Source organism: Mus caroli, unplaced genomic scaffold (assembly GCF_978045245.1).
Source record: "Mus caroli unplaced genomic scaffold, Mus_caroli_1 scaffold_17, whole genome shotgun sequence".
NCBI classification, from domain to species: Eukaryota; Metazoa; Chordata; class Mammalia; order Rodentia; family Muridae; genus Mus; species Mus caroli.
In genome coordinates, this window is record NW_028227272.1 from 34,852,157 (window position 1) to 34,996,335 (window position 144,179).

A 144,179-nucleotide genomic window follows, 5' to 3' on the forward strand; every position below is an offset into this window, starting at 1 on the left:
GCCCCTGCCAGCAGCCTCCACACAGGCTGAGTCTCCCACAGAGAGGAGACCTGTCCTGGTGCACCCTGGCTTCTTTAGCCTGTCTCATTCATAACCTGTGAAAGTGACAAGGGCACCAGTGGCAGGTGGGGGAGTCACCTTGTTCTTTCAGGACACTCGCCTCACTGAAGAGGAAATAGGCCTCCATGGTGGCTTTTCTCTAGGTCACTCCTCATGATTCAGCTACTCAGACACTTTACAGTTCTTCTTAAACCAGCTTATGTCTTCCGGTTTACGTGGGGGTAGAATGTTCCAGAACTTCTTTGGGTGCCCTCTAGTAGAACTAATCTCACTTCAGTTTCCTAGTGCCTCCACGAAGGGGCCATTTACTTCTGCATTAACAGGCTCTTCCGGGCTTCTTGGAAAAAGATACATCCATATTAGTGAAGAGAATGTGCTCATTGGGAGGCAATTGGAGGACCATTTAACAAGGAGGTCTCAGCATGTCTTATGTAGCATGTCAAGGTTGAAGAGCACAGCAGCTTTTGCGAGCAGCTTTCTCTGGATCTGGACAGCAGCACTGTTCTCACGCTGTCTGAGCTTTAGACTCTCACTCCCGAGTATCTGTGTAATATTCATTCTTACAAAGGGAGAGAACTGAGACAGTTTTCACCATCCCATAGAGCACTCTCCCGATTGGTCAGATTCTGTGCCCTTCCATCTCGGTTTTGTTCAACCTGAGTCTATTAGCTTTGACTCACAATCATTTATAGCTAGGCTCACAGAACCGACACATACTACTTGTGTACCTGCGTTCGTGGCTGTTCTATTGCCGTGATAAAATATCACAACCAAGGCTACTCCTTAGAAGGAGAAGAGTATAGTTGGCTTGCAGTCCCGGGGGTGGGGGCGGGGGTGGGGGGATCAGAATGCTGTGGCAGGGAACATGGTGGCAAACAGCAGATGGGGCAGCTGGAGCAGACGCTGATGGTTCACATCTTGGGTCACAAGCAGGAAACAGAGAGTGCACTTGGAATGGTGGCAATCTTTAAACTCTCCAAGCCCACCTCCCGAAACACTTCCTTCCACATGACCACACCTTCTAAGCCCCCCACCCCCACCCCAACAGCATCGCCAACTGGAGACCAAGCGTTCAAATTCCCACCCCACCCCACAACTGTTTGTGCACACACAAAATATGTGTTAGCACTTAACGTCTTTCAAGGCATCTGGATTCCTGGCAAGTGGCAGATAGGAGGTGGCTAAATGACCAGCTCCTTTGAGAAAGCTTGTCTCTGTGTTTACTGGACGTGAACACCTCCCATAGGACCCAAACGGGAAAAGACTCTTAGGCACTTGCACCCTGTTTCCTGTCCTTTGTCCCTAGTGCCTTTCCCTTTCCCAACTTTGTTTTATGTCCCCTCACTGTAATAAATCACAGCCTTAGTCCAGTGAATTCTCCCAGCAAACCACGGAATCTGAGGATACACTGGGGGACTCCCAGAATACATCCAATCAGATGTAGAGATTTTTATTCAACTTAGAGTAGCATATTTCCACACTATACATACATACATACATACATACATACATACATACATATATATATATATGAATATAAGAGAGAGAGACTCTAAGTGTCCCCTGCAAAAATATTTCTTCAGCCCTGCATTTATTAATCACAGCTATTTAGTTCACAGAAATGTAAAAGAAAGCTTTCTCTGGAGCAACTAAAAGGTTAATGGAGGAGAAGAGACCTGGCAGGGTGGACCCCAGCTGGAGGAGGCTGCTACCTGAAAGGTTCAGTCTGCAGGGCTATTCAGCAGACTGACTCAGTCGGGAAAAGACTGCTAAGAGTGAGCACTTTCTGCCTCTCCCACACATTCTTAATGGACTGGGCTCTTCAGCGCGACCCTGGCACACAGGACAGTCTCTCCGAGTAACTGGATCTATTCTCATCGATTTCTGATTCTAGGTTTCAGTGGTGAATTCTAAGCAGCACCCAAGAGTGGGACAGAAGCCCTACCATTGCTCCTGTGCCTGTTCACTCCTGGGGAGTCGTGGAGACAGACTGAGCTCCTGTCAGTCAGTGAGGTTTTATGATAAATGTCAGTGATTATACTGATAAGAGATTCTTCCTCCTGAACTAGGCAAGAAAAGGCATTTTCTTCTCAATGGGGAAAAATAGAATAAATTGCTTTCTACAGAGCCTGAGGCTGGCATATTAACATCCTGCTTCTTCCCCCAAGAGTAAAAATGGGAAAGAAGAGAAAAAGAAGATATTAGCAGTGGTTCTCAACCTTCCGTACACTGTGGGCCTTTAATAGTTCTTCAGGTTGAGGTGACCCGCAACCATAAAACTATTTTCATGCTACTTCACAACTATGACTTTGCTACTGTTAAGGATCATAATGTAAATGTCTGATATGTGACCTTAGAGGGAATCATAACCCATAGGTTTAGAGCCACCGTCTAAGAGGATGGAAGGCTAACGTGGAGGTGGGGAGAGAGAAGAAAAGCTAACTACTAGAGAGTAAAGGAAAGGATCTCTCAGCCATGGGCCCTTGGCCAGGGAAACCTCACCAGGAGAGAAGATACAGCCAGAGACCCTCAGGTGCCACCCAACTACCTCTCAATGGACCCAGGACAGCCCAATCTGGCAGCAGCCTTTAGGATTAGACAGTCATTTTGATCAAACAAACAGTCTTTAAGGCCTGAGCCCGGATTGTAAAGACAATTGCTTACACCCGAGCTAGAGAAGAAATCTCTGTGCTCAGGACAAGTGCTTTGGTTTCTTTTTCTTTCCCTTTACATTTTTTTTAACTTTTATGCATGTACATTAATTATACATAACAATGGGTTCCATTGTGATATTTTGTAATGTACCTAATGTATTTTTTAAAGCATATTCACCTCACCTCACCTTTCTTGCTCCTCACCCACGCCTGCTCGGCTCCTTTGCCCCAGTTAGTCTTCTTTCTCTCTTCGTGGTTTTTAGGGGTCAGATGGGGTGGCAGGGTTATTTGTTTTTGTTTTGGTGACACATTGCATTTTATTAAGGATTCTCATAAACCCCTGGTTAGGAACTGGAGAGATGGTTCAGCGGTTAAGAGCACTGCTTGGTCTTCCAGAGGTCCTGAGTTCAATTCCTAGCAACCACATGGCAGCTCACAAACATCTGTAATGGGATCCAATGCCCTCTTCTGGTGTGTCTGAAGACAGCTACAGTGTACTCACATACAAAAAATAATAATAATAAGTAAATAAACAACACCTGGTTAGGGGTTATTTACTAAGGCATAAGCTCCCTACCGCTGAAGAAAATATCTCTCCCTCTCCCGCTGGCTATTAACTTCTGTAAGGTGGTCATGGCTTTGCGAGCTTATTTCCCTTGCCAACATTATCTACCTATAGATGTCTACACCGTCCTCATGGAGTGCCTGGACGTATACCACCACCCCTGCCTCATGTGCACCGTGGCAGGTTGATAACAGACCCACTATGTGCAAGTCTCAGGCTGACAATCACAACTTTTGTGATATCAAGGACACAATGGCGCTGTCATGCTTCATCCCAATCTGACCCATCCTCTGGCTCGAGCATCCTTTCTTCCCCATCTACTGCAGTGTTGTGAGGGAGCGATACAGACATCTGGCCTATGACTGAGCATTCTGCAGGTGATCATTCTCATTGCTTGGACCAGTTCTGAGCCTCTGTAATCCCCACTGCCACACTGTAAGGGAGTTTCTCTGACCAAAGCAGATGGCAGCACCACTCAATGGCATAAACACAACTATTCAGAAAGCAGTTGTGTGAACACATTCCCACTCAGCAGAACAAAAGTAATCGCTTCCCCAGTACGACGACCTATGACCTCCCCAGCTTCAAGCTTTTGACTAGGCTCACAGAACCAGATGTGTCTTTATGGTGCCCTTTAGCTGGGAAAGCGCTCAGGCTTCAAGCCTACTGCTTCTTTGCGGATATTTAGTTGTCTAGGGTCCCTTCTTTGGAAACCTTTCTCCATTCCATGTGGACCGTGAAGTTATTTATAAGAACGGGCAGCCTGCTATAGGATGGTATCAAGAGCAAACACTGCCAAACCTCCATCTTGGCAGAATGCTCTGTCCAAGGGGTGAGCACACGGCATAGCGGAGCTGACCAGAACCTTTCCCTGGATGAATCTTTGGGCCTTAGAAGAATAGAAGCTTGTATCTTGCTAGGATGGCAAGGCAGAGATGTGAACTGAGCTGCAAATCAGCCTTATAGCCATATGGAAAAGCCAAAACAGCACCATAAACTGAGATTCCAGGGTGTGTGTGTGTGTAACAGAGAAAGAGAGACAGAGACAGAAAGACAGACAGAAAGACAGAGAGACAGAGACAGAGAGAAAGACAATGAGATAGAGTCAGAGAGACAGATACAACTGGCACACAACATTATGTCTGGCATTGCTACCATAACATTGTTGGCTTAAACGAGGAGCCATTCGGTCTCACAGAAAGCTAGAGACCAGAGCCACACAATGTCATTGAGAAAGCTAGAGACCAGAGCCTCACACTGTCATTGAGAAAGCTAAGACCAGAGCCACATGATGTTACTGAGAAAGCTAATACCAGAGCCACATGATGTCACTGAGAAAGCTAGAGACCAGAGCCACACGATGTCATTGAGGCTCACCTCCCTCCAGGAAGAATTTGTTCTTTGTTCACACAGCCTTCAGTGCTTGACACTCCCTGATGTTTCTTGGCTTGGGTCGCAACACACCATTCTCCACTCTTCTCTTTATGTCACCTTCTCCCCTGTGTTTCTCTTCTCTTTTATCTGTGCACAGTATTCTGTTCCTTTAAGGATAATGCACATGGTTGCCTTTAAGGCTGCCCTCTTGGATAATGCACCTCTGCTCAAAGCCCTAATCACATCTTTGACATAAGAAGGTGTTCACTTTTCTATCATTTACAGTAAAATTATATATTGCAGGAATTTTTTTTAAACTCTTCTCTCACATGTTACATCTCAACCTCAGTTTCCTCTCCGTCCTCTCTTCCCAGTCCCCCCCTTCCACTCCCCTGTCATCCAGATCCACTTTTCTTCTGTTTCCCTTCAGAAAGGGTCAGGTCTCCCAGGGATATAACCAAATATGCCATACCAAGTTACAATAAGACTAGGCACATCTCCTCATATTAATGCTGGGCCAGTAGGAGAAGAAGGTTCTCAAAAACAGACAAAGGAGTCAGAGATGGCATGCTCCCACTGATAGGAGTCCCATAAAAACACCAGGCTAACACGTATAATATATATGGAGAGAACCTAGGTCAGACCCATGCTGGCTCCCTGATTGTTGAGTACACCCAGTTGATTATGTGGGTTTTCGTGTGGTATCCTTGACAACCCTGGCTCCTACAATCCTCCCTTCCTGTCTTCTGCAGTGGATCTCTGCTTCTGATCCCATCAGTTGCTGGTTGAAATCTCTCTGATGTAGATTATGTGAGACCAGGGACTTTTTTTTTAACCTACTAGAAGCTCCATTCAGATCTCTGACAGTTTACCTACTTATAGCAGCTCCTTCAGCCTATAGAAGCCACCAAAGCTCCTGCCTTTTGACAAGCCAGAAAGTTTCCTCTTGACAGAGGTAAACATGATTTGGATTCAGTGAGTCAAGTAAAAGATGTTTTAAATCATGCAGATCTGTGTCTTCAGCAGGCTGGGCAGTGGAGGAGAAGCAAAGGGCTGTGGGCAGAACCTTGACTCCTCGACCAATGTGTGAGAAAGCCCTGTTCCCTTTTCCAGACGTGTGAGTTCAGAACCCTGACAGCCATTTACGCTTAAAGGATTAGTAAAGGTGTTTATAGTATCTTGTTGTCTTAAATATTCTAAAATAATAACTGTGGCCTGATGATCAGCTGCACTTTTTTCAATTGTGTCTAAAAGAGAACAAATCCAAAAAAGCCCCAAAGGTCAAGGGTCAAATCAGGTACCCTGATGATACTCTTGACTCCATTTTCTGTCTTGGTCTCTTCAGGTCTCAGGCAAAGGTATCCTGTAGATTCAAATTCAGGCAGACAGGACCCAGACCCATAGCACAGAGGGGCAGCTCTCCCCACAGGTAGATACAGATGTCTTCAGCTCTGTTGGCCAACTTCGGTCAGGTGCCTGCTCTGAAGAAATTTCTGTGGTCAAGTAGATGAAATGTTCTGACTGGTTTTCTCCAGGTCTTTCTTTCCCTCCAGCAACATGGTTCTCAGGTTTCCTAATGCTGCAACCCTTTAATACAGTTCCTCATGCTGTGGTGACACCCCGCCCCCCCCCCCAGCTATAACATCTTTTCATAACTGTAGTGTTGCTACTGTTATGAATTGTAATGTAAATATTTTTTAGAGAAAGAGATTTGCCAAGGGGATTGCAACCCTCAGGTTGAGAACCGCTGCCCCAGGGGAGGTGGAATGTGCAGCTGAGAGTGGCAGAGAAATGGCCACTGGAGTAAAATGAAGAGCTATTAGTTTAAGCACAACGAAAGCATGCAATGTCCGAAGAATGAGCACGCCCTCCATCTCACCACATTTAAAAATCCTACCAAGTTCTGCTCTTTATCCAACTACATATGCCTGTCACACTCATCATGAATCGGTAAGAATCACAGTTTTATGAGTATGCTATGAAAATTTATACAACTAACATAAAAAATTTTCCAAAAATAACTTAGAAGTATTGGTATGTGTCTTGAGGTCCTTTTGACCTTTAGAAAGGGATAGATGTACTAGATACATCAATAAACGTATAGGTGCTGAATACATACTTCACTTCCCCAAAGATGCTGATCAAAGAATCTTGCCATGGGTTGTCTCAATGATTAATTGAAATGCCTCTGTGCATTGATTAACTAACCATAAAGATACTGTATTTAAGGAGTCTTTTTGGCCTAAGTGTGAGATTTTGTTTTCTGTAGCCAGTGATCTTTAGTCTTCCAGTTACATACACACACCAGTAACTATGGGCTAGTTATATGTTATAGCACACCCCATCAGGAAGGGACATGAGAAGTTAAAGACAAATCAATGGATATTTTAAAAAACACTTTTTATATTTATATATGTCTTAGTTAAGGTTTCTATTGCTGTGAAGAGACGTCATGACCACATTACATTTTCTTACATAGAAAAGCATTTCCTTGGGACTGGCTCACAGAGGTTTAGTCCATTGTCATCATGGCAGGAAGCATGGTGGCATACAGGCAGACATGGTGCTAGAGAGGTGGCTGAGAGTTCTACACCCAGGCTGGCAGACAGCAGGAAGAGAGTGAGACACTGCGTCTGGTTTGAGCATGTGAGACTTCAAATCCCACCTCCTGTGACACACTTCCTCCAACAAAGCCACACCTACTCCAACAAGACCACACCCCCTAATAATGTTACTCCCTATAGGCCTATGGGGGCCATTATCACTCAAACTGCCACAGTGCGTATGTGTGAATGTATGGTACTGGAGTCTAAACCTAGTGCCTCATACCTTCTTCCTTCCTTCCTTCCTTCCTTCCTTCCTTCCTTCCTTCCTTCCTTCCTTCCTTCTTTTCTTCCTCCCTCCCCCCCTCTTTCTTTCTTTCTTTCTTCCTTTCTCTCTTCTTTTTTCACTTAACAAAAAAACCATTGTTTTAGTTCATTGGAACAACAACAATAATGAATTAGTTAAGTGTGGTGTCGTCATTCCATTTAGAAATACTTGCTGAACATTGTAGTGATGTATTGATTGCTAGTCTGCTTCTAAGGCCGGTTTATTTCACATTTGGTTTTATAGCTGTCAAACTTGGAGACGTGAACTCATTGCCCTTGCCTGACATGCATCCATCCCAAACTCATATGCAACTTTTATTATATTAGGATAGGTAATTTAGACTGTGTGAGATCATAGGGTAGGCTCTAATCTGGTACCACTGGTCTGTTCCTTACAAGGAGAGGGACAGACACAAAGCCAAAGGTAACTTGAGGGCCGTGAGGAAAGGGACAGTGTGTAAGCTTAGGAGTGACATATCAGAACAACCAGCCCATCTGCATTCTGGAATTATAGCTTGAGTGGTTAATACCATCTCCTTCCACAATGGCCTATTATGGTGACCCTCCAGGATGAATACTCTCACAAACTCGGATCTGCATGAAGACGGATGCCACCAGTTCAGCCCCCAAGCTCGAGCCTCCAAATCTCAGTCCTAGGAGTCAGTCTTGCAAAGGTTTTTGTGGAACTTTAGTGAGTAAATTTCCCTATAAATTATTCATTCTTCAACTTAATTAAAAGTTGTTGCATTTTTATATTTTTATCCAAAGGGTAAATAAACCACTTAAAAGAGTGTGCCAGAGTTTTGTTTTGTTTTGTTTTGTTTTAAAAGATGCATCTATAAAAGTCTTAATGCAGACAAAAATCACCTAATTAGTAAGACACATCCAAGAATTCAATTTCAAAATATTTCTCCATATTTCTTTTCCAAAGCAATTGTTCTCTGGCAGTCCTTATTAGCATTGTTCTCTATCCTGAAGTGATGGATTGTGTGTGGATTTATTTTCATCTGATAAGAAGTATCGTGCGGACACATAAATAGACAATAACAAATTGGGAACAGCTGTCTCTTTGTCAAATAGCGATGCAGAATTTCAAGTTTAACAACATCTAAAGCCTCTGTCCCAAGATCATCTGGGAGAATCAGTAGGGATAAGAAATTTCCAGTCACTTCTCATGTCATTACTAAGTATTACAAATAGTTCGCTGTGCGGCGATGTATAAGATTTGTCAGATTAATCGCATCAGTGACTTATGTCACGTGCCATGCAGCCCCAGTTTCAGGATCTTCTCTGAGTCTCTCTTCCATGAATACTGCAGTGAAGGATTCAAGGATGAGCCTGGCTATAGTCCCTTCCTGGGATGCATTCTTCCTCCCTAGTGTGGCTTCATTCCCATAGTTGCTGCAGAAAATGCTGTTTCCATTAAAGATGCAATGTATTATTAAGAATATATCTATTCTGTTATTGCTATCCTTAGTAGCTCATCAAAACACAATGCTTTGCAGATTGTGTTCCTGAGCCTGGATGTACCCAATGTAACGATCTCAGAATTTGAGAAAGCTGCGTTTTTGTTCACTTTGCATCAGGTCTCCCACAAGGTCTAATTTGCTGTAATATCAACCATCATTGTTTTCATTTCTTTATGATTCTCTACAGCAATTTGTATACAGTCAACCCTTGTTATCCTGCAGAAGTGTTTCCAGGGTACCTCTGAAGTGTCCACAGTGTGTGGATAATTAGTTCCTTATGTAAAATGGGGCAGTGTTTACATATATCATATTTTATTCACTCCCATATACTTCAAATCATACCTATATTGCTTATAGTACTTGATAAAATGTAAATACTGCCACTGGCCACTAACCAGCATTGTTTAGGGAACAGTGACAAGGATGAGAAGTTGTAGTGTGTTCATTACCAACACAAACATTTCCCTAAATCTCTCTATTCGTGGTTAGTAGAATCTGCTTATGTAAAACCCGAAGGCATGGGACCAAAGAAGGCACTCTATCTTCTCACCACGTTGTTCTTCATTTAATTATTTCTACTATATGTATGTGTGTATGCGCATATGTGTAGGTGTGCGTGGCTGTGAGTAGGCATGCATGTGTGTGAATTCGTGTAGAGTCCAGAGGATAACCTCAGGTCTCTCCCTGACCTGAAATTCATGAAGTCGGCCAGCCTGCTTGCTGGTGAGCCCCAGAGACCCACCTCTCTCTGCCTCACAAGCACGGGGTTGTGCCACCATGCCCAGCTGTTTTTACATGAGTTCTGAGACTCTAACACAGGTCCACCAGCTGGTATGGGCAAGCTAGCCAACTGAGCTGCCTCTGAGCCCTTCTATCATTGTTGAATAAAACTGGGAGATACCTTCCCCCACCAAAGGTAAGTATTTTGTAAGACTCTAAACTAAGTGAAATTCTCTAAAGCATTGTATTGACTAGCACATGTCTTTAAACATCACTGAAGAGAAAGAACACAGTAGGTTTGCCCTTTGTCTGGATAACCAGGTTCTAAAGGTCCTAAGCATTTAACCACTACTCCAAGACACGTAAGATCAGGGTTTCACTAGTAACAACGCACACGCATCGCCACTGAGTTAAATCAACTCTAATCTCTGCATTTGAAATAGGTTTACCATTACGTTTGAAGTCTTGATCAACTTATCAGATCTGATCGCCATTACTTTCACCGTGCTAGTGTGGCAGACAGTGAACGCTTTCAAAAGTAGGAGCAATGTCAACTCGGCTTTGCTAAGCTTTTCTAGGAAAAAGCTTTCCCTTCAACTCAAATCTCTTGTGTTTTGTTTGTTTGTTTGGTTGGTTGGTTGGTTGGTTGGTTTAGTTTTTTAGCTGAAATGGCAGCTAATCTAGTTTAAACCAAATAATACTGCAAGTAGATCTTGTTGTAGGACATCATAGACGATTATAGGGAACTAGCTCTTGTCCGTCCTACCAGCTCAGAGCAGAATTCCCACCCAGTCCAAGCTGTGGACTCACAACTACTCTGAGCAGCCAGTCCCTAAACCTCTAGACACAATCAGCCTGGTTTTTAGATGGATCTAAGGTTTGGTCCCCATTCGTCTAAGTCAGCTGATTCCCCCAGTCACAGTGATCAGTTAAGTAGACACAAGGAAAATCATTTTGGAGCTGGGTGGTTCCCACATGAAATCCCAGTACTGGGGAGGGTAAAATAAGAGGATTGCCTGGTTAAGGCCAAAGAGTGGGACTCTGGAAAGAGAGAGAGAGAGAGAGAGAGAGAGAGAGAGAGAGAGAGAGAGAGAGAGAGAAAGAAAGAAAGAAAGAAAGAAAGAAAGAAAGAAAGAAAGAAAGAAAGAAAGAAAGGAAGGAAGAGAGAGAGAGAGAAGAAGGAAGGAAGGAAGGAAGGAAGGAAGGAAGGAAGGAAGGAAGGAAGGAAGGAAGGAAGGAAGGAAGGAAGGAGAGAGAGAGGGGAAAAAGAAAAAAACTCTACTTGGATTTTAAAAACATATCTTAAGATGTCTATGACATCTCCAGAAAATGGCTAACTCCCTCATCTACATTAGCCCTCTAGGGTCAGTTTCTCACCCTGAGAACACAGACTGTAGCTCTCAGGAAGCACCCGGTAAATCCTGGGAAAGAAATGACTGCTGAAAGTTAAAAAAAAAAAAAAAGTAAGACATAGGTCCTGGGGACACGGGCGAGCTCCTTGAAGAAGAGTCCCTAAATCCAGCCTTTGTCCCAGCACTTCTCAGCTACATGAAGTCAATAAATCCCAGGCGACGTCACAGCTACTTATTCAAATTGGCTTCTATAGAGAAGACACTTAAATAAATATCTATCACTCACAATGGAAAATATCCCTCATCAAACCCAACTCCCTCTTATAGTTAGTTTTAATGTTACTTTTATCTCTTTTGTCTCTGTTTGTTGATTATATAGCTATACTTTGAATCAAGAAGAATTATGTCCTAAGTATTAAACAGAGAATAATAGTGTACAATAAAACACCAAAACATTTTGTTGGGAAAAATATCTGAGTATTTCTGATCTTCAGTTTTCTTATCAGAAGATGGAAATCACTTTAAAAAGCTTTCAGTGTCTTGTAGCAGTTACCTAAAAATATGGCATGTTGCAAGCTCTCGTATCCCTGGCACATAGTACTGGCTACCATTTAGATGCAAGGCAGATCGATAAAATAATAATGGTTCTACCCTTTATAGAACCCTGCTTTCTGTCTGCCAGACACTTTTTACAACCTGCCACTTTAAATTGCACTGGCCCCTGAAGGGCATCATGACTGCCATTTGTCAGATGCTAGAACCTAGGCTTGGAGAGGGCAAAAGTAAGCAGCTGGTAAGTGCAATGCCAGTGTAGAAAGCCAAGTTGGTTTTGACTTCAAACTTAAGTACTTTCTACTACCCCCAAGCTGTTGTCAAGAAAAAGGCAAGCAAGAGATACCGAGAAACTCATTTTCAGTTCTGAAAGCAATCAAGGCCGTTTCGGTAGAGAAACGGCCTCCTTGTAAGCAGGAGATATCTGTGAGAAACCACTTAGGCTATGGTGACAGCTCTCCTATGGGAAAAACACAGGAAGTTTTGAGGGCACACAATGTTGTTATTAGAGGACAGAAGCAAACCTTAGTACATCCAAGCTCATTTCTTCAAACCTAGCACAATGACAGGCAGGGTAGCCAATGGGGGCCATTTATACTCTGTTCATCTTGATCCAACAAATAGGAAGGCATGCAACACCTGACTGGTGAGCTTCAAAGAATGTACCATTCTCTGTGTGTTCTATTTTCCTTTCTGTTGCTGTGATAAAAGACATCGACCAAAAGCAACTTAGTAGGAGTGTATTTCATCTCAGAGGTCACAGTCCATCACTGAGGAGAGTCGGGGCAGAAAGATCTCCAAGTGGGAACTTCGAGCAGAAATCTGGGAGGGATGCTGCTTACAGGCTCATGCATAGCTAGCTTTCTAGCCCAGGACCAGGTGCCTACAGAATGGCACCACCCACGGTGGGCTAGGTCCTCCAACATCAACTATCAAGTCAATGCCTCCACAGACATAGGCCCATCTAATAGGCAATTCTTCTCTTAGCTTCAGGCTATGTCAACTCAACAATCAAAACTAACTAGCACACCCCTCTTAAGTATAGAGGACGGTGACTATTTATTTATTTATTTATTTTTATTCACTAATTTTGCTTTTTCATGCAGCTGATTTTTACACAAGCAGGTTTTCCAACTCTCCCTGTACCTATGGGGTGTGTTTGATTCTGGGGTTCAGCAGTAGCAGACCCATGGCAGCCCCTGCGGTTTTAAAGCCATGGTCAACATTCCAATATGACCCATAACAGAGTTTACATTTTGGTTTCCATCTGTGTAGCACTCGGGCTATCTCAGTGTGGAATTTAGGCATAATTTTGAAACCTTCAGCTGTAGGTATTCAGCAGACCGCGGTAGAAGATAAACTAAGACAAGTTCAGAGCACACCATGAAACCTGGTATGATGAGAGCATCGGGGTATGTGGTAAAGAAGGTGAAGAGAAGACGATCAGGTTCGGCCACGGGGTGTAATGGCGTGCTTACAAGGAAGGCAGAAAGGTTGGATTTGCTGTGGGAGAAGAACGTGGATGAAGTTTCTCAGTGGATGAAGAAGTGACACGGTAGTGTCCAAACCCCAGAGCGAAAGAACATGGCTGTTAGTTTTCGGTGCTGTCAAGAATGGGTATGCCTGGATCAATCCGCTTCCAGTGGCGGCTTCGTGAGTTTCTGAGTGAGGACTGAGAGTCCGCAATAACAGAGTAGACCTGGGCACAGAACTGAAGGGCTGCATAGGAGTTATCTGTGAGAAACCGCTTAGGCTATGGTGACAGCCCTCCTATGGGAAAAGTACAGGAAGGTTGGAGGCCTGCCTGAAAAGAAGTAATGGGCGACGCCTGAGCAGGTGGAAAGTGGGAGTCGGCAACCAGAGGTTGGGTCTGAAATGTGTCACGCAGAGATTTATTCTTGGCCACCAGAGATAGGGAAGCCAGGGCAGGAAAGAGATAGAGGATCAGCACTCTTATTATAGAGGAGGCACACCTTTGAAGACCTCTGGGGAAAGAAACATTGGTGGAGATCAGAGGCTCAAAGAGGGACTTTTCCAGAAATGGCCAAGGTGTAACGGGAGATTGGTGAGATGGAGAGGGATTAGAGCTCCTGGATTGGAGGGAAACATAAAAAACGCGGCAGAGCAGGGCACTTGCCCCCTCTCCCTAGTACGCCCACAGTTGAACGCAAAGTAGCTTTCTGCTCACCAGCCCATCTTGGGCTCCCGTTCCTGCTTTCTTCTTGGGCTGTAGTAATACCCTCACATCCTCTACTCTCCCTTTCCCCTTTCAACAATGAAGGGTGGCTTTGGGATGCTTAGGTTCGAGTCCCAACCCTGGCATGGATGCCCACTGTGCTGTCCATCTGGTTGTCACTGCAGTCCTCAGCGAGTTCCTTCTGTTACCCACTCCCGCCCCCCGCTGCCGCAGGCCAGCGCCCCTCCCGGGCGTGGGGTTTCTGTGATTTCCCCCGCCTTTGTTTCAGGGTCCCCTGAGACACGGACACCCAGTGCCTTCTCTTGAGATATCTGAAGATTCTTGGTTGGGGTCTAGGAGAGGACGGGGATGCCTGCGGTGCATGGACGCTCCTGGGCTACTGGCGGGGGCCGGGAGGAGGGAGCGCAGCGGGAGCCGCGGGGGCAGCGCTGCAGAAGGGGAGGAGAATGGGGAGGAGCTGGGGGGCCGGCGGGCGGGGAAGGAGGGGTCTTAAGGGGCGGCGAGCCCAGGTCGTACTTCCTCGGAGCCTGGTGATAAGCGACGCTCCCACCTTCGCCTCTAACTCGCTGCCGCCACCCTGCCCAGTGTCCTCCGGAGTCCCGGACCCGAGCACGGTGAGCGCGGTGCAGAGGCCGGGCCGCTGCGGGCACCGAGGGTGCTGGGAGGAGGGGGATGAATCTGTGGGACCCGAAGAAGTTTCTAGGGTCTGAGCGGGGCCCAGCGCCTTCACTCTCACCCTTTTCTCTCTTCCGCAGATGTGGAAACGCTGGCTGGCGCTCTCGCTGGTGACCATCGCCCTGGTCCACGGCGAGGTAGGTGACCGGTCTCTGGGGTTTGCGCCCCAGCGGTCGAGTGTGCACTCTAGGGATGCTCTCTGGGGGTGGGACTGAAGGTCCCCCAGCCTTTCGATGGAGTGGGATTCTGGCACGCTAGTAGCAGAAATTCTACCTAACAAACTTAGATCTCAATTCTTGAAATAGTTTGGGCCATAAGCTGGAGCCCCACCACGCCTAATATGGAGGGAGGCTGGGGAGTGGGGAGAGAGGACAGACTGGGTGGATAGGAGCAGAGGCGGCGGCCAGAGCAGCCGCAGAGTTCAAAAAGGCGCCTTGAGTTCTGTTCACTTCAGAGGAAACAGAGAATAGTTACGGACTTTTTCTTTCCAAGTCTTTCCTAGCGGGGTGGGGGTGGGGGGGACTTAAAAGATTTTTTTTTTTTAACAGCAAAATGAAATTTCCTTTCTCCTTCATAGAGTGAATTGAGATTTCCTGAAATGCATTTTCTTCTTTGTAAAATGTCCTGGATTTTTGTTGTTGTCGTTGTTATTATCTGGGCCCCATAAGAGCCTTTTATAATCCAAATTTCCCCTTAAACTCGGTTGAGCAAATGCAGGAATCTGCGGCTCTACCCTTTGGGGGCCTCTGGTTTCCAGTTAAAACATGTAGAGTCTCTCTCTCTTTCTCTCTCTCTCTCTCTCTCTCTCTCTCTCTCTCTCTCTCTCTCTCATGTTTTCTTTTCAACTCCAGTGACCTTCCTGAGACACTACAAACAAACCAACAAACCCTATGGCACAAGCCCCTCCATTAACTCAAAGGTTTAGGGACAGAAAATAAACAATTCTAAATTCCCTGGGCTCCAGTCTCCAGAAAAGTGAGGTCAGAAACTAAACATTTGATAATTGTGGCAGGAAATGTGGAAAGAATTAAAACGCATGAGAGAGAAGAAATGGAATGCACATTACAAAAGAAATAGCTCCCTGGTGGGTGGTTTATAGCCCCTCAGAGTTTTTCTTTCACTTTACAGTTTAGCCCCACCCTTTGCATCACAGCTTGAGTCAATCCCAGAATTAATAAATGCACACAGTCTTCAGGACTTTAAACACACACACACTGTACTGGTGTGTGTTCCTTTAATTCACTGTATCATTGATTGAGCTAGAAGCAGTTTATTTTTATTTCTAGAGAAATAAAAGCAGCAAGTATTTATTAGGTAGCTACCACTTGTATTAAGATTCTACTTTAATCATAGGGGAACTGAGTCAGAGAAGTTTGTGCAACTTACAAAATAAGTTATAATAGTGAGGGCAAGATGCAAACTCAAGCCATCTGGCTCTAGACTCCAGACAGTTCATCACTACCTGGCCGGCTTACAAACATGAGGGCTTAGAATTTTACCAAGTGTTTTGTGTCTGCTCGGATCACTTCTACCACTTCTTTTAAAGCCTTTCAGCCCTGTGAGTTGGGCTTTGTTAGTTCCATTTTACAGAGCAGGGAACAAAGTTAAGGAAACGCATTAAATGGCCCATGCTCAGACAACTGATTAGCTTTGGAAGTAGATCAGTATATGACCAGCTCCCTCTACCTTTCAGATACACCTTGAGCCCCGTTTGCTCCTCAGCCATTTTCTTTGAGTGGCGGAAATAGCCTCCGTTTTTTAACCCTGGTTAAAGAATGCTCCTCCATCCTTGTGATGGCCCTCAACACTGTTAGCCAGTGGCTCTCACCTTTAATTCCAACACATTAGAAGCAAAGGCAGGTAGAGCTTTGTGAGTTCAAAGCCAGCCTAGTCTACCTAGTGAGTTTCAGAACAGCTAGGGCTACACAGTGAGACCCTGATGATTAAGATGATGATAAAATAGCCAGGCAGTGGTGACACATGCCTTTGTTCCCAGCACTCAGGAGGCGGAGGCAGATGGATCTCTGTGAGTTCGAAACTAGCCTGGTCTACAAAGAGTTCCAGGACAGTCAGGGCTACACAGAGAAACCAAACAAAAAATAATTAGTCAGTCAATAAAAAGAGAGCTACTCTTCTGTGATAGATGAAGTGAATTCTTGGTTAATTTCACAACCAGCTTAGGAATTGCCAACCACTTTGTGAAAAGACAGAACCGTTTGCAGAAGTCAGGACTCTGTGTCTCGTCAGCACGAGACTGTGAGTCCCAAGGTCTGGGATCTGTTCTAGGTAACCTACTCCTCACTCCAGCCTCCTCATCCCACTGCACAGCAGAGAACAGCTCACTCCAGGTAGGAAGGGCCCCTCACTGCAATTTCCCGCTGGAGCTCTATGGAAGAACATTCAGTTCCCAGGAAAAACCTGCAGACAAAGAGGCAAAGTGCTGAGGCATGAAAACCAGGGGAGCTGGTGCAGAAGAGAGGCCGTGAAGTCAGGACACACGGACAGTGAAGAGGGATCCCAGGCAAGAGCCATAACCGCACATTTCATAACTTCACTGTCCTAAGGATTATTATCTTTTAATCAACCAAGCCTTTGGTGCCTGCCCTTCCAGATAACACTTGGCAAGTTTTAATGCACATGCTAAATACTACATCTTTACTCATGGGTGAAAAAAGTAAATTAACCCTCTCCGTGGGAGACGTGACTTGGAATACATTTTATACACTATAGTTGCAGTTAATGATGCTTGCAGTGGAGGGTTTTTTTCCTTGTTAACTATAAGAACATTCAGCAAACACTCAAGTATGGTATTTCTAGTCTTTTGGCATGAGTCCATTTTAGCAAAATTTAAATCTGCTACGTTGTGCAAATATTGTTGAATTCTGAGAGAGAGAGAGAGAGAGAGAGAGAGAGAGAGAGAGAGGCATAGAAGATACAGAGAATTTTCTTGGTGCTCTTTGCTTTAATAATCAAACCCAAAGATTTATTTCATTTATTTCACTTTTTTAAAAAGCTACGATTGTTTTACAAATTCTGTTGGTTTTTGAAAAAGCCCAAAGCTTTTGGAGTCAGCTTTCAGAAGCAGAGCTGTTCCTTCTTGGGTAAGGGTGGCTGTGATGTTCTTAATGCTAGTGTATAAATTCTCTTTGGTTGGATATGAGAAACTGCTACTAAGTCTCACTAAGGGCAAGTATTACATTGTTTCCGTGTATTTTCAATGCTCTTATTCTTGCCACCTCAGAGTAACACTACAGCTGTTTGTTCCCTTTGTAGTTTCTCTACTTTACCTCCAGGATGTCCCTGCAGCCAGCCTCCATCACAATAATGCCCCACCCATGTGAGCACACACCCACATGCTCTTCAGAGCTCTGCACACAGCTCTAGATATACACATATTGGACAGGACTAGGCTCTAGTTGGGGCAGCAGCAGAGGGAAGGCTTCTACTAACATTCATCCCTTGGCCTGCTCTCTCTTTCCATGCCCCTTCTACTGAAATGACCACTATTGGGGGGGTTATGCAATTGGGGGACCAAGGGTAGTATAGACAATTCCAGGTATAACTTTGTGTGCCCTGGGAGTCTTGAGGAGTGTAATTTAGTTCCTCTGACATGACAGGCTAGAGGAGACACACAGCCCAACTGCCAGCTTCAAGAGGACAATGTCAGTAAGTGTCCGGTGTCCCCCTATGCACCCTGGCTTAGTTTTACTCTGCATTCTGGGTCTAGGAATTCATTATGATAAATTACATATACAAGGGACAGATTTACCGAGGAGATCACTCATTCCAGCAAGGAATCCACACTTGAGCCATGAGCTGGGAGTGTGTCTCTTGAGACAGTAGTGTGGAGAGGCAATAACAGCTCCACAGACAGATGCGCTGTGCTTAGCTGTTAGGCATGCCATGCTAGCAGACTGTCAGGGCTTTGTCCCTAGGAAGCCACACTGCTTAATGGCATTTACACCTCCTCACGTGCATGTAGTTAACCACTAGGTTAGTATCTGCCAGGCTGGGAAGGGTTGGGAGTGCCTCTGCATTCTACAGAATTGTTCATGAGTCTACAGAGTAAACCTCCCACCCCCACCCCCAACTACAGCTTCAGAAAGAGCACTTGCAGCTTACACATTAGCTAGCAAAATGATCTCCTGTTTATCCTGTAGCAAATAAACTACTTGCTGTGATTCTAAAGGTGCCGTTGGGAATTGAGAAGTTGAAGCATAGCTAGACACCACTGAAGAGCCAAAACAGATGGGCAAGCACCTGGCAGATGGGAGTGCTGCTGCTTCCAAGGTCTTTGGAAGGTGGATGCATTATAGTTCCTACTGAAGTGGACTGGGTCACAGGACGCTTGGGCCAACATGTTGAAAGGCTGTAGTAGGAAGTGGCTGTAGAGATTATGGTTGAGTTGGATATAAGGATATAAGAAGTGGTTGAGGGGGGCGGGGGGCCTGGAGAGATGGCTCAGAGGTTAAGAGCACTGATTGCTCTTCCAGAGGTCCTGAGTTCAATTCCCAGCAACCACATGGTGGCTCACAACCATCTATAGTGGGATCTGATGCCCTCTTCTGGTGTGTCTGAAGACAGTAACACTGTATTCATCATATATCAAGTAAATAAATAAGATTTAGAAGAAGGAGGAGGAAGAGGAGGAGAGGAAAAAGAAGAAGGAGGAGGAGGAAAAGAGGGAGGAGGAAGAGGAGGAGGAAGAGGAAGAGGAGGAGGAGGAAGAGAAGGAGGAAGAGGAGGAGGAGGAAGAGGAGGAGGAGGAAGAGGAGGAGGAGAAGGAAGTTGGCTAGACAGCAGCACAAGCCTGGACAAGAATTAAAAATAAAAGATAAGCTGTAAATACCCAGGGCCACATTGATGGATTGGAAATGTGATGGTTTCTTTCTTTCTTTTTTTTTTTTTTTCGAGACAGGGTTTTTCTTTATAGCCCTGGCTGTCCTGGAACTCACTTTGTAGACCAGGCTGGCCTCGAACTCAGAAATCCACCTGCCTCTGCCTCCCATGTGCTGGGATTAAAGGCGTGCACCACCATGCCCGGTGTGATGGTTTCTTTTTCTTTCTCCTCTTCACATAACTGGACATGCAGAAGAACACTTTGAACAATCATCTATTTTATTGACTTCATAATAATACCAGCTGTTATATTACTAGGACAAATTAAGTATGTTAGTTCTGTAAGTCAGATGAAGAGTGACCTTGGAGATTAAATACATACATCTTCCCAGGTTGCCCAACTCCAAACTCTGTGGCTTTGGCAAGGATGCTCTCTCCAAGAGTGAGCCACGAAGGGCCCAGAACTTCCCTTCACTGTTTCCATCAGGTAACAGTGCCTGGCCCAGGTCAAGAATGCTCTGCATACACATTGAGGAATCCAGCATGTTGTGCAAGGCTTGATTTCTATGCTCTTTCCTTGTAGCCTACTGGTGGGTCAGGAGCAGCAAGTGCTAAAAGATGATATTAGATTAGAATAACATCATTAGCAAGTGAACTCAAGGACAGCCTGGTCAACGTAGAAAGTTCTAGACCAGCCAGACCTACATAGTAAGACCCAATTTCAAAAAGAATTTTTTCTGTTATATTGACATAGGTTCTCCCATAATTTTGAAAATCCCCTTTTTGTTTTTAAAGGTTCATTTATTTTATTTTATGTCTATGAATATTCTACCTGCATGTATGTCTTGTGTACTTTTTCCCTTTAGAGGTCAGAAAAGGGTATATGCCCCTGGAACAGAAGTTTAGAGATGGTTGTAATCTTCCATGTGGGTGCTGGGAATCAAACCTGCGTCTTCTACAAGAACAAGTGCTCTTAACCTCTGAGCCATCTCTCCAGCTCTCAAATTGTCTCTAAGTTAATAAAATCCATACATCTATAATATGTAGCTTGATGACCTTTTACAGCGGGACATTCTCAGGTAGCCACTCCCCCAGTGAAGACAGAGGAAGCTGGTGAAGAAAGGCTCTGAGTTCAAGGCAGAAAAGTCACATAGTGGAACTGTGTGTCAAAGGGTTTGCTCCAGCATGCATTTCATCATTCCTTGGTGAAGAGAGAGTTTTTAGTCAGTATCTTGGTGTGTAGTGACATTTGGCAGATTCTTAGGTCTATGTTTTAGCAATACTAAATTTTTACAAATCAGTGAAAAGGTTAACTCATTCTCTCCAGGAGTCTTGTGATTTAGATGTTACATAAGTATTTGGATGTGTAGCTAATTGTTACATTTAAGGAGAGTCTCCATAAGATGCCAATCATGTTATTTAGAAGAGCTGTAAAATTAGAACTACCCAGACATGTAGTTGAAGAAGGGAGGGTACAGCCATGGGTACCATTCTGGGCTGAATTGGAAAACCTTGCCCATAGGGGTAGTTTTATTCTTTGTTCCAGTCTTTTCTGTATTTTCTAAACTTTTTTGAATGTATCTTAGCTTCATGTCGCATGAGAACACAATCCTAACTTTTTTCTCATGTGTATGGTCATGTGACCTATGTGTAAGGGTCAATATTGACATGTGTGTGGATACTTAATGGGGCGTCATGGGTATGTATGTAAATGTATGTGGAGTCCCAAGGTTGATGTTGAATGTCTTTCTCTATCCTTCTCCACCTTTCTAGCCAAGGAATCTCAGTTACACCCAGAGCTCAGAGATATGACTAGACATTGATCTTACGCTAAGGGTTTCCTGTCTCTGCCTTCAAAGTACAGGGCTGTAGGGAGACCACCATGCCTGTCCAGCATTTATGTGTATTCTGAGCATCTGATTCCATTTCTCAGATTTGTACAGGTAATGCTTTTCCACTGAGCCATCTCCCAAGCCCAGCATTAACTTTTTCTTTAAAGTGACATTAGGAGGATAAATTCTTCTTGTAAAAGGAAATGGTCACAGGAATTCTCTTGACGATGAAATATCAAAAAGAATAGGAGTAACAGGGAATATGGACACTATAGAAAGTGAGGTTCAACAACTAGTGTGTCTTCCAGAGAATTGATCACGTCAGTAGTAATATGTGATGATCTTATTAAACACCATAGGCAATGAAAATAAGACCTGCCAACACTGGAGTAAATGGCCTGCTGAGCTCGTGTGAACAAAGCATGCGTACAGCTCCTACATTCCCCTACCCATGACAGACATGACTAATCAATCACAGAATTCTTTCCTACAGAATTCAGAGGAGGTTTGAAAATCTCATTCAACAACACTCCTTGTAGCCATTAGCAATCAGTCAGAGTCCCTGTGTGAGATGAAAGCTATTTGTCATTTCTGCTGGAATACTCAATTCAGTTTGGCAAGCACCGACAATTTTTAACTGAAAGTAGGATAATTAGATGGGAGACTTCAGGACTGTATGACTGACATAGACAACAGAGAGAAGAAGAGCTGCTGGAACTGATGTTGAGAGTCTCAGGAGAAGCCATATACAAGTTTCAGGCCCAAGTAACTAAGTAAAACAAACCCTTTCACGCTGGCCATCAGTGAGGATGCAGCAGTGAGCCGTCTCTTGGCTGCTCTAATGAAATGCACCCTTGCCCTAGCTAAGACTGGAAGAGCTGCTGCTATCACAGAAAGCATCTTCTGCATTAACAGCGTCTGGCAGTAACTTGCTAATAGAACACTCTCTAGGTAGTTGGAGTACAAAATATAGCCTATAAATTTGCATTTTCTGCTTTGGTTGAAAGATTTCCGTGTAATCTCCTCACAGACTTTTTATGTCCTCGTTTGGAAGTAATAACTATTACACTAGCTCCAGGATTAAGTTTAAATTTATGATGCCTGGTATGTCCTTTAAATAGTGTGCCAGGCACTATTTGTGACCAATCAGGCCATTGCCAGATGAACTATATGACATATGACAAAAGCTATGTTGTACTGCAGGCACATGTGTGTGTTCTTGTGTGTGTGTGTGTGTGTTTCTGTGTGTGTCAGTGTGTGCATGTGTGTGCATGTGTATACATGTGCGTGCATATGTGTCCTGTCTGTGTGTGTGCGTGTGCATGTGTGTGTCTGTGTGTGTGTGCGTGCATGTGTGTGTCTGTGTATGTCTTTCTGTGTGCATGTGTGTGTATGCATGTGTGTACACATCTAAGTACATTGCATGCATGCGTGTGTGTTTATGTGTGTCCTATCTGTGTGTGTGTGTGTGTGTGTGTGTGTGTGTGTGTGTGTGTGTGTGAGATGGGATATTTGAATCCATGTAGGGAAAGTGGCTTTTTCTCCTTTCTTGTTTTCAAAAGTAAACTCCTAAGTCTGAGGAAAACGTTGTCTTCCCCCAGTCTTTCATTGATACTTCATAAATATGACTTATTAATCTGCAGAAGCCTCAGGCATTACCTCATGGCCCTTCCTGGGGTGTGATATCAGTCACTTTACACACTTCCCTCCATTAGCAGCAGTGTGAGACTAATAGGACTGCACAGGACCTTCCTGGAGGCGCTGCCTGCATCATCACTGTAGACAGCCCAAATGGCTCTGGCCGCTAGGGACAACAGGAATGAGCAGCCTGTCCTTACCTCTTGCATCTGATTTAGAAAATTCCTAGAGACAGCAGTGGGATGTGTGGTCCCTGCCAACCAGAATTCCAGGGACTGCTCCAGGGCAGTTGGGATCGTTTCTTCCTACTGACCTTGTCTTCTCTGTCAGTGTGGCCGCTGTGGCAGCGTCTTGTACAGAACTTTATCTGAAATGGTGTCTCTTCTGGGTTCTGGCGTTTTCCTGTTTTCATGTCATTCTGAGGTTCCCCACATCTCCCCCTTCATTATCCCTTGCTCTTGACCCGAGTCTCTTTTGTTTTTCTGTGCATCTGTTTTTAGTTAAACTAAAGCATTGAACCCTAGGCCTAGCTCAACCTCGCCAAGAGCTCCACCACTGAGCATGTCCCCTGGCCCTTGTGGCAGAATCTTGCTGTGTGCCTCAGGCTGGCCTTGAATTTGTAATGCTCCTGCCTCAACAGGCTGGTGCCACGCTGCCTGGCCCCCAAGGTCTGTCTTTTACATCAGAGCACTTTTGTTATTAGGTGACAGTGATCGTGGGGAGCAATGAGGTAGCCCATGATGTTGAGGTAGGTCCTGGGACTTGTTTCAGGAATACAGAACCTGGAGCTCTGAAGGAAAACATTGGGTTCTGCTAAGAGAGCACGGCTCCACCCGGAGCCCAGCCTGACTCCAGCTTCACGTGCTCACAGACCCCATTCCCAGGCCAGGGCTCCTCCCTGCCACCCTCTCCCTTTCTCTCCTCATCCTTATTGTCTAGCCTTTCCTCTCTTGCTCTTCCCACTTTCCTTATAGACATCACCCCAAAGTGCATGAGCTGTTAGGAGCTGACGGATACCTACAAACCTTCTGCTCGTCTCCACACAGTTTAAACTCACAGACCCTGGTGTGCTCCTCTGTATCACTCCCCTGAAATAATTCCTTTTTTCATAATCAACTAGCAAGAGGAAAGCCAAAGGTCTCCCACACTTGTGCCCCCTGTGGGGCACTAAGTTAAAGCTGGTGAAAAACGTACTCTCTGGAGCTTTTGGTCTTGTGCAGTGTTTCTCAACCTGTGGGTCCCAAATGACCCTTTCCCAGGGATGCCTATGACCATCAGAAAACACAGATTTTACATTATGATTCACAACAGTAGCAAAATTACAGTTACAAAGTAACAGTGAAATAATTTTATGGCGGTCACTACAACATGAGGAACTATATTAAGGGGTCCCAGCATTAGAAACATTGAGAACCTCTGGTCTAATAGGAGAAGTAGGCAGGGAAGGTCACGGCCTCAGAACTGTCCAGTGTGAGAAACAGTGGATCAGGGCTGAGAATCTACCCTGTGCAGAGGTCCAGGAAAGTCTGTCAGAGGAAGTAGCCTGCGGCTGAACTTGGAAAGGGACCTACAGTGTAGCATAGGCAGAAAAGAGAGCTTCTATCTAATCCTCAAAAAGTGACAAATCACTATTACAAGGCTCATTTTACCCATGAAGAAACTACTCAGTTACCCTACATCAGCTACCTAACTGGGATATCAAACCCAGGGTTTGATATCCCAAAGTCAAAGCTCAGTGTTTTGTGCCCCTGGGTCTGATTTCCAGAAGCCAGACTCTGAAAACACACCAACAATGAATGTTGCTTGTAGTATGGCTTCAGCCCTGTACAGTCCTAGTCACTAACTATTCAAGGCACATCAGTGCTAAATGGCTCTAGTACCTGAGCTGATCCTGCAGCCTCGCCTGCTCCAACCACATGATCTCCACTCGAATCCAGCCCCAGCTGCCTCTCTGACATGTGTGGAACTGCAGTTATTATTTGGGAATATTGGCAGCTAATGGCCAGAGACTCGGGAGATGTTTTAAGGCAGTTTCTGTGTCCTTGAAATGTATTCACAACTGTTCCATACTATGTAAGGCCGAACTGCAAAATGGCTCTAAACTCCAATCTGATTGCTAAATATGGCTGTGTAGCGCACAGATGCCTGCCTGAGGGGGTCAGTTGGGCCAAGCCCACCCTGCACGGCACTCATAAAGCCATGTGCTCTGCCACAGGGCCCCCCTGCCACTCAGAAGAAAAGGCCTCTTTCCCCACCAGCTTAGATTAGCAAAGCTTCCCAAAGCTAACATTACCCCCGAGTCATAAGCCTATTGGACTGTGGCTGCCGTTTCTGTGTCTGTACATTTTAATCAACTGGTTTCATCAGAATCCTGAGGCCCCTTCAAGAGCTAGTTCTTTTTAACGAACAAGCTAAAATAACACAACTAGAAAATCTTTTTTTAAAAAAAAACATGGTCCTTCACCCCTACAGTGTGCATCTCTTGGATATTACTTACTTCAATTTGGGTGGGGAACTGTGAGTTCTCCGGGACTAATAAGATCATCCTCAGCTCCCCATGATGGATGGATTAACGGAACTTCCCTCAGCCTATAGCAGGAGTCCAGCTCCTGGGACGAAATGTCTTAGATAGAGCGAGCCCCCAGCCTGGAGCCTGTCGGAAGTTGTGTCCTGTGTTTGCATTAGCAGCTGCAGGCTTTCTCGCCTGGCTCCCCTCCTCCCTCCTTCTCTCCTGCACTGGGAGAGGCCAGCTAAAGTCTAGACAGCAGAGGCTGCTTGGCACCGCGCCTTCACAGCAGCCTGCAGGGCTCTGCAGCCCTGACTCCCTCAGCATGGCTCACTCTGGTTCCTTCCTTACTCATTTCCTGCTTTTCTCAACGTCGGCCCTGAGTTGTCTTGGGGGGCTGGCATGTACCCACACACATAAGAAGCAAGTGAGTGAAGTATGAGCCTGCCCAGGATTCAGCTGCTTTGTGAGGTTCTAAACTGAGAAGTTACAGCCGGCCACGTGGCTGAGATTACTGTCCTAGCATCAAGCAAGCTCCCTTCATCTTGGGCCAGAGAAGGTTGGGATGAATAGCCCAGTGGTACCCCAAGTGTGGACTGAGACAAACATCTAACCCCTCATCCCCCTCAAAAGAGTGGGAGTGACCTGCAATGTAAAATCTATCCCTATAAGTCCACGCAATTTGGATCATCAAAATACTCTTACTTAGAAGTAGGATATTTGATTAGCTCTTACCTCAATTTCCTACCCGTGGGGAGCCATGGCAAAGAGAGGTTGGCCAAGGACCAAGAAAACAGAGTGGTGAAAGGCAAGAGGTCCCTGGATCCCCCTCTTAGGTATTGAGTGCATCATCGAGCTCTGGAGTGCGGTGCCTCAAGTGCCTTTGTGCCCTGCAATCCCAAGTCCTGATTACCCCACAGATATGAGTCATTTGGCAACTGTGCATCAACACTGCGGTGGGGATGGGGGGAGGGGCTGGAATATCCCAGATCTCCCTGGGATTTAGGGAGGGATCTAAAAACAACAACAGCAATGACAAAATGAAGATCAATCCAAACTCCGAAGATTTTCATGAGAAAACCGACTTTCTTCCGACTTTTCCTTCAGCTGTAGCATTGCAAAGGGCTTACAAAAATAGCTGTGTGGAAATGTTGTTTGGAATCCTTCTCGCCTCTCACCGTGTTGCCTGGCCCATGACCAGGATCTAGGAGCTCCTGAACAGGTGTTGATGAACGTCCTGCCTCCATCCCCTGTCCCTGATCTGGGAGTCAGCAAGGAGTGTCTGTGGCTGCGTCAGGCACTGGTCTTTGTCTTTGTCATCAACACTGAGATCCAGTGACCTTTGTAAGCAAGCCAAGGCTAGCCTGGAGGCTTCAGCCCACTGGTGTGCTTGGTGCCATGCCCTGACTCCAAACCCTAGTAGATAGCCAGGTAAATTGCCCTGACTTCTGGTCATGAATAGGAGCTAGCCATGCAATGTCTGTGTCCTTCCTAATAGAGGTTCTTGTACAAGTTAGAACTGTACACACATGTGCACATCTACACACATGCACACTGGCTTAAATTTCACCCCTCAGGAACAAAGCCGTCTGCCAGTATCTTGTAGTAAGACTTTTCTCAACAACAGATTCCTATGGAAACTAATGAGAGGGACACATGTGTTGGGATTTTCTCTGATTAACCGCCTTGTTGTACCTGTGGCTTCTGTATACTGTCATGATGTCTAAGCCTAGGCGCAGTGCTTATCTTCTGTGGTTATGAAACTTAGCTGCTAGTGAACTCGTGTCATTCAGCCCGTCGGTCAGTCATTCTGCTTTAACCAAAAATGGTCAAAACATCTGCAATTAGTTAAGCCAGCTAAGTTTTGGAGAGGGAGTGATGTCTGGGGCATAGCATTTTTAAGAAAGCAAGAAAATGGATAAGGGACTCAAAGCCAGCCCAGGGGGATTCCTGGTGACTGTCCCAGGGATCCGTGGGTGGTTTAAACGGTGAGGTGGTACTGCTATGGGAGGAATGTCGGCTGGAGCAGCTCTATCTAGTGAAGCAGATATGCAGGTGCCCACAGTGAGCACAGACACCCAAGGCCCCTTTATGACTGACAGCCTCCATCTTGAGGGCCCAGGAAGGCCTCATGGCTTCTTGCTGGCCTAGCCCGGTTCACAGAAGCTTTGGTTGGAAAGAGGCAAATGTTCTGCAGCCATTCATTCACAAATGGCTGCTTCAGGCTTCTCAAAATGCTGTAGCTAGGATTCCACCATCCATTAGGGCGGGGCCAGGCTACCCCAGAAACTGCAGGCTCCACTAGTCCCAAGAATTTTTGGAATGTGAATGTGCCCAGTCATCTTTGGTCATTTTTCTGTCGCTTCCCCTTGTCCCCTTCATTTGCCACTTTCTTTCTTGTCTTAACCTGTGTCGTCTTGGCCTACTGACAGGCATGCAGAGAACCAGAATTCCTGGGTAGGCATTTATTTTAAAGGCAGGGTTTTCTCTTTCTGCATCAGCCGGTGTCTGCATCTTGTTCATCCAAGATTCCTGCAGTGCACCACGGGCTGGCTAAGGACCAAGAAAAACCCAGCCGAGGAACTCCCGTTGACTTTGGCTTCCTCAATTTCCCTTCTGGATGGTGGAGGGAGGAGAGTGAGGGCTGGCATCCAGGGGCTTACTAAAGATTGGGTGTAGTAAGTTCAATCTTCACTGTGTGACTGTCATGGCAGGAATGACGACGGACATTCCACATGTGTGCCCCACCCTTGGGCTATCAGACTATCGAAACAACTGACCCCAAGAGAATCAAAGTGCTCCAGGAAGCTCATGCTGGAAAGGGGGCAAAGGCGGAAAGCCTAGTGCCAGCCAGAGGGGGCTTTGTGTCTGGAAGAAGGTTCAGCACAGTTCTTCCAACTTGTCTGATCTCCTTTCGAGAGAGTCCAGAGACAGTGATGAGGGCCACACCTTTGCCTGGACTACTTAGTACACTTTGTGATACCCCCTGTTTAAACCATTAGAACCCCGAGGGTGAACTTTGGGTGGCACTTTCCCTAAGGTGGCCGCAGTGAGTAAATCTCCTCCTTTCTATTTTTCCTATTACTTGTTTTTGATTGGTTTATTGAGGATGGGAGACCCAGCCTGGATTGTTTTGGGGGTTGCCAGGGCTTATTTTTTTCAAAGCTTTCATAATTAATTAATTAATCAATCAATCAATCAATTAATGAACTGGGGGGGGGTCAGAGGCATCAATTCCCTGAGCTGGCATTACAGTTGGTTGCGAGTTACCTGATGTGGGTGCCAGGAATGAACTCTTGTCTTCTGAAAAATCTGTGAAAAATCTGTGTGCACTCTTCTTTCTTTCTTTTTCTTTTTTCTTTTTTTTTTTTTTGGTTTTTTTGAGACAGGGTTTCTCTGTGTAGCCCTGGCTGTCCTAGAACTCACTTTCTAGACCAGGCTGGCCTCGAACTCAGAAATCCGCCTGCCTCTGCCTCCCTAGTGCTGGGATTAAAGGCGTGCGCCACCACACCCAGCATCTGTGTGCACTCTTAACAAAGCCTTTTCTCCAGCGCCTTACTTCTTAATAAAATTTCCTAATTTTTAAGAGTCCATATTACTTTCTCCTGGAAATACAACCAGAAAGACAAAAGTCTGTTTATTTTCTACTAAAGACATGTGTGATTTGATCTGTATGAGATACAGAACTGTTTGTTTGGTTATGTGTTTGATATTTTAGGCATTTTTTTTTAAATCCCCCTAAAATCCTCAGTGGTGATAGAGAATCCTGTAAGAACAGCTAATGTTGGAGGGTTTCAGACTGATTCTGTCATTTTATAGCTTAGGACACTGCATTTTCCTCAGAACCCCTTTACATGTCGTATCAAACAGAAGGCTCCTCATTTCTTGCTTAAGTTGTTCCACTGAATGGTGGTTTAACTGGGAGCCTGCTCTCCGAGACACAGGCTGATTCTCTGGTTGGCTGGGCTGTTTTTACAGGTGATGTCATTTTTCTTAATGTAAGTGGCATTGTCATTTAGGGTTCATGCTTACTCATGTTATAGTGGCCTGGGATCTAAAGACCTCATTCCCAGGCGGCTGATTTTGAATTATAGGAAACGTCTTCTTTCTGTTGGGGTATGGGGCAGGGCTTGCTTTCTGTGTTGGCTGGCTTATTGGCTATGTGCCTGTGTGTGAGAGAGTATGTGAGTATGTGTGTGTAGTGTGTGTGTGTGTGTGTGTGTGTGTGTGTGTGTGTGTGTGTGTGAATGTGTGTAGTATGAGTTTGTGGTGTGTGTGAATGTGTGCATGTGCATATATGTAGCATGAGTGCATTTGTGTATGTAGTGTGTTTATGTTTGTAGTGTGTGTGTGGCTGCACATGCACACACATGAGTGAGTATGTAGTGTGAGTGTGTTTGACTCCTAGGTAACTGGATACTATTATAGGCTCTAGGCTACCAATCTGTGGCCTCAGATGTAACAGTAGCCATATTCATAAAGCTATGACATTCCCTTTAGGAAGAAACAAAGATTAATGATTTCTAAGGCTGAGAATATTCAAAGCATGAACTAACTATTCCATGGTGATTCTCATCCTAGAAATGTATATATTCAGTCTATAGCCCAGGCTGGCCTAAAATTCATGGTCAACCCTTCAGCCTCAGCTTTCAAATACTGGGATTGTGTTTGAGCCCAGTTTTCAGGAATATTTCAAGGCTAGTGTTCCAGGTGCTAATCTGGACAACTTCCTGCAAGCAGAGTCTATCTCGTTCCAACCCTGGGTCTCAGTGTACCCATTTCATGGGGCTAAGATAGGACCTATCTGGAGCCCTGGGCTAGTCCAAGGGAAGAGTCTTCGGGGAATGGCTTGGGTCTATGCATCAGCATGGTTCTCTCCATAACTACCTCTGGATATTTGGGGTATCAAACAAAAGTATTCAAGAATTTTCTCAGAATTAAGACAGGAGCTCTAGGGGACCTGATTTCATGATGTAGACCAGGATAATCTAAACCCCACCCAAGTGCTGGGGTGAAAGGTATATGCTCCCACATCTGGCTTTCTCTGGTGTTTAACATGCACTACCTATTCTCCAGGCTCTTAGCAAATTCTACTACAGGCTCTGCTGTCAGAGTTTATCACCCGTGGTGCTTCTCTGTCACCATGGTCACCACACCAGTCCCAGCCACCATCATACCATGTCCTGCATGTCAATACAGGAGCAACCTAAGATGTACTGTTTGTCCATTCAGCAACCCTAAGCTCTGTCCACACACGTCACTCTCTGTGCAGTGCCCTACACTGTCCTTTACTGCACTATCTTCTCAGTGGCTCTGGGCCCTTGCCCCCAGTTCTTCCGGTTGTGCCCTGTACCACGGTCACATTGGCCTTTTTCCCTTATTCTGGGAACATGGCAAATCCCATCCTGCTTTGCACTTTCCTTCCCTTTGAGTGAACTAACTGTCCAGGCTTCCATTTTCAACTCAAATGTTAACAACTGTACCCAGTAAGGATCCCTTCTCTCTCAGCTTTCCGTAACCCATACCTGCCTCCCTCCAGCTCCTCCTCCATAGCCCACATGTTTCTTTCAGTCCTAACTTTGCTGTGTACTGAGACCCTGACTTCGGAGAATCCTTCCTCTGCCTGTGTTCATGTGTCACAGCAACTGTAGGGCTATATCTCCAAACCAAGAAGCAAAAAAAAAAAAAAAAAAAAAAGTTCAGCATTGTCTCAATGGGAAAGTCCTTTATTGCAGAAACATTCCATTCCACAGCACAGTGAGCAGCACTGGATGGAGACCTGGAGAGCAGGGAGCTACAACTCCCAACCCATAACTGACCTGAACCCAGGCTTTCCAAACTCTCGTACATTTGATCCACAGACAAGGGGTTTTCTAACTTACCTCTCTGCACATTGCTACACCTTTAGGTGGAGTTGGAAGTCCCTTAGTGTAACCAAAAGCAGTTAAATAGATGGCATTTCTCCAGCATCAGTCGGTTTAAAACAAGGGTGATGGTTTTAGGAACTATCCTGTTACATAGTACTTGGGATATTTCTGTCCCATAAATGCAGATCTGGCCACAGCTAAAGGAGTACAGCTTCTGTTACCCCTTTTAGACAGAGAAGGAGGACTTTGTGCATTGTTGATACAGGCTGAGGGGACTCATGGGACTTTATTCCCTAACACCCCACCCCTCCCAAATAGTAGAAGATCTCAGTGCACTGGAACTAAATACCTCCCAGTCACTCTTTAGGTCTCCTGCCAGCTGAGCCCTGGTCCCATTAGCTAGTACATATAGATCTTCCAGCTCTTTCTTCCTAGCTGCTCTGGGGGAACAATGCAAGGCAGAAGTATTTTATTCAATAATAAAATGTGTGTGCTTTCAGCTATTTAGTCTCAAAACATTAACAACAGTGTGTGTGTGTGTGTGTGTGTGTGTGTGTGTGTGTGTGTGTGTGTGTGTATGTGTAGGTTGGAAAGAGAGAAGTAGAGTGGCTGGAGAGATGGCTCAGAAGTTAAGAGCACTGACCGCTCTTCCAGAGGTCCTGAGTTCAATTCCCAGCAACCACGTGGTGGCTCACAACCCTCTGTAATGGGATCTAATGCCTTCCTCTGGTGTGTCTGAAGACAGTGACAGTGTAATCACATACATAAAATAAATAAATGAGAAGAAAAGAGGAGAGAGAGAAAGAGAGAGAGAGAGAGAGAACACAAGAGAATCTAACCAAGGAAACGATGAAAAGTAAAAGGTTTGACAAGATATATCTACCTCATTGTCTGGAAAAGCTCCAAATAGCTTATTTAGCCCCTTACTTACATGATCCCTGTTGTGAGCTAAGTCTAAACATAGGAAATAACAAACCTTTTTTAAAAAATGCATTTTCATTTCCTTATGTGGAAAAGATGGGTGTGTGTGCGATGGCACGTGTGCGGAGGTCAGAAGACAATTTGTTGGTCAACTTTCTCCTTCCCCGGTGTGGGCTCAGGGATTACATGCAGGACACTGGTCTTGGCAGCAAGCTCCTTTGTCTGCTGTGCCCACTCACTGGACCCAACCATGATGCTGGAATACCTGGGCCTCGGACATTGAAAGCAGAGCCAAAGTGAGGCTTCTGTGCCCCATAGCACCTGCCCGCTGCAAAAATCTAGGAATTCATTACGTTCCTAGCTTGCTCCTAGATGAGCTCCGTCAATGCCTTGCCCATATGCTCACATTATCTGTGGACGTCAGTTATATATCTGTGCACGTCTAGAGCATTCAAAGCTATATAAAGTCTTTCTGCCCCGTTCTCCTCACTCCAAGCTCCTCCTCTGATTCAGTAAGGTCAGAACTGGACACTCACTATCAAGATATTTAGTGTGAATAGCTACTTTAGCCACCCAGCAGCGATAACTATGCCTTCGGAGCCAGTTCCAGTAAGAAATATCCAAATATCTTCTTATGAGTTGTTCATCAGGCGAGCCCAGAAGCCCCAAAACAATACAATCTCTTGCCACTCGCCAACTAGCTGATCAGGTCCTATCACTAAAGACACCACACTAAAGAGAAACTAAAGTGACCTAGGATGGAAGCTTCCTTCATCAGACTAGCTTTCAGAGTTCAAAAAGCACTCTGCAGGCGGCTCCAGGCCTCGATGGTCTTAGCCAGCTCTGACTCCTACAAAATCTCAGTGCCAACCTGCCAGGCAAAATGTTCCCCCTCCCCCAACCCCGGTTCTCCACAGAAGGGAACTCATGCCTGCCACTGTAATTCCAGTCAAAAATCCATGGTTGAGGAGGTCTTAGGCCCTGGATGGTGACTTACTATTGTGTGGCCAAATTGGCATGCTCCCAAACTGTTTTAGAAATACTTGTTTATAAACGTAGACAAATACTGCTCTCAGCTTTAGTCAGAGGGTCATGTTTGCCGTGAATGGAGGTGACGGCAGAGATTCATGGCTACTCAAGGTTCTTAGAGTGGCAGCTGAGTACTCTGTCCTCTGGAAGTCTCAGGGAACACTGTCACAGAGGAGACAGGAAGACTGTTGGAGCCCAAGGTAGGGCTAGAGGCTACAAGATACTGTCTTCTGGATGTGATGCAGCCATCCCAATCATGATCTCACAGCAGCTGAGTTAGCCTCCACTGGGCTTGCATAAGACTAGGTCTGTCAGTAGTCATTCATGGATGGCGGAGGGGTTCCTTCCCTTCCTGCTAAATGGCTAGCAACAGTAGATTGGGGGGGGGGGTTGCGGGGCAGGGGGAGGAAGGGCATTCATTGTCTTCAGTGACCCATGATCCATCCAGGCTCCAGTAGATGATTCCAAACTCATGGCCACACAGCTCACCCTGGATAAACTCAGTGGGTCATAAAGCAAAATAAAAAGACAGGAATGTACAAAGGGGACTTTTGGGAACTGGGAGTGTTAATGTGGGTGGGGGAGGGGTGGGGGGCCGTAGGAGATTGGGGTGAGGGTAAAGACAACGGGATGCATTAAGCTCAGGTATGCAATTGTCAGAAAGGGGAAGTTAATACATTAATTTAAAAATATATAATTAAGTCAAAAGTTAGTATGAAAACTATGTAAGATTTCTTAATAATGCTAGTTACATGTTGAAATGGTAACATTTGGGAAATACAGCTTAAAATAAAATTTTTAGCTTTTATTTGTTTTTTGCAAAGCGCTCCTTTTGACCAGTGTTAAATTAATAGAAGACTTTGCATCGGAGACTGGTGTTCCGTGCTTGTCGTCCAGACGACCGTCAGTTATGTTGGTTGCCTTTCTGGTGAGCAAACGTACCTGACAAGTTAGAACATTCTAGCAACACCTCAGGAGGAGAGGCTTGCTTTGGCCCACACTTTCAGAAAGAGTTCAGTCCAACCTAGCAAGGAAGGCATGGTGACCAGAGTGGCCAAGTCCCTGGTGCTGGGGACTTGCTCCTGGGGCTCCTCATCACAGCCACTAACCAAGAGCAGAGACAGGAAGAGCAAACAGGGATGGTCTGATCTTCAAAGGCCTTCTTCCCTTAGTGACCTATTTCCTAGCCAGACCCTACCTCCTAAGGAATGGGTCCGCAGCCTTCAAACAGTGCCAACAGCCAAGTTCAAAATACTTAAAAGGCTTAACTCATGAGCCTGGGGTGGGAGGACATTTCAGATTTGAGTTACAGCATCACTGAGTCACCATTATCAGACCACAGTGTTTCTGTTGCTTGAAACCCCACGTGTTCATGCCAAACCTAAGCTACAAGCTGTTCAGACATGGGCTGGGCTTTGTTCTTTGAGCCTACAACAGATGGACATAGTGTGATTTGAGGGAGAAAGGGGGTGTGTGTGTCTGTCTGTCTGTCCGTTCGTCTGTCTGTGTTATTTTACTGTTTGATTTTTTGCCCTGTTTCATTACTGTCTTTGAAATGGAGTCTACTCATTTCAAATTGGACAGCAATAAGGATTGTTCAAAGGTGGATTTAGACCCTTGACCACGTCCACAGGAACTGGTTTTATGTAGCTCTTAATTTGTTCTTGAAAGATTGATATTTCTCTAAACCTACTTATTAAAAACCCGGGACCTGCCAGATCCTTCCACCTGGCAGAACAGGGAAATCAGTGGTTAAAAATGTGTCCTTGTAAGCCACACATATTCTTCATCACCTCAGAAATCTTGGGACAGTCCCAAACTTGTCAAAGACCCCTGTACCTCACTTTACCAGTCTTAGAGTCTGGGCGTAAGTACAGGTAAATGAAGATGTGAGCTCCGTGGCTTCCAATCTAAAGCCAGAGTAGAGATCAGGGCCACCACCAGTGTGCAGGAACTGTCAGAAACCCCTACTAGATAGATGGCTGGGGTTGCCAGCATCTGGGGAAATACTAGAAGATGCATCCTGGGTGGGCCCTACCCTCTAACCATCCTACAATTTTCTAACTGTGCTTGTGGCTCAGCCAGATGTTCATAATATTCAGTCTGTATCTATTACGCCTAGAGTACAGGCATGTCTGCCGGTCTCCTGGGGGACTCTGACCTTTCCCTGTACTTCCTAACTACAGGATCCCAGAACCACTGCTTTGGGGTAAGAACTGTACAAAAATATACCTCCAAGAAATGTCCCCTCTTCTGGAGAGATTTATTAAGCCCCCTGCTGGGGATGATTAACTACTGCCCACTTTATTACCAGGAAGCAGTTCGTCGGCACCACGACAATGTATGCAATGACCTTTTTAGAGAAGCAAAGGAGATTTCTAGTGATAACATCTAGAAGGGTAAGCAGCCACTTTGCCCCGATTTCCCAGCATAGGTGGTCCCACCCCCACCCCACCCCCAATCTCCCAGCATCCCAGTAGCAGGGCCTTTAAGAATCCTATGACTGTTGAAGCAGGGGCTGCAAAGAGGCAGTCTATGCCCTGAGTAGTAATCTCTTAGGCTCCTCACAGTTTCTCAGCTCATAAAAAATTCCATTTGGGTTTTTTAGTATCTATTCGTCCCATTGAAATCCAGTTCCCAGATCTGTAGCTGAGTTTCTGGGGACCCTCAGACATTAGGCTAGAGTTCCTACTCTATAAAATAACCTCCCATCCCCCATAGACCTCATCATCAATGTGATTGTGGTCATAGTTTGTGCCTGCTATCTCTGCCTGGGGCTACATGAAAGGTCCCCTTTACTTTCAGTTGTGTCAGTGGATAAGATAGGCAGCTGAAAGCCACATCCACAGACACTTTCCTGTTTGTCCTGTATCACTGACCTTCCCAGAATTACTGGCTATGTAATAAAACAGAAATGGAGCCTGAGGCCTCCCTTCCTGCTCTGAGGCCTCAGATGCAAAAGCAGACAGTGCAGAGAACTTTGTTCTAACAACTTACTCGTCCTTCCTTGCTGCTGAAGGGAACCATTGGTTCCCGCTTAGCATCACTGAGAGGTGGGATAGGGGACAGGAGGAAACTAGGCAGGACCCAGGAGCCTGGAAGCAGGCAAGCTGGAGGAGTACCACCTGCCTCAGGCAGTTCTCTGGAAGACTATTCCTGGGACTCCAGGTTCCTCCTGGCCAGCGGTTTCCATGGCAACACAGCGTCTGAGCACTTCTAATTACATCTGTCTGCTTCTCCTAGAACCCTACTGAGCAGCAAACATATGGAGACTTCATTTAGTTGGGAGTTTCTGAGTTTTAACCCCTTCAGCACTCTTAGACTAGGAAAAAGAAAATGTTTGTCAGGATATTGAAATCTTGGCACAGCCCCAAAAGATTCCCCATTTTTAGCTCTGTCCCCACTTCTAGACCAGGTCTTCTACTTCCATCTTGTTCATCATACCTGACCTTCCTGTCATCCAGCGCTAGCCCCAGCTCATGCTATTGACCAATGAGCTCAGTCTCAGTTGGCCATCACAATCCCGTTGACAGTACCCAATCCCAGGGAAAGCACACTCCATAGTTCCAGCTAAGTAAGGGCCCTTTCTCCCAATTCTCTTCCTAGTAAATTCCAGCCCATTGCCAGGATAGCACACAAGCCAGAAGGAGTGTTAGAAGCCAAGCCTTAAACGTTCTGCCAGGAGCCAGGAGACCCAAATGTTCTGCCAAAAGAGAAGGGACAAAGCAAAGCAAGTTTCTTTTCAGGTCCGTCTCAGGGTTTCCATTGCTGTGAAGAGACACCATGACCAAGGCAACTCTTATAAAGACAATATTAAACTGTTAAACTGGGGCTGGCTTACAGTTTCATAGGTTCAGTCCATTAACATCATGGTGGGAAGCACGGCAGCATCCTGGCAGACATGATGCTGGAGGGGCTGAGAGTTCTACATCTTGATCTGAAGGCATCAAGGAGGACACAAGAAGAAGGGTCTCATCTACACTGGGCAGAGCTTGAGCACTAGAAGCCTTTAAAGCCCGCCCCCACAGTGACGCACTTCCTCCCACAAGGCCACACCTATTACAACAAGGTCACGCCTCCTAATAGTGCCACTTCCCATGAACCAAGCATGTTCACACATCCACAAGGTCTAAGTTCGAGGATAATGAAGGGGCAAGGTCCATAGAAGAGGTCACAAAACAACTGTGCTAATAACAAGTCACTATTTCTCTTGCTTTGTCTCACTTGCCAAGGCCTCTGCTTCACTAATGACTATGACCATGGTGTCAGGCTGGTTTTACTCAGCTGGACTGTATACCCTGCAGCCCCACCTGACTTCTGCAACATTCTTTCTCTCCCTTCTTATCCGTTCAGCATATCTCACTTACAGCATACATTCGTCATAGGCAAAAGACGAGGCTGAAAGCTCTTTCAGCCTCCCATTGCCTTGAGAGCTGTCTGTCAGCTTATGTGTGGCATAGAGACACACACTGCATCTCTTGTGGGTCTCAGACTATCCCAAATTGGTAAAACTTCAGGCTGAATGTTGATGGTGTAGTGGAGAAGAGTGAGGTCTTTGGGCTCTTTCCACGGAAGAATCCATCCTTGTGTTCGCTCTGGGAAAGGATTGATACTGTCACCAAACCTTGCTGCCCCAACCCAGGGTGATGTGACTCAAGCCTGCCTCTTTACTCTTTTAGTTAAGGTTGATCAGGTGACATGGGTGATATACTAGGGTCTACAAAAGGACCCTAAAACTTAACCTTTGTCCCCTAGAAAGCTCAGCTGGAAAGAAAAGAATATATACAATCAACTAATATGTTTTTAAGTGGGTTCATACAAAGGAGAATTGCAAGTCAGACAAGGAAAGAGGAATTCTCACTAATCAAAAAGAAAAGCTCACTGAGGGTGAAGCCTGAGCTAAATGTTGAAGGACAAGAAGGATTTGGACAAGCAGACAGTAAAGCAGACCTCCCACATGGTGAGGGTGTTTTTTAAAGCTGGTCTAATGGGCCATTCTCTGCCCATCTGAAGGTTAAAGAAGCATCCGGCAGTATCTTATAGCACTGACACTTACAAAAGGCAATGCACTCTCATTTCAGCATGAAATACTGCAGGAGCTTAGTACTTTAGTCTACCTTATACCTTTAATCTGCCCTGGCCATTCACTCTACTCACAGGTCCCTCACCCTACTGTCTACAGTCAAGAAGGAAGTCTTGAAGGAAGAGCATCCCGGGCAGTGAGGCCAAGTATGGCAAGGCCTCATTCAACAGTGACATCACATAAGAGAGAGGAAAAGATCATATATACTGTGCACTTGTTAATGTGTCTAAGTACGTGCTGATAGATAAAAGTCAGGCAGCCAACCTGTGAAACGTCCAATGGAAACCAATCTGCAGGACAATGGCTTCTCTTCAGAATAGGCAACTGTGGTGGTTTGAATAAGAATAGCTCCCATAAATTCATAAGTTTGACTGTTTAGTCATGAAGGAGTGACACTATTTGAAAGGATTAGAAGGATTAAAAGGTGTGGCCTTGTCAGAAGGAGTGTGTCCCTGAGGGTGGGCTTTGAAGTTTCAAAAGCCTATGCCAAACCCAGAGTCACTCTACCTGCTTGCAAACCATGTGTGCCTGCCACCGTGCTCCCTGCCATGATGATTGTGGACTAAACCTCTGAAAGTGTGAGTGAGCCCCCAATTATATGTTTTCTTTCATAAGAGTTGCATTGGTCACGGTGTCTCAGTGACATTGTGACTAAAACAGGGAGCCATGTGCAAATTGGGATAATGGAATTAATCTGCAGGTAGGTGTGAGGAGTAGAGTAAGCTACTCCCTAATCAAGGAAACCACTGTGGTTCTTTTGCCACAGCCAATTCCTTCCCTAGGAAGCATGTATTGTCAGCAACACCCAGATAGTGCTTGGCTTGACTAACAGGGAGCAAGATGGCTCTTGGTTTTATCCATCTCTTAACTTCCTCCCACCAAATCAGAGCAATGAACTCTGCATTCCACTGAGATTTCTGAAGAATGAATGCTAATTGGTTCCTGGCTGGGAAAGCCTGGGAAGATGGAGAGTCAGCTTGCTTGGGATGGAGGACAGAGAGCAAGCAGGGATGTTCGTGCAGATGTGGCTGTCGCTGCAGGGGATGCTTCTAAAACTGGCTGTCTGGGACCACTCAGCCAGCTGCCCTGGAGTGTTCACCAGTCAGAATTGAGAGAATTGGGAATTTAGGTGTGGGGGAAGTTACAAAAAAAGAAGAAGAAAGCAAATGAGACCCTCAGTCAACCATTTTTCTTGAACTACATGTGGAAATAATTGGAGCATGAATGCAGAGTGAATGTGAGTCCTGGCAGCGCAGGACATACCTCAGTGACAGGTTCCTGGCAGAAAAAGAGACTGAATCTCCAGTGAATTTCCGTTAGCCATTTTTTTCCCTTTCTTCCCCCCTCCCCTTTTTTCATACAAGGCAAATGTAAGTAGAATTAAAACTACATTAGCAGCATCTGAGTGGGGTAGAACGTTCCAGCAGGCTCCTCACCAGTGAAGTCAGCCCACTTGGGTATCCATTGTTGTTTCCTCTAGAGCTGTAGTTCTCAACCTACCTAAGGCCACGACCCTTTAATACAATTCTCCGTGTTGTGCTGACCCCCAACCATAAAATCATTTCATTGCTACTTTATAACTGTAATTTTTCTATTGTTATGGATTATAATGTAAATATATGGTATGCAGGATGGTCTTTTGTGACCTCTGTGAAAGGGCCTTTCAACCCCAAAGGGGTAGCAGCCCACGGGTTGAGAAGTGCTACTCCAGAGTGACCCCGGAGAGAATGGGAAAGCATTGCTTATGAAGTCCTTAGACTATGGGAATCTACTCCAATGCTTCCAGCAATATCCTTGAAATTCCATCCAGATGGCAAGTGCACTGGATGGGCATGGTGGGCATGCCTGTCATCCCAGTACCCTGGGGGATGAGACAAGAGGACTCCTGATAGTTCAATACCAGCCCTGAGCTACACACACTGTATTTGAGGCAAATCGGGGCTACATAGTGAGACCCTCATCTCAAAAAGTCTATAAAGACTCATTCTCTACATTTCTTCCTAGGGAGATAAACACTTGGTATTCAGGATCGCAGGAAGTAGTAAATCCTTGAGCTATTTAATGGACTTCAAACAGTCCAAGGGAGCTGAGCATCGTGTACAGCCGCTGTTTATTAGAAGTTGGTAAACTAAGGCTCGGAGAGATGAAGCTTTTTCCCCGAGTCACACTGTGTAGGTGGCAGGCACATATCTAGGGTCCCTCTCCTAGGTCCAGCCTGCCTCTTGGTGCCTGATTCAGCACTGAAATGCTCTCACCGCCTCACCCCAGCGTCTACCCAGTCACCATTCACTCATCTTCCATTCTTCAGAGCCTCCTTCCCAGGATCCTGAATCTTCCTCTGCTACTCTCTTGGCAGCTTTACCTTTAGAGCCCTCGCACGCTGAGCAGGCTGCTGACTACGGAGAAAGGAGAGAGCCTGTAACCCTACCTGCATTGTGCTTGCCAAGCCCTGTACACCAGTCTGCTACTGCATCTGCCTGGAGAGAAGGTGTCCTTTCTGCTCGCAGAGACCCCTGGTGGGCTGGTGGGCACACGCTCTGCTGTTCTTGGGTTCTGTTTCCGATTTTCCCTCCCCTCCACAGCTGCCCTCAGCCTTTCCCCCCACCCTTTCTCCTAAGTCCAAAGGCTCTTCTTCCCCCACCTCTCACTCCTACAAGATGACATCCAGATGTGCATCTCCAACCCTATTTCCAGCTGCCAGTGGGGATGTTCTACTGTCTGCTTAGACTTGTGTCCATACCTGACTCTGCCTACCTTGTGTCCCCCTACCCTCTTGCCAAGGCTGTGTCTCTGACAGAGACCTTCCTCCACCTGATGGTCCCCCAAGACTAAAGGCCTCCATGGCTCCTTCCTTCCCCAACACCCAGTATATTGGCAGACCTCCATATTCTTTAGAAAGTTTTAAATGTCCTTTAATTATGTCTCTACCCTCCTCTCATGAGTGGTCTCAGCATGTTCCCAGTCCTTTCTTTGTTTCTCCATGTATCTACAGGGCTTATGGGTAGACCCTGCCATACTACAGGGGGTACAACAAGCCCCCCTTTTGGCAGGATTACAGGTGTCAACATGCCTGTCTCAGCACCCTGCTATGTTAGAAACCTCTTAAAGATGGAGGCCATGCCCTCAGATCCTTTTAAACTTATGCTATATTCCTTGTGCTGTGTAGGTCACAGATTGTTATCTTCATTGTTTTTTTTTTTTGTTTTTTTTGTTTTTTTTTTTTTTGTTCATTTGCTTGCTTGCTTGCTTGCTTGTTTTGAGGCAGTGTCATTTTACTTCCTAGGCGAGTATGGAGCCCCTAGACTCAGGTGATCTTCCTCATTCAGAGCTGGAGGTACAGGTGTGCTCAACACCATATTCAGCTAGATCCTCATGATATAGCCCTGGCTGGCAGAACTCTCTGTGCAGCCCTGGCTGGCCTAGAACTCACATTGATCTGCCTGCCTCTTCCTCCCAAGTGCTGGGATTGCAGGCATGTGCTGTCATCATTCTTTAGTTAATATGGCATATATCAGATCTAAGGTTAAATACATTGAAGTCATTTCCTTTCCTTATTTGAAGAAGCCTGGAGAACTATTTATATGCCCTACATTGACTACTAAAGTGTACAAACCTTAGGCTGAAAGCATGGAGAATGAATCTCTTGTACGGATCTACTAGGCTAATTTCGAATAGATAAATGTTCTGGGCTAGGAAGTTTCATCAGGTAGTCTAAGCTTTGACTGGTATACAAAAAAAAAATATGTATTTGAGACAAAAATCAAAAAACAAAAGTACACAGAAAATTCTTGTTTTGTTTTGTTTTGTTTTAATTCATATACAACCAAATGGACTAACATTTCTGTTACCTCTAAGTAATGGATACTATTGTGTGCCTGCCCTGAGAAGATTTAAGGTCCCCTCCTTTTTTTTTTTTTTTTTTTTTGCAAATTAAAACCATCCATTACAGTTTAGTTCACAAAATACCATACATAGTCTGCAGAAACTTCTCATCTCGTATAACTGAAGCTTTGAATTCCCAAATGGCATTTAATGTGAAAACTGTTCTCTAAGAGTGGGTCTGTGGGAAGCCAAAGTATGCAAGCCACTTGCTTGAGATAAGCCATATGTGTGCAGGCTATTCTTCAGGGCTCTAACGGACAGACTGACAAAAGGCCCAAAGCCATTGTTAGAAAGCTCTGTTTAAGACGGAAACAATGAAGCAAATGGCCAGTGGGAGCGACCTAGATGCTAATTAAGCACATGTTTCCTTGGTTTTGCTTGCCATTCCCACCCAGAACCCTGGGCTCCAGTTTGCATTCACAGTTGCAAGTTCTTATAGAGCCCCGCCCCAAACATTCAAGCTTTAGGCCTCCCGAAATCCACACGTGGCCCTGGTCTCTTAAATTTGAGGTAAGGCCGTGGCTGGGAACACACACAGGCAAAGGACTCTTAAGTGTGGGGTTGGCACAAATGCTTCGTGTACTGCCAAGCAAATCGGGCCAACTGCTGTAGAGCAGCTCTCCCCCTTCTTTTTCCCCGTCCATTGATGGCTTGCACATTCCATTTCAAAGCTGAAGTGCAGAGACTGCATGGGGTCATGTGACAGATGCTCCAGCTAGATTTTAGCAGCTGGAAGAGGTTTCGTTTTCTCCTCCAAATTCTCTAGCTTTCTTATGAACTTGTACTCCGGGAGAGCATCTGAGAGGTCCTGATAGTCTCGTGAAGTTTCTGTGGCTAATTCTGACGAAGCAAGGAGACCCTTTCTCATGTCAACAAAGTTGCTCTACTACAGAGCTGGGGCAAATGGGGCTGCATATCCACCTTGGCATAAGCAGGACAGAGTGAGAGGAGGAATGGAGTGGGGTGGGGGCAAGAACAGAGACGATGCTGCTGACCCAGTTCCAACTGGCAAAACAACGAGGCTGCATTAAGCCAACATGAACAGCTTTGCTTAAGAACGTCCGTCCTTGCCAGAACCCATGTTTTGTAGAAACAGTTTTACCTCAACAGGCTTTTTAGAAACCTTTCAATGTATATTTTGGGCTGTTCAACCCAGAGACTAGGGCACAGGATCTCCTCTACTGGTTTTTTTTTTTTTTTTCCAAATAACTTTCTTTTTTTTATTTGCAATAAGACCAAAATAATAATAATAATTACCCATCTGTAAAACCTTGGGCTGAAGATGATCTGTTCCTTGGTTTGTAGAGAGATAGAATGGTTTATTGGAACTAGACTGAATTTGACAGATGGAGGCTAGGGCCAGGGCATAATGAATGTCATCTTGGGGCAATCATTATGTTAGCATCTCAGATATGGAAGGGCTTAGTGTCAAGCTCCTTTGAGAGAGAGAGAGAGAGAGAGAGAGAGAGAGAGAGAGAGAGAGAGAACGACCCACATGTGTGCTGGCTCATGACCACCTGTAACTCAAGCTCCAGGAGACCCAGTACCCTCTTCTGGCATCCTTGGGCACCCACAGGTTATCCTCATACAGATGCACACACCACACACACATACACACACACACATCAATTTTTAAAATAAGTTTAATTGATTTAAAAATTGCTATGCAATCACACAGCATCGTTAACATGCAAGAGCTGAAAGTTTTCAACTGGTAAAAGGCATTCATTGGCCCAGAAGAATTTTGTAGTGTGAAATTAGCCATGAGACTAACTCTTCAAAGTCTAGCTTGTCATATGCATTCAGAAGACAACATGGAGACAGGTCAAAGGTGGAAGATCCTAGCTACGAGTCCCTAATGCTTTTCTCTTTGGAGACTATGTTAGTTTATGTCAACTTGACACAAGCTGGAGAGGAGGGAACCTCATTTTAGAAAATGTCTCCAGAAGATCAGGCTGTCAGCAAATTTGCTTAATTAGTGATTGATGGGGGAGGGCCCAGCCCACTGTGGGTGGTGCCATCCCTGGGCTAGTGGTTCTGGGTTCAATAAGAAAGCAGGCTGAGCAAGCCATGAGGAACAAGCCAGTAAGCAGCACTCCTCCATGATCTCTGCCTCAGCTCCTGCCTTCAGGTTCCTGCCCTGCTTGAGTTCCTGGCCTGACCTTTGATGATGAACAGAGATGCAGAAGTGGAAGTCAAATGAACCCTTTCCTCTCCAAGTTGCATTTGGTCATGGTGTTACATCACAGCAATAGTAACCCTAACTAAATCAGCAGCAGAAAGCTTGTTGAGTTTCTATTTATTTATTTATTTATTTATTACTTGTTTCTTGTTTATTTATTTTAATTGTTGTTGCTTGGGGGATTTTTGCTTTGTTTTGTAGTTTTGGGTTTGTTTGTTGTTGTTGTTGCTTTAGACAGTAATCTTGTTATGTAGCCCACAACAGCCTCAAACTCAATATCTTCATGCCTCAGTCTCTCACGGCCCACCATACAAGTGTTTTGTTGGCTTTTAAAGCTACATCTAGGTGTTCAGGCTTCAGGAACATAGCCCCAGCCGGGCGTGGTGGCGCACGCCTTTAATCCCAGCACTCGGGAGGCAGAGGCAGGCGGATTTCTGAGTTCAAGGCCAGCCTGGTCTACAGAGTGAGTTCCAGGACAGCCAGGGCTATACAGAGAAACCTGTCTCAAAAAACCAAAACAAAACAAAACAAAAAGAACATAGCCCCTATTACCTATTAATACTTCATCCATCGTGAGTACCTTCAGATCTATGTGTCTGTTCACACGTTTATAAGAATGGACATGCCTGAGACCTTGTATGGAAACTGTGCACAGGCCAATGTGGTTATCTTTCCCAAAAGTCATTATGACTGATGACAGTGTAAACAGTGAAAGAACTGCACGTCATCCCTGTGCCAGGCCGTGCAGCTGGCCCCTCTGCCTGCAGCGCCCTCTCTTGGCTTTACTTGAGAAGGGACTGTGGAGACTCAGGGACCAGGTCAACTTGTGTCCCTTTCCTGACTTGCCTGTCGCTGGTGCTCCCACGGAGCTTTTCTGAGTCCCAAATACTCCTGCATTTATTACATGCAACTGAAAATGCCAACACCTGAACAGGAATGGTGAGCACAGATGTCTGCAGAGGCTCGCACTGTTGTGGGGGCTGAGTTAGCATCAGTATGTCAGTCCGTGGCCTAAGGCCTTTGCAACCCCTGACTAGGTTACTGCCTTAGACTTTCTGGCCAGAACCAGCCACTCCACAGAAGCCCACTTATGACTCTAAGGAACTTTCCAACAGCCTTAAGGAATGGCTCTGATACTTTGGTTTCTCAAAGATGTTGGGGTTTAATGGACGGCTTTGAATGGCACAAAGAAACGCTTCCCTAGAGGAAGTGTCCTTCATTTTTGACCTTGATGTCTGTAATCAAGCATACTCACTGTGAGGAGGTGACGGAATGGCTTTGAGCACCACAGAATAGACAGCCTTTCCACACTGGCAGATCCTTCTGCCTGTGTCCCTGGTGGGTCTACCCTCCTCTCCCTCACGCCTGCATTTCTCACTGAAAGGACAGAGCGGGGCAGAGCTGCAGCAGCCAGGAAGGCTCTTCTGCAATGCGGCTCAGGGCTGTGTGAGACAAAGAGAGAGATTGCCACCTATTGACAGATATATCACCTGCAAAGAGACCGCTTGTATAACCAGAGCCTCCTCCACCTCTGCTGTATGAAAGGCCCTCCAGGGGTTGCAGGGCCCTTTGCATTTTGCATCCTGTTAGTTCGGCACTGGCGGTACCTTTCCACTGTCAATGAGACAGGGAAGAATGGGGTCATGACAGTCCAAGGTGACAGTGACATCATTTCGCAGGGGAAACTGAAAATAAATCACCCCCTGTAATGACAGTCGCTTCCTGTTACACAGCACATGGCGTGACTCAGTTAATTCTCAAGACAATTTTAACCTTCAATGTTTTATGTCTGCACCCAAGGAAGGAGGTTGCAAGAGAATACTTGTGGCAGATAAAGAAGACGGTTGGGTATGAGTGCTGCATATGGGATCTCAACGCCTTACACTTGCTATTATAACATCCATATTCCCATTATAGTTTCCCTAACCTTAATGCATACGGATGTAAGAACCAACCAAACATAAAGGAATCATTTGCCTTTGGTTGGAGGGACGTCCAACTCTATCGCTTTTTGTTACTGGGCCTCTCAGGTCAGCTTCCCTACCTGTAAAAGAGGGATAATATGACTCTGTAGGAACATATATAGTGCTTAAGTGGCACCAACCATAGTAGGTCACTTTGAGGGACGCCAGGTGTTTACAAATGGACTCTTAGTTACCTGTGGACTGAATAGAGGTTTCTCTCTCTCTCTCTCTCTCTCTTTTTTAGTTTGGGGAACTTAGGCAAATTATTTGACCTTTTGGAGCCTCAAATTGCTCGTTTGTAAAATGGAGCTAATACTCATATGCATGCTCTTCTCAGGTTAGCCATGCAGTAAGGTGAAATGCTGTGTGTGAAAACATTCACATTTTTAATTGCACTCTTCAAGTACTAGTCGTTAGGGTGAAAGAAAAAGGCATTCTCCTCCCAACATAACGTCTGTGAGCTGCCTGTGCAAATAAATGACTTGGGTTGAATTCAGATTCCACATAATAGTGTTTATTAGTAATATTTACCAAAGTGGGAGAGAAGAGGGGGTAGCTCGTTGGGTAAAAACATTTGTAGCCAGGCCAGAGGGCCAGAGGTCAATCTCTGGAACTTACCCGATGGAAAGACACACACACACACACACACACACACAAGCCGCCCTCTGACCTCCACATGCTTGCCCTGACTGGTATGTCCCTCCCACACACCAATAACTAAACAATATACATGCACACGAGACAAGATGAGGCTCTGAACTCGGCAGGATCTTCTGCAAGCAGCCCTGTAAGGTGTCCCCTTGATCACACTCGCCCCCTCCCCCACCCCACCCCACCCCCATTTTCTCCTGCCCCACAGATGAGGAGATGTGTAGTTTGAAGGATCAGAGGGACTAGTTAAGTACACACTGGGAACATTTGAGTTTTTCCTTGAATGCAGACATATGCCAAAGCTCACTGTTGTGTGCATTTGTGTATCTTCAGCTCCTGTGATGGGCCCAGGGGTTAAAGTGTTCAGCTCAGGGAAGTTGAAGAGGCCACTGGAATTGTCTTTTATAACAATCAGCACTGTCTTTTTCTATTCCCTTCTGGCTCTGCTTTTTGCTCGGAGACACAGCTCCCACAAGAGGGAGAGCCCTGTCTATCTGAAGAGTTTGCTCAATTTTATTCCCCCTCTCTGTTTAGGAAACAAAGATCTAAATCCATCCTCCACCCTTCTGGGAATTACTTCCTCTTTTCTTCACTGTCTGCCAGCTTTTTTGAATTCTCCTTAGCAACATTTTAAAAAAAGTTAGTTTAGCAACAGCATGTAAGCCAATGAGATCTGAGAATGCAAATGAGTTCTAGACCAATGAGAGCTCTGCATGGCAGGCAAGGGGGCTTATGGGAGACAAGAATAACCTGGAGTTTGCAGAGCAGCCTCCAAGTGGCAGCAGAGCAGCTATTTTGGACCCATCACCTCTCAAGCCTCTACTTTGTTTCCGTGTGTGTGTGTGTGTGTGTGTGTGTGTGTGTGTGTGTGTGTGTGTGTGTGTGTGGTGTCTGTCTGTCCTGTTCCTGGTTCCCCCGTTTAAGACATTTACTGTTACAGTAAGCCTTGTAGGTATGAGTTCTTTAGATACACTGTAGGCAAGGGCTGCAAACGTGGACTTTGCTGTTACCCAAGTCATTCCTAGGCCTCTTCTGTCTTTGTTGTTTCGTAACCAGCTCCAGCCCAGTCGTCTAAGGCCTGGAAGCCTTGGGTGATTCAGCCAGGCCAGCCTAGCGGAACAGAGGCGCCGGGGGAATCCCTGTCTTTGTTTATCCACCACTACCACAGAGCTGGGGGGTGAATGTCGTGGGAGTAAAGGAATGTACCACCAACAAACCGGTCCTATCACAATCCACATGTGGCCTACAGACCTTCCTCTCCCTGCAGTTCTGTAACATCTGTCTGAACAGGAAACCTGACCAGCAAGAAGCTTGGGGGCCATTCTCCTTTTGGAGTGGGTTTGGTCCTCTTCATCTTGTAGCCTGGGTACACACAGAGAGTGGCTGAATATCATAGCATATCCACATGGTGACCATCCTTCTATCCTTTCAGATGGTATTGCACTTAAATGCCTTGGTGTTAAGATGTCTGGATGTGTCTCCAGTGTTTCTATTTCTTCCTAGCTTAGACTTCTCATCCTTAAAGAGACAGTTAAGGTGTGGAATCTTCAGGAAGGGCCATCTGATTCTCCCATACATCCCTGCTCCCCAGAGCACCCACTGTGGCCCTTCCTGAGAGTGTTCCTCCCTGAGAGTCACAGAGTTCATGAGATCAAAGATTGCCCTGTGTATCTCTAGCCCTTAACGTAGTGCTAGCATTATCACAAATGCTCAAACCGTATTTTTTTTTTTTAATGAGGAAGGATGCAAGAAAGTCACTCTTGCTTTGCTCTTAGGGGAACAATCTTCAGTGCCTGTACCTGAGCCAGGACAATGCCTGTGAGTCTGATGCTTCCTGTGGCACACGGAAGCCCCAAGCCTGAAAGGTCATTACCACCAATGGTTCATCCTGTGTTGGGCTCATCTCAGTAACGTGGCATCCTTTATGATCTGTGTTTTAGGAGGAATCAAGAAGCAAATCCAAGATCTGCGCCAATGTGTTTTGTGGAGCTGGCAGGGAATGTGCCGTCACAGAGAAGGGGGAGCCCACGTGCCTCTGCATTGAGGTGAGTCCTGATGTCAGGCATGGACGGTGGTGACTGTTTAGGGGGTGCTTGAGAACTTGCTCAGTAGGGGATGTGCTTGCTGCCATCACAGCCTCAGGACCTACACAGGTGGCTGGCATGGCAGCAGGAGGTGCTGACCGCAGTGCTGGGCGAGAGGAGGCAAATCCATGGAGTTCACTGACCAGTCATTCTAGCCAAATCATGAGCTCCAGGCATAGTGATAACTCTAACAACCAAGGACAACACAATATGGATCTTTGGCCTCGATACATACATGAACACCAAAAAAGAAAAAAAATGATGTTAGCAAGAAAATAGAACCAGTCTGGTTGTCCATCAGCATATGAGCAGGTGATGTGAATGTGGGACATATAGACAATGAATTATTATTCAGGGCTGGAGAGATGGCTCAGTGATTAAGAGCACTGACAGCTCTTCCAAAGGTCCTGAGTTCAAAAAGGTCCTGGTGGCTCACTACTATCTATAATGGGATCCAATGCCCTCTTCTGGTGTGACAGTGCACTCACATACATAAAATAATAGTTTTTAAAATGATATAAAAAGAAATATTATTTATCTTTAAAGAAAAATGAAATTTGTAGGAAAATAAATGGACCTAGAAGGTGTACTATTAAGTGAGATGATTCAAGCTCAGGAAGAAAAACAAAACGCATGTTCTCCTTCCCATGTGGATCCCAGACCACACATATAACACAGAGAGGTGTACAGGAGGGTACAATTGAGGCTGAGAGAGGAAGGGGTGTTACGATGCGGTCATCGGTGAGGAAGGATGGACAGAGGGACGCATGAGTCATGAAAGGATGTACATCAATATTTTGTCTAGTTTCTAGTCTGTCAGAGTTTTTAACTTTTGAATTTTGGGTTTATTTGTTTTTGTGCTGCATCTGAAGGAGCAAGAATTATGTAGTTTTCCATACAAATCCAACATGTGTCCATTCTTTGAGGTAGTGGTTGTGATAGTTGAACAATCTTTGTAATTCCACTGACTGCTGGTGTAACAAGACGTCACATGGCTAGTCACAAGTAATTTCGTCACATTGACCCACTTTGAAAAAGTGACCAAAAAAAATGTTCTGAGGAGACTCTGTAAGAGTAAATGGTTCCTTTTTTCCTTCAACTTAAAACTCTATGAAGTCACTCCATTGCAGTGTTACTTAATATGTAAACAGTATTGCAATACATGAAATTAGGTATGGTAGTACATTTTAAACTTATCTTTAAATTAAAAAGTTACTAATTGTTTATGTGTTAAATAGCATAGGTATTTAGACATTTGTACTAATGGCTCTCAGTTCTCATTAGTCTTAGGTAACTGGCATTAACAACTTTTCTAAACACTAGAGTTTCCCCTATTTTATACAAAATAACATTGCCATACATAGCTCTGTGCAATTTACTTTGCAACCTTTGGGCCATGGAAGCCACCCATATCAGCATAGATTTTTTTTTTAGCTCATTTTAAAACAACTGTGTAATATTTAGAAATGTAAATTTATTCATTCATTTCCTGAGAGATGGATATTTAAGTGGTTCTCTGGGGTTGTTTACCACAACAATAGTATCATTTTACAAATAGCCTTTATTTTTTAGAATGATGGCCACTGGGCACCTTCTGGGTCAAAGGATATGCAAATTTTTAAATTATCAGACAGAGTGTCAGCTTTGAGTTTTGTTTTTAAGTGGCATTTGAAAGGCAAAATAAGCCTTGAGAAGTAAGCAAGACTTTAATAAATCTTCATTCTTAATATGAATGTGAATACAATGGCCATGGGCTTTTCTCTTCTCCCTTCTATCAAGCTGCCCTGTATCCTGGAAATGGGTTAGACCCTAACTCATTGCATTTAAGGGAAAATGTACCAACCTGAAACCTAAAACCTAATCCTGTTAGGATCCCTTCACGCTGGAGGTCTGCATTAGAAGTATGTATGCTACCATATGGTAACATAAATTAGACTAAAAATCTGACTTCTAGGCTCAGCTTGTCCATGGTAATTGTGTGATTCTAAGCAAACAAATTCCCAGGAGTTGCTGTAATACCCATGTTGGTTTTGCCTAGCGTGGAAAACATGGTGATCAACAGTAGTAAATGCCGGCTCAGTGAATAAGTACAGTCCACCTTTCTTACCTTGAAGGGGTCAGAGTCACTTCCTGGCTCAGAACTCTGCTTCTTTTTATAGCTGTTTTTGTTTTGTTTTGTTTTGTTTTCCCCTTCATACCTCACGTAACTCTAGTGTGCCTACAAGCCAAATGAACTTTATTCCGTATTTCTGTCCATTATGGTTTCCTGCAGTCCTTCACCCTCTCTGTCAGCCTTACAACACTGGTTGTGAAATCAGGACAAAAGCTGAATAGCTCCCAGATACTACAGAGAAGAAGAGAAAGAAGTCCTTGTAACAGAGACAGAGACAGAGACAGAATTTCCATTGTGGAATGCCTGAGCTAGATACTTTTCTAAATCATAGACTTGTATACTTCTCACAGTTTTGGAGGCTGTGAGGTGCAAAATCAAAGCAAATTCATTTATTGTCTGGTGAGGGCCTGGTTTCTTCTTGCCAGTGAACATTTGAACACTGTATTCTCACAAGGAAAGGATAGCAGGCCAAAGACATAAATGCTCTGAAATCCCTTCTGTAAAGGCCTGAAATCTGTTCATGAGGAAGGAGCCCTGGTAACTTCATCCCCTCCTGAAAGCACAGCCTCTTCATGCCATTGCAGCGAGGATTCATGTAGTACAACTATTATAGCAACAGCAGAGTGTTTGTGTACTCACACTGGACTAGGATAGACAGAGGGACATGGAGAACTTGAGGTAATGAGTGTCTGCTGCATCAAGCATAGTAGACTCACTGATGACTAGAACTGGGTTCCCTGGGCTCTGACGGAATACAGGCTCCATCTCTGATGGTGGTTTGTCAGGTGGTCACCTGACAAGATGGCAGGGTGAGTGCATATGGCCTCCATGGCTACACAAACACCCTCCTGCTGGTCTGTTTCAGCAATGCAAACCTCACAAGAGGCCTGTGTGTGGCAGTAATGGCAAGACCTACCTCAACCACTGTGAACTTCATAGAGATGCCTGTCTCACTGGATCCAAGATCCAGGTTGATTATGATGGGCACTGCAAAGGTAAGGCATATGTCATCACTGAATGGTGGGTCTTATGATGGGGAGACAGAGACAGAAACCAGAGCAGTGTGGCCTGGCTCCATTTTACCAAGTCCACGACTACCTAGAGCTTGAGAGTGCTGGGGCCTTGGGGCTGGGGGGGAGAGGGCTGGGGGCTGGGAGCTGGGGGCTGGGGGGTGGGCAGCCCTGGTGGGTCCTCTTTCTTTTTTCTTGGTTCTTCTTCAGGCAGCAGAAGAGGAAGAGTGTCAACAGGGTTAAGACTTAAAAGTCTTAAAAGAAATGTAGGGTTGCTGTATAATAATAAAATGTTTTCCTATCTCAATTCTAAGTCACTTTGCTTCCCTAGCTGACCTGCCTTCTGATTTCCTCTGAGGCAGAGGGGGGAAAACCATTTAGCACCGCATCCTAAAACAGCAGGAGATTAAGTGAAGCAGCCTTTGTTCTATTAAACAGGGAATTTTTATATGCATACCCATTAGGTGTAACTCTCTGGCTAAACATTCATCACTTGTCAAAGCTCCACAGGTTCATGGAGAGGTAAAAAAACATGACTAAGTTATTAGTGAAGTTTCGTATACATAAACCCAGTCAATGTTTTACCTTCTGTCCCAACACCTATAATAGATTGTTAGTTCCTTTTTTACGACCTTTGGTTAATGGTTTTACCATTTTGGAATGTGCTCTGAAGAGTTGGATGCCTGCCTACTATCTCAGAAGCAATTAACTCATGACACTAAAGACTGGTAGAGTTTTCATTGCGGTGTTGACTATCACAAAAGACCTAATAGCAGTCCCACTATAAAAGGGATTTAATAAATACTGATATAATTCTAGGAATCCTTATAGGATCATCATTAAGAATTAAGAAATCATCTATTTGTGTATATAGCACCCCTATATAGACAAATAGATGTTGTTGTTCTGCAGAGATCTGCTCAAAATGGTGGGCTAATACCTAGTGACAGTTATATATATATTTGATAATATCAGGAAAAGCATATTAATAACATAAATCTTTCCTAAAATGGATATTTCCTAGGTTTTGCCTATCAGAGCAAATCTGTCATAAATTTTTAATCTAAGGCAAATCCATCTCAGGAAGACCACCTGCTAGTGACTAGCTTGTCCAGTGTCAGCTCCCGGCAGGGGAGACCTCTTCTCTTGTTGGAGATGCTCCCTCCTCACATTCAGGAGCCTACTAGGTTTGAACTGACTGGCTGGGGCCTTTGTCCTGTTTCCTGCATCAGACCTGGGTCTGCTTTCGGTAGTATCTGCAGCTGTAGAGTAGGTAAGGTAACTGCATCAGTAGTCCACAATGGCAAAAATGTCCTTAAAGGACTTCCATACATTTTAGAGAAAAAAAAAATAGGTCAATTTCTCCCTACCCTGCTTTAGGGCATTTCTCAACCTAGCAATATTTTATTTTCCTTTATTTTACACTCTTACCATTTTCCAGGGTTGGAAAAATGGATTTCCAAGCATAATTGGTAATTAGCCACCAGACCTTTCCAAGTTTAGAGCCTGCCCAGACAGTCCATTCTTGACTTCCTGGAAAAACACAAAGCTTTGTCCCAGATACCAGTCTCCTCTCCAACTTCTGTGCAGAATTAATCTCCATGTGAAATTTCAAAACCCCAGGAACTGCTCAACCCAGCAGGAAGGAATATAAATCTAGAAGGTCAATCCCGTGTCCACAGACAGACATCCTTAGATGCTACAAGAAAGAAAAGCTCAAAATTGAAGGCAGAGAACTGGAGAGATGGCTCAGTGGTTAAGAGTGCTGACTACCCTCTCAGAGGACCTGAGTTCAGTTTCCAGCCTCCACACAGAAGCTGGCAACCATCTGTAACTCCAGTTCCAGGGAATGCGACGCTCTCTTCTGACCTTCAAACACCAAACATGCATACTGGCCACACTGGCACACAGACATACATGCAAGCAAAACCCCATACACATAAAATAAAAATAAATGAGTTGAAAGGAAGGAAGAAAGGGGGGAGGGGAAGGACTTAAGGTAAAATTATGACAAGGTTGCAAGACCTGGCAGTTTTAATTCTAGAAACAGACATTTTCTTTTATTCTTCTCTTTGCTTTACACATCTCCTTTCGTTTTTGTTTTTTTTTGTTTTTGTTTTTGTTTTTTGCAGAAAAGAAGTCTGCGAGTCCATCTGCCAGCCCAGGTAAGTGCCTGACCTTTCTGCAGTGTGTGTGCACCTTAGGGTGGAGACTTTTCATGGAGGAAGTATCTTGTCTTCTACAAGTTCCAGGAAGCAAGCATCTTGTCTTCTACAGGTTCTGTTGAGCTGCCAAGGTCATCTGTGAGTCAGGACTTTTGATTCACATCTGGTCTGAGCACAGCACAGCTCAGTAAAACCATGAAACTGCATTTTTAAGATGTTCCTTTGTTTTGGAGTAAACTGGTCAAAGGATCTGTTTGAATCTGAATGTTGGCTGTGCTACATTTTTGCTGACTAGTGACCTCACTGTAGGGACAACCGGTGAGCCCTCCCTTCAGGGCCTTGTAAGACATGTTCATATCATGGACCCATTGAAATCAGAAGACACAGCTCTTTTTGAAAGAGGATAGTTGGGAATGCCAGTGTGGAGACTACCAGAGTTCTCTATTAAAAATATATTAAAATCTCAACATGGTTTATAGTCCCAGACCTCACAGTAACCTTGTGGGTCTCACTGTAATTACCTTAAGGTGTAAAGGCTCAAAGAATTAAGTCTCTTCCCCTAAATCACATAGCTAGGAAAGGCAGAGTGGGGAAGGCACGTATATTTGTTCCCCGGCCCTGTACCCTCTTCAGAGCCTAGCATTTGCTATCTTCCAGGATTTTCCTTTGGCCAGAGCTGTCTCTAGCCTGCCTCTCTTCCCATTTGATTCCCACCTGCTGCTCCCACATGGCTTGCAACAGCACCCACAGCAGGGCTGAGGCTTGGCCCTTCCTTTTCTGCTGTTTATAATAAGGGTGATGGGAGAAAGTTTTAAAAGCTCAGTCGGTGAGCTGGGAGAAGAGCAGCAATCCGGCAACATGAACAACTGTAATGTTTTCATTTATTGATATGTCAATACCTTCAGCTCATCTCAGAACCAAGAGAGTTTCTTTAATAATGACTGTTTTTCTTCCTTGTTCCCTAACATTCATGAAAACATCCTTTATTTCTTTTCCTTATTTTTTTTTCTTAAATGACAACTCCTCTGTTTCAAGTTTCTAAGTTTCTAGTCCAGTGGTCTTCAGTCTTTCTATTACTGAGACGATTTAACACAGTTTCTCATGCTGCGGTGACCCTCAACCATAACATTGTTTTTGTTGCTACTTCATAACTGTAACTTTGCTACTGTTATGAATCGTAATGTAAGTACCTGTTATGCAGCCCCCAACCTAGTCTTTATATATGTTTTACACGGGGGGGGGGGGGGGAGCATCACTCCTGGGTTAGACACATTTCTGTACTCTGGTGCAATAGCCCTGCCTCCCTGGATGCTTTAAAGACTGAACAGGGTGGCACATGCAGAACTGAATGGCACGAGGCTCTGTGCAGGGGGTGCTGATGACCACAGGGTTCACCTCCTCCCACTCACCTCACATTCCTCTCCTCCCTGCAGTTGTCTGCTATCAAGCTAACCGTGATGAGCTCCGACGGCGCCTCATCCAGTGGCTGGAAGCTGAGATCATTCCAGATGGCTGGTTCTCTAAAGGCAGTAACTACAGTGAGATCCTAGACAAGTACTTTAAGGTAAGCAGAGCTGAGGCCAACCGTGTTCAGTACCAAGGGAAAGGAGGACGCCATCTGCCCCTTGCATGACTCCCAGGAGACACGGGGCCTGAGTGTGTCCTCTCCACCAGTTATGTTACAGAGCTGTGAAAGGTGCCCTGTGACCTGTCTGACCAGTGGGTTGGCAGCAGTTAACCTTTAAGATCCAACATGAATGTGCTCTTCTTTCCCTTAAAACCACCAACATCTCAAGGAGCTACCGTGGGAAATGTGGCCAAGCGCTCTCCTGCCCAGTGTAACACTTCAAACGCTGGTACAGAGCACCTTCTGCTATACCAGACCCACTTCATCCTTCCTGCCCAGCTTGCCATTTCTCCACATCACTAACTTGGCCATTTGTAGCTTCTTCGTCTGAGAAGAAGCCAGGAATACGTGGGACTAGAGATATTCCAAATCCTCATAATGTGGCTGTCTACCATATTACCATGTCTACCGTAGAAGAGGCAGTTCCATTGGAGGCCCAGACAGATACTGATTTTGAAGGAGGAATGAGTGAGGAACTTGTGTTTGGTAGGGGTTAAGTGCACCACATGGAGCAAACATTGGAAGAAACTGTTAAAGGCACTCTGCTAGTTAGTTGACAAGAACACAAACACACACCTACAATATTTCCAACACAGAGACACTCCCTATACTCAGCCACACATTCAAGTACTGCATGCGCACAGAAGCACCAAGCCCCTGCATTTTCCAGATGTACATAATGAGGTCAGTGCTTCGGGTACCCACTCCAGTGCCTGTGCACAAAGCCTGCTGTCCCAACCACTAGCCAGCCAGAATTTAGAGTAGCTCCACACATCCAGGGGACTTGGACGTTCTTGTGCTCCCCTTCCCCAAGTATGTTTCATTCCAGCCTAGTCTATGGGCTCCTTAGCTGGCATTATGGATACCCACAGATGAAGAGATGCTGGTTTGGATGGAAATAAATATTTGATCATTTAAGGCAGTGGTTCTCAACCTTCCTAATGCACGACCCTTTAATACAGTTTTTTGTGTTGTAGTGACCCCAACCATAAAATTATTTTCATTCCTACTTCATAGCTATAATTTTGCTACTGTTATGAATTGTCATGTAAATTTCTATGTTTACTGGAGGTCTTAGGCAGCCCCCAAAGGGGTCACAACCCACAGATTGAGAACTACTGACTTAAGGCGTCTCCTGTATTATTGGATAGACATTTTTTCTACTGTGACACAGATTTAAACTCTGGATTCCTAGTTTTTTGATATTACACTGGAGAGAAAGCATAGCTCTTCCCACTCTCTGCGTGCAGTCTCTTGGCCATTGCCAAAGCACTGAAGACATTGGCAAGTCTACAGAAAACCACATCACTTCACTGAGCAGGGGAGTCAGATGGGGGTAGAAGCAATGTAACGAAGATAACTTGGGGCTGGTCGGCTGCCAAGTCTGATGACCTGCACTCAATTCTCAGGAGCCACATGGTGAAAAAGGAAAACCAACTCTTACAAATTGTCCTTTGACCATCACATACATGTTATATCATGACACCCTCACTCACACACACATACATACGCATACATACATATAAACATAAACAATAAATAAATGTAATTTTAATTTTTTTAAAAGAAAATTATTTTTCCTGAAGCCAAATGAGCAGTATCTACATGGCTTATTGTAAGTAGTCACTCTATCCTGTCCTTACAACATGGAGCTGTTGGGCACATGACACTATTTCCAAGTGCCACTTGGGATCTGATAACCATTTGTAGATGACACCTGGCCTCAGGTACTTCTGATACCTGCTATTAAATCTGATTGCCAAGTACCCAGGCCACAGGGCTACCCAATACATCACCATGTCCCCAAGCAGAAACACTCTTGGAGGCTCCTAGCAGCATCTCAGCATGGCCGCTTGGGAAAGCAGCTTTTCTCTGGAGTACTGTACTGAGACAGCATGCTCACAGCTTACAGACACAAAGCTCCTCTTTCAAGACATCTGAGGGAGATGCCATCCTGCCCGGTCCACAGCTGCCTGTAGGTGAGAGAGAGAATATCTCAGAGCCTAGTTCTTCATCCCAGCTGGCTTTCCTCATACCAGATAGTTGAACAGCAAATCCAATCAATATGTGAGTAAGGCCCAAACTGCCTTTCTCCTGCAGACACCATTTCTTTGATGAACACAGAACAGAATCAAAAGGGAGGCTGGTAGGGAAAGCCTTACATCCCCATGCTATTCACACCCTGTGGCACTAGATGGGAGACTCTCGGAGCCTGGCACTGAAACTGGAGCCAGCCTTCCTACCTCCCGGCCCCTAACACCATACACCCCATCGCCTCAGCTGCTTCGTGTGAGTGAGTGCCGGGCTCAACCCGCCTCTTCTGAACACTAAATGAACATATAAGGATGGCTCTCAAGCATGGGTCTCAAAATACTCATCTTCCTTCCTTTCTATAGTCATAAAACCAAAAATGGAAATGTTACTGTCTCAGAAATAGAGCTACAGATACGGGCATGCAAAAGTATCGGGTCCTTGCATCTGGTTAGTTGAGTGAATTATGCTGGATTCTGGCCAGACACTGAAATGCCTCACAGTTTAATGCTATTTCTAGGCAGGTATCAGATTTATGAGATGAGGCTGCCAAGAGCTAGAATGGCCCCTTAGTTCTAGGCCTGCATTCTGGTTCCCTGATAGTTGAAGGGTGTGCACAAAGCACTGGCTTTTAAGAGCCTGCTATACTGTAAATACCAGGTCCAGAGCACCCAGTCCATGGCTGTGCAGTCACTGGTGAAGTTCTAGGTCCAGATAGCCCAGTCAACAGCTATGAAGACACTGCAGGACCATTGCTTTCTCTTCACTCACTCTTGTCCCCAGACAGGGTTTGTTCTAGTTGTCCTCGGGAAAGTTCTCTGGTCCTCTGAATGCTCCCGGATCACGCTGATTGAATTGCACATCATTAATTAATCAAAACCCCACAAGTGAATTATTGTGAGATTTCCTCAGGGCAAGCATACAGTGAGTGCATAAAGCACACCTGAGACGTGGTCCTGAGAATCCGGACGAGAGTGAGAAGCAGGTTCTAAGCAAAGGCTTAATGGGTATTTCATGGATTCCCCTCACTATATATGCCATGGAAATTTTACAACACATGACCTGTGGCAGCCATGAGAGGAGAAAAAAAATGGCTATGTTTTGCCCTTACCTAGGAGTCTAGGCAGATATTTCTTCCAGACTCTCTTCCATAGCGTAAGGAACCAACTTGAAAGCAACATGGAAATGCTGATCATTATCCAGCACAGCCTTCAGAAAGCGTGGGGAATGAAGGGGTACTGCTGGACCTAGTTAGGAGAACAGCCACCTTCAACATGGAATTTGATCTAAACCTTCGGATTGATGCCTCCTCTTGTTGCTTAGGACATAGGCATCTTGAATAGTTGTCAATGGCTGCTGTCTTGGTTTAGCATCTTGCTTTAGAGGGATTAATGCTTGACCTCACCACTCCCTGTTCAGTTGTGTTCTTGGGGTATCAACAGGTCATCTTGCCTGCACTGTATGGCCTGAGGTCCTGTACACACATCTGCACTGGGGCCCCAGCGTAGGGTATAGGGGCAAGGAGGCTGGTCTTAAAATAGCAAGATAGACTTCTGTGAGTCCCCTGGGCTTCACCTCCCAGATTCTAAGTTACTGCTTATAATGCCACACCTTGCTATGTGTTCACTAGGGTGTGAGACAGTGACTTTACCAATCGTCTGAACCCAGGTCTATAGGACAGTGTCAGGGACTGGGTCAGACATCTGTTCAGGCTGCCCTCCTGAGCAGGATCCATACTGAAAGAATCCCTCTCCCCATGGCTTCTGTCTAGGCACTTACACTTGCTCATCTTGGGGGTTCCTAGTGATCTGAACCATTACTACTGTGGGCTAGGATAGGTGGAGTGTGTTAAGAGTAAGATGAACTGAGGGGTCAGGCCAGAGGGTGCACCAATAAAACTGTGGCTGTCTAAGCACTGCTGAGAGGCCTCGTCATCTCTCTCTAGAGCTTTGATAATGGCGACTCTCACCTGGACTCCAGTGAATTCCTGAAATTCGTGGAGCAGAATGAAACAGCCATCAACATCACCACTTATGCAGATCAGGAGAACAACAAACTGCTCAGGTGAGGAGTGGGTGATTGGGCCTACGGTCTCCAGGGAAGATTGCCTGAAAGGGGGGGGTGGGATTTGAACCCCTTCTACCAACAGTGGTACTGCCAGGGCCAATGTGAAAGAAACCGAAAAGTGAGGTTTCTGTCCCAATCTATTCTGTGAACATTACAAAAATGGAGTATCGAGCCACATTGATATCTGATCAAGCAGTTACTGTTTGGGGTCAGGACTCGCAAGGATAAAAGAATGTAATTTCAGAATAAATGATCAAGGTCATGTCATACCTACATTGCTTCTGAAGGAACTGATAATGTTGTTCTGCTCCTGGTGTTTACGATGATCCAAGCTGTTCCGTGTAGATTTCCCTAATTGTTATGCGTGTATGTCCTTCTTAGTGTTGCCTTAGAAAAATACTAATAAACAAAGAAGCTTTTAGTATGGAGCTGGTAGGTACATCAGTAAGAATTAAACATGGGAAAGGTGCCTCTCTTTTGTTCACAACAAGTTCAAAGTGCAGCTTTTGTGATTCTTCCTAGCCATAGTCCTTGACCTTATGGAAAATAAGCTCAGAAAGATTGAATAATTAGTTCAAGATCATTTGAGTAGAAAATGGCTGAGCCAGGGCCCAAGTCGTAGGCAACAGGGGGTGATAGAGCTGGGGAGACTCAATAAAACTTCTGAAAGAACTCTCTAGTGCTGGAGAGATGGCTCAGTGGTTAGGAACACTGGCTGCTCTTTCCGAGGACCTGAGTTCAACTCCCAGCAACCACATGATGGCTCACAACCATCTGTAAATGGTGTGTCAGTGTCAGCATACTCATATACATTAAATAAACAAACAAATATGTAAAAAGAAAAAAAAAGAACTCTTAGAATGACAATGAGGTGATTCTTGTTTAAGTTTAATATTCTTTTGTCGGCATAAATATTATTTTGAGGGTTTGCTACACTCCCTTGTTGGAAATATATTAAGGGTTTCTACCATATAGTTCCCAAATAAAAGACACAGAGCCTTTAGATTATGATACGGTAAAAAGAAAAACACTAGAGCTGAGCAGATATTACCCCTATATGCTATTTTATCTATTTCCCTGTCAATATCCCCAAGATATCACTTGCCATGTTCTGCCTGAGCTACTCGTACTCCACCAAGCCATCCCTCATGGCCATGTGCTCACCATCCAACTACCCCATGGCGACTTCCTTCCTTCTTCCTCCTCTTCTTTCTCATCTCTCCTCCAACCTCAAGCCTGTGAACCTTTGCTCTACCTTCCTCTCTTCTGCCCATCCCAAGCTGTAGGCATCTTTATTAACCAATCAGGGATAACTTGGAGGGCAAGGTTTACCCAACAAAAGTTGGTCTACATGAGGATCTCTTCATGGGGGAGCCAACCAGATCTTGGGGGCCAGTATCTAGCATTTGAATACAAGCAGCACCAGACGAACCCACTACATTATTTCAAGCCCTATACTCCTTTTCATATCATCTGTCATCTCTCTTCTGGAATGGTTGACTTGACAGTCATCTAACAGATGACAATCTACACTAGAGGAGGTATGCAAATGGTGGGAGCATTTGTTAACCAAAGGTGGACTAAATTATTCACAAGACGTTGGTTGTCACTGGGGACGCATATGAGCAGCTTAAGTGATCTGGGACACAGCTTAAGAAGCTGAAGGTTGGAGGTTTGGGGTTACTGGGCCACAGTGTGACAGGTCAAAGAGGAGGGAAGTGTTTTCAGTGTACAGTCATCTTGCCTGGGGCTCCAGGTATCTGTGAGCCTGATGCTTGCTTTCCTTCTTAGGGGGAGAAACCAGGCCTTGCTGATGGCATCTTTCCTGTGTTTCGTTTTAGAAGCCTCTGTGTTGATGCCCTCATTGAACTGTCTGATGAGAACGCTGACTGGAAACTCAGCTTCCAAGAGTTCCTCAAGTGTCTCAATCCATCCTTCAACCCTCCTGAGAAGAGTATGTCCAACCTAGAAACTGAGTGCTGCTGGGGATGGAAGCTTGGCAGGGAAGGAAAGACTGGTAGAACTCTCCAGAGATAACTGATCTAGCCCCCATCCATAAAACTGGGCTGTCACCAGCCTATCACCTCCATGATAAGATTGAGGCCATAAACATATGGGGCATTTCCCCATGAGATACAAGGCCGTCCTTGTCTGAGAAAGGGACATGTAAGTGCCCAGACTGTATCAAAAACATCACCCAGCTCAAATCTCATGTCTCAACTGTTGCCTTTGTTTATGGTCCAACAGAGTGTGCCCTGGAGGACGAAACCTATGCAGATGGAGCCGAGACTGAGGTGGACTGCAATCGCTGTGTCTGTTCCTGTGGCCACTGGGTCTGCACAGCAATGACCTGTGATGGTGAGCCATACTTAGTGCAGAAGGAGGGAGCAGCGCTGTGACTTAAATGAGAGACGGTGACAGGGGTATGATGAGGAAAAGAAAGGCCAGGAAGGAAGCAGCAGACCCGCAGCTCCCCAGTGGCAGCACTGTGTGTAAAGCGCTTGTTTCAGGTGTGTCAGGTGTGACAATCACCCCAGAAGCCTCCAGTTAGAGAGAAGGCTGAGCCACAGCATGAATAAATAGCAATATGAGACTGAAACCATCATCATGAAAGAAAACACTGATCTGTGAGAAGTGTGTGCCAGCGCTCTTCCATGGTTTTTGCATCCTAACCAACTTCATCCTTATGACACTTAAGGAAATACTGTATATTTTATAAAAGTGTCAGGTATTCAGAAGTCAAGATGACTTAACTTGCCATAACGTGTAGGAAAAACAATCTAAGAAGAAGTGTAAAAATTTTTTTTAAATTAAAAATTAAGATCATTGCAACATGAACAAGATGGATTTGGGACATATAGGTGTCGGAGTTTGGGAGGCAGAGTGGAGGTCAAAGAGTAAATTAGAACCACTTGTGTCCCATCAGAGACCTCTACTACAGTGACGCCAGAGATCAAGAGAGAACTTATATCAAAGCCAGGTTCAAGTCAAGACGAAAGCAAATCAGAGACCAGTCTTAAAGCCAGGTCCAGAATAGGAATTCCGCTCATGTCAGTTAGAACCAGACTTAAAAGTTATACCTGCAGGAATGACCCTGAACTTATATTTTAGGAAGTTAACTGGGGCAGAAAAAGCTGATACTCAATATTATGCTCAGGGAGATCAGGTAAGATGGTGACTAAGAGACAGAAGTCAAAGCCCCAGGAAAGCACGTTAGCCAGGGAGCCCAGAATACCAACATGTAAGTGGAAGCCAGTGTTATCCATAGATGCAATAACCTTCCTAGGACCAAGTCTGCTTCAACATGAGAGAGTAGGTGCCCAACCTAACCATAGGAGCAGATGAAAACACAGAAGAGACTGTTAAGAGACAAGAATATTCTAGAAGTTACTGGACCTGATAGCCAGATTCACACATGGTAGCTACTGAAGCCATCCGAAGGCCCCTTTAAACATCGACCCACCTGCCTTAACCAGGAAGCATCCTCAGTTTGTATATATATATATATATATACAAACTCTCTCTCTCTCTCTCTCTCTATATATATATATATATATATATATATATATGAGAGAGAGAGAGAGAGAGAGAGAGCTGCTCTGGTTCTGGCTTTGTGAAGGTATCCCTCCTCCATTTCTAAGATGTAGAAGTCAGTGTGCACTGACTTATGGAACCCTAAACACCATCATCTGAGTAAGCCCAATCACAGTGCATCAAACAGAATTTAATCCCATGAGATTGCCATAGCCACACTGAGAGCTGCATGCCCTCCACCCAGAGAGTACAGTCTATGGATCCTCAACACATCTTGGTGTACAGGCTGTGTGATGTAAGAGGAGAGTCAAGAGGCATTTTCAGGCTAGTACCTGGAAACTAGCAGAACCATTTTAGATCACAGATCTCAAAGACACAAACAATCAGGGGCGTTGAAATAATGCCTAGAGGAGCCGGGGCCCTGAGAAGTGGCTATGAGGGATGAATTGATTATCCGTATCTGCAGTTTCCTAATGGTAAATATTGTGTTCAGTAAACTGAGTCCCAGGCATCCTTTCAAACTTTCTAGGTCGTAATCTACCAAAAGAACAGCTTGAGGATCTGAGAAGGATTGGTTTTTGGTTTGGTCATTTGTTTGGGTTTTTTGTTTTGTTTATTTTTACTGTTTTTTTATCCTTGTGCTTGAGAAATACTTGTTAGATGTTGTAGCAATCCGCCCTGGGTGTGCGGACCGACCTAGAGAACGCTTCAAAAAGCAAAATCTCTGGCACCCAGCTTCCACCCACCCCAATCAATTACATCAAAATTCCAGCAGGTGAAAGCCAGGCCATTCAATTTTTTTTTCTCTTTGTTTTGCAGTTCTAGGGAGTTGTGCGTGGGAGTGGGGATGCGGTTTGCATGCTGGGCAAGCACCCTGCCAGTGAACTACATCCGGAGCCAAAAATTACATCTGGGACATTGTGGGAATGGCTGAGAATCGCTACCCCAGAGGAATTTCCTGAGCCAGGACCCCAGTTGACCCCATTGCTTTTCTGTAGGACTAGCATGTCTTGTGGGTGTGCATTAAGGAAAATAGCAGGAACACAAGCCAAAGAATTAGGATAGCTTTCTTGTTTCTATGACCTTGGATGTTGTAATACTCAGAGAAAGGTGGGCAGTTTAACTCTCCCTCCACAGGGTAAATGTTGAATCTGTTAGGTAGTGTCTTCCCTGGCTTAGCACAGCCCCCTTTCTCTGAACTTTGATTCTTCTTGCAGGAAAGAATCAGAAAGGGGTCCAGACCCACACAGAGGAGGAGAAGACAAGATATGTCCAGGAACTCCAGAAGCACCAGGTGAGTGGCAATCACAGTGCCGGTTCAAACCAGACTCTTTTTTTGTTTGTTTGTTTGTTTGTTTGGGTTTTGTTTTGTTTTGTTTTTGTTTTCGAGACAGGGTTTCTCTGTGTAGCCCTGGCTGTCCTGGAACTCACTCTGTAGACCAGGCTGGCCTCGAACTCAGAGATCCATCTGCCTCTGCCTCCCGAGTGCTGGGATTAAAGGCGTGCGCCACCTCGCCCGGCTTCAAACCAGACTCTTAACACCACCAAGAAGGTGTCTAGTGCCTCAGCAGATGAGAGAAACTCACTTCATTCAACACAGGAGATACCAGATGATGACCTCATCTGTCCCATCGGACTGTGATACAGACCCTTCCCTGAGGGAGTTACTGTGACAGGGGTGGGAGGGGCTGGGGTACCTCTAGAAAACCTTCTCTCAGCCATCACCTGAAAGCTGCTACCAGGAAAACAGTTCTTAGCATTTCTATCCTCCAACACGTGTGAGCCGAATGGGCTTCTAAGATCAGAGAAACCCTGAGGCAGAGAGGCAGGTGTAGTCAGTGAGACATCAAGCTGGTGTTCGCTGAGGAAGGTTCGGTGCCAGGCAGCTGGACATGGAGTACCAACTCTGTCTCATAGATGCCAGCCACGGTTGTCAGCAGTTTCCTAGCTCAGGTTTTAAGTTGGAGGAGAATTAGCATGTCATAAAATTTACCCCTTTCAAAGACCCAATTTTGGCCAGGTGGTGGTGGTGTACACCTTTAATCTCAGCACTCCCCAAGAGAGGAGGGAGAGGCAGGTGGATCTCTGAGTTCAAGTCCAGCCTGGTCTACAGAGTGAGTTCCAGGACAGCCAGGGCTATACAGAGAAACCATGTCTCAAAGAAAAACTAAAATTAAATTAATTAATGAAATTAATATTATAAAATAATGCTATATAATAATTAATAAAATTAAATATGCAGCTATGCAAGTGAGTGACTTTCAATGTATTCCTAAGTTTGTCAGCTACTCCCCACTGTCTAATTCCAGAGAATCTTAACCTCCCCTGAAAAACCCATCCCATTAGAAATTGCTCCTCATTTTCCTTGTCCTCATCCTCTGACAGTTGCTAATCTATTTCCTGACTCGGAATTCATATCCCACAGAAGTATTAAAAACAATAGGTCCCAGAGGTGCCCTTATCTGGGCCTTACTTGACTATTCAACTGTCCTAGAGTCCTTTGAAGTCTACATCTTAACGTCTTCAACTGTTACATGAGAGCAATACTACATCAGGTCTTAGAACAGGGCCTGACACATTCCTCCAAAGAGGTGCAGGTAGCCAGTAAGGGCTTATTAACACCATTAGATCCTAGAAGGGTGCCTGGTCTGGGTGCGTCATAGAGAATGACCCTTTTCTGTCTGACTTCTTCCACTTAGAATAATGCTCTTTGGGTTCATGCTTGTAGCATGAATCTGCTTCCCTCCCCTTTATGTGAGTGCCACTCCATATATGTGATAGTTTGTGAATGTATTCATTACGTGATGCGTATTTAGGTGACTTCTGACTCTGATGAACGATGCTGCTGTGAACGTTATTGTACAAGTTCCTGTGTGGACATATGTTTTCACTCCCCCTGTATATTTAGGAATAGAAACCCCACCAAAAGATAACTCTTTTAATCTTTCCAAATACCAGTCACTGTACATCCTCCCCTCCGTGTTCTTTACATCCTTGCCAACGTGTGTTACTACTGTTCTTTATCTCATCCGACCAACTGAATGTGTAGACGTGTCTCATTGTGTTTCCATTTGCACCCCTCTAACATCTAGTGGTGTTAAGCCCTTGTTGGCTATCTGTACATCTTGTACATTTGAAGGAATGTGTCAGGCCCTATTGTAAGACTTGGTTGAAAGTGTTAAGATTGTAGACTTCAAAATATTCTCAAGGACACTAGGCATGATCAAGTTCAAGCCCAGACAAGTACGCCCCTGAGGCCCATTGCTTTTACTACATCTGTGGGATTTGGATTCAGAACACATTCCCTTTAGTACCCTTTTATCCTTAAAACTGGGACAATAATATCTGATTCATAGGATGTTCATACAGGGTCAGCTGGTAATCCCAGACTACCCCTAAAAGACCATGCCACAAACTGACATAACCTCATGTTTATCACTCAAGAAGGAACCATACAAGTCAGCAACTAAAATCTAGCATAACCGCGAGTCTACTGATGCTATGGAAGGTCTGGGGACCTGGATAAACACCATCAACCTTTAATATCTTTGTAATGATTATATCCTCTTACATCTCAAAGGGCACAGCAGAAAAGACCAAGAAGGTGAACACCAAAGAGATCTAAGAAGAGGCACAGAGCACCGTGTCCGGAGCCCAGCGCCTCCCCTTCAGCGCTGAGCCCAGTACACACAGAGTCTGCAGCAACCACCAAATCACTAGTATTTGCTTGTATGGCAGCGAATCTTATTTTGTTTGTTTTGCAATAAAGGAAATGAGGGTGGCCAGCCTAGCAAGGGAAGGCCACAACCTTCACCTGTAGGAATGCTTTAAGAGAAACTAAAGGACGCCTTGGGATGAGAGGCAACTAAGGAAACAGCATGGGGTTGGCAGAGGAGCAGAGGCAGGTCTGAATGAAGCCTTTCTGGGGTCACAGCAGCTGCGAGGAGACTACAGGAGAAGCGTAGAGAAACATTGAACTAGCCCTGCTGGAGGAAGTTGGGGGAGCTTTGTGGGGAGGAACCCTGCTGCTTTGACCCTTGTCACCACTGTCAGCATGACAGACCTGCAGCAAGTCTGCTTCTCCCTTTGGTCCCAACAGTCACCTGAATACACAGCCGCCCAACTAGTTACCTGTGTCCCTCAGCCTTGCATGGAGTTTCCTGGAGGATGTGTTTAAATGATGCAGACACTTATGTACTTCAAGCGCCATGGAGACCTAACCAAAATTTTAAAATACATTTTTCTTTTTCTTTTTTTTTTTACCAAAGGTGCTATTTCTCTGTAAAAGACTTTTTTTCCAAGCTGACTTCATTCCTCAGTTATTACCGTTATATTATTGTTGTTTTTTAATATTTCATTTTTTGACTAGATATTAAGCTTTTGTAATTATTTTTTCATTAGTCCTACTATTTCAGAAGTGAAGGTGAAGGGGGTTTGGGCATTTTTCCAGGTACAGGGAACTCTGTAACACAAACAGCCCATACCCTGTCACATATTAGACCGGATGCAGTCCGGAGCTGTACCCCAACCCAGAGCTTCTAGAAGATCAGCTACATGCCACGAAGCACAAGAGGTCCCTCAGACAGAAGCCATAGGACAAAGCATCTTCATAGACATTGAGATCCAAACAGTTGATTTGCTTTTGTTTCTTGTAAGAAGTTCCAAGGATGGACGCTCAGGCTATCCCAGCCTGCCAGCCTGCTGTGATCTGTGGCTAACTGGCAGAGTCAGCCACTTTGGTCCTTAGCTGCTCCTGGTTCTGGGTGTCAGTTTATTTAGTGAACTGGTAAGAATGAATCTTGGAATTTAATAAGTGGTAGCTCGTGGTTTAGCCAACTGGTCCAGAGAGAGCTACCTTCTTAGGATAGATGAATCCACACCATAAGAAAAAACAGCCAGGAATAGCATGGATGGGTTTTGCTTTGGTTGAAATGATCCTAGCAGGTGACTGGGTGTGAGGGCTTCATGGTCACTCTGCCCAGGAAGAGAGTGTGAAGGACAACTAGCAGCTTCCCTAGGAATGGTACACATGAGTGTGATCTCTGGAGTCAGAGGTACACATAATGATAAAACTTTTCAGATTTAGAGCCGTTAAAACTGGAGATTGAATCTGGATTGAGATTTAACTCAGCACTGGGGGAGAAACTGTTATTGAAAGTCAATCCTTTCTTTGGGCCTCTGATTCTCAAACTCCTTTATTGTCCTGTTTCCTGTGCATTTAGCATAACAAAAAAATCTAACCGTTATCTCATTTGAAAAATTCAAACTTCAGACCATCCGAATAAACTATGGAGATTTTCCTGCATAGGAAAGTGTGGAATGTTGAGCTCTTGAGATGGGAGTGGAATTCGTCCTAGTTTTCCCTGATCTCATCTGAGCAAGATGATTTGGCTCTGCCTAGTGTTCTGCGCCATCCCTTTCAAAAGCTCTGAGCCCCACTCATGCAGCCCAGATTTCATCCCCCTCTCCAAGTGCCTTGGAGAGCTCACAGCAGCAATGCCATCATCAAAAGTTTTGCTGGTTCTTGGAGGAGATGGGAGAGGGCAGGAGTATCAATCTGGTCAAGTAGCTACAGTGTCTGTTGGCCAATCATCTTTAGAACCCTGTAACACTGAATACCAGAGGGCAAGCCTACATTCCTCTTCTGCTACTTCAGTGTAACTAGGGCAGCTGTTGTCTGAACCACCATAGATTCAGGTGATCCTTGAACCATTCATGAAAAGCTGCTAAGTAGCCTGGTTTGGGAGACTTGGGTTGAGATTTGCATGGGACCAACACGCAGGATTACATCTACTTCCCTTCCTAGAGTCCTCTAGAAGCCTATAAAGCAAGACTGCAAGCTCCCTGGGCTTGCTCTGGGGTTTTGTTCTGTGGTTTTTTGTTGTTCTTGTTGTTTTATTAACATCAGTGTCTCTTAAGATCCAGGACCCAGGGAAGTCTTTTCACATACATATACCAGGACTCTTGGGTACTACTGTCAGTCTTGGGGAAGCAGGCTCCTCCATCGGCAACCAAATCCATGTGAACACTCCGAATGCCTTGGTTAGTCCTATGACCTAAATAGTTAAACTTCAGAAAATGGTTTCAACAGATTTCTGTGCCCGTGTGGTTTTGAAAATGCATTTGTATTTACTGTGCTTCTGTATTCCATTTAACTGTTTTTTTTTTTTGTTACTTCTGATTTTTGTTACTATTAATAAATAAAAATAAAATAAAATAATAGTTGGTTTCCTTATCGCCAATGAAGGCCAAATGAAATCATGAGGATATTAATCTTTGACCGTGTAAAAGTAGGCTCTGAGTTCCTTGGAGCCTTGGTAGGGGTGATATGAATACATAATTATTTCCTTCTCTTTGATGCTAAGCATTGAGCCACCATGCATGGCAACAGTCACTTATTCTCAGCAGTTTGACCAGTTATGAGTTTCTGCAATAAGTGTTGCCCATAACTGACCAAGGCTGACAGCAACAAAACTCTGTGGCAGTAAAGAAGTGTCTAGAAGACAATTTAATAGGCACAGCACAGCTGCTTAAGGCAATAGCCGTAGCTTCCCCCACTATGGCTATTCTTTCACCTCTCTCTCTGGCTTACAGTACCAGACATAAAGTCCTGGCTATGGAATGGGCATTGGGTCCAATCAGAAGAGAGTTGGTTGCATCAGTCATAGTCATGCTTCTATTGCACCAATGGGCACATCTTGCCTGGAAGACGATAGTCTGGCAAGCATGGTCCATAACTATGAAGAAACTTCTTTTACATAAATTAAAGAGGATCTACCAGTGTCCATCTCAAGCAAGTGCCAATTGGTGTGGGATTCGGCAGCTAAGATGGCTCTGTCTAACTGGTTAAGGAGAAGAGTTAGTATAAGACTGGAGTCTGTTTCAAGGAGACAGAACAAGATCTTGAGAATTAACAACAGCAGCGATAAAATGGCTGGAATGGGCTAAGTAAAAGACAGCACATGGAGAAGAATCAAAGCTGATCACAGCTCCAAACATTTGGCCTCTGTCTTAGTTAAGGTCACTATTGCAGTGGCTAAACACCATGACCAAAAGCACCGTGGAGAGGAAAGGCTTTATATCACTCACAGTTTCCTATAAAGTTCCCTATCAAAAGCGGTGAGGTCAGGAACTCATGCAGGGCAGAAACCTGGAGGCAGGAGCTTGTGCAGAGGCCATGGAGGAGTGCTGCTTAAGGGCTTACTTCTCATGGTTTGCTCAGTCTGCTTTCATAGAGAGCCCAGGACCACCAGCCCAGGGATGGCCCCACCCACAATGATCGGATTTCTCCCCATCAATTATTATTAAAATTTCCCACAGGCTTACCTACAGACCCGTCTTAATGGAGGCATTTTCTCAATTGAGCTTCCTTCCTTTGATGATTCTAGTTTATGTCACAGCAACATAAAACTAGTCAGCAAGCTTCCCAGAGGAAGTGTCTTCCAAAATGTAATGGTGACAAGAGACAGGTCATCCTGTCTCAGAGTAATGTTTATAGCTATGTGTGTTTACATTAAGAAAAAAATTAGATCTGAAATAAATAACCTTAGGATGCACCTCGAAGTCTTAGGGGGGAAAAAGAGCAATAGATGTCAAGAAATAAAATTCAGAGCCAGGCACGCCTTTAATCCCAGCACTTGGGAGGCAGAGGCAGGCAGATTTCTGAGTTTGAGGTCAGCCTGGTCTACAGAGTGAGTTCCAGGACAGCCAGGGCTACACAGAGAAACCCTGTCTCAAAACTCCCCCTGCCCTAAAAAAAAAAAAAAAAAAAAAAAAAAAAAAAAAAAAAAGGAAGGAAGTTCAGGGAAGAATTAATTAAATAAAGACTAAAAGAATAATACTTAGAATCAAGCAAAGAGCTGCTTCGTTGAAATGATAAAAGTTATAAACTCCTAGCTCAACTAAGTAACACAAGGAGAAAAAAAGACCCTAATAAAATTAGAGATGAAAGGGGGGTGCTAAAATTTATTGCAGTGAAATCCAGATCATATTTTGCAAACTTACATTTAAAAAACTAGAAAATATGGAAGAAATGAATCTATTTCTAAAGCATATAATCTGTTAAAAGATACAAACACTGATACATATTTATAACAGGCAACACAATTGAAGTTTTAATAAAAAGTTCCCCTCAAAAAAAAAAAATCCCTCAAGACTGGACACATCCACTGCGAAATTCTACCCAATAATTTTTGTTTTGGTTTGGTTTGGTTTTTGGTTTTTCGAGACAGGGTTTCTCTGTGTAGCCCTGGCTGTTCTGGAACTCACTTTGTAGACCAGGCTGGCCTTGAACTTAGAAATCTGCCTGCCTCTGCCTCCCAAGTGCTGGGATTAAAGGCGTGTGCCACCACCACCCAGCTGAAGTGGGTTTTTTTTTCCAATAATTATTTAAAAAGAGCTAGTATCAATACTCTTGAAAGTGTTCCCCAGCCCCCCAAAAGGAAGGCGCCCTACCTATACATTCTGCAAAGCCAGCATCACCTTCATATCAAAGCTAGCTCAGAACACAGACACGAGGAACAGCAACCAAACCAATGGACCAATCCCCCTGATGAAATTTGACATCAAAATTCTCAGTAAAATACTGGCAAGTTAAGTTCATGAAACATTCTAAAAACATCATACTGTAGCAAAATGGCTTCACCCCAGGGGTGAAAGTCTGGTCTGAGACACATAAATTAGTAATTATAATACAACACAAAGACAGAAATAAGGGCAGGAGCCATGTGGTAAAAAGCCTTTGACAAAACTCCACATCTATTCATGGTAAAAGCTCTTATGGAACTAGGGACAGAAGGAGCACGTGACAACATAAGAAGGAACGTCTTTTCGGTCCTTTAGGCAACACTAAGTGGGGGAAACCAAAAACATTTGCTCTAAAATTGGGAATGCCTATTCTCACCACTGTTTAATGGATGAGCTAAGTCTTATTGAGAAGAATAAGACAAGAAATAAAAGCGATACAAATAAGAAAGAGGTCAAAGTATCCTCATTGGCAAAAACAAAACAAACAAACAAAATGCCAGGAGTCCCCTTGGGAGATTTCCAGTACTAAGAACACTTGCTGAGCAAGCACAGAGACCTGAGTTCAAATCCCTAGCACCCATGTAAAAACCCTGGTATGGCTTTGTGCATATCTATAGCCCCAGAGAAGTGGAGAAGACAAGAGGATCGCTAAGCTTGCTGGCTGCCAGCCTAGCTGCAGGTTCAATGAAAGACCCTGCCTCAAAGGAAGAAGGTTGAAACACTTACTACCCTCTTTTGGCCTGTATGTTATATTGGGGGAGGGGGACACATGTACAACTACGCACACACGGACACATACAAGAAATAAACATAACCAAGGAGATGAAAGAGTTTTGCAATACAAACTTTAAAACACTGAAGGTAGAAATTGAAGAATTAAACAAAATGGCAAGAACTCCCATGTACATGGATTGTCAAGATCAGTATTGTGAAAATAGCTACGTTACCAGAAGCCATCTACAGGTTCAATACAATCTCCATTTAAATTCCCTTCTTCACAAAACTGGGGAAAACAATCCTAAAACTTGTATAAAAACACAAAAGACCACCAGCGAATGAAATCACAAACCGAGAACGTAATGCTGGAGGAATTCCGGTAACTAACCGTAAATCATCGACGTATAGTAACAAGAACCACCTGGTACTGAACCCCGCCCCCACCCACCAAGAGATGGAGATGGATGGAAAGAACCCAGAAGAAACTCACACAGCTACAGCTAACCTGATTTTGTCAAATCTGTCAAAAAAGAAATACATGAAAAAGGGGGAGGGGGGACAGCCTCTCCAACAGATGATACTCTTCTGTGCACATGCAGAAGAGTGAGAAACTAGGTCTGTGTCTCTTTGCCTACACAAGAATCTATTCAAATGTAGCAAAGACCTCAGCATAAGAGCAGAAGATTTGAGATATATAGAGAAAGCAGTCAAAATCCTTAAAGTGAGAGGCATAGGTAAGCACTTTCTGAGAAGAACTTAATGGCACAGGAAATAGTCCCAAGGATTGATACCTGAGAATACAGGACGTGCAACAGCCTCTGCACAGCAAATAAAACAGGCACCAGAGCTGTGGTTCTCAACCTTCCTAATGCTATGACCCTTTAACACATGTCCTCATGTTGTGGTGACCCCGACTATAAAACCATTCTCATTGCTACTTCATAGTTGTAATTTTGCTGTTATGAATTGTAATGTAAACATCTGGTATGCAGGATACCTGATATGAGCCCTGTCCCCCCCCCCAATCGTGACCCACAGGTAGAGAACCACTGTACTAGAGTAAAATGGTAGCCTACACCAATTACACGTCAAACAGGAGACCGATACCCAGGATACATAAAGAACTGCAAAATGTAAGTGGTAAAAAAGTAAATCAATAAAGAGAACTAATGCCAACCCTCAAACAGACGGCAAAGAAATACTGCAAGAGTCTTCAGCACTGTTAGCCATCAGGGAAATGCAAATTAAAAGTAATTTTAGATTCCATTTCTGCCCAGCTCTTGTGAAGAAAGCAAAAGACAAAAGGTACTGGAAAGGATGTAGGGAGGAAGGACCCTCACCCACGGCTGGTGGGCATGTGACCTGGTGTAGTCATTTCAGAAGCAGCATGGAGGTCCCTCGAGAAACCAAGAGTAGAACTGCAACTTGACTCAGCTACACTGTAAGCACCCACTGCCCACAATAGCTGAGAAATAGGACCAGCCTCAATATCTATCGATGAATGAATAAAGAAGTAGAATATGAATGATTAGATAGATCTAAGCAGATGCTATCAGACCCTTGGAATAAATTTAGCATAGAGATGGGACATGAAGACATCAGTGGGCTGCTGGTACCAGGCACTATTACACACCGTGACCCACATGGCCTTGAGGTTGACCTGGCTGGAGTGACAGGGAGCAGAGATACAATGGACACATATACAAGGAAGCATCGATTGGGTGGAATTGGAATTGGTTTTGATGAAGATGCAGCAGCATCCTGGAAACTCAGTGTGTGTGTTATTCATAACTGAAGATGGAGGCAGGCTAACTAACCTTGGTAGAGCGCCTTTCTTAGGGGAGCAGTCTCAGGCCACAGTTTATCTGGGAGGAAGACGCTGTGGTTGATACTCTTGGTACATCCTGTCAACATCTACACACAGACCAGGGAGACTTGCGATTTTCATGTGTCCGAGGCACTGGCTTCCTTGACCCAGCCGTGTTTATGTCAACAGTACACATCCACTTAGGAGATTCATCTATTCTACACATCTCCCCCTTTCTTCTTTCGTAACTGCTCCTGACGAAGCTTGACTTCTAATCCAGCTCTGTGCAGTGTCCAGAACCAACAGAGAAAGAAAGAAAACGTCTCCACGTCTCCGTCTCTGGGCTCGCTTATTCAGGTCATCCTTCACCAAAACAGGAAACACCTGGAAACGGATGAAGTCCTTCCCTGAAGCATGGCTCTCTGGAGGCTGCTTGTCAGAGCCGTACCTCGAAGATGGCTAGGACCCATGTGCACACATGATCTAGAATCTAACCAGCTCCTACCTATGTGCTTATTCAAACCCCTGAGTAACTCCTTCAAGTCTTAACACTTTCAAAAGCCAGTTGTCTTGGAAATGCTGTTCCTGCCTCTAAGTTTGTAAGAGCCAGGCCACAAAGTCTTAGTACAATCCTTGTAGGCTTTGGTGAATCTCAACAGCATTTTCCAATTTGGTGGTGGGTTCTCTCTCTCTCTCTCTCTCTCTCTCTCTCTCTCTCTCTCTCTCTCTCTCTCTCTCTCTCTCCCCTTGAGGTGACTATGTTGATTTGTTGATTGGCTTGCAAAGGACAGTGTGACTTGGTGCCAGTCCCTCCCTGAGATCCTGTACCCATGAGCATGCCTGCAGTTACAGCAGCTCCGTGAACTAGATTCCACTGCGCCTGGTCCTGACAGGATTCTGTAAACTCAGTCTTGAATCCCCTGGCTTGAGGTAAGATTTTGCTGTGCTTAGCCAGTCAGAATGAGGCCAGGAATTGTCTCCAAGGATACTCTACTCTGAATAAATCCTTGTGCATATGGAGCCTAGGCCCATTGGCTATATGGGCTTGTTTGATCTTCTTTAAGGATTTGAAAGGCAGTGTCTCATGATAACACACCATTTGGTTTGGATTTTGTGGATCAGGTCACACAAACACAGGAAAGCAGTTAAAAATATTAATGTCTTCCCCAACTGTCTTCCCCTAAACGAGGTTGCTGTGAGGATTAAGTTTCCATCACCTTAAAGCTCTCAGTGGCCCAGACCCAAGATGCACTATCACTGTGGGTTGGGTAGCCCCATCCTCTCCTCACTTTCCTCAGTACCAGTCTGAGGTGTCAGGTAAGTCAGGGCAAGGATGGCATGTGAATCAAAGTTGCCTCTCTGTCTCTTCAGGTCCTGGTGGCATCGTAAGAGCTGCAGCTGTCACTATCTGTGGCTTTCTCAGGGACAGAGGGCCAGTCCTTTGTAGCAGGGAGTTTAAGTAAGATTCTACAAACCAAAAAAGTCAAAACAGGAGTTCATTCAGAGGCTTCAGCTATGTATCCAGCTCTTAACTTACCTGCTCTTTTTTTCTAGGAGCCAATTCCATCCCTTCTTATGGAAACCAAGCGTCCAGCTCCCTAACACAGCCTAAGAGCTGATGGAGCTGAAATGATTTTATGTTCTGTCTGTGGTTCCTCGAAATCTTCAAAGTACTAACGTGTAACAACAGCGTGTCTCTAGATTATGCTTACCTCCTGATTTACACCCAACACACACAAGTGGCCTCCTCCTTACCTGGATTGGGGCCCTTCTCATGAGAGCATTCCCTCGCCTGACGGATGTGGGTACCCTGTGGTCAAGGTTCCCATTCAGGCTCCACTTATGAAATCCTGCACTGCTTTGAGACTGATCTGACTGGAGCATCAGGGAATGAAGCAAGACAGACCCGTGTACAGAAAGGCCTCGATGGAGTGAGCCATGCCCTCTGACGGAAACCCACCAGCAGTGCAGAAACTCAGAGTGTCTGAGTGTGGAGGCGGGTTTATGGTATAGAGCTGAATGAGGAGGCTGGCTAGCCTTGGCAGGGCCTCTCTGCAGGGGAGTAGTTTCCAGCTATTGGGAGGAGGAAGCTGGAGTTGATACTTACTGCACATGGTGCCAACCCTCGGCATCATTGATATGGCCATGCTACTGTCAACAGCACATATTCTCTTGGGACCTCATCCGGTTCCCACAATTACACCGTGGGATGCAGCAGGTCAGTGTTGGGGTCTTAATAGGTGTTCTTCCTGTCAATAAGATACATGTGCATGATTTAAAAAAAAAAAAACAATTCTTAGAGTCTATCAAAGAAAACGTAACAGGTAAAATCATCTTATAGAATGAGTGCATTTGTATGTGTGCTTGTAACTGCTTTCAAGGTGGTTACGCAATAGACATTCCCACGGAAAGTACATATCTACGAAAGTCGGCTTCCCTGTGCCTGCAGACTCTCTGGCTACCAAGGACGGATATGAGGCTCCCTGTGTGCTTATTTTTCGTTACTGATTTTGTTGTTCTGTTTGAGAGACTAGGCATCTATCCATGGCTTGGATTCTTCCTTTTGCTCGTGTTTTGTGATTTGTTGGCCTTTTATGCTCTAGGTCAGTAATAATTAGTTCTTCATGTCCTAAGCATTAGTAATTATTTTCTCCTACTTTGCTCATCCTTCCTTGATTTATGTGTGGTATTCTTTTTTTTCTTTCTTTTTTTTTCCCTCTCAAACTTCACTGCTTATATAAGCGCACTTATTCATCTTTTCCTTTATCATTAATGTGTGCCACTGAAGAAGCCAAAGAAGAGAAAACAACCACAGAATAACTCAAAAGTTATTCAAAATAGACACCAAACAAACAAACAAAAAACCACCACCACTAACAACAACAACAAAAACTCTCTGGAGAATATTCGGATCATGGTGTAATGCAGTCATTACCAGAATTGAGATGTGTATAAGCCAAATCTAGAATAGCAGTTTTGGGAATATTCCAGAATCGAGTATGAGAAGCTCAGGAGAGGATCTGAGCTGAGTCATGTCATCCTACAATCAGGTCTGTGTTGTGACTCATTAGGAGTGATTTCTAGCTCTTTTGTTGAGATAAAGTAGATGCTAAGGTCAATACCATTTATGGATATTCTAAGCATTTTCTAAGCATTTGTATGAAGTGTTTGGATGCACCAGGAACCAGTGTAGGTGGGGGATAACTATCTCTGCTTCGAGAAGCCCTTATTCCAGTAAGGAGAGGTAGATAGCAGGATAATAAAAGATAAACTACATGATATGTAAGAAAGCAATAAGATAGCAAGATGAGGGAGCCGGAGCATGAGTGTCAGGAGAGAGAGGGAGTGGCGGGCATGCACAGGGAGAAGTGACAGGTGGGACGGAAGTTACAGGAGGGGAGTGTTTCTTAACAACCATGTGAAGACTTGGGTTTTACTCTGGATGAGAGACAGGCATCTACAGTTCAGCAAATGGGGAAACTGTGAGTGCTTCTCACTTTGCCTGTGTGCCCAGTCCTTAAAACTCCTTCTGTATCTTTGTGTCAACCAGAATTATTCTCTCTTGCACGTTTGTACATTCAGTGGCCTGTGAAGTGGACCTCACAATGATTCTGATAGAGTGAGGAGTGTTGGATTCCTATTTGTAAGAGCTCTAGGTCCATAGATACCATTTGAATCTGTAGAAAAGAAAGGTGGATGCATGCGTTGTTAGCAGAAATGAACTAGGAAGTCTGAACAGATAAAGGAAATAGAGTGGAGCAAACGTCTCTGCAGTCCCTGATACCGGGCACCGAAAGAGGAGTTGGCATGGCAAATAAAATCAGAATCAGCCTCTTGTCCTCGGGAAATGTGTCTGGCCGCTGTGTTATCTCATGAACACATTGCAACAAAGATAAGAGACCAGTCTGGGAAACAAGATCAGCACTGTGAAGTCAGCAATCATGGGTGAGGTTTCTAAACCAAACTCTGAGGTTGGATGTAGTGGTGAATGCCTCTAATCTCAGGAGACACAGGGAGAGGAAGGGGATGAAACACTGAAGGGGTCGCCATGATTAAATGGGAGTCCTATTCGCTTCCGAATTTTCATACATTAAGGAACACAGCTAGGACCCCAAGGACAGTTTCTCAGAGGCAGAGGGACGGTCCCCTGAGTGGCCAAGCAGGCAGCGGTTGACCTTGGCAGCTAGCTACAAGAAGGAGTAGGCTGAAGGTTATGATGTCTAGAGGAAAAGAAGCAGGCAGGACAAGCAACGTTTGAACAACTGCCCCACGGGTGGGGCTTTGGGATAGCAAAATTCATCAAGGCAATAATTGTTCCTCCCTTTTCTTTATCTAGGTCTCGGGTGTCATTTTTCTCCTTATCTTGGGCTTAGGCTGGTTGTAAAACAGAATTTTATCTCTAAGACAGTAAGGTTTAGGAGACCCCAGACCTTACTTGTCCAGACATTCGAAGTGCTTGCTATCTACATCAGTGTTCTTCAGTGATTCTGTTATTTCCACTAGAGAATGCTATCTGCAAAGGCTAAACTCTGGCACACTGATATTAACATACTCCCAACGTCCCCTGGAAGTTCCAAGGCCCTTTGCTCATTCTCTTTCCTCCTGCCTGTGGCCCCAACACATTAGAACAAGGAAGGATGCGGCAAGAGGATTACAAATCTGAGGCCCAACTGTGCTAAGGGGTGAGACCCTGTCTCAAAGGATGGGAAAAAAGAAAAGAAACCCACCATAAACAACAAGGTGGACTTGGCACAAGCAGGATTTTCCCAGATTGCACTCAGAGGGAGTACCAAATACGGAGATGTGTAAATGGAGGAGAAGTGACAAGAGCTACAGGACCAGACCTGGGTCTGAATCCCAATTATTGTATCACATCAAACAAACGTGCCTTAAGTATCTTCATTTATAAAATGGAGACAATAATCATCTGGATTTTATAGAGTTGTTATGAGAATAAAATGAAGTATAGTATATAGGAAAAATCTAAAAGTCCTAATGAATGCTGAGTATTTGCCATTCTTCTTATAGTGGGAGCTATCCTTTTCTATAGAACAAAAAAATAACATTTATTCAGAACACTATGTGTAAGTGAAATGAAGCAAACATGTTCAGATCTTGGCATACAGTGAACTGCCAACGGAAAAAGCAATCAGTGCTGGCCTTGAGGTAGAGATATTTGTACAGCCTGTATCTTGTGGATAGCAGAAAACTAATGGGGGCTAATGACTGGGGGGGGGGGGGGAGAGAGGCATGGCCAGATCTGGCTTTAGATTAGATGTAGTATAGACAGGAAGAGCCAAGTCCTAGCAGATAAGACAGGAGACTACAGAAATGAAGGAAGAAATCATAGTGATTTGGACAGAGATAATGGCCTTGAGATTAACAAAAGTTTAAGGAGGTAGCCTCAGCAGGAGTTGGCTCTTGGTCTATAGTGTCATTATCTAAGACTGTGAAAATAAAACACTTGAGTGGGGAGAGAATTAATGAGAGTCCTACATACGTTAAATCCGAGTTATCTTGAGATGTCATGATGAACACATCTTGTAGTTGAATAGGAAGGCTCTAGATCTAGGCTGCACTGCATATCTGGATCCAGGGCTAGAGAGAGTATTCCGGGCAGGGACAAACCAGCAGCCATGGACACGTATAAAGAGATGGAGCTGTTGTGTTGGGCAGGCTTGATGTAAAGTGCCAAATGCCTGTATCCTTTTGTTGTTGTTAAAGACAGAGTCTCATTGCATAGCCTAGGAGGCCCTTGAACTCCAGAGGTTCCTGTCTCAACTTCCTGGATATCAGGAAAAACCTCTTAAGAAACTCAAGACATGTTTTTCCTGAATCCTCCTGGCCTCATCAACACAGAAACATTGTACAATGAATCTGCTTTGTACTAAAGAACACGCACATGTGGGAAATCCAGATAGGAAAGGAAAGTCTGAGGCTTGCTGGAGATCAAAACTGGCACAGAAGCATCATCCACCATCTATGCATCACACGGAATAGCACAACTTGGATGGAAAATAGAATGAGCAAACCAGGGAGGACCGAAGAGGAAACCACAAGCTGACTCTTAGCACTGAGATGCCAGTGCTACGATGCCTGGCCTGACCAGCTGGGGTCAGATAAAAGGAGTAAAACAAATAGAAACGTGAGAGTATACAGGTTTGTAAGGAGAATGAATTGCTACAACGGTTGTAAGCCAAGGATACACTGTTTAAATCCAGACAGGTGTAGAATTGTCAAAAGAGTAAAGTATGTGTGAGAAGGTTTTGCCTACAGAAGAAAAGGGACCTTATCTTCCTAGTTCTTGACCTAATTTTAAATACAGAAACTACCAGAATTTCTCCTTTTCAAGGAGTTGAGACAATTCTGTTGGCTCTAATATTCTTGCCCTAGATCCATATGCAGATCTGGTAAACAGCTATCTTATTCATTTATCTTTTGAGAGACAGTCTCACCCTGCAGTCCATGCTGGTCTCAACTTCGCCATTCTCCTGCCTCAGCCTCCCAAGCCCTGAGGTTATAGTTTTTTTCCTAGGTTCTTAATCTTCCACAGATATCTTTCTTTCTTGTTCTCTCTCTTCTTGTAAGCCCCGATATATTTAATTGGGATGGTATTTTTTGTGCTGTTTAAGATACTTTTGCACTTACTTATTTTTGTGTATACGTGGTGGAGCCTTGCCACACACACACGGTGTGAATGTGGAGGTTAGGGGAGAACTTGTGGAAGCCTTCTTTCTTTTCGTTTTACCACGTGGGCTCTGGGGCTCTAACTCGGTTATTAGATTCGGTAGCAAGTGCCTTTTACCTGCTGGTCATCTCACAGGCATCTCTTTTGTCCTTTCTGTATTTTGCAAATTAGTAAACAAAGTAATGAGTTTCATTGAATCATTTTTAATAAAATAATAATTATTACTGTTACTCTTATTAGGTCCTGACCCCTCTAACTCTTACACCTATAACCCCCCTCCCCCTATACCCTTCTAGGATTAAATAAGCTAATGTGTGTTAATTTAAAAATTTCTGACATATAAGAAATATTGTGTCAATTATCATGATTATCAATGTCTTTAACTCAAATATTGCCTCAGTTTCCATACTGTGTCAAACTATCTCACAGAAGAGGAACAGGGAGGCAGGCATACACGTAAGAACGTCTCCAAGACCACAGAACTAGAAATAGACAGAGACAGGAATCAAATCCTCATGCCTCCCATTCTATAACGTTTTCCTTTTTGTTTTTAAAATTGTTACATTAACATAAAACATTCATTTCCAGTCAGTGTTCCTTGTAATGAAATGGCTGAATTCACAGAATTAATACACGCATCTCCCATCTCTGACAGTTCTAATGACATCAGCACAGCCTCTCACTTTCAGACCAGGGATCCTAAAGTGGTCCACATCCCGCTTTGATTTCCCACAGGTATGAGCAACCCTTAGCACATACCTCAAAGCTTACCTTAATAACAAGGAGTAGAGGCGTGGCTCAGTCGTTACAAGCACTTACTGCTCTGGCAGAGAGAGAGGACCAGGGTTTGTTACCCAACACCCATCATCATGAAGTTCACAATTTCTTGTCACTCCAGGTTCAGGGGACCCAATGCCCTCTGGTGTCTGTAGGCACCTGCATGCATACTGATAACATAGCTCACACAAGCATACATACATACACACACACATACATACATACATACATATATATAAATAAATACACAAGTATTTAAAAGAGTAAAGTAAACAGGAATATAGATATCATTTCTGTACAAATGCACAGGTCCATCCCCCTGATTTGTCCCTTTTCTAGAATATCCTATGCACTGGTTTTTAGAAGCAGATATATTCTTTATGCCCACTAATAAAATTATTTTATCACCTGAATTATCTAACTCACAAAATTAAGGTTTTGAACCAATTAAAAAGTCTGTTTCCCACTGGGAGTGGGGCTGCCTCCGACTCTTTTGCCTGCTTCTGAGACCCTTTTCCTCCTGCTGGCTTACCTTGCCAAGCCTTGATATGAGGGTTTGTGTCTAGGCTTATTGTAACTTGTTCTGCAGGGTGTGGTTGATGTCCCTAGAAGGCCTGCTCCTTTTGGAAGGGAAACAGGAAGAGCAGATCTAGAGAAAAGGAGAGGGGAGGGGAGGGACTAGAGGGAGAGAGGAGAGGGGAAACTGCAGTTGTATACAATATTTGATAGAATAAATTTAAAAATATTTCCAGAACAATTTTCTTTTCTATTCTTCTTAATGTCTTGTTACTATTTTCTCCTCTGTTTATAACCTAAGTTTGAGTCCTGTGAACTCGAATAACAGGAAAGAACCGGTCACACCAAGGTCCCCAAAATAGAACAAAGGAAGATGCCTAACTTCACATGTGCTGCTATAACAATATATCATCACCAAGATGACTTATTCATGGTTCAGAAGAGTGGAGGGCCCAAGATTGAACTGTTGACAGATCCAGTGTCTGACAAGAACTCCCTTTGTGGCTCATACACGGCACCTCTCATCTGTCCCCACACGGTAGAAGGGACAAGGGGCCCCTCTCCCGGAACACTGATCTCATCCTGAGAGCTTTGCCTTCACGACCCAGACACTTCCCAGGGACTCAATCTCTTATCCCCATTACTTTGGTTGTAAAAATTTCAAAGAGTGAATTTGAGGGGAAGATACAATTCAGACCACAGCAGAGTGGTAGAGGAAATCCATTTACAAAAAAGCACAGAGATGGCAAAGATTTAGAAATCTAGATACAAGAATAATGAAGATAAAATAAGTCACTGGACAAACAGAAAAGTTCAAGTTAGCATCGGCGTTTAATCTCTGATATTTCTACAGCCAGTAATGCATAAAGGACTTTAGCAAACATATTCATGATAATCTGAGGAAAGTATCTCTTTCTTAGGCTCTCCTCAGTTGGCAAGGTACCCAAATCACATCATTATAAAAACAAAGGAAAACCCTGCTGTAGAGGAAGGATAGAGTGTCTGCTCTGCTCTGACCTCACCAAGTCATCTAACACGGATGCATACCCCAGTGAGACGGACACAGGACACACAATCCTCTATAATTTTAATCTTTTATTTTGCAATGAAGACTTCTGAATTTTACTCAGATTTTGACATGTTGGAAGAGCGAGATTAAATAAAGTAAATCTTTAAGCAAAAGAGAAAAAAAAAACAAGATAAAGAAGCCAGACTCTGTTAATATGGGACACTCTGGACTGATAGACTCTTTGGTTTTGTTTGGGGTCAGGGGTTGTTGTTTTTGTTTTGAAAGATCCTGACAGAATGTAAAAGGTCACAGAAGCCCTGAAATTGGCAAAATAGATTTCATTGTTAGTAGAACTAGCTTCACTGATTTAGAAAAATAGAGGCACAGAATGCTCTGGCCGCTCCTCGAACCTGGGTGTCTGCCAATGTTCTGACCAGGTGTGTGCCCATTGCTGCACCTCACTGCCAGGTGTTTGTGATATTGGTTGCTGGGAAAGAGTCGGGAAATCTCCCCAGCAACCATAGTCCGGGCCAATCAGGAGTGCTGAACCTTCATTAGACTCTTTCCTTGTTTCCCTCCTATACCCATTCCTTGAGGAATCAATCATTTTAGAATAGACATTGTTTGGATCTGGAAATCCCCTACTCCCCCCTTTCTTCTTTCCCCCCTGAGGGCCTATAAAAACTGGGTCCTCTTTCCCCTCGAGGTCGACTCCTCTACCCCTGCGTGGGATATGAGTCGTCCCCAGAGCTCTGGCTTTTATTGTCCTGAGGCCTGAGCGAGGGGCCCCTCTCAGAGTCTTTCTGTTTGTTCATTTTGCTTTGTTCTACATTTTTTGGTTAGTAAGTAGCCAAGACAAAAACAAAAACAAGAAAAACCAAGAACTCCACTGACTAAAAACACGGCAGATTCAAATCTTTTTTTTTAAAGAATTATTTATTTTTTTATGTATATGAGTACAATGTAGCTGTCTTCAGACACACAGGAAGAGTACATCAGATGGTTGTGAGTCACCATGTGGTTGCTGGGAATTAAACTCAGGACCTCTAGAAGAGTAGTCAGTGCGCTTAAACTCTGAGCTGTCTTTCCAGCCTTCATTCAAATCTTTTAATAGTAGTTATTCTCATTGAATCTTTTCTCTGAAAAGGGGGAGGGAGGAGGAAGAAGGAAAACATAGATGTTAGTTTTGTATTAGAAGCAGCTCAGCAGCAATGCCTTCTTAAAGCCACGCAAGAAGGAAAATCTGTGAGGAACGAATCCTTTCTTCCATCTAAGAATGGTAGCTCTCTGAGTAGGTTCTAAAAAATACTCTGAGAGTAGTTTCTTAACTGCTGTCCATCTGTAAGAGAAAATTTTGATTTACTAGTTCATTCATTCATTCACTCAACAGATATTTTTGGAGAGCAATTAGAAAAAAAAACAAAAACAAAGGAAATAGGAAGGGAAAAAATACTATTTCCTATTTCCTCTCAGTACTCAGAGATAAAAAGGAAAACCAGCGTCCCAGGCCCTGTGCCTCAGGGTAGCCCTCCCTTGTCTGCTAAGTGTGTGGGGCTGGGACCTATGGTAAGGAAGTTGATGTCAAAGGTCAGCAACTCACACCGCATTCCAGGATGCTCTGGGGGAAATGATCTCAGACAAGGAAAGGTTGCAGACCAGACTGCTTCCCTTCCGTCTCTCTGCAAACTTCTAGCTTAGTGTTACAGCTCCGCTGTCGACCTCCTCAATCCTCATGGCTTAGCTGCTACTCTTGCTCAATTCTTAGTGTCAGTGTCTCTATCCCATGTCTGCTGCATCCATTCTAGCCTTCTAGGCTCTTATTTTACTCACCCTGGCATGCTTAGTACTTAGATTGCACCATTAGCAATCACTATGGCAAACTGAGTACTACCATTTAACCAGCATCCACACCAGTAAGTGGACTATTGCCAGCACCCTAGAAATTTCCTCATGTTCTCCTAGTCCCTTTGCATCCCCACTCCAAGGGTCACCACTATTCTGACTTCCTTCACATAGCATAGATGATTTTTTCCTGGTATTGAGTTTCATGTAAATGGTAACATGCAACACCTGTTTGCTATGTGTTTCTTTCCCACGAACAGTATATGCAAGTTTCTTTCAGGGGTGTAAGAATCCATCATTCCCTGGTGAGTATCTACAAGGATATGGCACAGAGCTGGAGCTCAACAAATATTTGATGTGCAAAGGAACAAAATATTGAACAAATAGAAATGACCATGAAAGAAGGGCTTCAGATTTGAGACAAGTCTTGGGAAATGGTCAGGAGTTTGTGACCAAGATCAAGAAAAGAAAGGTATTCCAAGAGAGGCAGAGTCTGCCCAAAGGCATGGCCTTGTGTGGTGGGAGGGGGGACCAGTCTGAAAGCCACAGGAATTGATAAGCCCCGAGCAAGAAGCAAGGGCTGTGTGAAGAGCACCGGCAGCTGAAGAGCTGGGAAAACAGGCAGATGTCAGATCTCAAGGGCCCCGGATAAATATATAGATGAGAAGATGGCTTTTTAGGTGTTTCTACGGGTGTTGAAATTTAAGGGGATTTAAAAAAAAACAAAACAGTATTTTTGAAGTCAACTCATTAATCATGTATCCTGGTGTTCTCAGAAAAGAGTCTGAGGCCCCCTGTAACTTTCACAGACAACAAGCTCTTGTAAACATGTAGGAAAGACTGAGAAGTCTGGCAGACAAGTGAGCTCCTCTTCCGTTCAAAGGAAAGGCCAGCTCATGTGGGACATTTGAATGCACTGAGTCTATCCCCTTCATCCTGTTTTGCCAGACTGGGAGAAGAAGGTGGGAACTCTGCCCCTCCCCCCCATCAGACATGGCTGTGAGGAGACTCGACCCCCACACAGAGAATGTAGAGATACTCTTGGTATCTTTACCACCCACAAAGGCTTACATCATACACCAGTGGGTCTCAAACTTAGAGTGTAGATCGGAAAAACCTTGAGGCCATATCAAAACTCAGTGCTGACTCTCCCCCAGGATTTACATTCCACTGGTTGTGATGGGACCCAAGAACTGACCTGTCCTTGAGTTCCCTGTGGTGGCATTGTTGCTGCAAGAGTGTTACAATGTCTCCTTTTTCTTCTTGCAGAGATGTGAATTCTCCAGCCCTATCATTCCTGAGCTTCAACTAAATGTCTCACTAAATGTTTCTCTTAATATAATTTATCAGAAAAAATATAGGGCATCCAGTTAAATTTAATAACTAATATTAGTACATTTCAGATAGGTAGTACTCGACACTCGTGACATTATTGGTTGCCTGAAACCCAAAGTTTGTGTTCATTAGTCAAGAGCTTGGTCAAACTATTTAAGGTCCTAATGTCTTCAGATAGAAAGGAACAGTAAAGGCAATTAGCTTGTTGGGCTAAGTTACAGAAGCCACATATGTGGGCTGGGGAGACGGCTGAATAAGCATGAAGCTCTGAGCGTGGTTCTCCAGCTTCCATACAAAAGTTGGGTCTAGCCATGCTGGCTGTAGTCCCAGCCCTGGGGCGTCAGGGTTAGACAGATTCCTGGAGCTTGCTGTCCAGTGCGCAGAGCTGAATGAGTAAGCTCCGGATTCAGTGAGAAATCCTATCTCAAAAAAACTAAAGTGCAGGGCGTGGTGGCGCACGCCTCTGATCCCAGCACTCGGGAGGCAGAGGCAGGTGGATTTCTGAGTTCGAGGCCAGCCTCGTCTACAAAGTGAGTTCCAGGACAGCCGGGGCTACACAGAGAAACCCTGTCTCGAAAAACAAACAAACAAACAAACAAAAATTAAAGTGGGGAGCCGGGCTGTGGTGGTGCAAACCTTTAATCCCAGCACCCGGGAGGTAGAGGTAGGCAGATCTTTGAGTTCCAGGCCAGAATAGTCTAGAAATTGAGTTCAGGACAGTCCAAGGTTACACAGAGAAATCCTGTCTCGAAAAAAATAAAAAAATAAATAAAACAAAACAAAATGAAGTGGAGAGCAACTGAGGAAGAATACCAGCACCGGCCTCTGTGTCCATGCTTGCACACACACATATGCATACACAGAACACACACGCACACACAGACACATGCACACACACACACACAATGTATGTAAAGTGCCAGGCAGGAGGTTAGTGGCGCCAACAAATGGCGGCTGACTCCTCTGCCTATCGCATCTGGAAGCTCACGTGTTTAGCAGAGGAACAGAAGCCTCATCAAGAGTAGCTGTGAATATATTCCCCAGAGCACAGTCCTTTTTCTACCTCAGGGAGACTCCACCTCACTACCCTCTCTGACCCCAGGCTACAAACTCGTGTTCCTGGAGTTTCTTTAAACCCCCAAAGAGCTCGAAAGTGCCTGCTACACTTAGTGGTCAGTAAACACTAATTGGGGGAGTGGTGAAACGCAGCCCCATCCATCTCTCCGCCCCCTCAGATCCGCACTTACTTGGATACCGCCGGATGGATCTGATTGGCCGGTTGTTTTCGTTCGTCTCTGTGATGTGGCAGACGTATTTTTCATTTAACTTGACTGGATATCTGAGGACAGAGTACACTCTGTACAAGCCGTTCATCTGCTCCTCCAGGATCTCCACCGTACTGTGGTTGCTCAGGTCCCTCTCTCCCCGGTCCAACCAGGTCACATTGGGTGTGAGGTACCAGCCTTTGGATGTGCACGTAACCACATCTTCATCATCGATCTTGTCAAACTTCACCTGGGGCGTTTCAGAATCTGGTTGGGAAAAAAAATAACAAAATAATTAGTTCCTGTTTTAGTTTAGTCCCGGGAGGTTCAAGCCTTCAGTGTTTATGTTAACGTTCTGAGATCCCCATATTGAAAACTTTGGCCCAAGCATAATTAGAGAAACACAAGATATGTGTAGTCTCCTGCTATCTATTGCTGCTGTCTTCATTTTGGAGGATCTTTTCTTCTTACTGTGGGTTCATTCCAAACTCTCCACTGACCTCAGATGCCCCAATTGAGAATCACAGAAGAGCCTGTGACCACACAACCCGGAACAAACCGGATCTCATCTGACCTCAGAAGTTCAGCAGGGTCAGGCCCACTTAGTACTTAGATAGGCTAATCACAGAAGATAAGTAATAACTAGGACACATTCCTGTAATTTCCATTACACAGAAGGCTGAGACAGGGGGACTACTGTGAAAGGCCAGACTGGTCTACAGAGAAAGATCCTGTCTCAAAAAAGAAACAAACAAAAAAATGAGAAGCAATTCTCACTGCCTTCCCACCTCTTTCACCTCTTACCCTGGAGGGAGGCAGCCTGGCAGAGCTCACAGTACCATGTGCTGTCAGAAAGAACAGTTTTCCATGCAGTCCTAGAGGGTAAGGGTCCCTGGGGGAATGTGGATTCAGCCCAATCGATGTTTTTAAAACTACCTTTTAGATTTAAATCTTTAAATTATATGCATATTTGTTGCCTGCACCATGTACATGCCCAGTGCTCATGGAGACCAGAAGGGTGGTTGCGTTGCCTGGAACTGGAGTTATAATCAACCGTGAGCCATGTAGGAGCTAGGAATCACACCGATGCTCTTCACTAAAAAGCCATCTCTGTGGCCCTGAAACCTTTGCTTTAATAGCGAGAAGAGTGAAGCCTTAGGAAGGCCCAGTGTCCTCCAACATCAGAACTCCAGCCTCCTGATTCCCAGTTCAGTGCCATTCACACCAAACTGTGTCTGACCTTAGCACCTTCCTAGAGGACTACTGTTATATCAAGTGGGGGGAGGGGGGGAGAGGAGAGAAGTGGGGGAGGGGAGAATGGGGGTGGCAGTTACCATGTGTAACACTTGGGATTCAACCAGTGCAGCCTTGGCTACCCTTCGGTTCATTCATATTAAATTAGTGAGTGATTCATACTGGTACAGATAAAACACCTTTTGCTCAGAGAAACCGTTTTTAGCTAAAGTAAACTGATATTCCACTAGGAGTGAAGTAATCTGAGTTAGAAAAATGAGCTCAACCTTGTGGACTGAGAGCAGACCTGAAAGCAAGTTCGTCTGAGAAGTTCGTTTACCTTCCACTATCAGCTTGACTGTGCTCTCTCCTCTCCCATTGGGGCTGACAGCTCTGCACTTGTACAAGGCTTCGTCCGAGAAATCCACGTTTTGCAGTTGAAGGGTCAGGATGCCCTCAGAAATCTCACTCTGATCCACAGAGACTCGTCCTTCATATAAGGCATTCTGGTCTTCGAGTTGCTCTTCGTTGTCATAAAACTGGTAAACCACCTTGGTGAAAACTTGAAAGAAGTCGTAGTACCTGAAAAATCGATAAAACTCACGATCCTCCGCGTCATACTCTTCGATTATGTCTTCTCTTTCCCAGTAAAACTCAAGGTTCTCTGTGCTGTCTATGAAGGAGAATTCGCAGTCAAGGCTCACGTCAGTGAACGGGTGGGCCCGCACCTCGTCTGCTGATGCTGGATTGTCAAAGAAGACATGGGGTCAGCAAAGGCCAGTGACCACAGCATGGTCTAAGGAACAACACTATGACCCAGAGCAGCTACTGCAGGAGGATGGCTGCTTATAAAATCACTAGAAGGCTGGAGAATTGTGCCCAAATAGGTGTAAGGAGGATGAGGCTTGTGGTGTGTGCTGGGCCCCTGAATTGTGCCAGGCCCAGAATGACACAGCAGAATAGATCTGTCAGAGTAGACTTGTCGGGCTGTGTCACTGAGGGTGTTGGCTCCTAGGCCAAGCTGTGCTTGCCAGGTTCTCACTGGCAGAAGAAAACTGTCCCATGCACCCTGCAGCATAACCTTTGCATCTCCTCCATCAGCAGCCAGCTCCGCTCTTAGGTAAACATGGCTGATTGATGGAGCAGGCCTTGCCCCCAGAACCTTAATGTCAAAACGATCTTCAAACTGTTCTTTCCTCTCTGCTTCAGCAATCCAGGAAGGCACATCGGAATGTCAGGAAGATGGTTAATACGTGAAAATCTTTCAGCAAACTAACCTATTCTACCTGACACAAATACCTCCCAGACAGGGCAGAGTTCTCACTAGGGCCCTGACGGTTGTGGGGACCACAGCCATGGACTATACACAACTCATGGGTTCTTGGCATGGAATAGATTCCTGGCTGTGGTAACAGAGAAAGAGAGAGAGAGAGAGAGAGAGAGAGAGAGAGAGAGAGAGAAACAGACAGAGAGAGAGAGAGACTGGGGTGGGGGGAGTTGACAGAGCACCTGACTTGATATTTTCAAACTATTTCCACCCTGAACTTGCCACCAGCAACAGATGAAGACTATAGCTTGCCATTTCAATCTGAATCTCTCTCTCTCTCTCTCTCTCTCTCTCTCTCTCTCTCTCTCTCTCTCTCTCCCTGTCTGATCTGTTTCACTAGATGACAGACAGCAAAAGGGACAAATCAGTGAGAGGGAGCCTCAGCAAGGGCACTGCTTCATATAAAAATCTATGATGACATAGAAGGAAACTAAGCACTAAAAGCAATTCTGGGTGTCACATTGAGTGGGCAAAGAAGCCTCCAAGCCATTAGCAAGGTGCCTGCCAGATATCCAGCAGAGGACAGAAGGCCCAATCTGCTCACCCCAGCTCTCTCTCTCTCTCTCTCTCTCTCTCTCTCTGTGTGTGTGTGTGTGTGTGTGTGTGTGTGTGTGTGTGTGTGTGTTTGTCTATGTCCTGGAGAACCCTGACTTTATCAGTTTATGTTTATTTTGTGTTTACATATTTTAATACCTTTCTTTTCTTTATTTAACTTTAGTCTGCAAACTACACAGAAGCAGGTGCTCTCTAATACTAGGAGGTGGGTTGTTCAGGGACACACAGTTCACTTTGCGGGTGGTAGCAGACTCTACTGAGTCTCTGGACTCTGGTTCCAAAGCTCTCCCTCCAAAATGTGCTCTTTCAGCTAATAGTAGTCATTCTTTCTAAAGTTGACAAGCAAATCAATTACCAGGGAAACGGGTGAATGGATACAAAGAAAGGCAAGACCGAAGGGACAGCATAGGAAGGAGCCTGTTATGTAATGCTTGGAAGGGTGGGTTTGCATATTTTTTAAGCCCTGGTCTGAAAAATTACAAATCCAAGCTCTGGTTCTGAATAGCTCCTTACTTACCATGTGGCTTCAGGCAGCTTCATTTCTGTGTATATAATTAGGACACCACCTGCTCCAGTGGTTGTGAGACACCTTGGGATTTTAGAGACTGTTTTTATATGGCGTGGCTCAGTCATCTTCCAGAGGGGCAACAGGAAGAGAGCAGATGTGTGTAGCTGCACTCACTTCAAGCTCTCTCAGAAGAATACATATTCTACTCCATGGGGGATCCTTGATATTAACATCTAGGGTTCAACCTAGAAGGTCTTGCTAGAGCCATACCCTTTACAGCCTTGGAAGGAAAGGCTTCATTCACAGTCTAGACCCTCAACGTGCCAGCTGATATATAAAACATCCCGGTTAGCACTAACAGCTGTAACCCCCTCTTTCTCATCAGCATCCACACCCATTCTTTTTAATGGCTTGGATAGCACTTTAGTGTGAGCAACTCTCAACTCATTTTGACTTTGTCTCCTTTACCTACACACAAACATAGGCACACACACTCACACACATGCACACGCACATGCATATCAATCATCAAGTGAAAAGTGCCAGGAAATATTGCCCAGTGAACCAAGGCTTGTATTAAGTCCCAAGTTATCTCTGAGGTCTAAGGATATCTTCAAACTGATGCTGCCCATCAGAGACAAGAGCCACCGAGGGAGGGCTCCGGTGAAATGACATGCACCTTAAGGACTGTAATGTGTTAGGTCACTCTGTGGAACAAGTATCTTGCAGTTTGCACAGTAGCTTTTTATAATTTTTTAAAGTAAATGTTACTTATATACTTCAGGTTAGATCAATGACATTAACAATTTCAAAATCTGTGCCTGGCTCATCACCAACGTTTTTTGCAGACTTGAATACAGCTCTAAAAAGAAGTCATGTTGTATGACCAAATACTCTGATACTATAAAACTGGGTACTTTTCAAAGTCACCTGAAGGTGGGAGTTTTCATTTCTGTTGGGAAGTTTGCACTAAACATGGGGATAAAGTTAGTTATGTGGCTATGGCTCAAACAGACAAACCACATTTGGAGGGAGGGGTTTCTCCTTAAAACAGAACTAATGTTTTTACAAAATGTATATTATATTCTCCCACCCATCTCACCATGTTTTGTAAGGCAAATATAATATTCCTTTTTCATATTTAGCAAATAACAAGACTGAGATTTGAAGAGATTGAATCACCTGCTTGGGTTTTATTTTTATTATTTTTTAATCACTGTCCTCACAACCTCCAAAATAGTTCAGAAATTCAAAGTTTTTGAAAACAAATCACTCACCTGCAGCATGAAGAAGTAGAAGTAGGCTAACCCACACCAAAAAGAAAGCCATTCTGTGAGGAACAAAAGGGTAAACATTTGTTTCAGCTAACAGAAAACCCGGACCCCACAGCCACAGCCGTCTGTGGGGAGTGGGGTCTTCATCATATCACCTGTACATTCTGTGTGTAGATAAAGATACAGCACTCAAACTGAGTCTAGCCTCTCACTTGGCTTCACTTCTAATTATTCCTCCAAACCTTAAATTCCACTAATACATCCCAGCATGATAGTGCCATACCCCCAACACACACACACACACACACACACACACACACGCCATTGTATCATTACTGACATCATTTAAGGGGTAATATGACAAATAACAGTCACTAGGATGATAGCCAAATGTCATGGAGGAAATGGTCTAAAAATACCATGTGTTTTTTATAACCCAAGAAGATTTTACTAACTCTATCTGATGTGAAAGCTTGTCATTAAGAAAGATAAGACTCCCAGGCCTTCCCGATTGCCTTCAACTCCAGGTAAACAGAATTTTCACCCCTCTGCAGTTCCTCTGTCCTCTGCACTGCTGTGTAATTCTCTTACACATTAATAAAGCTTGTTTTCAATGATCTAAACAAGGGCTTAATGTAAAATAATTTTTAATAGCCAAAAATATTGAAATCACTTTCAACTTATCTACTTTGCTATTTATATTTGTGTCTAACTACACATCTATTAGGCTGATTGTTCCTCAAGAACAGGACTAGGCATTCTTCTTATTTAAAATACCCATCATAGTAGTCCATAAATTTTAAATCCAATAAATATTCATTAATAGAACTAAGTGAATCTGGCTTAATTTTTTTTTAACAAAGTTTCATTGTCGGGGTTGGGGTGGGGGTGGGGTAGGGAATAAAACAACCTCTTCAAAAAGCTAAAACAAACAAATAAAAGAAATTAATGCACTAGTACTAATGAAAGTAAATTATTCTAAAACAGAAAATTCTAGCCAAGCAGCCAGGCCTCGCTTCTAGTGGTTGGTTATATCTTCTTGAAGTCTCTTTGGTTTGCAGAAAAACCACAGAGAAGTCTATGAACCATCGCCGTGGCCACATGATCATTATGGGCCCAGACACAGTTGGAGTAGACATTTCAACACTTCAGTTACACGGTGAGATGCTTGACTGGCCAGCAATTCCTCCCTCCCAGGTACACATTCTCTTTATGCAAAGAACTTACCTGTATGCCAGCTGGTTTCTCTGATCAGCCAGGTAAGAAGCAAGTGAGGTGGAGCAGCAGGCCTTCGAAGGGTTAGCTGTGTGGCAGTCCTCAGGGAGAGGGCTCGGAGACACTGCTATTACCAACCTGTTGCCACAGATGTTCAGTAAGGAACTGAGAGAAGACAATATTCCTACAGTCATAGTTGTTAGTTTAAAAGTCTCATGAGGCAAACTAAAAAGAAAATTCTAAACCTCTGCTGAGCACTTATTCTAAACTCATTTTTAAGTAAAAAAAATTTGAAATCTAAAAAAATAGTATGTGGGAAATATTTGCCGTATAATTTTGGTGGAAAAATAAAAACCAAAGTACACAATGTTACATGCACATGGTACATGATAGCAACCTTGTGAGAGGAACTGTGTGCTCACAGAAGAAGAAAAATATATCATCATCATCATCATAGCAGTGATTATTTCTGGGGGTGGGGGATCCAATCCTAGTACTTTCATTACATGTTCCTGAATTAGTGAGCTTTTATATTACATGTTGACAAAGAAAACTGGAAGAATAAGAGCGATAGATGTATACACATCCGGTGGTACAGAGAATGGGGGTCCAGAAAGGAGCAAGCAAAACAGACTTCTCCCTTGTAAGTACAGATTAACTCACATTCATGAATGCAAACTTTTTATTAAGACATCTGTTTCTCTTTCCCATCCACACAGCCCACAGATTACCATCCCATCTTACCTGGGCTGACTGCCTCCTGACCCTCAGAATAGCCAAGGTGAACTATATATAGTCCAGCACATGAGCAAGCCTGTCTGTCAATCAACGCACTCCGTATACCAGGGCAGATAACATGGTGCCAAGAACTGCAGATAGCCTCCAGCTGGGAGTCACATTGGATCATACTCTCCATGCTCATTTACGACTGATTTCTGTCATAGATAGGTTAGCATAATGTCTTTGAGAGTAACATGTATTGACATGTCTTTGCTTAACAGTGTTCCACTCACCATATGGATCAATCACATTTTACCAATCGTCTATCAATTTACGGATTTTGGGGTTAATTCCAGTTTTCCAAAGTGACTAATCTATTTTTCATTCCCACCATCAGCCTATGAGATAGATAGCCTATGCGCCCATTGTTCACATATGCACTAACGCTGGTTGCTATTTTATTTTGGCTTTTCTAGGTGGGCATGAGTAGATAGATCATCGTGGCTTTTATTCATGTTTCCTGGATGACTAACAATGTTTATTATCTTTTCCCATGTTCAGGTGGTATGTATGTGTCTCCCTTCTAAAATAGCATTTTTCAGTGATCTGTACTTTCTATTCCTACACAGGAAGTCCTACACACTTGAAGGCAGTGGGGTGTTTCAAATTGAGATATTCTCCCATATTCTTGGGCACCTAAATACTTGATCCCCACTTGATGACATTATTTGGGTAGGTTGAGGAGGCGTGGCTTGCTGAGAGAAGTATTTCAGTGGGGGTGGGTTTTGAGGTTTGAGGTTTGAAAAGCCATGAACCCTTTCCAGTGTGCTGTGTTTGATTTTCTTGCCCTTTGGGGTTCTTGGGTTCCCGAGATGTGAGCTCTCAGCCAAGGCTTTGTGCCACCTACTGCCTCTGCTCTGATAACATGGGCTGGAAGTGTGAGCCAAAGAAATTTGTTCCTACACATTGTTGGTCATGGTGTTTTATCACAGCCACAGAATAGTAACTCAGCCAGGCAGTGATTCAGCGTTTTGAAAACTTATGAAAACTATACGTTAAATTGCATTGTGTTGCCACCCAGATCCATCATATCTTGTGATTTGGAAAGTTAATTAATTCTCCTATGTCTTGGTTTTATTTGTATGTAAAATGGCATTAATACTATCTAAGTTACAGTTTGGAGATGACATTGAGTAAAATATTGATCACAAAGCCCATAAAACAGTATATGGCACTTAGAACCAATAAATGTTACCTTTTTTAATAATAAAAAAAAAAGTGCGGGTATTTTGCCTGTGTGTTATTCTGTGACCGTGGAAGCCAGAGGAGGACATCGGAGCCCTTGGAACTGAAGTTACAGGTGGCTATGAGCTGAGATCTGGGTGCTGGGAGCTAAATCCAGGTCCTCTGGAAGAGCAGCCAATGCTCTTAACCGCTAAGCTGTTTCTCCAGCCCATATTTTTAGTATTTATACTTTTCAATGTATATCCACATAGTATTTGTGTTGGCTTACAGACAATTCTACTAGGTTCCTCCCAACAGCAACCTAGCAACAGCTTGTGTCATCACTGGCCCGGTTCGAGCCAGATACACCAGCCCCCTTCTTCCACTCTTTTTTTTTTTCCTCTGTCCCCACATGTTCCAGGGCCAGCCTTACTTTCCCTCTTTCTATCCTTCTCTGCTCCCCCTTTCTCTGCCTCTACTACTTTTCCAGGTTCCCACTCCCTTCCCTTCCCCCACAATAAACTTCCTTATCTCAGGTCTGTTTTCAGGGGGCAACCTTGGCATGGGCCTGCCAGGTATTCTCTTACTCCCATCACCGCATTTATAGTTCATAACAATTTGATCAATGAGTATTTGTAAAGTAATAAGTTGGACGTTTACTTTACTTTAGATCATTTATCATTGACTAGCTATCAGGGAAACAACATAAGAATGAGAATGGCTAGCCATGTTATACCACTTTAGTTCCAGCCCTTGGGAGGCAGAGGCAGGTGGATTTCTGTGTATTCAAGGCTAAATTCATATAGTTGAGTGTCTGGACAGCTAAAGTAAGCTACATAGCGAGACCTTGTCTCCCGGAAACAGTGTCGGTTTAGTTATGAAATATAGACTAAGCAAGTAGTTAAAATAAGAAAATATGGAGTCACTCAAGCACACACACACCCAAAAAAGATTTCATCAGGTTTGAGACGGAAAAAAAAAGCTTAAAATGAAGTAAACCCAATGCTAATATCATGTAGCACTAATAAATGCTCAGCCAAAGATTCTCCCATGCAAAAAGATCATGTTATTACCTGGGTTTTCAAAATAAAGAGAGTCCAACTATCAATAGTGAAGCCTGCTTGAGGAAAGGCATACAGGAAACCATTCAATCTATCAGTCCACCAGCAAGGACAACCTAAAGCCAAAGACATGCTGCTGCTGCTAACTAAACCGGTTGAGGTTTAACTATCTGAAGACTTACTTTGAGCCCCTGGAAATACAGAGGCTGACATCTTAGGATGTACTCAAACACTATAGTCTCCAGCAAAGTACAATGATTATGTATGCCATCGTGAGGAAATAGTTATTTTTGTACACTTACTAAAAATGATAAAAATAAAAATAAAAGGAATCACTCAAGCTTTACCTACCTTTAGTTTTGACTCAACAGGCATGACTGCTCTGGGCTTGGTTGTTTGGACAGGGTCACTATGTAGCCCTGGCCAGCCTAGAACCCAGAATGTACAGTAGGCTGTCCCCAAACCTGCCTCTGCCTCTGCCTCTGCCTCCCGAGTGTTGGGACTAAGGTAATCCACCAGCATGCCTGCCCCTGTGTCCCTGAGCTATTTTAAAACTTTAACTACAGTGATAGGAAGATGAAAGAAGATTAATCTATCTTAGGGACGTGTAGATAAACCAAAATGAAAGGGATTCTGCAGGGGAAATAAGTCAAAACCCTGTGTTCCAATCTGAGCACTCGACCTTCATCTGACAGGCAGTGGTCTTTGCACACAGGTTTCACAACCAGCAAACATTGCTGGAACTCTCTGTGTCTCTTTCTAGTCTGCTTCCATGGGTTCCCTCTGGCTTCCTCGGGTTAACTTCCTAAGAGGGAACGAGAGTCGCACACATACACTCACGTACACACGTCTGATAGTCTTCATTCAGTCAGGGTCATACAAGTGATGAGCTTCCAGGCAGTCTACAGATGGCCTCTCTGATCAACTGTGGTCCTGAAGTAGGGTTACAGAACAAAAGCACAGCACCTCAAATTTTGTTTTCAACTAGGTGCTTGCCAACTACATTGTCTACTCTGGCTGGTGTCTGGTGTGCACAGAATTACCAATCTCAGCAAACTCCCTATGATTCTAATAATCACAATATTTTTGAAGTGCCATAAGTAGGTAGATGCCTTTTGAAATCCTGTCTAGTAACTATATAAAAAATCTTATCATTCAGAATAAGGGGGGGGGAGCATGAGGCTAGGTTCAATGAAGCGGTGTGTCGTAATTTAAAGGTCATGGACTTTGGAGTCACACAGATGTAACAGTAAATTTCTACAATGCCTGTCACTATTTATGTCATACAAGAGATTTACTCTCAGCTTAGGTTACCTCTTCCTCTAAAATGGGGGCAAACTGTGATTTATCTGATGTAGAAAATAAAATTAAATGTCAAGTTCCTGACAAATGAAGATGCTTAATAGGTGTTAGTCTGCTTTTAATTAAAATCGTTTATAAATAGACTGCTACTCAGAAGCTGAGGCGCTGTGGGGACTGGAGATACAATCAAAAAGGAAGACGTTCCTCTCAGCTCCTCTCAGGGACCTTTCCAGCCAGCCTAATCACTAAAAAGAAGAAAGAGAGAGGGAGGGGGAGGGGGAGGGGAAGGGGGAGGGAGAGGGAGAGAAATTACACCTGCAAAAATGCACAGCGATCACCATGTAAAGGGAAATAAATCAGACTTGGGAAGACAAATGTCTGTCCCACATTCTTGCATGCATTAATATAGATTTTAAAATCTCTCTCTCTCCACATGTAGAAAAGAGACATGTATAGGTGTGTGAGTGTGTGTGTGTGTGTGTGTGTGTGTGTGTGTGTGTGTGTGTGTGTGTGTGTGGTGTGTGCAGAAAAGGGACTGAGTGGAAGGAAGAAGGGTTTGGTTTGACAGGAAGGGGTAAGGAGAAGAGAACAAACACTGCACCCCTCATATGCAGGACATCTGTGTACATTTGTATGAAAGCAGGTCTGGCGGGAAGGGCTGGGTGGATTGAAGAGGCAAAGCCACAATGATCTGCATGTATAAGCAAGCTGTGAAGAACCACTTTACTTATCACACTTGCATAAAAAGTAATTATAGCCGGGTCATGGTGGTGCACACCTTTAATCCCAACACTTCGGAGGCAGAGGCAGAGGCAGGTGGATTTCTAAGTTTAAAGCCAGCCTGATCTACAAAGTGAGTTCCAGGACAGCCAGGGCTACACAGAGAAACCCTGTCTCAAAAAACCACACATAAAAAAAATTAATTATAAACAAATCGTGCCTGCAGTAAATGGTAGGGAGTTGTATATAAGGGCATGCACTGAAAAATGAAAATAAAGAGCTCTTCTTTACACGGGAGCCTATTCTGGTTGAGGAGATGCACTGTTTACGTTGATATTGATCGTTTTCTTGTTATAGCTTCAAAAACAATACCATGTTCAACTTTTACAAGACAGTTTCTGTTCGATGATCTGCTTCCATCTATCCTAAATTCAACAAACAGATATCAATAGCACAAATCTTTATTAAAATAGGTCATACTACAGCTCTTCAAGCAGTAGACTCTAAATTTTGTCAGTTTGCCCATTTTTTTTTGCTACAGCTCCATTTTTTACCCACTTTCCTTCACTGTTTATTTAAAAAAGAGTTTCTGCCCCACTTAGGACTTTCTGCATAGCTTCAGTTTCTATTATTGAGATCATCTTTCCCCTATTACCTGATGATTACACAGGCTAGCTCTTTTTCTCAATCATGTTTTTTTTTCTTGTTTGACATTGCTACTGCTTGTTGTTTTACCAAGAGTACACATTTTTAAAGCATTAAGTATTCTTGATCACAGTAGGACTTCTAGACTATTAGGTTGGTCTGAAATAAGGTCCATTTTTAAAAAGGAACTTCCAAATCAGATGTCTTCAAGACACTTGCAGATTTTATTTTTTTAGACATGGTTTCTTTTTTGTTACCCTGACAGTCCTAAAACTATGTAGATCAGGCTGGTACTCACAGAGATATCTCCCACCTCTGCTTCCTGAATGTTGGGATTAAAAGCAGGTACTACTATGTCTGGCACATATTTTTTTAAATTCCACTCATAGATTGTTAAACTAACAAACATGACAACTCAACCATAAAGCTTAGTTGTGAAGTAGCATGAAGTCTCTCATCTGCACAACTGAGTACATGAGGTTATATATTTTTAGGAAAAAAGGCAATCTAATCCCACTGGTTATCACATAACCTTTTAACTTTCTTGTATTTAAGCTCGGTAAGAAACTAAGTTTTTCTCTCATTTCCACTAATGTCTTTAAAATTACAAAACGAAATCTCAGAAAAGATTGACATTGAAGTGGGATCAGGATGAAAATAAATCTACTGGAATTAGTGAATTAGAGCCAGAGTCAAGACTTTCCCAGTTAAATTCTATCTAGTTCTCACTTGCAGAGTGCTTTGAACGCTCTCTCCATCTGAGCTCAGTGAAAGCTAGATCGAATAAAGGGGCCTCCTATATCCAACTCCCAAGCGCATTCCCATCCCCAAGGGACCAAAGCCCACCGGGAGTGATTCTGTGATTGACATGGACAAAGTTCTTATTGGACACACAATACTTTTACAATGGTGCTTTTCGTTGTTGTTTTGGGGTTTGGTTTTTTTCCAGACAAGGTTTCACGGTATAGCTGTGGCTGTCTTGGCTCGCTCGTGTTAGACAATGCTTTAAGAAACAACAGGCAATCAGGGAAGGGAAGGTCTTTAAGCATGCTTTCCAGCTGGGGCGACGGCCATCTCCGACTTTGGCTTTAGCTTCGAAGAGGCCTTTGTTCTTCACCGTGTGACCCCAGCTAGCCTGGGACTCGCTATGTAGGTCAGGCGGGCCTCAGACTCAGTACGGCTGCCTCTACATTTCCGAGCGGGGACGAGAGGCGTGGGGCCACCAAGCACGTTCTCCTGAAGACATTAAATTCTCAGGCTACGTCCCCATCATGGCTACTCTCTCTGGATCCCGCAGAAATGGGGGGCCCGGGCCTCAAGTGAGAACAAAGGAGGCGGCGCCCCGTGACGCGCAGGCCCCCGGGCGGGATCAGCAGCCCCGGAGCTGTTTACTCTGGCGGCCAAGGCCACCACCGGGTGCCACACTATAAAGGGCGAGCTGCCCGCTCCCGGGAGCCTCTGGCCTCCGGCTCGCCCACCGAGCCCCGCGACATCCAGGCGAGCACAGCTCCCTCACACGGTTCCCGGGAGCGCCAGGCCTCGGCTCGGGCGCACCGGACGCCGCGCCGTGCGCCACGTGAGGCGGAGCCCGGCCCCCCGAGCGGCGCGCGCACCCGGCGCCGACCATCGCGTGACTCGGCGGGCGCGAGGGGGTGAGCGCCCGGGCCGTACCGGGCCGCGCCGCGCCACTTCCGACGCGGCGCTCGCTTCAGGTTCCGGGGCGAGCCGCCTCGGCTCGCGGGCCCGGGATCCGGCGGGATGGAGGAGGCCGCGCTCGGGGAGGCCGAACTCAACTGGTCCCGCCTCAGCGTGTCGGCCGAGGCGTTGGAGTCGGAGCTGGAGGCGCGCGCCGAGGAGCGGCGCGGCGCGCGCGAGGCGCTGCTGCGGCTGCTGCTGCCCTACAACCGCCTGACGTCGCTGCCGCGGGCGTTGGGCGGCGGCTTCCCGCACCTCCAGCTCCTGGACGTGAGCGGCAACGCGCTCACGGCGCTGGGGCCCGAGCTGCTGACGCTGAGCGGCCTGCGCACGCTGCTGGCCAGGAACAATCGACTCGGCGGCCCGGGCTCGCTGCCCAAGGGCCTGGCCCAGTCGCCGCTCTGCCGTAGCCTCCAAGTGCTCAACCTCAGCGGCAACTGCTTCCAGGAGCTGCCCGCCTCGCTGCTGGAGCTGCGCGCCCTTCAGACCCTCAGCCTGGGCGGCAACCAGCTGCAGAGCATCCCCGCCGAGATCGAGAACTTGCGGAGGTGAGCGGCGGCGAGTCCCGGGGGTGGGGAGCGGGGCGGTGGCCCGAGCTCCGTGGCACCGGGTTGGAGGGGGAGGGGGACCGGGCGAGCCATCGCCACCGGTAGCGTCTGACCAAGGTTGGGTGGGTGGTAGCCTTTGGGTTGTGTTTGGCCTGCCGCAGGTCTTCGAGGCACCCCGTACCCCGCGCCCCCCAATGAACTCTGGAATTCATTGTGGAGACCAGGCTAGCCTCAAGCTCACAGAGCTCCGCCTGCCTCCACCTCCCAAATCTGGGACTAAAAGACATGCGCCACTAAGCCGGACTTCGCCTTCTTTCTTGAGTCGAGACCGGGAGCCAAAAGGGCACCCACCCGTTAACCGAGGTTGGCGATTTCTTACTGGTTAAGTCTTCCGTGACTTTCCATGCGTTTGCATCAAAGTGGCATTTAACGTGGCGTAGGAGGTGCTGACCTACTTCCTTGGTTTTTATTCTATTTCCAGTTCCCCCCTTTTCCCGATACCCAAAGTACCATTTGTGGAGTCAGTGAGCCTTGCACACACACACACACACAGAGAAAGGCAGCTTGTCGTTCACTAAATTTTGGGGTTGGGATTGGGTACAAAAACCTCTTCACGCTGCGCTTCCTTTGACCCTGAGGAATTATTCACATTTCAAAATTTTATCTTAGTCTTCTGTATTTCTTAAAAAAAAAAAAAAAAAAAAAACTGTTCCTAGGACAATTAGAGCCAAACTGTACTTCCTCTGTGTGTCACGCACCCCACCATACCATTGTATCTATGTTACTGTATGTTACTGAATGTGATTCCTTCTTTACAGGAACTGTCTGTCATATCTCCTAGTAGCTTAGTCAGTAGTGTACTGGAGTGAGGAGGTACAGAGAGGATAATAGAAGTGCCCAAAGGTGCCCTGCAGGGGAGTTGAAAACAAAACAAGAAAGCATCTTCCACTTGTTAAATATTTTTCCTCTCCTTTAATTGGATTAACCAAGATAAAAGAATGTGGAGCCAGAAAGAACCTTCGAGTTAACAGGGAAAACATTGACCCAGGAATAAGACTTTTTTTTCACATCTCACCCTTCCGCTGGTCACTTAGCACTTCCTGTTTGCCAAATGAGGCATCTGGACACAGTGTCCCTTGATTTGCTCCTCAATAGATGTTTACAAAGTACTTGATGTGTCCCAACATTTTCCTAAGTTCTGGGGCTAATCCCCTGAGATAGAATGACAGGGATTTGACCTATTTTGGTTCTTGAGTAAGTGCCATTTGAGACAGCCTTCTGAAGGAAGTAACAGTGAAGATTAGAGTGTGAGCCATTGGGACCAATCCAGGTAAAAAGAAGAGTGTTGTGTGTGGAAGTCCAGGAGCAAGGAAACAAACTGCTGAAAGATGATCATTGCAAAGAACCGGGGCCACTCAGAGGGTGTCACATCTCGAAGACTTCCATAGAGTGTGGATTGTATTCTGAATGCACATGTCTTGTTCCTGTGGAGTGGCAAGGGGCTGAAGGTGAGGGGATTTGGGGGCTGGTTAGGAGGCCATTGTGGTAGACTAGAAATGACCGGTAACCTACAACAAGCATACTAGGGAAAGGTAGGAGATAGGACAGGTAAGGGGAGATTATGTTCATTGGATAGACTTTGGTTCCTCTTAATTTTAACATGTCGTTTTTTCATTTCAATCAAGTATTTTTAAAAATTTTTATTATTATTATTTTTGGTTTTTTGGTTTTGTTTGTTTTTTTCGAGACAGAATTTCTCTGTGTAGCCCTGGCTGTCCTGGAACTCACTCTGTAGACCAGGCTGGCCTTGAACTCAGAAATCCACCTGCTTCTGCCTCCCAAGTGCTGGGATTAAAGGCGTGAGCCACAATCTAGCATATTAGGAGGAGCCCAGGGAGAGTATTGTCAATGATTCTAAGATGAGGCACTCTCCATTTTTAGAGGAAGAAACAAGGGCTCAGAGAAATGAGGTCTCTCTCAAGATCACAAACCTATTAAGTAGAACTGGATTTGAATACTGGGGTCTCTGATGCCAAATTCAAGAATTTTCCACAGTGGCCAGCTAGGGCTAGGACTTGAGTGTCTAGGCTTCTGTTCTGGGAAATACGCAATTCAGAGGATTGGGTCTGGCCATTTATACCTGGTTGAGCTGATTTCTGTACTGACAACAGCTACGCAAAGCTGTTGGTCACTATGTTTTTGACTTGAATTTTTGCATCATGGTTGTTGTTGTTGCGCTTTATTTCTCTACTAATAAGAATCAGCAGAGATTTAGATAATGAATTCTACTTGGATGTAGGCCAAAAGGCTCATTGCAGAATTGTACTCCTAAAGAAAGAAGCAGCTTTGACCGTGGCCTAGTTCATTTCCTTCTTTTCAAGGATGAGGAAGTTGAGATTTTGTATGATTGAGTTGCTTGAGGCCAGATAGGGGCCTCAGCAAGAGTTGAGTGATTTTAGTTCCCAGAGACTGAACTATTCTGCGATAGTTCATTACTGGTGGGACGTGGAGAGGTGGTGTTACAGTCGCTTGACCCCCCCTTGAACATCATGTTCTTGCAGAGCCTGGCATGTACTGGGTGCTGTAGTGGGCTGCTCTGCTCCTCCCTCCCTCCCTCCCTGCTGCTGAGGGTGGACTGCATGGCCTTCCACGTGCCAGCCAGGAGCCACTGCTTGAGTCAGGTTGACTATTTTGACACATGAAGAAGATTCTGTCCTTGTAAAGAACAGTTAAGAGAACAGTTTTTTAAAAGTTACACAGCATATATAGGCCACAGAAACTCCCCGTGTCCACTAGTCACATTCCAGGGAAGAATCAATAACAAGTCTTGGTTGCGTGTGCCACCGTCCTCTCTGCGTCTCCTGGAGCTCTCAGAAGAGATCTTTGCACTGGACGTGTTGATCCTTCCCTTAGTGGCAAAAATTTAAAAAAAAAAATTACTTTCAAAAAAGCAAGTAAATGGGTGCTGGAACGGAGCTCTTGTTTATTTTTATGATTGGCTTCATTTCCCTGAAGTCAGGATATATTCGATAGGATTTATCAGCAAATAAATGTACGTTTGTGGCTTTTGTGTAGGCAAACATTTTTGTTTTACAGTGCTGAAAGGTAGAAGTAGTTCACACCTGACATTTCTTCTAATGAACTGAGGTTTTATCCCTCTCAGTTCAGAAACTAATTGAGTAAAGATCAATTTATTACTCCCTGAGCAGCAAACTTTGAGTAAATTGGTTGTATGGCATCCATTTGGAGACGAAATCTGAGCCAACTGAGTTTCATGACTCCTTTTCCCGCCCACCCCCTTCGATGTCTTCTGTTTGATGACCTTTTCTTGGTGTCTTTTTAATGTGGTTATCAAAGATAAAGATAGGAGGATTGTGACAAAAGCTAACAAGTAGTCCCTGGAATGTTAACGCTGTCTGCGGTGGACAGCCTAGGGAAGGCGCAACTCAACAAGATCATAGAAGGGTGTGCCAAAACTCCTCTCCGTTTACATTCATATATCAGATTTGTGGGTTGACCTCCTTCAATTTCACACAATGCATTTTGATGGCGGTCCACTCCTACCTCTGGACCCACCCAACTTCCACGTTCTCTCTCATTTTGTATTTTCTTTTTTCTTTTAAACCCACCAAATTCAATATTTGTGTTACCTGGCTACTCTTGGTTGTTGGGCTTGCTCTGGAGTATGGTTGACCTACTGGGGGTTACACCCTTAAAGAAAACCGACTCTCCCCATCCCTGCAGCTATCAAATGCCTAAGTAATAATTGAGTTAATGGTGGCACTTGGAATCCACCTCCTCCACTCCATGCTGGGATTCCGTGTGGATTGAGCTTACACCGCTCACAATTGCTGTGAATTTGTATGTGCAGTGATCCTCTCCTGTCTAGAAAATTCTGCTTCCTTGAAGTTATTCACCACCTCTAGCTCTTGAGAGTCTTTCTACCCCATCTTACTTGACAGTTCTTAAGCCTTGATGAGCTATGTATGTGTCTATGTAAAATGGATGTCCAATTTAGGGCTTAACACTCCTCGATCTTTTATTCTATGAATGTCAACCAGTTGTGGGGCTCAGTATTAATTACTCTTTTTACTTAAGAAGTAGAATCTGGTTATAATTGAGAGATACACTAATCTTGTATATAGCAGTAAGTCATTAGGAGTCCTTTTAATACTAATTCATATACTGGAATAATATTCTGGTGCCTCTGACATACCCACAGGTTGTTTTTCCTCATTAACACTGGCAAATATGGGTTTGATTTTATGGAAAAGGCCTTAAATCCAGTCAGAACGTAGCACCATGCCACTATTGCATTTGTGGGCAGATTGAAGCTCAGAGCGTTTGCTGTGACTTGAAAGGTTTACCACTGGCTGAGATTACTTTCTCTGCTATCATACAGAGCACCTTCTAGCTAGCCAGTAGAGATGAAGCTTCCTGGGCAGTACCCATTTGATTTCTCCATGTTTTATGATTCAGATATATAGTGTCTTCAGCAATTTAGTCTTACCATCGAGATCTGGAGGATAATCCAAAGCACCGACAGTGGCCTGTAATATTTAGAGATTTCTGGGACCCCAGTGACCACAACTCAAAAAAAAAAAAAAAAAAAAAAAAAAAAGCAAACTATTTATCTCCTGGTATGTTGAGGTATTCTGCTGGCCAGTTTTATTGCATTTTGGCACAGATAGAATCATTTGGAAAGAGGGAATCGCAATTGAGAAAATATTCTCAGAAAACTGTCCTGTCCAGTCCACCACCGTTTTCTTAATTGATGTGGGAGGGCCCAGCTCACTATGGGTCATGCCACCTCCGGGGCTGGTCGCCCTGGGTCAGCTTAAGAAAACAAGCTGATACTACTCAGCTATTAAAAAGAATGATTTATGAAATTCCTAGCCAAATGGATGGACCTGGAGGGCATCATCTTGAGTGAAGTAACACAATCACAAAAGAACTCACACAATATGTATTCACTGATAAGTGGATATTAGCCCAAAACTTAGGATACCCAAGATATAAGATACAATTTGCTAAACGCATGAAACTCAAGAAGAACGAAGACCAAAGTGTGGACACTGTGCCCCTTAGAATTGGGAACAAAACACCCATGGAAGGAGTTACAGAGACAAAGTTCGTAGCTGTGATGAAAGGATGGACCATCTAGAGACTGCCATATCCAGGGATCCATCCCATAATCAGCTTCTAAACGCTGACACCATTGCATACACTAGCAAGATTTTGTTGAAAGGACCCAAATATAGCTGTCTCTTGTGAGACGATGCCGGGGCCTAGCAAACACAGGAGTGGATGTTTACAGTCAGCTATTGGATGTATCACAGGGCTCCCAATGGAGAAGCTAGAGAAAGTACCCAAGGAGCTAAAGGGATCTGCAACCCTATTGTTGGAACAACATGATGAACTAACCAGTACCCCGGAGCTCTTGTCTCTAGCTGCATATGTATCGAAAGATGGCCTAGTCGGCCATCACTGGAAAGAGAGGCCCATTGGACTTGCAAACTTTATATGCCCCAATATAGGGGAATGCCAGGGCCAAAAGAATGGGAATGGGTGGGTAGGGAAGTGGGAGGCGCTATGGGGGACTTTTGGGATAGCATTGGAAATGTAATTGAGGAAAATATGTAATAAAAATATTAAAAATTAAAAAAAAAAATAAAGAAAACAAGCTGAATCTGTTTTCTGTTTCTACCAACCCATAGCATCATTTTAATAAATGTCAAAATACCAGCTTACTGAGAGAGAGAGATTACTGCCTAATCACTAAAAAGAAGAAAGAGAGAGAGAGAGGAGCAAGCCAATAAGCAGCATTCCTCCAAGGCTTCTATTTCAGTTCCTGTCTCCAAATTCTTGCTCTGACTTCCCTCAGTAATAGACTGTTACTGGAAGTATAAAATGATGTAAATCCTTTCATCTCTTTCTGTTACTACTATTGAATCATGTTTAAGGAGATAGCATTTAAAGATAAATTAAGTTATTGGGGATGTTACTTCAAGAAGCCTATTTTTTTGTAGTGTGTGGTATTTGTTTTCTACATCTGTGTATTCCTTTTTCACTTTAATCCCATTTTAACTAGAGATATAATATGGACACACCTTTATATTCAATATACCTATTAAACTGAAGAAGCAAAAAGCATTTTCTGTGTATGACTGGCTAATGGGGATAGTGGGCACTACTTGAAAAGCTTTACATAATCAAAAGTAGAAAAGAATATACCATTGAAATCACCACGTAGCAAATAAAGAAGGTGAGCTTATAAAAGCAATTGAAATTTAATAAATGGCAGTGATTATATCTGAGGAAATATCTACTATGATTAGCAACCCGTAAAGGACTTGAAGTGTGTTTCCTAACTCAGAAGGCAAGAAAGGAACTTTTCAATGAAGCAACAAGAAAACTTTTAAAATGGACATTTATGAAGAAAAAAAAACAATTAAAATTCTTAGAAAAAATATACAGTAGTCTCCCATACCAACTTATGGTATGTCTTTACTGGGTTTCAATTACTCACTATCAACTGTGGCCCAGAAATATTACATACAAAATTCTAGAAATAAATATTTCATAACTTTTAAGTTGCAGCCCATTCTGAGTATCATGATGAAATCTTGCATTGCCCCATCCAAAACCTGAATGGGCCCTTGAAGGTGGTGCCCAGTCCCTGGTCCCTGCCTTCCTCTGCTCCCTCATCTCCTGGGAGCTTCTCTACTGCATATTCCTACCTGCCTGTTAATTACTTCGCAGTTGCCTTGATTGTTGTTCTTATTTCACTGTAACAAAATGCCTGACTGAAGTAACTTGAGGAAAGAACTGCCTCAGTTCTTGTGGTGAGAAGGCACGGGAAGCTTCGAAGTTCAGGGAGTGCTGTGTGGCAGAGACTAGTTACTACCTGGTCGGCGGCAGGAACCAGGAACTGAGTGGTACCCTCAGTGCTCTGCCACTAGTGACCCACTTCCTCCAGCTGGGAGCCAGGCATTCACAAAAGAACACATGGGAGAACAGAGCAACTTCATGCCAGTAAGTAGTAGAACTGAACAATACAAATGCTAGCCACAGCAACAAAAGCTGGAAGGGGATTGATAATCAGGGGAAGTAGATTTCAAAGCAAAATGATTGAAAGGAACAAAGAAAAATGCTTTATGTGAGTTAAGTAACACTCAGAAAGGAAGTTCTAGGAGTCAGAAGCTTGAATGTCTGCAGTGTAGCTTTTGTATACTGGCAGAAACCTGAAGGAACGTTGTGCTCATACAGGAGACTAGCATCCAGAAAGATGGCAAATGACAAACTAAAGCTTCGGAATGGTTCCTTTTACAAAGAAAGCCAGCTTGAACTCTTGTAATACATATAAAAGCAAGTAAGAGTAGGTCTCAAAGAAACAAAACTATGCAGAACACATTTAACAGCAAAGCTCTCAACAAAGTAATGGAAACTGTCTAACCCATGAGAAAACCAGCCAATGGTATGGAAACGGAATGCTTTGAGGATGTACACATGACCAAGAGCGACAGAAGGATGGTAGATACTAGATTTCACTCTAGCAAACTGCAGGTCTATAGATGGAAAGTTCAGATTGGTACCTTTTTCACACCGTCAAATTGTTTTTAACAAATTAAAATGTTGGCAAGGGGTATAGTTCAAGGTAGAGATAGAATCACCAAAGCAGGTCTGGGGGTGGGGGTGGGGGCTGCCTCCCGTGTAAGGTAGATGGCGACTGAGAAAGACACTCACGTCCACTCTGGCTTCTGCACACATACACATGCAAAAACTGCCCATCAGATAATTCTCATTTTGGATACTAGTGTAGTAGCCTTTCCCCACTTTAAAGCTGTTGTTTTATTTTACTTATGTGTTGTTTGAAATCTTCTTAAAAGAATGATAGTTCTGAGAAGAATAGCAAAACCAAAAGTGATAGTGGAAACCTTCCAAATACACTGTGTGTGTGTTTTATTTTTATTATATTGTAAGAGCTGACTACCACCTCCCTGAAGACATCTTTGAAAAGCAACCTTGCTACTGTCATCAGAGAACAGTGTTATGTGTAAGATGTTATTCCATGAAGTAAACCAGGATTACCTAGAAACTTCATAGTATGTACTGGTTTACATAATTTATTCAGATTGCCCCTGAAGAATGTACTTGTTATAGTAAGAACAAAGAAAAAATATAGAAACTTGGATATGAGTTTCTGCCCTTTTAGGAGGGTGAGCAGGACTTTTGGTTTCCGTGTTGCCAGTTTGTGAATGCATCTAACATAAGCATGCCAGCATGGACTCTCAGGGTACCTGTAACTTGGTAACTCCAGCCTTGTCTGGGGTCTTCAGGAAAAACTTTTATTTACAGATGTGCCCATAGAATCTTTAAAGTCCCCTCCTCTACCCAAAATATTTTCTCTTTCTCTCCATCTGAAGGGCAAGGTTCATAGCCCAGCTGAACTCATGGTACCCTGGGGTAGCCTTTCCGGTGAGAGCTGCTATGACCCTTATTCTTTGTCAGTGTGTTTGAATTGCTGCTCTTGTTTGGTAGGTAGTTTAATCAGGCAGTGTCTTACCTGGTAAGATACAGTATAAGATCCCTGGGGATTACATTCTCTTTTCTGGACACTGCCTGGCACATAGCAGATCCTGAGTAAGACATTTGATGAGTGAGGAGATGAACTGTGTCTATTACAGTAGAGATAGTGGAGTATCTTGACCAGCTTGTATTTATTCACTTTTTAAATTTTTGCTTTTACAGTTTAGAATGTTTATACCTTGGAGGAAACTTCATTAAAGAAATCCCACCAGAATTAGCAAATCTGCCTTCTCTGAATTACTTGGTGTTGTGTGACAACAAGATCCAAAGTGTGCCTCCCCAGCTCTCACAGTGAGTAGTCTTGGCCGTAGACAGACATCTGTGGTTAGGAACCACTGAGAGGAATTAAAGTATGCCAGTAATCTCAGCACTGGGGAGGTGAAACAGGAAAACCTTAAGTTCAAGACCAACTTGGACTACATAGTAAGATCTCAATTTAAATGGAAAAGAAAAATCGGTAGTCTCAAGAAAAGTTGTAATTAACAGACCCACAATGTGTTATGAGCTGAATAGTTTTCAGTTTTACTTTTAAATGCTCTGGTTTACTCAAAATATTTGCTCAGCTGTGTATGTGTGTGCCCTCATGTGCGTGCATATGAACACACACAGGTACAAGTGTGCATGCTCGTGTCACTTGCATGTGGAGGCTTGATAATGACCTGGGGTCCATTTGTTTCCTTTGAGATGGGGGAGAAGGTGTCTCATTGGTTTGGAATTTACCAGAAGGCCTCAGGGAGCTGGCTCCTCAGTGCTGGGATTACAAGTGTGCACTACACCTCACTTCTTTATTCTTTTTAACTGGCATTTTCACAATTGAACTTGAGTCTTTGTGCCTGCAAGGCCCAGGCTCTACTGACTGGCCCAATCGTTCAGTTTTCTTCTTGACACTTGAGGGTAGGGAGAGGCAGTAGGGAGCGTGCTCACAAAAATGGAGTAGTAATTTGACATAGCTTTCCTTGGGTCTTGTGGGACTTGACAATTTGTATTTGATCTTAAGCATTCCTGTCCTGGTGTGACTTTGTAATAAAAAGGATCATTATTCATAGTATACGTAAAATCTTTTTTATTGTATAAGTGATATGTCCTCTGGTGTCTTTAAATCTGTCATTTAGCTGACACAGAATACTTTATAAATGTTTTCAGTACTCTGAAGATCCCAGAGGGATAGTCTTTGATAGCATTTTTAAAACTGTATTCTGAGCTGGGTTTAGATACTTAATTTTTTATTTATTGACTCTAATCCTAATTGTTCATTTATATGGGAAGCTCAGAGCCTATATACACACACAGACCTGTTTGTACATAGAGAAGTGTATGTAGGTATAACTTTCTGCTATGTTACTCATCCATGACCTTTGGTTTCTGCGTGGCATTCACTCTAGGTTGCATTCGCTTCGATCCCTCAGTCTGCACAATAACTTGCTGACATACCTGCCTCGAGAGATCCTTAATCTTATTCACCTGGAAGAGTTGAGTTTACGAGGAAACCCGTTGGTTGTTCGTTTTGTTAGAGATTTAACGTATGACCCTCCGACTCTTCTGGAATTAGCTGCAAGAACCATTAAGATCCGAAGTATTTCTTACACTCCCTATGACCTTCCTGGAAATCTTCTTAGATACTTGGGTTCAGCCAGCAACTGTCCAAACCCAAAGTGTGGTGGTAAGTTGACCTGGGGTTGGCCTTCGTCACTCTCTTAGCTGTTTGTAAATTTTGATGTTGTATTGTTTTAATTAGCTCAGGCTTCTTTCACAGGAAGGCAGTTAGTAGAAAGTAAGATGCTTTGTCGCCTCAGCCTCCTTCTTCCTTAAAAAAGTCTTAATTTTAGAATGTCTGGCTGCTGTCCATGTGTATTTGAAAGTTCACTATTTATTGTATTAGGTTCCACTAGTTGATGCTTCTCACCCACCCACCGGGATGGCATATAGATATTTACGTTACAACTCATAACAGCAAAATTAAGTCAACGCTAAAATGATTTTCTGGTTGAGGATCACTGTACCATGAGAATTAGGAAGGTAGAGAACCACTGCGTTGGGTATGCTTGAAGATGTCTGAGAGCAGACTGAGTGGCTACCCATTTCTGGATGTACAAAAGAACTTTAAATCTATGGCTCAGGATTGATATTTAGAGCATTTGAAGAAACATCCTGCTTTTAAATAAGGTACTGGTGTGAAGACTAGTATAAGCACCAAGAAAATGTTGCATCATAATAATCAAAGCTGGGGTAAGATTCTGAAAGTCTTATCTTGTCCTGAGATATTATACAGGTGAAAGGGGAACAAACTAAATTTGTCTGATTGTTACAAGATAGAAAGACTGGGCATAGCCTGGCAGTGGTGGTGCACGCTTTTAATCCCAGCACTTGGGAGGCAGAGCCAGGCGGATTTGTGAGTTTCACAGAGAAACCCTGCCTCAAAAACAAACAAACAAACTGGGTGTAAAGAAGAGCCTTCTCCCAGCTGGCCTGGCTGCCTTCTCTCAGCAGGATGCATGCTGGGTCATGAGTATGCTAAGCCTTCCTCTGTGGGCCTCTAGCTTGAAGCAGGTGGTGACAGGGCAATGTTGAAACAAGGGTGTGGAGACTTGTAAGAGGTAGCATTCATACAGGGATTCCTGCTGAAATCGCCTATGTCCCGCATCCATCCTCTTCTGGAAAAAATCAGTAAAATAAAACCAGTCATTGAACATGCTTCTCTACTTCTACTACCCCAGGTTCCTTATTGAACTATAAGTTAAAAATCATGACATTTATAAGACACTTTTTCTTTGTAGAGTTTGAAAGTTTACAGATGAGAGTATTACAGGAAGCTAACATGGCTACTAGGATTTATTATAAGCCTATTGATGTCTCTTAATTTCTAAGTTGTTCAGAGTAGTAAACTATAAAGAGCTATGGGGGAGCCCAGGCCTGGCGGCACACACCTCTGTTCCCTGTACTCAGGAGGCATAGGCAAGTGGAGCTCTATGAGTAGGAGACCAGCCTCGTACACAGAGAGCTCCAGGCAGGCCAGGTCTACATAGTGAGATCCTGTCTTTATGAATGAATGAATGAATTTTTGAATATTTCGTCCGTTTTGTGATAGACAGTAGTTGGAAAGCTTAGATGCGTAAGATGCGAGGTTTGAGATCCTTCTTTAGAGAGACATTGTGCCACAAATCTATATAGTTTGGTTATACTGTAACCATAGGGATGGACTTTGTATGTTAGAGAATCTGTAAGGTATTTTTAAAGGTTCAGCTAGAGTCTGGCAATACAACAACCTTTGCTTTCCTCTTAGCTCTAGCTGTAGCTCTACTTCACTGAAGGGCCATAGTTGAGGAGCACTGAGTTAAAAACCAAATAAGAGAAATGGCAGTTTTAGTCTACCATAGTGTATTTGATTTTGTGTGAACTAAATGAGATCATCAGCTTTGCAGCGTGGAGATACAGAGCCTGCATAAATGTGAGATGACATTTTGTTAATGTCAGTTTTGCTCTCCCAGTCAGGGTGCATGTGTATTGATCCTAAACCCTTCCTTGGACGAGGTGGAGGCAAGAGGATCAGGAGTTCAAGGCCAGGCTAGAGTTTTATAGGCTGCCTGGGCTTTAAGTGACCTTGATTTCCCAAAGGATAAGAATAGATATAACAGTTACTAAAGGGGTTTCAAAAACTATGGCTCTTGAATTTTACTTCTTATATTCTTCTCCCCTTTCTGAAAATTCTTGTATGGTAGTTATTTCTTTAATCATTACTAAAGGAAGTGCTTTTTAGTCTCTGACTGTAGGATAGTGCTAGCAACGGGAGGTGGGGGCTTGGGGTGGGGGTGGGGGTGTAGAATAAGGGCACTTTACACATCCTGTAGTCTCTGACAGATACTGGCCCCCATGTAACGCAGAGAAAGTGTCCTGTCCTTTCTCAGCTGGCTCCTTTCAGATACATTGTCTTGCCTTTTTTCTTGTTTTCTAAAACATGATTAAGAGTATGAATGAATTATGTCACAGTGAACAAAGAAAGATTGCAAAAATCCTTTCTTTCCTCCTCCCCTCATAGATTCTAGGGACCAACTCCATTTGTCAGGCTTGGCAGAAGCACCTTTATCTGTTGAGCCATCTCTCGGGCCTTCCTGGTGTTCTCTTAGCAATCAGATTGCCACCTGGAACTTCTCCCGTTATTTCTCTGTGCTGCTCTATTAGAAGGAACTGTTGTAATACTTCTACTTAAGATTCCCAAAGAGAGTTTATATGTAATATATCTCCAAAATGCTGGAAAGGGGTTTTAAAAACTGTGGCTCTTGAATTTTACTGACTTCTTATATTCTTCTTTCCTCTAGGAGTCTATTTTGACTGTTGTGTCAGACAGATTAAGTTTGTGGACTTCTGTGGGAAGTACCGTCTCCCCCTCATGCACTACCTGTGCTCTCCAGAGTGCTCCTCCCCCTGCAGCTCTGCCTCACATAGCTCCACCTCCCAGAGTGAATCTGACTCAGAAGATGAAGCCAGTGTTGCTGCACACAGAATGCAGAAAGTCCTTCTTGGTTGAGCAGCAGTGGGTATTGAAAAATATTAAAACACTGAGCAGAAATGACTAAAAAGGAAATGGGTCTTGAAGTTGATTGGAGACCTGAGCGTTTTCATCTTGAGTGTCCATGTGTGAAAGACCTGCCATGATGTGAAAGAAAGGTTTTGCATTCTGTCTACACATTCGGCAGGAATGAGTCCAGTTCCCTGTTTAGATTCTTTGAGTGTGAATGGCAGTTCAAAATTCAGCTGATCGGTCTTAATTTTCATGTAAGTCTTTGAAGAAACACTAACAGGATGGCTCATTCTGAAGACAGGCATGCCTGTAAGCAGCCGGAAGTGGGATCACCTGGGACAGCTGAGTTGCATAAAAACATCATCACAGTTCTGTTACCAGGGTTGTCCTGGTTTATGCTGAACACTATACATAAAATGAGCCTTCTTCTTGTGTTCTTGTCCTGGACTATTGAAAGCCTTTCTGACCAACTAACTGGACAGTAAGGACTATGACTTTTAAATGGAAGATTAAACCAGCTCTTGTTTTGTGTGTTTGTTACTAACTTTATATAGTCTAGCAGTGATATGTTATAATAGTGCCTTAATCCTAGCAAGATTATGGAAGCCTATTATAGAAATTAGTTCAGAACAACCTACAACCTGACACTGTGTAAAACACTTGGAAATATACTTTAACCAATTAGTTGAACAATTGTATAGATAACACCTGGGTTCTGAGGGCCTGGAACTCTGTAGAATGGGCTGCTCTGGAACTCAGAGATCCACCAGGTGGGAGATCTTCCAGGTGGCAATTCCAGGGGTCCTCCACCTCCCTAGTTGCTGAGATTACAGGTGTACACTACCATCTGCTTCCTGCTTCCATGTCCATCTTAACTTCATTTTTGTTTATTACAATGATCTCTTCTAAGTAAACAGCTTTTACACTTAATGAGAATGAGAGGCTAAAGTCTTGATCTGTCTATTCAAAAGACAGAATAATAATTTTGGACCAAAAAAAATCTAGATGATGGAGTCCGCATCCACCCGAGAGCACAGCCTCCTTGCAGCTCCTCCGTTGCTGGTCCACACCCCCAGTTCGCCATGGATAATGATATCGCTACGCTCGTCGTCGACAGTGGCTCCAGCAGATGCAAAGCCGGCTTCCCCTCCATCGTGGGCCGCCCTAGGCACCAGGGTGTGATGGTGGGTATGGGTCAGAAGGACTCCTACGTGGGTAATGAGGCCCAGAGCAAGAGAGGCATCCTGACCCTGAAGTACCCCATTGAACATGGCATTGTCACCAACTGGGACGACATGGAGAAGATCTGGCACCACACCTACAATGAGCTGCGTGTGGCCCCTGAGGAGCACCCTGTGCTGCTCACCGAGGCCCCCCTAAGGCCAACTGTGAAAAGATGACCCAGATCATGTTTAAGACCTTCAACACCCCAGCCATATACGTAGCCATCCAGGCTGTGCTGTCCCTGTATGCCTCTGGTCGAACCACTGGCATTGTGATGGACTCCGGAGACAGGGTCATCTACACTGTGCCCATCTACGAGGGCTGTGCTCTCCCTCACGCCATCCTGCGTCTGGACCTGGCTGGCCGGGACCTGACAGACTACCTCATGAAGATCCTGACTGAGTGTGGCTATGGCTTCACCACCACAGCTGAGAGGGAAATCGTGCGTGACATCAAAGAGAAGCTGTGCTATTTTGCCCTAGACTTCGAGCAGGAGATAGTAACTGCCACATCCTCTTCTTCCCTGGAGAAGAGCTATGAGCTACCTGACGGCCAGGTCATCCCTATTGGCAGTGAGTGGTTCCGATGCCCTGAGGCTCTTTTTCAGCCTTCTTGGGTATGGAATCCTGTGGTATCCATGAAACTACATTCAATTCCATCATGAAGTGTGACGTTGACATCCGTAAAGATCTATGCCAACAGTGCTGTCTGGTGGTACCACCATGTACCCAGGCATTGCTGACAGGATGCAGAAGGAGATTACTGCTCTGGCTCCTAGCACCATGAAGATCAAGATCATTGCTCCTCTTGAGCACAAATACTCTGTGTGGATCGGTGGCTCCATCCTGGCCTCACTGTCCACCTTCCAGCAGATGTGGATCAGCAAGCAGGAGTAGGATGTGTCCAGCCCCTCCATCGTGCACCGCAAATGCTTCCAGGCGCACTGTTACTGAGCTGCGTTTTACACCCTTTCTTTGACAAAACCTAACTTGCACAGAAAAAAAAAAATAAGAGACAACATTGGCATGGCTTTGTTTTTGCTTTCGTTTTAATTTTTTTAAAAGGTTTTTTGTTTTGTTTTGGCGCTTTTGATTCAGGATTTAAAAGCTGGAACGGTGAAGGCCACAGCAGTGGGTTGGAGCAAACATCCCCCAAAGTTCTACAATGTGGCTGAGACTTTGATTGTACATTGTTTTTTTGGTTTTGTTTTTTTTTAATAGTCATTCCAAGTATCCATGAAATAAGTGGTTACAGGAAGTCCCTTGCCCTCCCAAAAGCCACCCCCACTCCTAAGAGGAGGATGGCCGAGTCCACGCCCTGAGTCCACCCTGGAGAAGATGATAGCATTGCTTCTGTGTAAATTATATACTGCAAAATTTTTTTTAAATCTTCCTCCTTAATACTTCATTTTTGTTTTTAATTTCTGAATGGTCAGCCATTGTGCCCCCCCTTTTTTTGTCCCCCCAACTTGATGTATGAAGGCTTTGGTCTCTCTGGGAGTGGGTTGAGGTGTTGAGGCAACCAGGGCTGGCCTGTACACTGACTTGAGACCATTTTAATAAAAGTGCACACCTTACCAAAAAAAAAAGAAAAAGAAAAAGAAATCTAGATGACAAGTAGTCTAAGAATATCTCCTTTACAATATTGGAATAAATGAGTGAAAGTTGGACATAGTTGTGCACACCTCCAGACCAACACTTGGGAGGTGGAGGCAGAAAATCAGGACTTCAAAGTTACTAGGCTTCATAGTAAATTTGAGGCCAACCTGGGCTACAAACATGAAAACTTGTCTCGATATGGATGGGGGTGGATTTTAACCATCAAGTGTGTCTCCTTGGTTCCTCTTTGTTACGAAACCATGACTTCCAACTACATAAACATGAGCGTGAAGCAGAGCCCATTATGTTCATCCACAGTAGAGTAGTTCACAGAGCTAGCTAGCATAATTGAACACTGAAAAAAGTATTACGAAAACATTAAATATATTGTATCCTTAAGGTGTGAAGAAAAATAGTAACACAAATTATTGTCATTGGAAATTAATAAATTTTACTAACTAGTTGGGCAATTAAAAAATACTAAAAATATAAGCTAACATTAAAAAATATGTAACTCTCACTGCTGATCATTAACCAACCTGTAATAACAGGAAGCCTAGTTGGTAAGTGCCAAAAGTAGTTTCCCATTGTATTAGGGCATCAGGTGGTCTCTTAAAGGGTGTTTTATTAGAAGCCAACTGTATGCTCACAGTATTCGTGTGTTAGGTTTCTTGTATCTATTATTTTAGTAGAATATATTAGTAGGTTCTAGGGTAATTCAGGGTTTGTATGTGTGTGTATTACGTCATGAAACACAAGAGTTTCGTGGCTGCAGTTGTGAAACGCTGCTATAGTGAGTCCCCTTACCTTTCCCTCGGAATAGTGTAGTAAGATTATTTTTTTTCTTTTTGATTTAGAAATTTTCTTCCTGTGTTTATAGAAGTGATGTTTCTACTGCTGATGTAATTGTATGATAGAACATATAAAGTCTTTGTTTATTTCTCCAAGTAAGCATCTGTAAGCTGCAGATTGCAAGGTTGGGAAAAGCAAAGATGACTTGTAAATGCTTTGTAATTAGATCATTTAGTTAAGCAACACTGAACATTTTCTCGGAAAATGCTCAAATTGATGGGACCACATTCTTCTGGATTAAATACTTGTATTTTCTTGATTGATAGTCATCTTGACTTAAGTAGTTTGAGTAGCCTTTTAGGAATTACTTGTAAATAGCCTTGTAAATAGAGCGTTTAACCATGTGTACCCTTTCTAGCCTCCCAGAAAGCAAGTGTATCGTTTCTTCTCCTATAGTTGTAAATACTCCAGCCAGAGGTAGTTTCTAGCCTGTGCCATATAGATGTGTCCTATGGTGTTCTCTCAACAAAGTGTGTATTGTGGTTCTTTATGTGTATAGTTAAAGTCTATGAGCAGTGTGCTGGGTCTGTGTGTAGCTGTCTTCGGCTGGGCTGGGGATAGGTACAGAGCCTGGTGCATGTTAGGCAAGCTACATACAGTTCATGCCTGGCACAGGTCGCTTGTAATGAAATCTGCAGTGAGCTTTTATATTTTTAAAAAACTCATCTTTGACCCCATCTTTTATAGAAGTTGCTAGTGGTTTCTTAATTTTTTTTCTTTCTTTTTCATATTTTTTAAACTAATGATTAGATAGCGTAGTGTGATAGGAAATGGCCATCTAGAAGCTGATCATCTTCTGAAGTCAGCAGACTGTTAAATGCTAGTCGGCCTCATTAGTTGAGTTGCATGTGTATCTAGCTAATGAATACTTACAGTTTCAGAATCAGCAATTTTTATTATACAGTGATTTTCTTTTCCTTTTTTTTTTTTTTTTTTTTTTTTTTTTTTTTTTTTTTGGTTTTTCAAAACAGGGTTTCTCTATGTAGCCCTGGCTGTCCTGGAACTCACTCTGTAGACCAGGCTGGCCTCAAGCTCAGAAATCCACCTGCCTCTGCCTCCAAAGTGCTGGGATTAAAGGCATGCGCCACCACTGCCCAGCCATTATTTTATTTTCGGAAACAGGGCCCGGCTGTGTAGCCCAGGCTAGCCTTGAACTTGCTATGGTAACTCTTGCCTCAGCTTCCCAGCTGCTGGGAATATCACATACCCTGCTCAATATTTTACTTTAAAACGTGCCAAAGGTGCCTCTTCGTCTAAAAATCTTGATATTAAAATGTTATTGCCAATATTAAAAATAAACATTCATTATAAATTGTACTTGAAATATATGACATTTTGGGGTGATGTAAATAAAAGTAGAACTCAACCCTTAGTAGGGCAGCACATCCCTGAGACCAGTTCTAACAGAAGCTGAACTACTGGGTTTAAATGAAGAATCAAGAAGAGGCTGTTGGCTGGAATGTTAGATGAAACAAATCTTTTAAAATCAACATGGGGTAGGGAAAGAGAAATCATAGGTACCTAGGCAAATCCCTGAGCCAGTAAGGCCCTGTAGAGTAATAATGAATTGTTACCTTAAAATCTTATCACTAACTTTATTATTATTATTAATTATTACGTTAGTTCCTACTGCTGGGAAGCTGTTCACATCGCTCCTTATACAGGAGCCAGCGAGCTGTAGGCTTTCTTCAGCCTTGCTCTTCCCAGAGTTGGAGAGTAGTCCCTCCCTGACCTGGTGGGTATAATACAGCAGGTGGCCTCCGTTAATGCTTACCTTTTCATTGTGGTTTTTAAGACTACAAATCAAGTATTTAGTAGTAGCTATTTACAAACGTGTTTGCACAAACGGGAGTGCTTATAGATACAGCTTTACCTGTAAACATATGTGTAACATTATTTAGCTGCATTGAGTTTGTAAGTGCCTTTACCTAAATGATTTGCCTTTCATCTAAAAGTAGACATTTTATTATTATAAGTATTGCTCTTTGTTTAGTGCAAAATATTGAGTTTTTAAGTTAGACTAGGCATATAACACAGTGAAGTGCTGTGTAGGCCTTTAGGCAGCATGACCTTTAGCACATAGTTCTATACCAGTGCTTAAAAATAAGTGTTTATCCTTCACTAGTTATACATTAGGCATATAATGTTATGTGACATTAACTCAGTAGTGTGTGGTTTTATATTTCTGACATAGTGTGATCTTTTTAATAGTACAGTAGGCATCGTGTCCTTTGTGGTCTGAAAGTGCCTACATCTTCCATTTAGCCCTTAGTGTGGGAAAGAAAGTATATGATAAATTGTTGGCAATAGCTATATGATGTGTATTTGACTTGAGGGAGAAAGACTGCTCCTGAGAGGTTCCTCTGCCCACAACAGGGCCATAACAGATGTAGGAAATCTTCATCACGCTGTGCCAGAAGATCAGAGCCCTCCAGAATCAAGGATGGAGCCCTACCACTACTACCCACCCCCCAGTCAAACGGTGTATCTTTTACATAGAATTTTATTTAAAATGTATATGCTACCACAAAGGATAAGAAGTTCCATCTTATGAAAATATTGTTACTGAGGTCTAGTGTGTTTCAGCAACAGTTTTCGTATAGGTTGAAAAGGGGGTAGTTTAATAGGAATAAAAACCTCCATTCTTTTTACATTTTTTTGTGATCTGTATTTACAAAGGATTGGAGTAAGCATTCCACTAACTCACAGAGTTGAACATTTAGGAGGCAGTTTGATGGGTGCTGTCAGGCTTTTACTTTAGTCAGTCTCAATGAGTGACATAATATGCAGTATCGTGTATGTATTGAATTTAGTGGCTTAATGAAGGCTATTTACATGCAGAAAGCTGTCTGCATTCATCATAGTATACTTGGTTCTTTTGGCCATAAATAAATTGAATATAACTGTATTATTTAAAACTCTAGCTGGAGGAGTCTTAGATGAGTTGGCATTGCTGTTTGCTGGCATTGGAGCCGTAACTAGGGATGGTTAAGAGAGTCACTGCACAGTTTACATGGTCAGCACTGCTGTTGTGAGAAACAGTGTTAACTCACTAGTCACTTTCTGTCATGTCTAGACTTGTGTTGAGGTGTGTCATATTCTCAGCCCACTTAGTGTGATAAGCAAAAACATAATGGGAAAAGCTTTTTAAATAACAGGTCTTAGCTTTTTAAAATTGGGGGTTTCAAAAACAAGAGATGCTGAAAAGATGTCACCTTTGACTTTGGTCAAATCATTACGTATGCTCGGACATCTTAATTTTCTATACTTAAAAGTATGTGTATTACAAATATCTGTATAAGTATATACATAATTAAAATGTAGCTCAGAAATATGATTCAACTGTGGAGTTTTTTCTGGAAAAATATAGTCCTATTGTATCAAATTTATTTACTTTATTATGGCTGATATTCTAAAAAGAATGTTTAAGCTATTTTAAATTCTTGTGCCTCTTCCCCCAAAGGATATTTAAAAATATGATCTTATATTAACTTTATATTCTTTCTTCATAAATTTTGCCTTAAACATTGTGCCTTGTTTTATTAGAATCCAATTCTGGCTTTTGTAACAACATTTTATTTTAAACAGACATTACTTTTTAAAAAATCCTTATAATGCTTGTATTTGCTATATCACTGCTTATCTGTTTATTGAATTTATTGAATACACAACTCCAAACATTTATCATTTATTGTATGTACTAGACAAAAGAGAAAATAAAGATAAAGTGTGTTCTCCTGAGTTCCTTCCTGGTCCGGTCATCTTGCAGCCGTGATTACTCACAGTATATTGATGATCCCACACTTCACACTGCTCTTCTTAGAGCACTGTAGGTTCTGAATTCCAGAATGTAGAAGAGTGTTTCAGTTGGCTGTGAGCTGGGGCAAGCAGTGGCTGGGAAAGACAATATTTGCAAAGCAGTTAGTGTTTCAGATTTGCAGAAATGGGAACAGCTCAGTGGGTCGCTGGTTGCTGCCTAGAAAAGCCACCTTACAAAAACAGACCTAGGAACTGGAGGGAGTGGGGGGGCATTCTGGCCTCTTACTGTCCTGGATAAAACTGCCTCACTTCTTAGAGCTGGTGACATGCCCTACCTGTAGCCATCAGATGCCCCAAACATTCAGGGATGTGTTAGCTCTGTCCCATCCATCACAACAGTCACTTCCAACAGCAATACATTAGCTTGCCTTAGTACTGAGGAGCTAGAAGCTAAGTGTGCTCACTTGGGGGGGGGGGTGCTTAAGTCAAGAGACCCTTTTTCTTGACAGTTTCATACACTGATGCATGCTGTAACACTCATCTACCCTGGTTTGATTTCCTCTCCCTGCCTAGCTGCAACTTCGCTAAAAATCTTTGACCATCCAGTGGAAAAAAGACAGCATTTTCAACAAATGGTGCTGGCACAGCTGGCGGTTATCATGTAGATGAATGCGAATTGATCCATTCCTATCTCCCTTGTACTAAGGTCAAATCTATGGATTAAGGAACTCCACATAAAACCAGAGACACTGAAACTTATAGAGGAGAAAGTAGGGAAAAGCCTCGAAGATATGGGTACAGGGGAAAAATTCCTGAATAGAACAGCAATGGCTTGTGCTGTAGATCGAGAATCGATAAATGGGACCTCATAAAGTTGCAAAGCTTCTGCAAGGCAAAAGACACCGTCAATAAGACAAAAAGACCACCAACAGATTGGGAAAGGATCTTTACCTATCCTAAATCAGATAGGGGACTAATATCCAATATATATAAAGAATTCAAGAAGGTGGACTCCAGAAAATCAAATAACTCCATTAAAAAATGGGGCTCAGAACTGAACAAAGAATTCTCACCTGAGGAATACCGAATGGCAGAGAAGCACCTGAAAAAAATGTTCAACATCCTTAATCATCAGGGAAATGCAAATCAAAACAACCCTGAGATTCCACCTCACACCAGTCAGAATGGCTAAGATCAAAAATTCAGGTGACAGCAGATGCTGGCGAGGATGTGGAGAAAGGAACACTCCTCCAATGTTGGTGGGATTGCAAGCTTGTACAACCACTCTGGAAATCAGTCTGGCAGTTCCTCAGAAAATTGGACATAGTACTACTGGAGGATCCAGCAATACCTCTCCTGGGCATATATCCAGAAGATGTCCCAACCGGTAAGAAGGACATATGCTCCACTATGTTCATAGCAGCCTTATTTTTAATAGCCAGAAGCTGGAAAGAACCCAGATGCCCCTCAACAGAGGAATGGATACAGAAAATGTGGTACATTTACACAATGGAGTACTACTCAGCTATTAAAAAGAATGAATTTATGAAATTCCTAGGCAAATGGATGGACCTGAAGGGCATCATCCTGAGTGAGGCAACCCAATCACAAAGGAACTCACACAATATGTACTCACTGATAAGTGAATATTAGCCCAAAAACTTAGGATACCCAAGATATAAGATACAATTTGCTAAACACATGAAACTCAAGAAGAACGAAGACCAAAGTGTGGACACTGTGCCCCTTAGAATTGGGAACAAAACACCCATGGAAGGAGTTACAGAGACAAAGTTTGGAGCTGTGACAAAAGGATGGACCATCTAGAGACTGCCATATCCAGGGATCCATCCCATAATCAGCTTCCAAACGCTGACTCCATTGCATACACTAGCAAGATTTTGCTGAAAGGACCCAGATATAGCTGTCTCTTGTGAGACTATGCCGGGGCCTAGCAAACACAAAAGTGGATGCTCACAGTCAGCTATTGGATGGATCACAGGGCCCCCAATAGAGGAGCTAGAGAGAGTACCCAAGGAGCTAAAGGGAACTGCAACCCTATAGGTGGAACAACATGAACTAACCAGTACCCCGGAGCTCTTGACTCTAGCTGCATATGTATCGAAAGATGGCCTAGTCGGCCATCAATGGAAAGAGAGGCCCATTGGACTTGCAAACTTTATATGCCCCAGTACAGGGGAACGCAAGGGCCAAAAAATGGGAGTGGGTGGGTAGGGGAGTGGGTGGGAGGGTATGGGGAACTTTTGGGATAGCATTGGAAATGTAAATGAGGAAAATACCTAAAAAAATATTTTAGGAGCTGGAGGGATGGATCAGCCGTTAAGAATGTGTTCTGCTCTTCCAGAGGACATGTGTTCAATGCCCACCTCAGACAGCTTCTGGCCTCAAACATCTGCATTCACATGCAAGTATCCACACACAAGAACACATGCCCATACATAGAATTTAAAGTGTTCAGGTTCTAACCATAAGGCAGGTGACCTTTCCTTGTGAGAAAAACCTTGTCAAGCCATGCACTGGTTATGATGATTGCAGATAAAAATTATGTGCTACTTTGAAGCCATATAATATTCCAAGAAACAGGAAGTATATCTGCCTGGAGGACATTGTAGTTAACCCACCATGACAGGGCAACAGTAAGGAAAGTTCAACTAAGACTTTATGCCTAGGTTTTGCCTTCACTTCTTTTAGCTCTATGAAACCATATGATTCTTTTACTGTTTAAATCAGAACAGTAATACTATCTTAATACTTGGGTTAATAGGAGCTGAAGAGCTGGTCCAGTGATTAAGATAGATCATTTGCTGCTCTTAGACAGGACCCAGATTTGGTTCCCAGAATCAATATGGTGGCTCATAATGAATTATAATTACTGTTCCAGAGGATCCTGCTTTTTCTGGCCTACATGAGCACCAGGCAAAATACTCATACACATATTATATATATATACACACACACATATATACATATATGTGTGTGTGTGTGTGTGTGTATATATATATATATATATTGCATGTAATACTAAAAAACAATCCACGCTATTGCTGGCTATGCTCTAGTAACCCCATGCTCTCTGCCCCCATGGTCTCCATGTGGCAGCTGCCCAACTTGCAGTTTGCTTGCTGTGGAACCTGCTCACATTCCCAGTCATCTGCCCCCTGTGGCTAGCTGTCACAAATCCCAATAACCCAGTAAAATCAAAACTCTAGAGGCTTGTAATTTATCAGTCAGATTTATATCAGTAAATTCTCAACTCACAAAATGCCCACACAATAAACTCAGAGCCCGTTGATATTGATACAAGCTGCCCACCTGGATTGGACATATTGTCCTATATTATTCTATTCCTTCTATGATATTCATAGCTCTACCTGTGGCTATTTAAAGTCACGTGGATCGGGTTCATTCTCTCCTTCCTCCATCTTCTCTGTCCTCCTGTCCTCTCTGACCTATGTGTTCCGTCTCTAAAACTCTCAGCCCACTTTCTGCCCCCATTCACAGGCTCTAGCCTTATCTTGTGCCTGCCCTCACCTCACCTGCATATAGACAGCAATAATTTTATATATATATATATTTTCAAGACAGGGTTTCTCTCTTTGTGTAGCCCTGGCTTTCCTGACACTCAGTAGACCAGGCTGGCCTTAAACTCAGAGATCTATGTAGTGAGGATTTGGGTTTCTTTAAAAATATAAAAATATTACAAGAATGTGTTTTTATTTTAATCCCAGATGTGGAATATGAGGCTGCTTCAGATTGTCCACAGCAGCTGACTATGATTTACCTCGTGCTTTGCCAGCGACAGACAGTTTCTGTGAGTGTGTGACATTTGGAATTCTGGGGACTCTTCAGCGAGTATAAAAATGCTAGGGCCCAAAGATGCAGGGCTGTTGTTGATGTATTGTTGGTTGGTTGCTGTTTGCTAAGTAGTAACGCACAAAGAAGAAACAGCAACAACAGGAAATCAGATATCCCAGATATCCTGACAGCAAAGACCAAACTTGCTCCACGGAACTCATAGCCCCTAATCAGCAGGAAGTAGTCTAAGATAATGTTGCCCCCTTCCCCCTCTATCCTTTTTTTTTTCTCTCCTATCTAGCATTAAGGGGTTAAAAGGGTGGAATAAAAAACTCACTAGGTAGCCAGATCCAGCTACAGATCTACCTTGCCTTTGCCTCTGGAGTGCTGGAATTAAAGATGTGTGCCTCAATGCCCAGCTATAGGCTATATTCTTAATGGTCTTATTTTAAAAGGGATTCTGTAAATATTGGGAAGGTTTAAATGGAAAAGAAAAGTTGTACATAATGTCATGAGAACTCTAAGAATGTTCTTAAAATGTCATTATTGATATGTATTTTCCCTTCATATAAAGACCAAATTTAAAACTGTCAGTTTGATAGTTTTTTTTAATTAAAGCTGAAGTAAATAAAGGTCTGTAAAAATGAGTCTGAACTCCTTAGAAAATAAGCCTGTTTTACAGCCTCTACAATTTTTGAACTTTTTGTTGCTAGTTTGAAAACCTTTGTAACCTTAGCAAGGACATCTGAGGTTCTTCCTAACTTTTAGAGACTACAGTTTCCTGTGTGCAAAACCTTCCTGGTTTTTGCAGCTTTCAAATATTTGTACATTCTTATATGCCCCCACTAAATCCCTATTAGTTGTCCCTATTTAGGTCCTTTACCCCCTCCTCTTAAACCAATGGGCGTGTAGCCAGGGGCCTAGTTACCCAGCTAGTGAAAATGGCACCCTCATCTGTAATTAAAATTCCGCCCTTTCTGTCACTTCCAAGGAGTTAGTGTAATAAATGGTAGATGGCAGCAAATCAATTGTTTTTCATTTCTGCATCCCATAAAGAAAGGCATATGGTAATTGACCAGTGGCTAGGAGTAAACCAGATGGTTTCAAGATGCCAGTGGCATAATTATAATATATACTACATACATATTTTTATTCTGTTGTGCAGTAGGAATTTCTCTCCAATGCTAAGCAATCACAGAATCATAGGGTTAGCAGTGAGAGCCTGAGAAGAGGTTAACACATCACATATGTAGTGAACAACCCAGCCACCAGGAAGAAAACCTGTGTTTAAACAACCCAAAGGTTGCTTCTTCAGTGAGTTTCAAGTTTCATGTTTCCTAAGGTTCTTCTGATGGGTGCTTAGTCAGGTTAAATATGTCAGCAAGATGAAATGTGTGAGGGTTTTGTTGCTATGAAGAGACACCACCAAAAAGCAAGTTGGGGAACAAAAGGTTTATTTGGCTTACACTTCCATATCATAATTAATTATTGGAGAAAGTCGGGACAGGAACTCAATCGGGGCTGGAACTGGAGGCAGAAGCTGATGCAGCGGACATGGAGGGTGCTGCTTACTGGCTTGCTTCCCCTAACTTGCTCAGCTTGCTTTCTAAAGAGACAGGGAGGTCAGGCTTGCCTGTAACCCAGGGCTTAGACAGCAAAAGCTGGAGGATTCCAAGTGTAAGAGCTTGGACTATATAATATGACTCTGTCTCAAAAACCAAAGAAGGCGACTAAGCCAGATGACTCAAAGGGTAGAGGCACTTGCTACACAGCTTGATGATCTCAGTTTAATCCTGGGAGCCCAAAGGCAGAAGGAGAGAACCAACTTCCACAACTCCACAGACAGACAGACAGACAGACAGACAGACAGACTAAGCAATATAGAAGTGATTTTTTAAGTCAGAGATGATTTTTTTTTTACAACTAATTTGATACCTAAATGAAAGGAGATAATAATCACAACTGAAGTCCAAATTAATGGGCTAAAAGATCAAGTGGAAAATATTCCATAGCACAGAACAAAGATTAAAGCAAGATACTGGAGCAAAGTCTAATAAGAGGTATAGCAGACTGTGTTGTGGGATCTGCATAGGCAAAGGGCTCAGATAAAGGAAAAGAAACAAACTTGCAACGGAAGAAAGTTCTTCTGTGGAGAAATCCCAGACATTGTGATGAATGGCTCATTCAGGAAAATTCATTCCAGACTGAACACACAAGCCAGCAAGTTCCTGATAAAACTTGAAACTCTTTGTGTGGGTGTGAGATAAGGGGTCACAAGCCAGTACATGGGAATTGGATTCCAGAGACTGGAAAGAAGTCTCAGCAATTAAAGAGCACGGCTATTTTTGCAGAGAACAAGGGTTAGATTCCTACCCTGCAAACAACTAATGACCATTCCCCAGTTCTAGAAGATAAGACACCCCTTTTGGCCTCCTCAGATACTTCCTGTATGTGGTGTATGTACATGCAGGCAAGATAGTCACACACACACACACACACACACACAAATAAATGAATCTTGTTTAAAAAACAAACAGAATCTGTTCTCCAGAAGTAAAGGCAATAATATTCACAGACTTCTGATAGAAACAGACTCCAGCTCATGAAATTCATGACCAGTTGAAACTTCAGTTATCAGGGAGAAAGAAATCTATTTGCAGATATGTCGGAAGTGGGAGAAAAATGCCTATATATTTCACCTGAAGAAAATGTGTACGAGGAGATTCGACCAACAAACAAGCCAAGCCATCGCAGAGCTAGAAGACAAGACGGGAGGACATGGTGTGGAGCAAAGAAACTTGAGATAGAAGTACACAGGTAAAGATGTAAATCATGGTTACTTCCCATCTGAGCCGGTGCCCTGAACAGACCTTGGGCACTAGCTCTGCACCCAGTCCCACAACACCCAGAGGAAGCTGGACTCCCAGGAGCTCTAAGCCTCCAGGATCATAGGTGAGGAGGCCACAACATCTGCCCCAACACCAGGAGTAACTGGGACCCCCAGGGATCCAGGGACACAGGAACCCTGCCCAGTCAGTGGCACAGTTTCCTTCTGGTCTGAGCCAGTGCCCTGAGCAGACCTTGGATGCTAGCTTTGCATCAAGTCCCACAACACCCAGAGGAAGGTCATAGGATCATAGGATCATAGGATCACAGGAGCTTGATCACACTCGGATACCAGAGGCAATTTGACTCCCATGAACTCTTACACCAGATCTCAGGATCACAGAGACAGCCTGGACTCTGAGGAGTTCTGACACAAACAGGATAACAGGAGGGACAGGCTCCAGTCAGAGACAGTGAGTACAGGTAGCACTAGAGATAATCAGATGGTAAGAGGCAAACACAACAACATAAGCAACAGAAACCAAGATTACTTGGCATCATCAGAACCCAGTTCTCCCTCCATGGCAACTCCTGGATACCCCACCACCCCAGAAAAGCAAGATTCAGATTTAAAATCGCTTCTAATGACAATGATAGAGGACTTGAAGAAAGACATAAATAACTTCCTTAAAGAAATACAGGAGAACACAGGTAAACAGGTAGAAGCCCTTAAAGAGGAAACACAAAAATTCCTTAAAGAATTACAAGAAAACACAACCAAACAGGTGAAACAGAGCTAAACAAAGAATTCTCAACTGAGAAAACTGGAATGGTTGAAAAGCACCTAAAGAAATGTTCAGCATCCTTAGTAATCAGGGAAATGCAAATCAAAACAACCCTGAGATTCCACCTCATACCAGAATGGCTAAGATCAAAAACTTAGGTGACAGCAGATGCTGGCGAGTATGTGGAGAAACATTCCTCCATTGTTGATGGGATTGCAAGCTGATACAACCACTCTGAAAATCAGTCTGGCAGTTCCTCAGAAAAATTGGACATAGTATTACATGAGGAGCCAGCTATACCACTCCTGGACATATACCCAAAAGATGCTCCAACATAAAACAAGGACAAGGGCTGGTGAGATGGCTCAGTGGGTAAGAGCACCCGACTGCTCTTCCGAAGGTCCAGAGTTCAAATCCCAGCAACCATATGGTGGCTCACAACCATCCACAACGAGATCTGGCGCCCTCTTCTGGAGTGTCTGAAGACAGCTACAGTGTACTTACATATAATAAATAAATCTTTAAAAAAAAAAAAACAAACAAACAAGGACACATGCTCCACTATGTTCATAGCAGCCTTATTTTTAATAGTCAGAAGCTTGAAACAACCCAGATGTCCTTCAACAGAGGAGTGGATACAGAAAATGTGGTACATTTACACAATGGAGTACTACTCAGCTATTAAAAACACTGACTTCATGAAATTCTTAGGCAAATGGATGGAACTAGAAAATATCATCCTGAGTGAGGTAACCCAATCACAAAAGAACACACATTAGGTTTGCACTCACTGATAAATGGATATTAGCCTAAAAACTCAGAACACCCAAGATCCAATTCACAGACCACATGAAGCTCAAGAAGAAGGAAGACCAAAGTGTGAGTATTTTGGTCCTTCTTAGAAGAGGAAACAAAATACTCATGGGAACAAATATGGAGACAAAGTATGGAGCAGAGACTGAAGGAAAGGCCATCCAGAGACTGCCCCACCTGGGGATCCATCCATATACAGTCACCAAATCCAGACACTATTGTGATGCCAAGAAGTGCTTATTGATAGGAACCTGATATACCTGTCTCCTGAGAGACCTGCCAGATTCTGATGTATACAGAGGCAGATGCTCGCAGTCAACCATTGAACTGATCACAGGGTCCCCAATGGAGGAGTTAGAGAAAGTGCTGAAGGAACTGAAGGGGTTTGCAACCCCATAGGAAGAACAACAATATCTACCAACCAGAGCTCTGAGTCTAAACCACCAACCAAGGAGTACACATGGAGGGACCCATTGCTCCAGATGCATATGTAGCAGAGAATGGCCTTGTCCAGCATCAATAGAAGAGGCCCTTGGTCCTGTGAAGGCTCGATGCCCCCGTGTAGGGAAGCAAGAGTGGGTGGGCGAGGGCACATCCCCATAGAAGCAGGAGGAGGAGGAATGGGATGGGGGTTCCTGGGGGGTATTGGGAAAGGGGATAACATTTGAAATGTAAATAAATAAAATATCCAATAAAAATGACTAAGCAAAAAAAAAATGTGGAATGAAGAATTAGGGCATAACTAATTTATTCTCTCTATGTCAATTGATGTATTTCAGCACTAAATTGCGTTATGTAATTCAAAGATGCCTTTTCACGTGTACACACAGTTCATAACATAGCAAGTTATTCCGTACATGTGTAAAACAAAAAGATGTAAACTGTGACTGTATATGCACATGTGATAAACAACACAATGGCTAAATGTACTAGGCCAAAGCTATAAGAAACGCAAAAAAGAATTAGGTAATTATACTGAAGACTCCAATATGCCAATTTCAGAACTGCAGAAATCTGAGTTCATGTTATGTACAGCATGGAATGATAAAATAATTGGTAACATGATATAATAGGTGCCTATGTAGACACATAACACCTCTTCAACAAAAATGAAAACAAGATGTTTCGGTGTCCATGGAATATTTACAAGAGTGAGATCTACTTCATAATGAGTAAATCCTTGAAGTGAGCAGGCTATAACCAGTATTCAGAAGACAGAGGCAGAAGGATCATCAGCCCATGGCCAGTTATGGCCTACATAGTGAGAGCCTGCCTGAACAAAAAATTCCTTAAATTTTCACAACTACATTTTCTGGTCTTGTTGCTTTATAATACTGAGACGCACCTCAGTATCACCTTTGCTTTTCTCGGCACTGCTGGAACACGTCCTTGGACATGTTTTCAGATCTCACCCAAAGTATTGTTTAAATTAGATAATATAAAAGTGATTAAAATCAGGGCTAGAGTGGCGGCTCCATCATTTAGAACTCGTACAGTGCTGTTTTCACAAAGGACTGGAGTTTGTTCCCAGCATGCAACTCAGACAGCTCATAAACACTTATAATTCCAGCTCTAGAAGACCTGGTGTCCTCTGTGGGACCCTGCTCTGGTGTGCACCCACCCACACGCAGAAATGCAAACATACACAAAGTTACAATTTTTAAATGATCAAATTCATGTGGAAAGGAAAAAATTCTAAGTATAAATTACTTATCAATGAGCCAGAAAAAGAGCACTTTTTTTTTTAACCATAATCCAAATGTCACAGTAAAAACTGCACTCAGAAAATAAAAACATATGCCTTGTGTGTTTTGGATGTTAAGTGAGAGAAAATAAAAACACACTTTATTTTTCAAAAAATAGATTTAAAAAAAACAGAAAAGGAGGAAAGACAAAGCAAGCGGTTGTAGCAGTAAAGAAACTCTAAGTGAACACTGCCGTCTCTAAGTGAACAGGCTCATTTACACTGGGATGTGACAGGCAGTCAGGAAGCGCCTGGGTGAAAGCGATTCATCAGCCACAGTGAGAGACTGACGTGATTAAAACGTAAGGATTCTAGGTCACCAAATGAATTTTGAAGACAGTGGGTAATTTCCTAGTGGAATCACAAATTATCTAAATAAAAACTGGAAAAACAAAGACAGACTCATCAATCCTAGAAAAACTCGGAATGGCGCTTTCAACCCCTGTGCTCTGTGCTGAAGACAGTCCCCAGTGCACTCTGTGTTGCAGACAGTCCCCAGGTTTCATGCAGCTTGGCCTCTGAGGCCTCTTACTAACTCTAATGTTGTTGCAAACAACCAAAGTCTAGAAGAAAAATGAAAACAGGATTCTTTTCCGTCTCTCTTGTGGCTTCATATCAACACTGTATGGTTTTATTTCATCTAATGGAAGCTGTCCAGGGTTGTAAAAAAAATCACTTCGTTTAATGTTCCATTACAAACACACTTAGGATTTTGTTTTAAATTTAATAAAAGCAATGCTTCGGGTCTGTTTTTAAAGTTTCAAAGGCTGACGAGAGAGACAAAGACAGGGAGACACAGAGAGACAGAGATAGATACACAAAGCACATGCACACACACACACACACACACACACACACAGTTGTCGTGGTCCTCAATGCCATTCCATTCTGATGGCTTTACACACCTCAGCTTCTGTCAACGGATTTCTCTACAATGCCGGCCCCTATATTACCTATATTCTTTTCCAAAAGAAAGGTCTGTTGTTTCTGGGATTCCTTTCCCCATGACTATCGTGCCATTGGCAAGTTTTGATCTATAGTGGCTTTCTTGTTCTTGCCAGCAGTTTGTCATTGGAACACTTCAGACCTGCTCATAAAGGCACAGAGGCCATTCAAGTCAGGTTAAGGCCCTGGCCCGGCCAATGGCAGCTTTTCTGCTGCATTCTGATTTCAGAGATATTAAAACATAAGCCATATGCGTCACAGAGTCAGGGAATGCAGTAGTATACAAAAGGGACGCTTTGGGCTGATTTCACTTGTAGACTGCAGGCAAGAATATTCTAGCTATGGATCAGTTATTAGGATCATATAGTATCAAGAGAGTAATTGCAAAACAACATCCACCAAGAATTACCAGCACTATTTGAGCATTTAACAAGGAGAGAAATAGAGGGAAGATGTTTGCGCTGTGAGTACTGATATCATTTTAAAATCTATCATCGTCGCCATCATCATTATCACCGAAAGGCAGCGCTGGAGACCTAAGTTATAGCCTTGGTTCAGTTACCTACTATCCATACACCCTGGAGCCTGCAATCCCTTCCCTGGTTCTCATTGTCTTCATGTGAAAGTAGGGCATATGTGGGTTCTTTCCATGACTGTTCTAGGAGTCTGTGGAATCCACAGGAATCCAGCCCAGGTTTTACCTGGATTCTGTACAAGGCAAAGCCTTGGTCACTCAGGAAGAAAACTGGTCATACCGCCCAATAAATTCTCCTGCTCTTTAATTTCACACAACAGTGCAGAGCCTAATTCCACCTCAAATGGGAATTTAGAATGACTAAGTTCTCCTTCCCAACCTGCTCCAGACAAATATGCATGTCCCGGCTCCTTTCTGAGCACCCCATAAAAGCCAAGGTTAACCTCAATTGCCTTGTGTGAGAGTCACAGGCCCAGGCATTAAGCTTGTTTTGAATGTCACCTCAGGGCTGCTCACACACCCAGCAGATCTCTCTTCCTGCAAATATTTTTTTTTCATCAAAGTGAGTTTGACTATGCTTATTTACTGTCTAGTTACAGAAGATAGATGTAACAGAAATTTAGCATCTTCACATTTTCTAATCCTATAGCTCAGCAGCATTAAGTACACCCACTCTACACTGCTGTGCAAACTCCTTGTTTGTATTTTACATTAAAAAAAAAATAGTAAATGGGCTGGAGGCTCAGAAGACGGCTCTCAGGAGGTAAGAATGCCTGCTCTTTCAGATGGCCCGGTTTGATTCCTAGTACCCACATGACCGCCTACAACTGCTTGTAATTCCGATTTCAAGGGATTCCAACTTGCTCTTTTGTTTTTTGCAGATTCCTGCTCTCATGGGGCACACATAAATTCACCACAGGCCCTCGCGCACACACACAGGTAAATAAATAAATCTTTAAAATGAATAAATGACCAAAGGGTGTAACTCAGCAGAGACTCCTGTGGAGCCCTAGGGCCCATCCCCAGCATTAAGTGTTTCCTGTATATATAATACAGGAAATTATATGCATATATTATCCAGCCTGGGAAGGTTGAGGACAGCCTGGTATACAAGAGATCTTGTAAAGAAAAGAAAAAGGGGTGGATTGAAGGGAAGTCAGAAAACCATGGGAACTCTTTCTATAACCTAGGGAGAAATGAAATCTTTAAGGGACAGAATTTATTGACGCCTGTGTCACTCCCCAAGAGCATTAAACAGTGCTCTCCTGTAATTGATACCAAAACAGTATCGGTCATAGGCAGACGAATGTTCCAGTCAGACTCGGAAAGTCACATATGTTGGCCACAGGCCTTGAGAATCATTCATTCTATGGTTGTAAAGAACAAGAAAAAGATCAAATCTAGGCCAGCAAGAGAACTTTAATGCAAGTCAGCTAGATAATGCATCATTGACTAAGGATCCGTTAGTTAATGAAGCAGAGCAAGCTTCAAATATCAAAAAATGTAAAGGAAACTCAAGAGAGACCAAAATAGATGACTTTTTTAAAAAGGAAAAATGGAAACGTGAGGAATTTCTCACGACTATCTTAAGTTGTACGACAGGACCGTCACTCACATGGCATGTGTTAAGGACTCAGTACAGAAAACCCTCGGCCGAGATGAATGGTGTTAGCTCAATCTCATTTAAAAAAGACTCCAAGCTGGAGAGATGGCTGAGCACTGACTGCTCTTCCAGAGATCCTGAGTTCAAGTCCCAGCAACCACATGGTGGCTCACAACCCTCTAAAATGAGATATGATGCCCTCTTCTGGTATAGAAGCCGGCGAAGACAGCTACAGTACACTCATATACATAAAACAAATAAATAATTCTTTAAAAGAGGGGATGGGAACTCCACCACGTGAGGCTTGGCCCAGTCTGCCCAGGATCCTGATAGCCTCAGTTGCTTAATTATGCCAGAACTTGTCTCCCCTTGGATGTCAGAGACATAGACCTCAAAGGAAAAAAACCATTTTGTTCCTTGTTCCAATCCTGACAAACTTCCACGGGCACCCTTGCATATTTAGGTAGGAAAGGACAAGTCTTGGCAATATGCTTCCGGTTGTGGAGTCTGGCTCTAGGCCAAAATCCTGGACGCGACCTTTGAAAGCTGTCTGTGGCCTCTGCTTGGCGGGCCTTCTGGAGACGCTGCAATCTCACACCACACTTGAGGCGCTGAAGGTTAATTGCGACTTGAGCTGATGTGAAGGATTTGACTGCCTCTGCTCCCACCAGCTAGCCACGCCCACATATGTGTTCATCTTCAAAGCTCAGGGGCCTTCTCTAGACATTGGCTAATACGTTTGCCCCGACACTTCCTCTTTATTGAAAGCCTTGCTGGAGCACGTTCTGTACTTCGACCTTTCCACTCCTAGCATTTCTGCCCTTTGTCCCTGGTGGAAGACCCAGGGACCTTAAAGGCTCCTCAGCCGTGGGAAGATTGCACCCAATGCTCAGCAGTGGAGCTGATAGAAGTAAGATTTGTGCATCCAAGACAAAACTATGCAGATATTTTGAGTGATGGCTGTAAATGAAAGGTTCTTATTATTAGTGGCTCTACGTAGCATGCACTACATTTATGTATGTTCCAAAAGTATATATGCAGAACAGAGAGTGGAAATTACTTCAGGGGGCTAGGGTGGCGTGGCTGCGATAATTGTGCCTGTCTGTGTTTCTTGGTCCAGGATAAGGATGTGTTGTTTCTGTAATGCAGAAACAATAGAAGCTATCCTTTTTAATATTCCTAGTCCTTGAATAAGCACTCATGTTCCTGGGGGTTCATCTCTGAGTTTAAGCATGCATAACAAAGACTAAGCTACAGTCCTACAAAACGGTTTGTAACAGTGAACTTTCTGAAGCAGCTCAGATTCTAGTACTTGAGGAAAATGAGAAAATAAATTTTAACATATGCATAGATTATAATATTAGGAGGCTAAATTGAATATTGAGTGATCTGGAAACATTTTCATAATATTAAGTAATAGGTTAAAAGTGTCAGGTTATAGCCGGGTGTGGTGGCGCATGCCTTTAATCCCAGCACTTGGGAGGCAGAGGCAGGTGGATTTCTGAGTTCAAGGCCAGCCTGGTCTACAAAGTGAGTTCCAGGACAGCCAGGGCTACACAGAGAAACCCTGTCTCAAAAAACAAAAAAAAAAAGTGTCAGGTTATATAAGAGTGTATTTTCATACCCTTTGACCCCACCATTCCAGTTCTAAGAAATACTTGCACAAAAAAGTCAGCAAGTATAAATATTGTGTCATGTCAGTAAAATATTAGAAGCTGCCCAAATTTTATCAATGGAGAATGCTGAATCAAATGATGGCATATTCACTATGGAGTACCAGGAACTCTTAAAAAGAGTTATGTCTTATGGATAAACCCTGAAACTAAGTATGTAGAAAACACCATACATAGAAATGTAATTATACATATTTCTATGTATGTCATTCATAGAAATGTAATTCTATATGTCATGTATAGATATATGCATGCATATACAATACACATATAGATGTGTATGTGGTGTATGGTGTGTGTATGTGTGCATGTGTGTGGTATGTCTGTTTATGTGTATGTGTATGTATCTGTGTCTGTGTATGGTATGTGTGTGTATGTGTGGTATGTGTGGTATGTGCATATGTGTGTGTGTGTGTGTAGTATATGCACGTGTGTGGTATGTGTGTTTGTGTATATGTGTATGTATCTGTGTATGGTATGTGTGTGTTGTATTGTGGTATGTGCAGTTGTGTCTATGTGTGTGTGTAGTATGTGTATGTGTGTGGTATGTGCATATGTGTGTGTGTTATGTATATGTGTGTTTGTGTGTCTGTGTCTATGTGTATGATATGTGTGTGGTATGTGTGTTTGTGTGTATGTGTCTGTATTGGTATATCTGGTGTATATATGTGTGTGGTATGTGTGTTTGTGTGTGTGTGGTATGTATATATGTGCCTTGTATGTGTGTATATATTGTGTCTGTGTGGTATGTGTGTTTGTGTTTATGTGTTTTTATCTATGTCTAAGTGTGTATGGTGTGTGTGTGTGTGTCTGATATGTGCATGTGTGTGTGTTGCGTTTCTGTGTGTGTGTGTGTGTGTGTGTGTGTGTGTGTGTGTGTGGTGTGGTGTGGTGTGTGGTAGGCCTGAACTTACAGCCTCACTTATGCAAGATAAACATTCTATTACAGAGCTATATCTCCAGACTCCACTGCAATTCTTAAGTACAAAAGTATTATGAATTACATTCTAACTCTTCTATGACATTTCAATAGCTTTACTTCAAGCATCCATGACTTCTCTTATCAGGAAAAAGATTGTATGATGTATGTGAGATGGCATTCATATAATCTGTGTAGCAAGCACTCTGGAAGAATATTTAGCAAAGTGCTAACACTATTCCTGAGACATTAGAGGTGATTTTTTTTATTCCTTTCATTGCTCTACATTCTTTGAGGTTTTGATAACTGCTTTAAATTTAAAATGTCCATTTGCTTCTCATGTTTAAGGAGATGAAATGCCTGGGTTCCCACTATGAAAATGCAACTTCTCAAAGGCAAAAGCAGGTTAGATAAATATGATGTATGATATGTGATATGTCATATACAATATACAGAATGTAATGTAGCATATAGTATATGGCATGTTATATATACTATGAATTATATAATATACATTGTGCAGTATATAAAAGATTGAGGCCACTAAACTTCAGACTGGGGAAGCGCTGGAGACAAGAGTAGAACATGGAGCTTTTCCCTTGGGAGCCACGTTAGGGAGCCCAAAGACTGGAAGACATGGGATAGAACGGCACAAGATGTCTCTTGTTTTTTCCCTTTTAACATGTTCCTTCTAAGTTTCTTGTCATTTTATAACGCAGAGTAGATGCTACAATGGTCCAGTGGCATGTTATGTTTCAAGAAAGTTTCACACTATCAGAGTCATACAGTTTCATCATTCCTGTTATGTTCGAGCTTCCTCTAAGATGGAAACATTCCATCCTGCTGGAAGTGCCTTTAAACAGGATTGTGAACAACTCAAGTAGCTTCAGGAAGTCCCTGAAACTGACCAGATTCTCTAGGTCCCTACCTTCAAGAATAAGAGGGGGAAAGCTAATGTCCCTCTTAGACAAGAGGAGTTAAGCTGCAAAGAAGATTCTCAGACAAGCCAAGCTGTAAAGAAAACAGAGACCAGACTAGCTGCCTTAATAAAGCAGAAACCAGCAGAGATACCTGGAAGACATTTAGACCAACTGAAGCAACTGGAAAAGAACTCTCCCACCTATTGCTCCAGGCTCCCAGCTTCTGTGAGCCCACTGTGCTTGGGTAGGCTTTGGTGGTACAACTGTCTCTGAGTCATTTCTGCTCTTTTAAGAACTCCTCATCCATAGCCTTGTAAGGAACCCCAACAAAATTCATGGTTCAGCAGATTGGACTTCAGTGATATCTGTACTTCGTCGTGGGCTCCCTATCTGGTCTGAGTGTGTGTGTGTGTGTGTGTGTGTGTGTGTGTGTGTTGTATCTCCTGTGGAAAATTTTGTTGCACAACAATAGCATTTTCAGATGAGAAAACAAGTGAGAGCTCAGATAGACAGTGTGCTCAATTGCTTGCAAGTGGGGGCAGAAGTCTGCTTTCCTGTGGTCCACTTCAGTTCTGCACTGCTTCTGGACCCTTAGTCGTCATGCCACAGACTATCTATTGTTGCCTAGGCTGGTTTCCAGCTCCTGGATTCAGATGATCTTCCCAGATCAGCCTCCCAAGTACAAGGACTCCACATGCTTGCCATGGTGGCTATTTGAACCATTTTGAAGTGCATAGTTGTATGGTATTGAGTCCATTCACATAATTGTTCAAACCATTGCTCCTCTCCATTCCCAGCACTTTGTTGTCCTGCCTCCAGTGACATCTTGTATCTTTTAATCCCCCACTATTACACTTTCCTCCCACAACCTGTGACAGCCCCCATTCTCCTGTCTGTCTCTGTGATTTTGACTATTCTAGGCATACCACATGAGATTACACAGTATTTAGCCTTCAGGAACTAGCTTATTTTACTTAGCACCATGTCTTCAAAGCTCATACATGTTGTAATAGTGTGTGTCAGAACCGTTTTTAAGGCTGAATCATATTGCATGGCAGATACATATTATAATGTATTTATCCAGAAATCCATTGCTACTCACTTACATTGGTTACAAATCTTACCTCTTGAGAATAACGTTCTTTAAGCCCCAGCTGTCAGTTCTTTTGGTTATATTTCTGTCTTAGTTGGGGTTTTACTGCTGTGAACAGACACCATGACCAATACAACTCTTACAAAGGATAATATTTAATTGAGACTGGCTTACAGGTTCAGAGGTTCAGTCCATTATCATCAAGGCAGGATCATGGCAGTGTCTAGGCAGGCATGGTATGGACAGAGTTGAGTGTTCTACATCTTCATCTGAAGGCTGCTAGCAGAATACTGGCTCCCAGTCAGCTAGGATGAGGGTCTTAAAGCCCACACCCACAATGACACACCTACTCCAACAACGCTACACTTACTCCAAAAGGGCTGCACCTTCTAATAATGCCACTCCCTGAGCAGAGCATATACAAACCATCACGACATCCAAGATAGAACTGATAAATCATATGGCAATATGGCAACTCTATGTTTGTTTGGGGAAGCACCACACTGTGCCATTTTACATTCTCAGGAGCTAGGATTAAGCTTTCCTAAAATAGACTATAGTTACAGTTGCATATAATGAGTTCATGAACCATATGATGATTGTATATCCATGAATACACTGAGTACTTGCCTTGCAAACTTTAAATATATAAGTTGTATATGAATGAATGAATGAATGAATGAACGCATGGGTGAATGAATAGCTGAAGCTGTTTCTTTAAAATGTGTGTGTGGGGGGGTGCATTTTCTTTAAAAAGCTAATTCCTTCTCAATTTCTATTCTAAGAAGAGCTAAGCCAACAATCAGGCATCCCAGCCTCAGAGGGCTGACGTGGTCTGGCTTTCAGGAGTGTGGAGGTCCTGTCAAAACTCTCCTTATGGTTCATGAGAGGGGAGAAAGAAATTTAAGGGAGGTAGGAAATAGAAAATAACAGGATACTTGTAGTAGGAAAAAAGAATTGAGGACTAACTGGAACAAGAACAGGAACCAGCTGAAGAAGAGAGGGGAGCGCAGTGAGGGAAAGAAGGAATGAGAATAAAATACAACGCATCAGCCAGGCAGTGGTGGCGCACTCCTTTAATCTCGGCGCTTGGGAAGCATAGGTAGGCGGATTTCTGAGTTTGAAGCCAGCCTGGTCTACAGAGTGAGTTCCAGGACAGCCAGGGCTACACAGAGAAACCCTGTCTAGCAACCCACCCACGCCCCCCCCCAAATACAATGTTTCTATGTGTGAAGCTGAGGTGATGAAGCGCATTACTCTGTATGCTGGTCTGAGGGGCCAGAGAGATGGCTCAGTGGTTAAGGGCATGTACTACCCTTGGAGAAGAGCCAAGTTTGTTTCCCAGAACTCATGTCAGGTGAATCCCAACTGTGGCTGTAAATTGTTAATCTGCTCTGAGCTCCCGGTGGGTGATCACACTTCTTGCCATCTGCCAGAGTTCTCTAGATTCATGAATAAAAAGACACAACACATACACACTCAACCTTTATATTTAATAAGCCTTAACTTGCTCAATGGCTGGGTATTTCTGAACCTCCCCAAAGCTAGCATACGCTCCCTTCCAGTATTCACCAATTAACACTTTCTAAATCTATATTCTGTCTTTGCTGCCTTGTTTCCTTCTGGGCAGCCCTCCCATGGGGCTGCTTCTCCCTCTATACTTACATTTCAGCTGTCTCACCCTCCTGCTTCTTTGTGGTGTGGTCCATCTTACAGTCCTCTCATGGTGGAATCCCTTCTTCTTCCCCTTTGTGCCTTGTCCAGGAAATCTATAAGCCCTGCCTCTGTCTCCAGGCCCAGCCTTTGGCCATTGACAACTTTATTTCCCAGTCAGAGCCAACTGGGGGCAGACTTCCTTTAGCCTACATGTGGGACATTGCAAACAGGTTTTTTGGGTAACACATTTAGCATGAGAACACAAGCAGCCACAGCCAATCCCGTATAACTCCAGTTCCAGGGGACCCAAAGCCTCTGGCCTCCAAGTATACCTGTGATCACACACACACACACACACACACACACACACACACACTCCTTAGGCATCAGAGAAATGCAAATCAAAACAACTCTGAGATTCCAACTTATACCCTTTAGAATGGCTAAGATAAAAAATTCAAGTGACAGCACATGTTGGTGAGGATGTGGAGCAAGGGGAACACTTCTCTATTGCTGGTGGGAGTGCAAACTTATACAATCATTGGAAATCAATCTGGAAGTTTCTCGGAAAACTGGGAATAATTCTACCTCGAGACCCATCTATACCACTGTGGGTTAAAATTGGGGTCCTGTGTCTGGCCCAGGGCTTGGGCTGCTGGGCAAAGTGGGATGCAGGAAGTCTGACTGCTCCCACCCCAGGTAGGGTTTGCCACAGGACCTCGCTCTGGGGGTGGTGAAGCACAGTCTAAGTTCCCCACGGAACTGCCAGGCTTGGCTCAGGGTCCCCAGGCCTGCACAGAGGCTGAGGAGGCCGAGGACGACAGGTTCCCAGGTTCTTGGACATCGCAGATGCTGCTGAATGCCACGGAAGAGCTGAGAACGAGTGTGGGACAGGCTCTGGCCCTGGGGAAGAAAAGGGCAGGGAGAAGAGCTGCGGTTCTTGCAGGGAGGAGAGTCTTTGGCTTGCTCGGTGCCTGCTTGGCTTGGTGGAAATCGTATCTGAGAACGCAAGAAGGCCTAAGCGGGAGATTAGACTCGGGGCTCTTTAGAGGAAGATCTGCTCCACTGCTCCAGCATGGCTGCAGATCCCGATGAGAAGAGGCAGTCCATGGTTTTAAGGCGTAATTGTAGAAAGGCGGGAGGAGGGGAGAGGTGGAGAAAGTAGAGGCCAGCCATAGCCACGTGGAGAGAGGAGAGAAAAGAATGTGGAGAGAGGGGGAGCAAGAGGGCAACAGAGAAGCAGGAGTAAGAGTAAGAGAGGGAGGAGGGGGCAAACATTCCCTTTTATAGTGGACTGTTGCCAGGTAACTGTGGGGCAGAGCATACCTGGCTGTTGCTAGGTAACTGTGGGGGTGGAGTCTGGACAGCCTACACGACTGATGGCCACAGAATTATGGAGCTGGGGCCTCGTGTCAGGAGCCTAATGTCTGGGAGCATGGCAAACAGGCCTTCCATCCCTTGCAGAGTTATCTGCTGGATCTCCGGGGTTTAAACCTAGCTCAACCAGAAAACAGTCTGTCTTTCACAGTCCTACATACCACTCCTAGGCATATGCCCAAAGGACATTCATCCTACCACAAGGACACTTGGCTCAACTATGTCCATAGCAGCTTTAAACTAGAAACTAGAGACAAACTAGATGTCTCTCAACCAAAGAATGGATAAAGAAAATGCGGTACATTTACGCAATGGAGTGCTACTCAGTTATTAAAAACAAGGACATCATGAAATTTGCAGGCAAGTGGGTGGAACTAGAAGATATCATCCTGAGCGAGGTAATCCAGACACAGAAAGACATGCATGCTATGTGCTCACTTATAAGTGGATGCTAGCCATAAAGTACAGGATAACCTGCTACAATCCACAAAGAAGCTAAGTAACAAGGAGGCCCCAAGAGAGGATGCTTGACTCTCACTCAGAAGGGGAAACAAAAAAAGACAACAAAGGAAGAACAAACAAACCAACAAAGCAGTGTGCCACGGAGCGTAAAGTATTTGTTCATGAAAGCAGAATGGAGACAGTGCTGGCTAGTTTTTGTCAACTTGACCCAAACCTAGGCATAGCTGAGGAGAGAGAAATTACATCCGCCAGACTGGCCTGTAGCCAAGTCTGTGTATTTTTAATTTTTTCTTTTAAATTATTTTATTTATGTGTATGGATGTTTTGTGTGAATGTCTGCATGCATGTCATATGCCCTCCTGGTCCACGGAAGCCAGAATTGGTCAGTGGATCCTCTAGAACCTGAGTTACCAATAGTTGTGAGATACCTTGTAGGTGCTGGGAATCTAATCCCAGCCATTTACAAATGCATCCAGTGCCTAACTGCTGAGCCATCTTCTTCAGCCTCATAT

The 144,179-nt window shown here is 43.9% G+C and overlaps 3 protein-coding genes and 1 pseudogene across 4 annotated transcripts; 3 read left to right on the forward strand and 1 right to left on the reverse strand.

The window, feature by feature from the left end:
* The first annotated feature begins 14,259 nt into the window (after positions 1-14,259).
* Positions 14,260-67,771, forward strand: Fstl1 (follistatin like 1). Its single transcript, XM_021185316.3, has 11 exons — positions 14,260-14,427; positions 14,569-14,625; positions 48,823-48,927; positions 51,945-52,074; positions 54,222-54,254; positions 55,688-55,818; positions 59,858-59,976; positions 61,821-61,933; positions 62,227-62,337; positions 64,731-64,807; positions 67,094-67,771. Exons 1-11 carry the CDS (start codon positions 14,260-14,262, stop codon positions 67,136-67,138), a joined length of 1,089 nt encoding a protein of 362 aa, XP_021040975.2. The 3' UTR covers positions 67,139-67,771.
* Positions 67,772-84,470: 16,699 nt separating this feature from the next.
* LOC115029549 (V-set domain-containing T-cell activation inhibitor 1-like) lies at positions 84,471-94,263 on the reverse strand. 2 transcript variants are annotated; one of them, XM_029470245.2, is made up of 5 exons: positions 94,120-94,263; positions 92,896-92,948; positions 89,569-89,970; positions 87,978-88,262; positions 84,471-84,692 (listed from the first exon to the last, which is right to left on the reverse strand). In XM_029470245.2, exons 2-5 carry the CDS (start codon positions 92,945-92,947, stop codon positions 84,661-84,663), a joined length of 771 nt encoding a protein of 256 aa, XP_029326105.2. In that variant the 5' UTR covers position 92,948; positions 94,120-94,263; the 3' UTR covers positions 84,471-84,660. The 2 variants fall into 2 exon arrangements, with proteins under 2 accessions (XP_029326105.2, XP_029326108.2); XM_029470248.2 differs by having other exon boundaries at positions 89,569-89,901; positions 94,120-94,240.
* Positions 94,264-101,128: 6,865 nt separating this feature from the next.
* Positions 101,129-116,163, forward strand: Lrrc58 (leucine rich repeat containing 58). Its single transcript, XM_021184860.3, has 4 exons — positions 101,129-102,022; positions 110,774-110,902; positions 111,994-112,271; positions 114,925-116,163. Exons 1-4 carry the CDS (start codon positions 101,538-101,540, stop codon positions 115,131-115,133), a joined length of 1,101 nt encoding a protein of 366 aa, XP_021040519.1. The 5' UTR covers positions 101,129-101,537; the 3' UTR covers positions 115,134-116,163.
* Positions 116,164-116,209: 46 nt separating this feature from the next.
* LOC110311516 (actin, cytoplasmic 1 pseudogene) lies at positions 116,210-122,542 on the forward strand (annotated as a pseudogene).
* Positions 122,543-144,179: the final 21,637 nt, after the last annotated feature.

Coding starts and splice junctions, on each gene's coding strand:
- Fstl1 (XM_021185316.3), top strand. CDS start 14,260: ATGGGGAGGAGCTGGGGGGCCGGCGGGCGGGGAAGGAGGGGTCTTAAG. Junction 14,626..48,822: donor TCGCCCTGGTCCACGGCGAG/GTAGGTGACCGG, acceptor TCTGTGTTTTAG/GAGGAATCAAGAAGCAAATC. Junction 61,934..62,226: donor CTTCAACCCTCCTGAGAAGA/GTATGTCCAACC, acceptor ATGGTCCAACAG/AGTGTGCCCTGGAGGACGAA.
- LOC115029549 (XM_029470245.2), bottom strand. CDS start 92,947: ATGGCTTTCTTTTTGGTGTGGGTTAGCCTACTTCTACTTCTTCATGCT. Junction 89,971..92,895: donor TCTACTTCTTCATGCTGCAG/GTGAGTGATTTG, acceptor TTGACAATCCAG/CATCAGCAGACGAGGTGCGG. Junction 84,693..87,977: donor ATCCATCCGGCGGTATCCAA/GTAAGTGCGGAT, acceptor CCCCCTTTTCAG/AGAAAAGATTCAATGAGAAT.
- Lrrc58 (XM_021184860.3), top strand. CDS start 101,538: ATGGAGGAGGCCGCGCTCGGGGAGGCCGAACTCAACTGGTCCCGCCTC. Junction 102,023..110,773: donor GAGATCGAGAACTTGCGGAG/GTGAGCGGCGGC, acceptor TTGCTTTTACAG/TTTAGAATGTTTATACCTTG. Junction 110,903..111,993: donor GTGCCTCCCCAGCTCTCACA/GTGAGTAGTCTT, acceptor CATTCACTCTAG/GTTGCATTCGCTTCGATCCC.